Below are 143,989 nucleotides of genomic sequence, written 5' to 3'. Positions count from 1 at the left end.
TTTGTCCATACGCAAGCAACCATTGTTGCATGTACACTATCAGAGCTGTTCAAAAATAATTTTGTTATAGCTAGGGACTTCGACGTCTATACGGCGACTTTTGCTGTGCCGTCGCGATGATTCCGTGTTTTCTTTTTCTTTTCTTCTAAAGTCTCCGAAGCTTCAATATCATCATTTCTCAAGTTGCATCGCACTGGATGCTTATCGGTCTTCTAAGCGAGCAATTACCCGCTGCTTCTTTTTCTTAATCCAGTACAGTATTCATTGTCTGGTGCTACACAAGCATCAACATATGCCATGCCTTTTTTTTTTGCGCTTTGTACCGTTCCCTTTCCATTCTAGTAAACTTTCTTTCTTTATTATCATCATCATAGGTTTTACAGTGCATACGCAAAAAAGTGTTGGACCCAATAGGCGCAAGCTAGTGGATGGGTCCGGATGCGAAGTATAATACACATTCGGTACAAGCATAGGGGGATCAATACAGAGGATGAATGCAACACATTAGCACATAAAAACAGAAAAAAAACAGAATTTTTTTACAGCATGCATAAAAATTATCACCAGTTACATAAATTATCAAACCGCAAAGAAAGAGAACGCCAAGCAGGAATACAGGCACCAAATCAGTGGTTTATAGCTAATATGATTGTAGTGCTTTGCCGAAATTTTTTTTTTTTTTTTGGAGGGTATGTTGTTCCATGTCTCCAAAGGCTATCAGGCGACACAAGATTGGTGAAAAAAGAATTGAAGTCGCCCCTGAGATAGTTTCTTCAGCAGTTCTGGACGACAGAGTTGAGATAGGTGAAATCCGGCACTATTTCACCGACGATGGGTGGGCTGCGCTCACTGGAACAATTACTCAGAAGCGTAATCATAGTTTATGGACATGTAGTGCATGTCAGCAAAGGGTTCATGATAACGCCATTGGGTGTGACGCGTGCCTGAAGTGGCTGCACTTTAAAATGTGTGTCTGTCACATCTGCTCCAAAAAGTAAGGTTTGGTTTTGTCGGAATTGTGTGAAATTTTCGAAATTATGCAACGTTTTCTCAATATGCGCGTGTTCAGATTACGCTAATCAAAGTCCCATTACCATTTCTTGTTTTCTATAGAATATTTATATGTGATGGGCGAATATGTTGACAAAAAGGAATAACCCTTAGCTCGAAATGCTCTATTTTTCTTGGGAAAACGTTTTATATGACAATAAATGGAGCATGCTATTTTTGCGATTTCGCAAAGTTCCAAGTCTGGGGCTCTCCTGGACGCACAATTTTTTTTTTTGTCACGCTTGAGTATTTTCTCATGTAAGCCTAACAACTTGTTTGTCTCAAACACAATTTCTTTTGTTGTCTTCTTATTCTGGGAAAAAGTCCTAAACATTTCTCCACGAGCTACGCGCTACGAAAAAGCCACTTTTCAGCCCAACCTTCACGCAAGATGCATCGAGATTTGATCACTGATCGCTGACAAAATATTGATGTGCAACAAAAATGTATCGTGTATGCAGGAGGGCCCCAAACATGGAACTTAGCGAAATCGCAAAAACGCAATTCTCCGCCTTTTGTCATATACGATCATGGTCATGGGACCTCGATTACCGTTCTTGTATATCAACATGTCCATATATATATGTTCGTATTTTTGTCATATGTCAATGTGGTTAAAGAGCCGGACCCCGCCTCTGTAGTGTAGATGTTAAAGTGCCGGGCCCCGTCAGTGTAGTCACTACCTTTGTTTTTACCTCGGCCGCCGGATGCCGGCGCGGTGACACAGGTGAAGCAGCGGGCATTGCACGCCCCATCTGGCGACCGCTGTGACGGACAGACTGCCTCCTCTCGTACATTCAATACGCCCAGTACGCATCTCGTAAGCCGTGCTTATGGGACATGATTTGCTGCTGCTGCTGGCCCATCCTCCTCCACAGCTGTCCTCTTCCTTAAAATAAACTTTTTGTTCTTTCGTATTTGTTAGTGCTATTTACATCCATTCTAATGCGTATCTTGATTGTATTTGTCGCGTATCTGCTGGTGTCGTTCATCGCGACCGCTTGCTTTGTTCATCCGTAGCGCGTGTTCTTTGTATTCTTCCCCATATATACTGCCGATTAGAAAACAGTGCAGTTATGACACTCCATAGCCTTCTTTCGTGTGTGCAAAAGCTCCGATTTATTTTCTCGTAATTTCTTTTTCTCTCTTGGCGTCATTCTAAATTGGGGGGGAGGGGGGTACTGCTCGCAACATGACACTTACTTTAGTTGCGGCGACTCGATGGTGAAATGCGCGGACAAATATTTCTATAAGCAGTATGACCGCATTTATATTTTTCAACCTGTTTATGAGCAGCAATGTTGCACGACCTCTGCACGGACTGCTGGACACTGCGCGTAAAAAGCCAAGACTTTCGGCTTCGATTACGTCATTTGTTCTATACACAATCGCTTTCTTTTTCAGTTCTATGAACTAATAGACGTAACTACTGACAGATATAAATGAAAAAGAAAACGTTTGCTGATGTATTACGAGAGATTATAAAGAAAGAAGCTTGAACTCACAAAGGTGTCGTTTCGTTTTCGATGCGGTTGGTTTCTTTTTGACAAGTACCAAAACAGTTGGGCAGGAATCCAAGAAAACACGTAGCTATTATTGCAGAAATAGTTTAACAATTTAGGAAAACATGAATTGCAGGAACATCGACTTAATAAACAAAATCATACTTTGTCACAGCTACGGCCACACTTGTCGTCCGCCTCCCACTAATGCCGGCGTATAATCGCTATAGCGCTCACCTATCACCGCTTTCAGCATGCTTCCAGTGAACGACTACATCCTCGCTGCGGATCCAAAAATTCTGATAAGAATGGTCCACGGAGTTTTGCGCGTTGGCACTTCATGACTAGATACTCTGACCGATAAGCTTTCCGTTGCACTGAAAAAAATGGGTACGATGAAAATTGGTTGTCAGTCCCTTTAAGCAGCGCATTATGAAAGAAAGCTATACTGCTCAACAGTGCGGAAAGGCATCAGCAGCATATCGCGCAACACCAATCTCGCCTTCTATGTTGACCACGTTTTCTTCTTATGCGCTGTCTTCGCCTACGGCCTCCAAGGCTTGCGCACGCCAGGCGCGGTGCGCGAATATCGGAAGCCGCGTTCCGTCACTTTAGCTGGTGGCAATGGGGCCGAGGTCAAAATGTGCACCGTATACGACGCCATCGGTGCTTTTGCTGCTTCGTCGCTTCCCTTCTTCACGGGAAGTTGGCGGTGTCAAAAACATGGCACGCGATATCTGGAGCAAATACGGCAACAAAGGGCAGCTATGCTCCGGCCTCACGTGGTGTGGTGGCTGATTATGTACCAGATGATGGCTCGGTTCCATGCAGCACATGACGTCACACACGACATGGCAATATGGCGGGCAGTACGCTGGAGGGCGGGGCTTAGAGTCGGCGAGTTCTAGCTCATATTTTAGACAGAAATGTGCTTTTACTGAGCAGTTTTTACACGTGAATAGCAGTGGCGCAGCCAGAAATTTCGTCCGGGGGGGGGGGGGGGGGAGTCTTACGTTGCAACTAGGCATCCTCCTTAAGAGGAAGCTTTAGCATGGGTGCTCCTATCTAAATACATGTAGAAGGGGAATTCGTTTTTCTCGGCAACCACTGCACCAAATTTGACGAAGTTTGTTGCATTTAAAAGAAAAACTTGGGGAGGGGGGAGTTCTTGTGCCTGCTGGTTTCGAATTCTTCATTTAGGTCGTCAATTTTTTATTAAAAATTGGCCAAAATCACAAATTTTCAGAAAACGAAGCTATCAAGTTTAAAACACTGTGCCTCAACAATGAAAAATGATATCGCAATTCTGTGAATTTCATCTAATAGCACATCTACAGCGGACAAAATTGATATGTTACACATGAATCTAAAAAAATTTTTTGTTATGGAAACACGGCTTTTGCAGAACACTTGCACACAACGTAACCAATTCACGGAAGATACAAATTGACATACCAAATTTGTCCGCTTTGACTGTTATAATAGATGCCGTTGACAGAACCGCGATATCTGTTCTTGATGCAGAGCTGTTAGTTTGTAAACGTCGTGCTCCTATTTTTTTCGAACTTTCAAATTGTTCGAAATATTTTAAACAAAATTCAGGCCCTAAAACGAAATTCCGCTTCCAACAGACACTACAATTAACTTTCTCTCTCAAATGCAACAAATTTCATTAGAAGCAATCCAGAGGTTATCTCAGAAAAGCGTTTCTGCGTTTTACATGTATTTGAATAGGCCGCGTCGGAGTGGGGACCGAGCTAAAGATTCCTCTTAAACAATTTGTCAAGGGATCAAATACATGAATAATATAATTGCATTGCCATTGCCAAAGATGCTGCAAACGAATTCTTGAACGCTACGCACCCTAAAAACAAGTAAAATATATCATTCATATTAAAAGAATGTACTCGTATGTGCCAAAAATTTTGTCCAAAATAACTCATATCAATGCTTCCATGTTATTTGTCTATTTAATAAGTAAAGAAAATATCATACAAACTTTAGAACTATATCAGCTCGAAACCAGCAAAGCAGTGTATGCCGCTGATATGAAAAATGTAATGGACATGAAATGAACAAGTTGAGGACAAATATATTAATGAAACTTTGTCATTCAAGCACCCTGTTTACATTCATGCACGTATGCAACGACCAGTGCAAAATATCGATGATGCTGGCATTTGTTGCAATGTATTACGCAGGAGCAGCTGTCATCGGCCGGGTATCGTGAGTAATTGCACCGAAATTACAGTCGCAACAGAGAGCACGTATAAAAAGCAGGAGTTCTGCAAAATATACGAGGGCGAGTCAAATGAAAGTGACTCAATGCTAATATATGACAAACGGGGTACTTTATTTAAGAGTAGTCTCCATGAACATTTAGATATTTGTCCCATTGACTAAGGAGTCGCGTGATTCCGGTCTCATAAAATTTCTTGGGTTGCTGCTTCAAAATGTCTGCAATTCACTCTTTCACGTCATTTTCCGACAGGAATGTGGTTCTCTTGAGCTGTGTTATTTTCTTTTCGGTTGCCCCAAAATGTGGATGTCGCAAGGCGACAGGTCTGGGCTGTGTGGCGGATGTTGCAGCGTTTCCCACTTGAACGTTGCCAGTTTTGTATTAAATACATAAGCGATGTGCGGACGTTACATTGTCGTTGAACAAGATGACCCCATTTGACAATTTTCTACAGCATTTCTCCTTGATTGCAACACGCAGCCGTTCCGGCGTTTCACAGTATCGGAAACAATTGATAGTCTCTCAAGACTTGGCAAATTCTATCTGTAATGGTCCCTGACGATCGAAAAAAAAAAGTCAGCAACACCTTTCCGGCAGAAATGATGGCCTTTCCTTTCTTTGCGCGTGGTGAATTCGAATGTTTCCACTGTAAGCTTCGCCGTCGTGTTTCAGGCTCGTAGTAGTGGCACCATGGTTCGTCCCCGATCACAACTGCAGGCAAGAAGTCGTCACCCTCATTGTCATACCGGAGCAGATCAGTCAAGGCAGAACCGAAATTCTCCGTCTTCTGGCGGTGGTTCAAAATCTTGGGCAGCCATTGCGCACACAAAAGCCGATGACAGATACGTTCATGAATTATGGCGTGAACCGAATCGTCACTTATGTTCAGACGCTCTACCAGTTCATCGATGCTTATCCTCCGTTCTTGTCTCATCACCTCATCAACTTTTGCAATTTTGCTAAGAAGGATTTCACGATGGCTTTAGTCCCGTCTTGGATCGCCTTGGCAACTTTCACGTCCTCCTTTGAACCGTTTGCTCCAATGCTTCACAGTGGCCAATGAAATGCGATGTTCAACGTACATGGCAGCCGTACGGCGACTAATTTCTTTTTACGAAATACCTTCAGTAGTCAAAAACTTCACGGCACCACGCTGTTCACCTTTTGGAGTTTCGAATATGTCACGCAACCATGTTCATCCGAATGTATGAGAACATTACAGAACCTTTACCCTCACACCTGCGTGTCACTTTTGTAAATAAGACATCCCTCTCTTCTACGCACATGCCTCGCAGATATGAACCGAACTGTTATTGTGCGGGGGGGGGGGGGGGGTAGGCTCACTTTCATTTGACTCGCCCTCGTACATTAGCAATGCGAAGATACAATGGGATATACAAATGCGAAGATCACTGCAACAAAGGTCCACTGTACGTATACACAAAATCTCCCAACAAGATATTTAAGTATAAGTCTCCAATAAATGTACGTATCTAAGTCACGGCGTATAATGTGTCAAACGAAGCAAATAAACATGTTGCGCAATCGCAGATTCACAGAACCCTAGATACCGCCCCCATTCCATCCACTCCCCCCGATGTATCGCGCGCGAAGGAAGATGACTAGCTTGCTCTCCGCTTTTCTCCTTTGCGCACAAATGACTGAGTCACCGTCGTCGGCTCACCCATTCCAGCACCCCCCCCCCCCCCCCCCTTCCGCACGCATTCACTCGCACATACAGCATGCGGCCCACGGTAACGATGTTATCGCCCTTCGACTTTATACGAAACATGAGGGCGACGGTGACGGCAGGAATGCGCTTGGAGTGTCCATATAATTGCTATAGTAATAATATAATAAGAGTATCCGGCAACTAAAGCGTCCCGTGGCCCATTACTTTCCGCAAAGGAAGAAGTAACTATATCAAACTTTCATCATTCGCTGTATCATTCGCTGTATCATTCGCATCATTCGCTTTCATCATTCGCTATATCAAACTTTCATCAATTCGCTGCGCCGCAACAATGTATATTTTTCTTTTTGTTGGGCGGGAGCCACCGAAATTAAAAAAAAACCCAAGGAAGATATGTTGGCCACAATTGAATACCTACTTTGCGCACCTAATGTGGCTACCGAAGGAATATCGAAAGAAACGTAAGACGCTTGGTCTACAGAGAATCATACGCATAGTGCTCGGTATCCTACACCGGCGAGCCAAGACTTTCCGGAAAGGTTGCCCTCAAGCGAACGCTGTGCAATCCGTTGAGCACCCCAGTGATGGCGGCGAGTGACCATTGTTTCCTTTTCTCGTCTGCTAGCCAGAAAGCGTCTAAAACTCTGTCAGGCAAAAATTCACTCGGCCAGAGCAAACCGTACACGCATCGAAGTGCGCCGCGCGGTGCATGGTCAGGGCAACACGAGAAAAACGTATGCGCTCTGGCTGGCTCTGCCAGCCCGCGGGTATGGTAGCAAGACGAAAAAAATTGAAGACGCTCAATGTGTCCTCGCGAATAAAAACCCAAAGTAGGAAAAATAAATAAGAACGTAGTTACTTTGGCTGGCTTTAGTGTCTTAACATGGATGCTTTAACTTAGGTGAGAAAAATTTTTGATATTTTTTTATGTGACATGACGGCACAAATGAACCACCACATCGCTTCGTCTCATCGGACCTTGCTGCGCGCTTTGTAAACTTGTCTGATAGTGTGTTGATTTGGCTTGTCCCGTTGTTTGTTTCAATGCAAGACTTTAGAACAATCAATGCACCTTTGGCGTCAAATGTTTATAACAGCATCAGACCCACAAAGTTCCGCAATTAAAAATCTAAAGCACTACTTTGGAAATGTCAGTGCACCTTTCACATCAAAAGTTTATGAGATTTATGCCCATAAAGTTTCGGAATTGATATCCATGCACTCCGTAGATGCCTCGGATTCCGCGAGGTGCCGCGGTGAGCCCGTTTGTCATTAAAACGGCATTGAAACTTTGTGCTCGGACGGGGCTGCTTGCGTTATGTGACTCCCGGTGCATGGGCGTTGCCACGAAATCCAGCCCCAGTTTGCAATTTTCGCGGTGAAATGTTTTTCGAGCATGAAAAAGACCCCATTCTAGACAAAATCCAGAATGATTTCTGGCGCCGGGGGTTGCTTTGGTCGGCACGAAAGAATTTCGCAGGGGGGGGGGCGCTGAAGCGCCATAAGCCCCCCCCCCCCCAGGCTACGCCCCTGGTGTATAGCCATAATAGGCGTTCTACTACAGTTTCTTGCGGAAAACCGCAAATTTTTGGGTGACCGTGTCATGCCCCCCTTAAATTCATATTCGCTATGTTTTAAGCTGTAACTTTGCGCAACGATCTTGCGAACTGTTAATGAGGAATTAGGTCTTTATCGTTTGTGATATTGTACTTCTAATTCACGCCAAAAGGGGTATCGTAAATAAATGCGTCCTCTTCCTTCATTATCAATCAGCTTGCTGGACAGCCAAGAACACGAAAATAGAAGACAAGAATTTATTGCCGCAACATTGTGACAAAAGTGTCGTACATATGAAAACGGGAAGAAACTGCGAAGTGCAAGTAATGAAGAATACTCGGAAATTATTGGCGTGATGGCAATAAACTTTACACAAGCATAACAACACTCACAAGACGTGTTGCAAGTGTTCAGATAACAAAAAAAAAGACTACACAAACAAGCCAGCAATTAATTTACTCAAAATGGGATTGTTTTAGAAGGAATAAATAAGACGTTGTTTCTTGCACTTCTACGAATGAGGGGGAATTAAAGTAGCGAAATTGTGTGAACGGTTGCGTGCGAAAATAAAATGGCTGCATAAACAATTGGGCAAGCCCTAACATCATCGTCTCTAATGTGCGCTCCAGTGAGTCCCTCATTACACAGTTACTAGATATTGGCATATCAGCCAATTAAGCACTTCGATTGTGCTGGGGGTCTTCACCTGTTTTCTTCGAAGCCTTGCAATCGTCTTCCGATCCTTGTAAATTTGCCCTTGAATACGTATGATGTTCTTTGGCTGTACTAGATCATTTTGAAGAAAGAATAGTGGAGAGTCCTGCTACACGTAGAATGACAGAGGCTGAAGGCAAGCAATACTGGAGCCTTCAAACCTTTTGAATGTTGATGCTACGTTCTTTCGTGTAATGTATATTTTCTGATCTAACATAGCGACTCTCTCTGGTAATAATGTAAGTCCCACTGGTAACTGACACTGGATACGTTCAACACTCGAACCCTCTCGAGTGAAGCTAGCTTACTAGGACTCTTGAGGAATTATCAGGCATTGTTTGGGATATCATTGGCCTTAGTGAGGTTACAAGAACTGGTGAGGCTTACGCTGTGCTGATTAACGGCCACGTCCTCTGCTATAGAGGACTCCCAGATAAAAAGCAATCCGGGGTAGCATTCCTAATCCATACGGACATAGCGGGCAACATTGACGGATCCTACAGCATCAACGAGAGGGCAGCAGTAGTCGTAATCAAACTAAATAAGAGGTATAGATTAAAGGTGGTACAAACCTACGCTCCAACGTCCAGTCACGACGATGAGGAAATAGATCAGTTTTAAGATGTTGAATTAGCGATGAGAAAAGTGCAAACGCGGTATACAGTAGTAATGGGTGACTTCAATGCAAAAGTGGGGAAAACGCAGGCGGATGAACAGGCAATTGGCAACTACGGTGTCGATTCTAGAAACGCTAGAGAAGATATGTTGGTAGAATTCGCAGAAAGGAATAAGAGGCGAATAATGAACACGTTCTTCAGGAAGCGTAGCAACAGAAAGTGGACCCGGAAAAGCCATAAAGAGAAACAAGAAATGAAATATATTTCGTACTTTTGCCCCATCCCAGCATCTTGCAGTATGTAGAAGTGCTACGCAGGGTAAACTGCAGTGATCATAGGTTAGTGAGGTCTAGGATTCACCTCAATTTCAAGAGAGAAGGAGTAAAAATGGTCAAGAAGAAACATACCAACCTAGACGCAGTAAGGGTAAAACCAAACCAATTCAGGCTGGTACTTGCAAACAAATATGCAAAAGGATAGAAAGCTGGGCGAGCTGGTACGGTAACATATTCTTGGATTGTAGCGCGAACTGACGCATACACAGACTAGAAGCAGACAGAACGAGCGCTCGTCCCCTCTGCGTCTAGTCTCTGTGTGTGTCACTTCGCGCTACAATCCAAGAACAAGTATGCAGCCTCACAACAGAGAGATCAAGATGACATAGAGGTAATGAATGAAACCGTAGCTATGCTAGCCTCAGAAGCAGCAACTGAAGTGGAAGATACGGCACCAAGGCAACCAGTAGATAAGCCCTCCGAAGTAACGAAGGACCTAATAAAGAAATGACAAAGAATGAAAGTGTCCTACTCAAGAGATCAGGTAGAATTCGCAGAACCGTCAAAACTGATCAACAAGGAGAAAGTAAGAGATATTTGAATTTATAACGTGAGAAAAAGACTGAGAAAGCAATAAACAACAGACGCGGCATAAGATCAGTGAGAAGAAAACTCTGCATACGACAAGCCAAGATGTATGCACTGAAAGATAAGCAGGGTAATATCAGCAATGGCGAAGATATAGTAAAAGGAGCGGAAGAATTCTATACTGACCTGTAGAGTACCAGGAGCAGCCATTCTTCTGCTAGTTCTATACTTTCATTCGAAGCAGTAATGAACAGGTTGCAGAGGGTCCTTCTATACCAAGCGATTAAGTTAGAAGGGCCTTGCATGGCATGAAACGGGGAAAAGCGGCAGGATAATAGATCGAATAACAGTCGATTGAATCTAAGATGGAGGAGATATCATGCTTGAAAAGCTTGCGGCTCTTTACGCAAGATGTCTCACGACTTCAATGGCTTCAGAGAACTGGAAGAGTGCCAACAATAAACTAATGCACAAAAGGGAGACCTTAGAGAACTGAAAAATTATTGGTCCATTAGCTTACTTCCATTATTGTCTAAAATATTCGCGAAGATAATTTTCCATAGAATTAGGGCAATGCTCATTCGATCAAGAGAACAGGCTGGCTTCTTAAAAGGATACTCTACAATTGATCACATCCATGTCATCAATAACGTAATCGAGAAATCCGCAGAAAACAATCAGCCGCTCTACATGGCTTTTATAGATTACGAAAAGGCATTTCATTCAGATGATATACCAGCATATATAGAGGCATTGCGTAATCATGGAGTAAAGGAGGGTTACGCAAATATCTTCGAACATATCTGCAGAGGTACCACAGCTACTTTAGTTCTCCACAAGTAAAAAGATACCTATAAGAAAAGGATCACGCAAGGAGACACAATCTCTCTAATGCTATTCACTGCATCTTTGGAAGAAGTATTCAAGCTATTAAACAGGGAAGGCTTAGGAGTAAGGATCAACGGCGAATACCTCAACAACCTTCGGTTTGCCGATAACATTGTTCTATTCAGCGACCACGCAGACGAATTACAACAAATGATTGAGCACCTTAACTCAGAGAATGTGAGAGTGGGGTTGAATATTAATATGCAGAATACAAAGATAATGATGAATAGCCGGGGAAGAGAACAAGATTTCAATATCGCCAGTCAGCCTCTAGAGTCTGTGAAGGAGTACGTTTACCTAGGTCAATTAATCACAGGGAACCTTGATCATGAGAAGGAAATTCATAGAATAATAAAAATCTGTTGGATCGCATACGGCAGACATTGTCAGCTCCTGACTGGATGCTTACCATTATCATTGAAAAGGAAGGTGTACAATCAGTGCATTTTACCAGTGCTGACATATGGGGCAGATACTTGTAGACTGACAAAGAAGCTTGAGAACAAGTTAAGGACCGTGCAAAGAGCGATGGAACGAAGATCGCTAGGCATAACGTTAAGAGACAGAAAGAGAGCGGTTTGGATCAGAGAGCAAACCAGTGTAGCTGACATTCTAATTGACATTAAGATAAAAATATGGAGCTGGCCTGGTCATGTAATGCGCCGGTTATGTAACCGTTGGACCAATAGGGTTACAGAATGGGTAGCAAGAGAGGGAAACGCCGTCGAGGACGGCAGAAGGCAAGGTGGAGCGATGAAACTAGGAAATTCGCAGGCGCTGGTTGGAATCGGTTGGCGCAGGACAGGGGTAATTGGGAGGTCGCAGGGAGAGGGCTTCGTCCTGCAGTGGACATAAAACAGGCTGATGATGACGATGAACATAGCGTGTGGCGAGTTGTGGATTTTTGCCAGTTTTGGTATATCAGTTGTGAGGGACCTCTATCGGCCAATCTGTGTAACAGTGTGCAACAACTTGTGACGCCACATTAATCCATATAATTCATCGTCTTGGTTTAAACGTTCTGTCCCTTTTCTCAAACTACGTTTGCGGGCATCTGCGTCGCCCCACCAGCAGGTTTATATGTTCGGATCGCTAGAACAAAGCTAGAATATGCCTCTGCCATTTGGGACCCCGGCTAGCATACCCTTGTCAACACACTTGAAAGAAATCACTTTCGAGTCACTCGTTTCAATCTTTCCGATTGCTCACGTCACGCCAGGGTCGTGTCGATGACGACCAGTTTAAAGCTGCAGAATTCTTTAAAGCATCGTAAGCACTCCTAGCTTGTGAAGCATCGTAGGCAGTCCTGCCTCTGTCTCATTCATAAAATTTATCACTATAACCAGAGTCCTTCCATTTTTTTTTCTGGTCTCGAAACTGCGCCTGTTTCATATAGAGCCGGCGCCCGCCGCTAAAGGCGCAACCGTGCACGAGAGGGCATGCGAACGCCGCTACCGCTGTGGTTGTGTGGGGCAGCCTCGGTATTCTAGCTTTCTCAACTTCCTCAACCATCGCTATAGTTTCACGTAACTATTTTTAACACTGAATATAATTAAATTACTGCCTGAGCGCGTCTTCTGCCATATGAGCGCCGGGAACGAAAAAAAAAAAAGCCGCTCATAACGTGGAGCTTGCGGCGGTCTCAGACCAAAAAAAAAAAAGAAAATCTGGAATTTTAAGAGCCAGAATTTACTAGACTGCGTTGCCGTATTCCAACACTTAATTTTTATTTGCAGATGTGGTCAGGCGGTATCCCCTCTATGCTACCTCTGCAATGAACCGGAAACTATAGAACATTTTTTACTATCATGTCGGCGGTTTTCTACGCATCGATTTAGAACTTCCACTTCAAAATTTCGAATTACCTTTAAGCAGTACTGTTATACTCTCCCTTGGAGCAAGTTTTGGGATATAGCCACGGGAACGTTTGCCTAGCCATTTATAATTTTCTATGTGGCACAAAAAGAATGCCCTGTTAATAGTTTTTAGTTTCAGGAATTGATTTATTTTTACTTCAGTTTACAAAATTCAAGAAGTAAGAACACAAATTCACAGTTTAAATCTTACTGTTATCATTCATAATTTACCTTACTTTCTTGCAACAATCCTATCAGTGCAAGGCTCACTACGGTATTGATCAATACTTTATCTCATGTATTCACACTTTATTTTGCATCTTGGGTTACTTGTTCTTTTTTTTCGTGTGTTATTTATTAACCAATTTATTTTATTTTACTTATTGAATCATGTTACCACCCGATTCGTGGCCTATCCCCCACAGTGGGTTTGTGCCATTAACTGAGGCTTCATCATCATCACCGCGATACGATTATGAGGCACGCTGTAGTAGGGCACTCAGGATTAATTTTGACCACCTGGGATCCTTTAAGATGCACCTAAATTTAAATAAACGGGTGTTTTGCATTTCGCCCCCGTCGAAATGCGTCCGCTGTACACGGCCGGGCGGTCTCGGTCCAGATTTCTTCATTATCGCCGTTCGCCTCAACACTTCGGTGGGCTCCGCTTTTTAATGTTTGCCTGAAATTAAACACCGCGCATTGGCAACAAAGCGCCAGTGGTCCCACTTATCACCAGATGCAAACATATGGGCTGTTGCACCCCCACTTACCCGTAAGTAAGCGCCAACTCTCCGTTGCGCATAGCGCCAGATTGTTCGCCGAGCACAGCTGTTCACTTTCTGTTAAACTGTGGCAGAGAAGTACTCTGACTGTGGGCAGTATCTTATAAGATCAAAAGAAAAATTGTTATTGCAAAGGGCTGCTACCGTAGAATACTTAATGAAAAAAAAAAGGGAATTCAGCTGCTCCGTGCGCTTAAGATTTCTCTGCAAAGCGATGCCATTTCTGAATGAGATTTAGGTAGGATTAATGCAAGACAAACTGCGCTTCTAAATGTCTTCGGTGCGGCTTTTAGCAACGGATTAAGGCGAACGTGAAGTGTTAGGACCTGCACAGTTGAAACTAGCTGTATTGTAATTAGGCAATTGCCTTAGCAAGCAGTCGTTTAGAAGTGTCAGTAAGCCCAGCACTTACGCTGCTCGTTGTTTCGACGCAGAAACGACGAGACTAGGAATTTTGGCTCTTAATGCGCAACTATTTACAATATGTTAAAATGTTGCAATCACCGGTCCTGATATTCTTATCATGGTCGAAAAATGAAAAAGAACTTTATAATTCGATTAAGAAAATAAATGAAACGTGTTGGTGCAAAAACAACATACAAGCACGATCATTTATTTATGTAAAATAAGCGGAGCAAAATACAGACAGCACAGAGGCGTCCAGTCATGAATGGTCCATCATTCACAATGCAAGAAGTTTGTTAAAAGCATGACACTGATATAATAAGCCTAAAGAAATAAGATCAAATGTGAGAGGTATGCATTGGGGGGCAGGAAACAAACACCAGCAAACGAATGACAATAAATACAGAATGCATAATTGATTGTTTCTATAAACAAGAAAGTGTAAAGCATAAGCATTTCATAACACACGGCTAAACAACTCTCAAACGAACACAAGTAGCCACATCACAAATACAGCAATGTATTTTAAATGGCTTGTTAGAGATACCACATTTCTACTTCTTCAGCTGTTACCTAAACATGCACACACAACTTGCTCAGCAAATCATAATGCAAATATAGCTAACAGTGTGCCAATAACCACCTTACTTATAGCAGCATACAGACTTAAAAGTACATGCAATTGAAGAATTGTAGCCCATCAATAGCCAAGACTAAAGGACAATGGAAAATAAAACAATGCATATTATTGTTTTAACACTCGCATTTAAAGGAATTCTAGTGCTATACCTTTCATAGATGGTCGCGGTAAGGGCGCTATTGCTGTGAACTACTCTATCCTGGTATAACACAAATTGAGGTTGCAACAAAGCATAAAGCAAATGTGTTTTTATCATCGATGCCCTGATCAGATCTCGCAACACCCTTGTTCTCCTTCATCATCAGCATTGCAATTTTTTGTAAGTGGTCGCCTTTACACGATAATCGTGATACTTACTGCACCCCTTTAACTGGTACCCCTTCAACTGGTTGGTTTCCTACCACTCCTGCTGGACATGAAGCTCACCCTTTTGCTTGCATCTGCTTGTTTTTTTCTCTCGTGAAAAAATGTAAGCGGCTCTTGTGAAAAAATGTAAGCGGGTCTTAAGAAAAAACTGAACTACTTCTGCAGTGGGGCTTGCAAAGTGCGATTTGCAGCCGACAGCAGCTGTAGCAGTACGACTGCCCATCAAAAAATTCTCCACAGTATTAGTGTACACATCAGAACAGGCAGTTTTGTCAACTGGGTACACTTCCAAATGATCTTCCACAATTTGGAGGAGAGCGACTTGGTTGGCTGGAGGGCACTTGTAGACCACCTTTGGATTTGGCAAGAATCAGGCCAGTTGCCGCTCGTTCAAAACTTTTCATTGTTCCTACACAGCTCGAGCAGCTCAACGAAGAACTTTTATGAGACATAGCCGGCAAGGCAATCCCTTATGCATTCTTTTGGGGACTGCTGATTGCAGAGAACTGAAGCCTCCTCCGCAGTTTCTGCAGGTTCCAAGAGGACTTCATCCAGAAGAATAGCCAAAGAATCAGCCTGAAATACATACAAATACTATATTGTTGGTGTGCTCAACAGCCCGCACACAATGCAATAAATTTACTGGATGCCTTGTATTGTTATACAGCTTTACCATGACAACCACAACTAGGCTTTATCAAAAATCGGCATGGCTTTTCTAAATCAACAGCTGCAAAATCATCCATTCATGATGCTGCATGCATTGCACAGTGCCCTGCCATACATGCGATGCCCATACAGCTTAATGTGGCCAGAAATGAAGGGACTTGCGCATAATTCTATGCAGAACAAGAACTATGACATGTACACTTAGTTAAGGAAATAAAAAGGCCTGCTTGATTTCATTATGTTTAGGAAACATTGCTCCAAATATATTGTTGCTCACATGACAGGCCCCAGTGGGCTTTTCTTTGTTGAATAACTCTTGCAGCTTGAGGAGCAGTTGTGGACGATCTCCAGCTACAGAGGATCGCTTGGGCGGCTGGACAAGATTCTTCACAGAAAGCATCCATATAAATAGGAATTGCTGGACTGTTGGCTGTCCTCCATCACCGGCAACATGTCTGACAATGCCAAAAAATCTCTGAAACGAAAAATGCTTTGTTATTTACCTAGTTGCATGTGGGAACATTCACTCGTTTACCTCTAATGGGTCCTGTCCAAACTTTCCCACCAGTACATAGCGAAAACCTGCTTTAAGGTTTTCAACAAGAGATATAGTACTGAGCAGGATTACTCTTAGAGCCTCACATCTCGGCTTGCTCAAAAAGCAAATCTGCCTCTGCATCGGCAGACTTTCTATGTAGTTGCAGCAGCTGTCAAGCCATGCAACACTCTCTTTCAGTGTCTGTAAAGTAATAGAGTATTTAGCAAGAAATCAGAGATATGTGCGAGGCCAAATGCATAATTCTTACAGCAACATGTTCAGCTTCATTGTACTGCACATGCTCAGGCCTCCGAGAGTTCAAGCAGGCAAATAATTTGTTCATCCTCCTGGTGAATTCATATGTTGCTGCAGACGCATGGAGCTTTTTGCATGCTTCCTGCTCACTGTAGAATTTCATCGCTGTAGCTGTGGATTCACTGAACTGGAAATAAGAAATTTTTCTTGTTACAGTTCTTTGTGGGTAACGTGCAAAAGCAATTTTTGTATGTCCTATTAGCACCTGAACATAAGGTACCTTACCTGAACAGCAAGTTTGACGCTCATTTTCTGGAAAGCATTTGGGTATATATGTGCCTTTGTGAGCTTTGGCACAGCACGCAGTCCAGATTGCTGCTCTTCATATTCTAGCAGTTCTGCATAATGATGACGATATACTTCCTGACCTTGTGGCAGCTGTAGGAAAAAGGAAATATTACTTCTGATAAAACCATACGAGCGTGTATCTAACAGGAACAAAAATTCTTTCACTTACCAAAAACTTCCCAACTTTCAGCAGGTTGTTCCAAATATACTTAAATATGTGCAGTGCATTAATGACAGTATAAATCATCCTAGAGGGGTCACATGGGTGCTGAAATGACACCCGTTTGTCTCTGATGTCACCACGAATGCCTGCAAAGAAATGTGCGACTAATAAAATTAAGTCGTCCTGGCTGGCCTGCAGCACAAGTCGTACGTTATTAAATACATTTGGCAACAGAGGCAGCGCGAAGGAAGGACGTCTCAGATTTCCCTGTTTGATTTCCCAGGTGTATCGAGAGCAAACCGACACAGAAGAATACTAGACAAGCGCAGCGTGGCCACTGCTCAAGTGGGTGCGGCCAGACCGTCCGGTATCAGCTGATCCTGCTGGATCACGGGGAGCTTGTCGTCACCGGAGCCTGGGATAAAAGCACGCTCGCATCGAAGAAGCAACATTTCGCAACAGAGGCAGCGCGAAGGAAGGACGTCTCCCATTTCCCTGTTTGATTTCCCAGGTGTATCGAGAGCAAACCGACACAGAAGAATACTAGACAAGCGCAGTGTGGCCACTGCTCAAGTGGGTGCGGCCAGACCGTCCGGTATCAGCTGATCCTGCTGAACCTGCTGGATCACGTGGAGCTTGTCGTCACCGGAGCCTGGGATAAAAGCACGCTCGCATCGAAGAAGCAACATTTGGCAACAGAGGCAGCGCGAAGGAAGGACGTCTCCCATTTCCCTGTTTGATTTCCCAGGTGTATCGAGAGCAAACCGACACAGAAGAATACTAGACAAGCGCAGCGTGGCCACTGCTCAAGTGGGTGCGGCCAGACTGTCCGGTATCAGCTGATCCTGCTGAACCTGCTGGATCACATGGAGCTTGTCGTCACCGGAGCCTGGGATAAAAGCACGCTCGCATCGAAGAAGCAACATTTGGCAACAGAGGCAGCGCGAAGGAAGGACGTCTCACATTTCCCTGTTTGATTTCCCAGGTTTGAGACTTTTACCATATGTTTGTTAGCTTGCTGCCTCTGTTGCCAAACCACTGTTGTCTTTGACTGCTTTTCATGTCAACCGAAGTGTCAAATTTAGCGCGGGAACTGCGCAAGGAAATAAGGGAGCTTGAAAATAGTCTTGAGTTTATCAACAAAGAGTTCGAAACACTCAATCAGGACTGCGCAAAAGTGAAAGCGGAAAATGTAGCTCTCAAAACATCGCAACTAGCACTCACGCAGGAAGTCGAGGGACTAAGAAAACAATTGCATGAAACATCGCTCAAGGTCACTGTTCAAGACCAATACTCTCGGAACAAGAACATCGAAATTAAGGGAATTCCGTATGAGAAAGCTGAAAATCTACTTAATGTGCTAGGCAAAGTAGGCGACGCAGTGGGTGAACCAATTAAGAAGGAAGACATTGACATTTGTCATCGAGTCGCGTCACGAAGGGCGGACATGGAGCAGAACATTGTGGTTGTTTTCAACCGCCGTGCAAAGTGTGAAAAAGTGCTTGAGAAAGCACGGAAGGCTAGAATTAATTCCTGCGACCTAGGATTTGACAAGCGGCTAGCAATATATGTAAACGAGCATCTTTGTCCGCAGCTAAAGAAGCTTCTGGGCATGGCCATCGCTAAGAAACGGGAACTGAACTGGCGATTTGTTTGGGTGAAGGGCGGTAAAATTTTAGCTCGGAAAACGGAAACATCTAATGTTATTCGAATTGGTAGCGAGGCAGATGTGCAAAAGATGTGCGAGTAGACGCGCCTACATAGATTTCATTGATCTGTTTCATATCTTATTTGCACCATGGGAACAGTTTTACCAAGAGACGTCATAAAGCCGAATTCGAGCGATTGCCTTTCATTTCTTCAGTGTAACACACAATCAGCTAGGCACAAGCATGACGAGTTGATCGCACTTCTCGGTGACTTCCCGTTTCAATTTGACAATGTAATGATAACGGAAACATGGTATAGATCAGAGGAAGAAGTGTTTCGAATGCCTGGTTTCCAAACCTTTTATTTGAACCGTTCTGATAGGTGTGGCGGGGGTGTATTACAGCTAGTATCTGATCAAATTTCATGTAGCGTGCTTCCAGCTTACTCTGCATCGACAACAGATTACGAAGTGATAAGTCTAGAATCACACAAGTGTGTTTTCACTGTTGTGTATCGTCCCCCTAGCGGCGACATTGACAATTTTTTTGTGTTTCTTGAAAGATTGTTGTGCTACATCAGCACAAATCACCTGCAACTTGTCATTGGCGGGGATTTTAATATTAATCTTCTAGTAAATACGCCGAAGTCTAGAAGATTGCAGATTATTCTTGATTCTTTCTGCTGTAGAAACGTAGTTACGGCACCCACACGAATTTGTACCAATTCTGAAAGCTTGCTTGATTTGTTCATCATAAATAGCTCAGAAGGCTATGTACAGTCTGGTGTAATTGGAGGAAACATAGGAGATCACTCGCCCGTGTAATCATATATAAGGTTAAATGCGCATTTTGGAAGTATCATCGTTCTGAGCCACTTCATATTCAAGCAATTAATAAGAAAACTCTAGAAGCTTTTAGAACGGAAATAAAAAAAATTAATTTCAGCTCTGTACTTGACTGCACAGACGCAAATGAAGCGTATAATATATTTATCCATACACTTTTAAAAGTTTACGAAGTTTCTTTCCCGTACAAAAAACTTAAAAATCGAGAAAGATGAGGAAACCGTGGCTTACTGATGAATGCCTCAGAATGATCCGAGAAAAAAATTCTTTGTATGCAAAGTTTTTTAAGACTCGGGATCCTGCGTACTTCACTTCCTTTAAAAAATACAGAAACAGTTTAAATAAATTCTTGAGAAATGCCAAGAACAGGCATTTTGAAAACATTTTTAATAGATCGGGAACTAGAAGTGATGTCGTTTGGCGTGAAGTAAATAAACTTCTACTGCCGGAATCGCATAATAAGCAGGAATTTGAGCTGACATTTGATAACAAAGCAATTAGTGCTGAAGAATTGGCTAACAAATTTAACAAACACTTTACGTCCTTAACCCCAAGCACGCATAACATAAATGCAACTTCCTTTCTGGGTAGTCCCAATGCTTACACAGCTTTTTTTGAACCTGCTACACCAGAAGTATACGCGACCTTTATGTCCTTAAAAAACAGCACAAATCGCGCGATATAGATGGATTGCAGATTAAACCCATTAAATTTGTGCTCGATCTTTTGTTACATGTGCTTACTCACATTTTTAACATTTCCTTATTAAACGGCGTCTTCCCTGAGAAAATGCAACATGCCAATTTAAGTCCGGAAACAAAAACGAGCTAACAAATTATAGACCAATATCTATACTTCCTGTAATTTCGAAGGGTCTCGAAAAGATCATTTGCGCAAGAATTAGATCATTTTGTGATAAACATAGCATTCTAACAGATATGCAGTTCGGTTTCCAGCAGGGAATGTCTACAAAGCTTGCCTTGCTGACGCAAAAATAAATAATTTTAAACAACTTTGAGAACAAAATGTTAACTCTAGGTGTATTCGTTGACTTTTCCAAGGCTTTCGATTCGGTCAACTATAATACTCTATCTTCAAAATTAAACCATTATGGCTTTCGCGGGACTCCCCTTAAACTTTTGAAATCATATCTTGAGCACAGAAGGCAGTGCGTCGCAATACGATCAAAACTTTCTTCAGCAAGAGAATTAACACAAGGCGTTCCACAAGGAAGTGTACTTGGACCGATTTTATTTAACATTTATAATAATGACAACGAATATTAGTCAACATGCACAGTTCTTAGTCTATGCGGATGATACTAGCCTTTTTTTTTCAGGTCACTCGATATTGTGCAACTTACAAATATGGCAAATAAAACTTTAAACTTATTACAAAAGTGGAGCAATCTAAACTCATTAGCAATTAATGCAAATAAAACTAAGGCTGTGTTGTTTACGCCACCACAAAAACAAGTAAACTGCAATACTGTTCTTTACCTCAGCACAGAAAGGATAGAAATAGTTGATACTGTCAAAACGTTAGGTGTAATTTTTCACAAACATTTAGTTTGGGATGCACACGTTGAGCGTATTATGTCCACTTTGGCGAGAGCATGTGGAATAATATGTCGATTACGACACATACTGCCCTCTAAGGTAAAACTAGTGTTATATAACAGTCTCTTCCTTTCACATGTTAGCTATTGCAATTTAGTGTGGGATACGACATCGCAAGCAAACATACGAAGCTTAAAAGCATTACAAAAGAAAACTGTCCGACATGTTGTTAACGCACCGTTTGATGCACATACATTCGAGATATTTCGTGCTCTTAATGTGCTCCCTATTGAATATTTCTGTGATTATAACCTAGTCTTAAAAATTAAAAAATATTTTCGCTCTAACAACAACGTTTTCACAAACTTGTGCAACTTAGTCAAATCAAGGGAAGCGTTATATGATTTTTGAAAACAGAGCCAGTGGGCGTTACCTTTCACAAGAACAAATTATGGTTTCAGGCGATTGCAGTACCAGGTGCCGAGAATATTAAATGTGATACAGGCTTCCCATACCGAACTAAATGCTATTACGAGAAAGGCACTGAAATTTAATTTAATTAATAATGGTCAAATTTTATAAATAACATTTGCCATTTTTATTTTTTTTATTATTCATTTTATTTTTTGGCATGTTCCAAACCTCGCTTTTCCATCGTTCCGCATTTTTTTTTGTTCCGCTGAACATTGCCGTTACATTGAGTTGAATTTTTGGTATTTTAAAGCGTTTTTGTTCAGGTGTTCCTTGTCATTTGTGCATGACCTTTTCTTTTTTCCTCCACTTTTTTCTGTATACAGATGTATGCCTACATGTACAGATGCAAATATGTATAGATGCTAGGTTGGTGTAGATGCGCATGTGAATATATGTATACAGATGTTATAAATGTTCTGCTGTGAATATCAATATCTGTATAATATGAAATTGTTTTTGCACATATGTAACTGATTTTCTTTGTGAATATTCTGCAACTGTTTGTCAAAGACAGGGGACAGGAACCTCGTCAAGCTGCGATTGTGCAGCTTTTTGTTCCTGCCCTTGCATTTTCTTTTTCTGTACAAAGGAAAATGCGAAATAAAGTTTGAAAGTTTATCTAGAGACCTCAAGGCTGACCGATTGGTTGTCGAATTATCACATGTCACTGCATCAACAACCGCTCCAGAATTCAACAAGTGTACAATACACTGCAGTAGAAGCTTTGCAAGTACTGATCCACGGGTGGCGCTCAATGCGCAGAAAGTTCCCACAGTTTGTGACCATCCATGCAAAAAGGGTCGAAACAGGAAGACTAACACGTGATCACCATTTTTTTCATGGTCTCCTGGCCTAGTGTGCTCACCAAAGTCAACTTTTCCAAGGACTTTCATGTCAGACTCTCTGACGTGCAGGCTTTTGCTGACACTCATTTCGTCGAGCATGAGCACACTTGAGAAAAAAAAATTGTCATTTGAATAATTTCGGAAAGGCACAAGCACAACATGTAGTTTAAGAGATGCGCTTTCCAACCTCGTCTTTCTCTTTCAGGGGAAGTCAGCAGCTTTTCCTTCCGTAGAGTAAATATGTGTGCATCAAACCCAAAATCAGCTTTCAAGTTCATGTAGCTGTACAGTGTGCATGGGTTCGGCAGGCAAGTACTAAGATGTGTAATAGTCCCCAGTGCATAATAAAAATCATTCAGCATCTGTTAATAAACATGCTCCAGAGAATAACATTAAGGTGCTGAGAAAGATGGGAACAGCAAGATCACAAGCCTCTCCCAGCAGTCAAGAATTCTACATTTACCATAGAAAAAAATTGTTGCTACATGGTTCGATACTGTGGAATCAATGCAGAATGGGTGAAATCAAGCACAAAAATTAGGGTCATTTCTGAGTGGTCTTGTGCATCGATTTGCATTTGAAGGCGACCAACATTTGTTCAAAACACAACAAATACGTAGCTTCCACTGTCCTATGATAGACATGGACATTCCTGTATGTACCTAAAATTAGCACACGAAGACTCCATCGCCTCCACGTATACTATATATGTGATGCAGTGCTTTGAACTTACCGCACAGCTCGAGCAGACTTTGCGCTCGCCTTCATCACACACTGATCAATAATCAATTTCTCGCGACCTGAAAGGCTTTGAAAAGGTTCTGCTGTTGCCGTTTGTACTTGGCAGACTGCAATCGGAATTTGGCAAGTTTTCGTTGGCATTGTTGAAGCTGCTGTTTCGCGGTTCGAAGCTGGCGCCTCAACGTCTGCATTTCAGCACAGCTGGCACAGCCAATCACGCGGTCTGTTTGAGAAGCCGAGTCCGTGTGGTGGTTTTCCACCGGGTCATTGAACGCCAAATCTGTAAAAAAAAAAAAAAAAAAAAAAAAAGAACGAAGTTTTGTAGTTTGACATTTTGCAGGCTCTGCCGATACCCTTCAAAATGACGGCAAGAAGTCAGCAATTTATGGGTGCAAGCCACACCTGCTGGCGCGGACGTAAACAGGACTAACATACCGTCATTCTCTGATGCAGCATCGGTCCAGTCTGAACACGGCGTCGGCGATTTTCGGCGCTCTTCAACCGTACCCGACAACTCACGAGGTCGTTTGCGTGAGGGTCGAACTGTCGATGAGCGGGACCGAGGTTTGGGCTTCGTCAGGTACGCTGGAAGGCCTTCAAAAATCCTTGGAACGGCGTTAGTCTTCAGCGTCGGTTTCTCACGCTCCAGGGACACGTCGTCGCCGTTGATGTTGAAATTGTACGCAGTGACGATGTCCGAGGCGTCAAAGTGTTTAGCGCACACACGCGTGTACTTCGATTCGAAATTAAAACCGCCACTTTCCTGCCGCGGTATGGCCCGCTTCCATTTCTCGCGCTGCTCCTTGTTATTAGGTAAACAGAACAACGACACCTTTTCGGTCGTGCCCTTGTAGCCGGAACGGCACCCCGGCACGCAACACGTGTTCGGCATCGTTGTCCTACCCCGCCACTTCAACCAAACAGGCCAACACTCGAAAAATTGCACAGCACACGCACAAACCGCACACGATCAGCCAGCTCGCCTCGCACTGCGCGCGCGTTTCGGTACGCGAACGATGCCCTCTGTGGCACAGTGGCGCCGCATCGCGGCACCTTTGGGCAACATATGAACCTCTCCCATAGCGTGACGGTAGTTTCGTGACCAGAAAAACATGGAAGGATTCTGCTATAACTCTGCTTTGAAACAAAGCGTTTTCTCTCCCCCTACTTACATTTCATAAAGATCAAACCACAGCTTTAAGATAGGTGTGCCTGCTTGCCGTACTTCGATCGTTCCAAAGCTTTCTACTTGTGTAGCGAACCTTTCATCTCTAGAACAAGTGTCGACTGGAGCCACCTCCCTGTTTGCCTCGCTCTCACCCTGGATTGTAGTTATTTTAAACCAGCTGTTTCACGCTTTGAAAGCGTTAGCATTCCTAGGGTTCTTCACGCACTTTCAGGAGGCTACCTACACATCTATGGTTGTTTGTAGGTATATAGGTAACCGTTTTCCCACCTACCTGGGTCACTGGGTAGTCAGTGGTCAAATAGGTAGCGTGTCGATTGCTCTGCTGAGGGAACGGGGTAAGAACCCAACCGTCGGACCAAACTTGGGTGACTGAACTCGTGGCAATGTGTACTCACGTACCACTCTTCAACGAACCTCTTCCGCGCTAGCATTAGTCACGATGCGGGACTTGGTGTAGGCACCGCTGTTCGAAGAAACTCTATGACGCCGACCTGGAGCACAGGGTGTTTGCCACACGGTCTGTGCTAGTCTTCAGTGAACCTCTTTGATGCCAACTTGGGTGACTGGTACGGGTCAGTAGGTGTGTACCGCGCTTCACTGAACGTCAATGACGCCAACTTTGGTGACTATAGCTATGTGCCGCTCTATCGCTTTCTGCTTTGCTCTGTACCCTGTTCCTTGGCTGTTTCATTTCATACGAAGCAATACGTTGATGTTGTTTCTGTCCACATTACTATTGGTTCTTTCCCGTAGAGCTGTAGTCAGCACAAGTGACGGAAAGAAAGGAGTCGCGCCACGAATGCGAACTGATGCAGTAATTTTTACGGGTGGGCGAATATACCACTAACTAGTTATTCCCATTCGAAAAGGAACTATCCGGCGTTTTTGAAACTAACCACCAGCAACTGACTCTTAATAAATCTGATTGGCTCCGTCTGCTAAGCGAAGCAGTGCTCATTATCACAACTGTAAAACAGGAAAACTTTTCGAAGCAATGTTGTCACAAATTGGGTAATGCAAGCTTTGTTTGCGGTTCCGTGGCAGAGGCCTACATGACAACCTGTAATTTTTGCTCGTAACCTGTCATTCAGTGTTTGTGGCAGTCTAGTTATTCGTGGCAGTTTTGTTTCTTATTCTACAAGCTGTGATGTTTTCCTTGCAATGAGTCTTTTTGCGCGTGTGTAGGGCGCTCAAGTCCTTCAACAGCCTTTTTCTTTTTCCACAATTTTACGATTTTTTTTTAGCGACCTCTGATTCAGCGTCTCGGGAAAGCTAGTCATACAGCAGCCATTCTTATCTTTAAAAAAAGCTTGTTTGCGACCAGGCTCGAAAGTTGTGGGAAGGCTACTTATTTAATTTTCTTTGTTCACAAATAGTCCTCTTTCGTTTAAAACTGATCCTTTGTCCCTGATAGTGGGTTGTGTTCTACAGTGAACCTGTTGATGCGACCATGGAACAGCTTGAGTCTTTTAGATGACAACATAACTCACGAAGTTTACATCTTGAGAAAATGTGGCAAGCAATAAGGTACAAGTGAATTTTGAAGTTAATGTGGCAAATTGTGGGTAAATTAAAATTGCTAAATACTCGTTCTTTACCCATTTGGAGGCCTTATCTGGAACGGTTCAAAAGTTTATCCGCATGCCTCGACAGAACTAAAGAGAGAAAATATTTATTTTCAGAAAATTGGGGCCATTTATGGGTGACTTGCACCGAAAGATTAAAGTGTGTAGGTTAATTAAGTGTTTTGAATATAATTATTCTATACTCGTCCTCAGAGAATTTTTATGTGTTGAGAAAAATACGCGTAGTTGCATCTATGCGGTATGCTTAATGAGCCATATGCGAGGCGCGTTGCTTATATTTCGTTGAACTAGGAAGCACGTTGTGAATGACGAATGATGAATGGTCGAACTGTACAGGTTACTTGTAGCCTTTGCAACAATTAGTCAAGCATTCTGGATGTGTCACGCTCCGGTTAACCACGACGTTTCCCAGAATCACTAAACAACGCAAAAAAGACATCAGCTTCCAATTCAACGAAAGTGGGGGCAATGCTAAGTGTGCTCTGTGGCCAAAATGATGCGTTTATATGGTTTGAATAGAAGCGTTACAAATAATTGTTGGACCCTCGTTTTCCTGGTTTTGCTCCACGCGTGATAACGAGGAATGTACTTTGTTTCTCTGGTGTCCTCGACGTACTATACAAGCCACCTCATTTGTATTCGAATAGACCAAGGGAAAATTGCTCGCTAATGCGTGCAAAGTACAAATAGTGCGGGTTAGTTACGACTTTTGTTATAAATTACGCATGCAAGTGCTCCTTAATTTTATAAGTATGCTTTACTAGAAGCGCAACACTGTGCAGGCTGCCCTGGCTTAACTACTGATGCCAACAAGGCCAAGTTAAGCGAACGTAAAGGTAACGCTATCGTAAATTTGTGCGTGAAGTCAAACGCATGTGTATTAGATATTACCTGTTTAAACATTCCTTTAGCAAGTGGTCGAAAGTGTCATGCTGCATTCTTTAGCTACGTACGTTTCCCTAGGTCCCGAAAGAAGTCTGCATGATAAAAACAGTTGTATATTGCAGAAATGCGGGGCTGGGTAACTGCAATTTGACCAGAAATTTATCGTTCATGACTTAACCAGGAGCGTTACAAATAATTATTTAGCCGTCGTTTTCCCGGTTTTCCCATGCGTCATAGTATGTTCGCCTGGTGTCCTCGGTGAAATAAAGAAGGTAGTTTCTTTATGCTTGGTGACAATAAGGGCCAGGTATAAGGGGTGGTGTTTGCGCAAAGGTGAAACAGAATGGGTCGAGTGCTGCCTTGGTGATAAATTATGCTAGTGCCTTCGAGCGTTACGAAGGGGTCTTACAGGAGAGGTGCAGAATTCAGCCTGCTGCTCTATAAATCTCTTTTGTTTCTGATTTTTGTTTTTTACATTATGGAGCTTTACGCACCAAAACCACGATCTGATTATGAGGTACGCCGTAGTAGGGGACTCCGGAAAATTGGACCACCTGTGGTTCTTTAACGTGCACCTAAATCGAACCACACGAGTGTTATGGCATTTCGCGTCCATCCAAATCCGGTCTCCCTGGTCAGGATACAATTATAAGTGCCACAGAAGCCAAATTTGCCAGAATTTGTGGAAGGATATGACAAATCTGTATGTGAAGTTACATGGTTGTGGATAAAATACAGTCCTTATGAAAAAAAAATTGTATCAATTGTTAGAAAGTGTCGTGCGGTCGCTATCCCCTGTTGCTAATTAGCCGACGCAACTTCGGTTGCACCATGTTTATATTTGGCAGAAAGGGTGGCCATGCTAAGCGCAACTTGTCACAAAATTGTCACGTTCCAGGCCCCCCCCCCCCCCCCCCCGAATGAGAAGCGTAACAAATAATTACTGAACCTGAGTTCCTTTTCTGTTTTTATGCCATCATATCCCTTTCGTAATTGGTTTCTGCGGTCTCATAAGTGTAGTGACCTACGAACAATGTCAATTTTATGCCACGGCCATGGGACAACTGTCAACGCAACAAGGATAAAATTTCGCGAAGACCGGAGTGGGGGGAGAGGGACAAAGGGGACACTATGGTCAATATTTAGGCGAAGCAAATTGTGTGTAGATGAATCACTGCCTTTATAACAAATTCCTTAAGAAGTGCCGAAAGCATTTTAAGTGGGCAAGACTTCAGAAGGAGCAGTCATATACTGGGAACGTTTTCAAATATGCGCTTTAAGTACAGGCAACTGGAAACTGTCATTTCAACTGCTCGAAAAAAAAAGCTTCCCTGGAAGCCGGGTTGGGACTGCGTAAGGTCGCACAAGCCTGCTCAAATTTTTGCTCGGACTAGTCGCTACAGGCGCGGTACATAATTATACAGCAGGAGTTGTGGCATCTCTAAAGCCGTGCGTCCGGCCCAGTGGCCTGGAGAAAAGCTATAGCGGCACTTGTTACCAGGGCTGCGCTGTTTGCATTAGGCTAAGGACCTAAAAGAAACTCGTCTGATAGCGGTCTCTTATGGATCTTTGCAATGGAAGAGACAAGTTGTTGTCGTTCTTGCGCGTACACGAGACACGCGCAAAATATACGCATTTCTTCCTTGTACCATCATCATTCGTCAGCCCTTTCCCTCCCCTTTCCTTCTCCCCAGTGTAGAGTAGTAGGCCAGAGCAAGTTATAGGTCAGGCCCTCCTCTCTGCCTTCCTGTAAATAAATTTCTCTCCCTCTCTACACAGCAAGAAATATTCATGCTGTAAGCAGATGCGCCCGAATTTAATTATTCGATTCGATATTCGACACAGACTATTCGTATTCGATTCGTATTCGAAAAGACTGATGTTCGCCCACCTGTGTGAGCGACCAGCACTCATTTAGAGACCATACGCCTCTGCAAACAATGTCGTTTTATTTCCGAAAGACGCGTACACATACTAAGCAAGACTCTGCCCACGATGGTTATAGTTTGCCTCCTGATATCTTGAACCTGTAGTTTAATAAAGATACCTGGTAATAATATTTTCTGTTACGCGATACGCGTAGTTGTTTGTTTTTGGTGTATGTGCAGCTCTTTATCAAATCTTTCATGCACCAGTGTATCTGAATGTGTCCTTGACGGCTGAATCTTTACATCGAAACAGCATGTCGACATACGTAGCGTCTGCATGCTGCCACTGTGTTACGTTTGTCTGTGCTTGTTTTCTTGGCCCCAGACATCTTTGCAAGCTACTTTCTCGTGGCTTTTACTGCGAAGTTGTCTATGGCTAGGATCGGCACAAAAATGTGTCTGAGATGTTGATAAAAACAGATTACCATGAGGGCCAGTCCTGTTGATATTGCAGAAAGGGTCCAAGTTCAATGGCACATACCCCTGTGGGGGTGGGGACCTGTAACGCACCCTTGAACTACCCTTGTCACACGTGGGACCGAAAGAGGTCCGAGAACAAAGGGTAACAATAGAGTTTTTTTTTTGAAAAAAAAATGTTTTGTGCAACTTTTTTCAAGAAGGACTGCTAAATTCTCGGCGCCAACGGCGAAAACGAGATAGTGCCACTGCTCGCATGTTCGTCGTCGTCTTCCATAGCTTCCTTCGTTGCTGCTCACCATTCCAGCGTGTAGGAAGGAAGGAAATGAATTTTATTGAAGGTCCTGCAGGCCACGAGTTCTTTGGGCTCTCGTGGAGTGGGCGTCTCCCACGACGGAACCGGGAGGTTGAGTTTCCTCGCATCGTCGTGGACCTGCTGGACAGCCCAGAGTTGGGAAGCGAGTTCTTCGCTCCGGATCGCTTCTTCAAACTTGCGCTTGTCCGGTTCGGAGTTTATGTGAGCTTGCGAGCACGGCCAGAGTAAATGACAGACGTTAAGGGATGTATTGCAATTGGTGCAATAAGACTTGTCGTAGAGCTAAGGCGTGTAATTTCAATTCTGTTGTCGTAATGGGGAGGCCGCGTTTGCGGGGGTATGGACCATTCATTGTCTTACGTGACGGACACATTTACTAACTGAGGTGACACGCGAATGTGTGTGCGTACCTATATTGCAAAGATGACCACACATTCGGAAAATAAATATGTTCGTACCTTTGTTCAATATTCTGGGTCACCTCTGTGTCGTGCGCTAAACAGCTTCGCTGGTCATTCATCTTCACATAGTGGAAGCGTGTGTATGACAAAACTTTGTTAATTATCCTGCCATTGATGGCCTGGGTCTAGGCCGTGCCGAGGGTAGCCTCCCGGGCTTGCTTCGGGCTTGCAGGCCCGAAGTTGGTCCTGAAGATCTGAGCTACTCAATGCGGCTCTTCACCGCGCCGCCTCTAGCTCATACGGGGGGGGGGGGGGGGAGGGAGGGGGGGCTGCAATTCTATTCTGAACTATTGCACAATCATAGAGTATATGCTCTAGGGTGGCTCCTCTATCATCAGATATCAAGGTATAATTCCGTAAACATGCGGTTAAGATGCACCGGGTTCCTGTAAGTTCTGATTTGAAGGCGCTTCCGGTCAACCGCCTGAGACCTGTCCAACTTTGGGCTAGGAGTTGGATATATACACCTATACTTTCTATAGAATTGAGTAATGTCACTGAAAGAGAAGAATCAGAATGAGAACGGGAGGATATCCCTATCTTCCCGTTCCATCTCCTCCTCGATCAGAGCCTCCCCCCCCCCCCCCCCCAATCGGGCGAGGTTAATGAGACCTCGCGCAACACGATGGGCAGACTCGTTAAGGTTGGCGGTGGTGGTGAATTCGCTCGCTGTATGAGCTGGGAACCAGATAATTTCCTTGTGAAATTCGTCAGGCGATATGAGTTTGGCTTTACTGTTCAGCATTCTTGCAGCCTCAGCTGATATCCGTCCTCTGGCGTAATTTCGTATAGCCGATCGAGAGTCCCTAATTATGTATCTACATTTGGGAGAAGCGATAGGCCGAGCGATGGCACCCTCCTCCACAACCTCAGATACCCTGGTTATGATTGAGCACGTGTGTATGATTTTTTGCTTTGTATTAATTGCTACTGCTCTAAACGTGTGGTGATTTGATTACTCCGCGGCGTCCTCGAATAGCGCTCCCTCGTCATTGCCATACTGTTTGAGTAGAGCTTTAGCTCTGCTCCTTCTCCGGCCCTGATTTAATTCCGGGCGCATATTTTTGGGGTAAATTTGGTATTTGAATTCTGCTTCTAATATCTCTGCCCAACGCAACCTTGGGTTCTTTCTGGTTGTGGTGATTGATTCGTAATTTATCGAGTATACTTCTGCCAGTCGGGGTGCCGGCAAGGCTCTGAATTTTTTGTGTTGTGCCATTCCCTCAGTCACTTATACAAATAAGAGCATTCATTCATTCTTTCATTCATATACGCGAGACAAAGCAGCACTAGCAAGACCTCCTCCGAACTACAGTGTCATGCGCACGTAGAACGTCAGCTATTCGAAATGGAGGCAGCAGACATCGATGAGGAAACGTTTGCCGCCACCTGTATTGCCAAGAACTCTTATCTTGGAAAACATTTTGTTGGGAGGGTTGGTTCGTAAGTGAGAAGGAAAACAGTAGCGCGAAGGAAAGAAGGACGAGACTAGCAGACGGGACTGTGTCCTCGTCTGGTCGTTGTTCCTTTGGCGCTACTGTTAAGCTTCACCCGGATAAAGGCTTAGCTAAGCCCGCGGCATGAAAACCAATTCCCGGGGCACTGGTCGCATCGCGATGCCTAGCACTTCGTCCTTAAGGGCCGCCGCACCATCGTACGGAGCTTCGACCGAGAAGTGGCGCAGGATGTTGGTGAAGAACATGAACACCACCATGACGGCAACGGACTCTCCGGGACACGAGCGTTTTCCTGCGTCAGTTTAAAATTAAATTTTAGCCTTAGTTTGTAGATGGAGACAGAATGGAGCAGCACTGAGGTAGCTTAAGAGCCATCTCTAAACTGTCATTAACAATGCCACAATTAAGCGCGAAATAATCGGAAAAGTATGAGATATCTTTTAATCATTATCGAATTTTGCCTCATTTGTCTGATATATTTAGGTTGTATTTGCTTTGTTTTAGTAAAGCGTAGCCTTTTACTTTTTGGTTCTTCTGGAATGGGCTGGAAATCTGCTGACTATGATGGAGACTCATTTTATAATAATTATTAATTTGTTTATTTACTTATTGGTATTTTTATAGTGAAATATTTAGTTTCCTGATATTGTTTATTCCGTCACCCCTGCTTCGAGTACACACCAAGGCATGCATTTTCTATCACACGTGACCACCGCAATCAGCCTCACAAAAGTGGGCAATTTCCTGGTACCACCACTGCCCTCGAATATTTCAGCGATGCATATCTAGCGATCATCGGCAACTGCAGTGCTTCGAGTCAAACGTCTTCACACCGCGATACGAGAGGGTGTTCTAAAGCAAATAAATACTTTCACTAACATGATCCTCCAGCACGGGTGTATAGCGACTTCTTCTTGGCAAATTCCTGATTTTAGTCATCGTAAACAACGTCTTGTCAGGGCACTAAAGTTTCTGCATAATTACTTCTTTTTTTTTCATGGAATTGCTCAGTATATAGCAGTCTGCTTGCGGAGTGCTTAACGCCTCATGCTCAGCTAGATGTACCCCAGCCTTACCGTACGAGAAGGGGATCAGCCGCTCGGACTTCTTCGCCGACTTTCCGTCGTCGCTCAGAAAGCGTTCTGGGCGGAACACTTCAGGGTCTCCCCAGAAGGAAGCTTCGTTGAAGACCGACCAGAAGGAAGGAATAACGATGCTGCCACGGGGTACGAAGTAGCCGCCCAAATTAATGTCGGCGCTTGCGCTGCGTGAACCGCAAAAGAAAAGGCGATCCGTTAATTGGTATAAAGAAAACAACAACAAAATAAATAAATAAGCAAGTACAAGCAGCGAGAGGTTACGCCTGCAGTGTAATATCGTATTCGGAGACACTTCGTGCTTTGTATGTTGGCTTCGTGTGCGCGACACAGCATCATCCGAAGGAATGCGATTTAACAATATCCCTAATTAAAAAAAGAAAAGAGAAACGCCGCCTGAAATAAGCACGAGCGTTTTCTGTTGGATCTGAATGTCCTGCGTCGCTAGTGGTCCTTTCCTTTTCAGACCCCTCGTACACTGAATTGTACGTTGGCCTCAATCCTTCTCAATGTTAAATCCTAATTGATTAGGTTAACCGTTCATACCGGCGATAAATTCAGATGCCTTTTGTGATGATTAGGACATTCGTCACGTTTGCTTGTGTGCCGTAAGAAAATAAAGTGCAAGCAAACGTAAACAAACAAACGAAAAAAAATTAAGGGCCATTCCACTCTGTGAAGGTGAATGACCAGCGAAGCTGTACCACGTCACGCAGGGTTAGACAAAGGTATGCGTATTTATTTTCATCATTTGTTGATTGTATAATGACGATAGCTTTGTGAATACTGTGATATACACTGACTGGTTCAGTTACACCCCATCACGGAATTCTGGCCAAATCTAAATCCACACACGATCGTTGTTGAGTAGTTAAGTGGCTTGGATTGGTGTGGCACTTCAAACCAAACCCTTCTAGCATAAATTGAGTGAACCATTTCTTTTATGGTTTTGAAATGTCCACATTGGTCTCCAATGATGATCACAGGGGTAGTGTCATCACGACTAGCCCATGCAAAGTGCGTGGTCATGTACTTCCCGATATCACGCTCGGGCGTGCCTGGATATATATATATATATATATATATATATATATATATATATATATATATATATATATATATATATATATATATATATATAATTTATTGATTCTTTATTTAATTTATTAAGCACAAGTAACGGAAATTAAAGTGGATGAAAAACAACTTGCCGCAGGTGGGAACCGAACCCACAACCTTAACCTGACCTTATTACATAACGAGGGTCTCGAATCCGGCAACATTGATGCCTTCAGGTAGCATATGTGGGTTTATTGACCAGTTGCCGTCACCCAAAAAGATCATGTTCTCGTGACGCCTGCGGCAAAAAAGACCGCTGGCTAACATTCCCAGGGTTCTGCTAAGACACACAAATACTCAAGAAAGTGGATGGGAAAACGGCGCCGCGGTAGCTCAATTGGTAGAGCATCGCACGCGAAATGCGAAGGTTGTGGGTTCGGTTCCCACCTGCGGCAAGTTGTTTTTTCATCCACTTTAATGTCCATTAATTTATCGTTTCGTTATTTCATTTATTAAGTACAAGTAATTTCCCCTATGTCGTCCTTGGTGTCAGTGTTTGTTGGCTTCTTCTGTTATATATATATATATATATATATATATATATATATATATATATATATATATATATATATATATATATATATATATATATAACACCAGAAGCAAGAGACATGGCGTGGCTGAGACGCCACACCTTTATTCTAAAGCACGCGCACTTCTTCATCGTGCGCTTCTGCAGCTATCGCGTTCTTGTCACACATTTTCCCCTTCCCTTGAGAAAGTCTTAGTTCAGAAGAAGCAAAATAACGCCGCAATTTTGTGACATCAACAATGTCGCTGTGTCTGCCTAAAGCAATCGCTGAGCGGTTGATCTCGTAGTTCGCTTGTGATACCTTGCGTGGGTTCTTGTAAGGACCTTTCATGACGGAACTCAACTTGCCGTTGTTGGGATGCCATGATGTCTCGTAATGCACTGAGTCACCGACTTGAAGGTCAAGCGGGAGAAACTTCCTGTCATAGGTTACTTGGTTCTTACTGTGGTAGCATATGCTTCAATAAAACTTGGTGCTGGGCTAGTTGGTAATGCATTCTTTAAAACGTTCTTTAAAGCTAAAAGGGACGAACACACGGTGAAGAGATGACACGACGAAGCGTTCCCTCGTCGTCGTGTCGTCTTTTCACCGTGTGTTCATCCCTTTTAGCGCAACCATCAGTTTTAAAAATGTATTGTGGTAGGTGAGCGAATTCTTGACCGCAGTTTTGCTTGCTTCAACAGGTTCACCTCGTTTCTTCAGTATGGATGGATAAGATGGAATTCCACACATCCTGTATGAAGGTTCGTAACAATTAACTTCGTGAGGTGTTCAATTGTATTCGTCGATAACATCCGATGGCAGCTTAGTCCTAGACTTCTGTGGTTCATCGTTGATCTTGCATTTCGGTCTCCAGACTATGGTTTGAGTTGTCCGCTCGTTCATACCGCTGCATTGTGGATGATGAGATGACGTTAAGAGTTGATGTATTCGGTTATGCTTTAGAAACTGCTTAAGTTTTCCTGGTGTGAACCCTGTTTCACGATCCGAAAGAAACTTCCGTGGTTTTCCGGCAGCAGAAATGCTTTTTCAGCATGAAATGAAGGCGTCGTTGTTTTCATTTTTGTGAGCGAATGCCCATACATAGCGAGTGGCACGATCAATGACCAAGTAGACGAATCTTTTTGATGAACCGTATCCAGAAAATCGTCCAGTGGTGTCCATTGCAAGGACATCAAAAGGTTCTTCAGCTAGAGCCAGTGACTCAAGTGATCCGTACTTCCTTGCTTTGGTCTTATTGCACTTCTGTCATGTGTCACAATGTCGAATGTAGTCAGCGACATCGATTATTATATCTGGCCAATAGTGTTGTGAAAACAGCAGTGAGAATGTCTTCTTAACGCCGACATGCCCAAAATTTTGATGTGCGTTCCTAAGAATGGTTGGGCGCAGCTCATGGGACACGTGTATCTTCCTTAGGCCTTTCCTTTTGACGACGACTATACCGTTTTCTAGCGAGTACGTTCATCTATGGCGCTCGTTGTTACATTTCTGAAGATCGGTGGGCGAGAGAAGCTGCACTACTGGAGCTCTGGAAAGTGCGTCAGCTTCAACATTGCTTACGCCTTTCTGGTGTTTAATGTTGACCTCATAAATTAACAACTTTAACGACCACCGAAAGAGCCGACCTTGAGGATTCATGACATTCTTCAGCCACTGTAGCGCAGAATCATCCGTCACAACTGTGAATTGCATTGCTTCCCATGAAGAAAACAATGTCACTTACCAATCATATTTACGATGGCAAGACATTGCCTTTCTGTGACGGCGTAGTTAACTTCGTGCTTGAGTAGGTTACGGGAATAATAGGCAACGGGATGTTCATTGCCTTTGTCATCTGGCTGCTTCAGTACGGCACCAATCCCTTCACCAGATGCATCGCAGTATACAGTGCATGGTCTTGAAGCGTCGTTATGCGAAGCATTGGTTCTTCGCTCAAGTGCTTTTTGAGTTCCAAAAAGGCTGTTTCGCAAACCTCTGTGCACTTCCATTTAGTGTCTTTGTAGAGCAATTTTGTGAGAGGAAGAGCGATATCGCTTAAATGAAAGATGTATTAGTGTTTACGGTGCCGAGAAAACGCTGCAATTCTTTCTCTCGTTTGGGTGCTGGAAAATTGAGTACAGCAAGAACGTTGCTTTGCCTAGAAGTAACAGTTCCTTGTGAAATTTCTTGGGCCAAATACTCGATGCTGGACTTGGCAAATTGGCAAATTGGCACATACTCGGTCTTGAAAGCTTTGAGTAATCCCTCGAGATGTCGCAGATGGTCATCAAAGGTCTCTGAATACGCGACAGCGTCGTCAAAGTAGTTGATTACACTACTGAGCCGATGTTTCGCTGTTATTGGGCCTTATAACGTAAAAACTATTCCAATGTATTTTTATTCCAATCTCCTGACGTCAAATTTGCGTTACCGCCGACGCAAGCATCAGGCGGTCACCCGCAGGGTTGACTGAACAAGCCAATCAAACACTCTCCTCGTTTATAGGAGGTTACTTTTGTTTGCTTTCAAAACGAATAATATTGCCTACAGTGAGCGGCTTGTCTTATCTCATTGGCTGACAAGAGGCGAGGAGCACGCTCAAGTGGAGAGGGATTTGATGGGGCCGAGCCACTGCACTGAAAACCGATAACCGGATGAAGAGGCTGGCGCCGGCTCTGCGATTGGTCCGCTTTCCCTTGTTTAACTTGCGGTGGCTGGTCGAAAATCGCGGCGGCATCCAACAGAGGCTTGAGAATGCTGCTAAAACGGATCCTCAGCAAAGAAGAGTTGGCAGCACGAAGCCGTAAACATGCCGAAATTGCTCGAAAACGGGCACACAAAATGTTTTATTACACGCAAATAAACCCATGCTTTCCGGCAGGTGCGTGTAGCCAGTGACTGAGCGATCGGCGGCAGCCATATTTTATTCCTTTCGGAACGACGCAGCCTGCGGCTATTCAGAAGAAAACTCACTTTTGTTCGGCATATTAATGCATCTTTAACGCGTACACGTCACGTTGACGCGGTGAGTTCTTGCGGTTTTGTGACGTCGCGTGACAGGCAGGTGAAGTGGGTGTAGCCCGAAACCTTTTTACCAATAACCGAGGCATAATGGCGGAGGCGGAAATGCGTCGAATCAGAAATAAATGTTCTGCTTTTGTTCGGTCAACTCAGATATAATAAGTGTGTACACGTCATATCAGATGTGGAGCTATCGCGGTTTTCGTGACGTCGCGTCACAGCCAGGCGAAGTGGGGGGTGGTCCAAAAAGTTTTTGACCAATCGCGTACCGCTGATTGCAGAAATGGAATAGAAAAGCTTGGAATAGTTTTACGTTATAGCACCCATTGACTTCATGGCTTTTTCAAATGCAGCAGGAGGGTTATTAACCCAAACGGCATCACCAGCCATTCATAATCGCCATAAGTCGCGACAAATAGTTTTCTAAATGTCGTCAGAACGCATTCCAACATGCCACTGTCCAGAAGTCACATACAAAGCAGTAAAGAAGTGCATTTCCCTAGTGGTCAAGGACATCGTCAATCTGGGGAATTGGCTGATAGTGGAGCACCGTTACGGAATTCTGCTTGCGGTAGTCAATACATAAACAAGTGCGACCCTCGCCTTTCTTTTCCGCTAGAATGACGGGTACGGCATAGGGGGACAATGATGGTCTCACAACACCTTCCTAAACAAGGATGTCAGCTTGTTTTCCCATTTTTGCCTTGTCAACTTGCGAACATCTGTATGGTGCTCGATGAATTGAAACAGCATTGGTAAGTGCGATCCTATGTTGCTCAGTAGAGATGCATCCACTATCTGTCTGGTATTGCGAGAAGTTAACTTCATATTTATTTAAAAGACATTCCAGCATAGCGTCTTGCCGTTCTGCCAAATCTGCCTTTGTCAGGTTCTTGATCAGAGAGGTTTTAGTGCTTTCCTCATGTTTCTCTGTCTTTCGTTCTAAGTTTTGAGAAAGATTGAAGTACGAGGCGCTGTCTAGGCCAAGAATCAACCGCGCTCGCATGCCTTGAACTGATGCAAGGAAAATAATTTTTTTACCTTATCAAACTGGAAAAGGTGCTCACTTTGTCCACGCACATGGAGGTCGTGCCGCAGGGCATCTGATCGGGATACATATTTTTTTTTTCTTTGGTGACATAACCGTCAGTGATAAGAACCAATTTTAAAACAATTATGTTCTTGAGATGCCTTCCGGTCTCGGGGGCTCAGGTGAGGTCGGTAAGGCGGTTTCACAGGAGGGGAAAATGTACTTCCTCGCGGCATGGAGAGCGCGCCACGTGACCCCGCGGAGCTCCCCATGGGGACGAGGGGGAGGGGGGGGGACGTTTGCTCGAGAGCTGCAAACACTGTCGTAGCGTCGGTCAGGGAGATGGGCTTAGCCTTCGTGCGTGCATCTGCTCGTCAGAGAGAGAGAGAGCGTGATTGTGAAGAGGAAGAGGCGCTATTCATAATCACAGTCTCTTTCTCTCTCTCGCTCGCAAGGCATGTGCACGAGCACACAACAACCCACTGAAACCTTTATAAGTTACCCTCGGGATGTTATCGTCTTGTGCAAGTGTGTCAGTGCGTCGATGACTGAAGGCAAACAAATTAAGCACATCGTGAAAGCAATCTCTGAAAGCGTGTTCCAGGCGTTGCTCTCAATGTCGTCATCGACTTATGTCATGACGAGCTCTGCCGGTAACAACTTCTAGCCCAGCGTTTTCCTGAAGACAACAAGTCACCCGCATCCCCGGCTCTTTCCTTCGACCACGCCTCTGTACTAATGCAAATCAAACAGTTCTTACACGATGAAGTTGCCCGTCAACCACCCTTATTGTCATGTGGACAGGAGAGCCCACGACGTCCCTGCCATCCACCCTTCGTCAACACATTCAACAGCAAGGTTTCGAGGCTGAACCTGTTGCTTTCAGTGTTTTGTGCAACGTGCGAAGGCGAAGAAACAACTTTAATGAGCTCAAATAAAAGAAATTCCAACATATTTATTGAATGATTATGCAGGTTCCCCGCGCGCATCATAATGTAACTACAGAAATTTGATTCACAGCAGGCCATTGACCGCGCATTTCACCGTGTAACAAAGTAGGCAGCAATGTGGCACGCCTCCTAGCCCAGTAAACAACCACAGTTGCGGTCTCCTAGTTTTGGTAACAAAGAAAAGAAGACCATTTTCACGCTTATACCGGGGGCGCCACCACGTTTTATCACATGGTGACGCGTCCATTGCTTGTCTCAGCTGCCTAACTTTCCTCCGTGTTTACAATGGATGTACGTGACGCCCCCGTGGGGTTCAGCAAACCTCTGTTTCGACAAACTGCCCTCTGATGCGGTGGTCAAAGCTTCGTGTCGTCCACCCAGTCACCGTCTACGATATCCGCCGAAACAGAGGTTTGCTGAGCCGCACTGGGGCGTCATGCACATTCATTGTCAATACGGAAGCAGCTGAGACAAGCAATGGACATACACCGACGTGGTCAAACATGGCGGCGCCCACGGGATCGCAGTGAAGAGGTCCTATAAAACAGCGCGTCAGCTTGTGTCTGTGAAAGCTCTCTTTATTGGCGTGGCAGGTACTGGTTTGTGCACAACTATGTTCGACTTTGCTTCGAGTGCAAACACCGCAAGTGTCCGGCACATCTGGAGTCCTGGCCGTTGTAGTCCCCTTCCGTACCCTGCTCGGCCCTTCGATTGATGCGGTGTCGACCTGTACGCATCACTTCCGTGCACTGCTGTGGGCAAGCGCCAGATCACTGTGACCGTTGACCACCGGACGCAGTATGCGGAAAACGCCACCATGTCAGCCGGCGCATATACTGCCCATGACGTTGCGCCATTTTTTCTTGCAACGTTTCGTTCTTCGCCATGGCGCGCCACGAAAACTGTTGATCGATAGAGACCATGCCTTTCTTTAGAAAGTTGCGCTCCTCATCCGATGACGTACGGTTTGTTCGCCGTACCGCGAGGGCATGGCACGCGCGGACTAATGTTCTCACAGAGCGCTTCAACCGCGCTCTCTGTGACGCGCAGTCTTGATGTATATATCGCCTCTGACCAAAGTGATCCCGTGCTACCGTTTGTGATGTGTCCCGCGGCAGTCCCACAGGCAGGGCAGTACCACAGGCAGTCACTGGCTTCCCTCCTTGCTTCCTTTTGTGCGGTCGCAAAGCATGTGCTGCATTAGACGGCCTTCTTCAACATCGACCAGATGACTCTGAGTCTGCGCCTCTGTCCGCAGCCGGTCGACATGACGAAGGGTGCCGCCATCTTGCCTACTGCTTTTCGACAGACTACCAATACTAGGAGAAACCGCGACGCGATTACGACTGTACTTTAGGTTCCCCCTGATGATTTGATTTGGCTCCGTGCACCTCGGCTCCTCGTTCGGCTGCCTGATCAAACATCACGGGACGTGCTGTCTGTTGTGCGACGAAGTTCTCCCGCTCATTGTCTGGTTGAGCCAATCACAGCTTCCACGGACCTTCGTCGTCGTCGTCGTCGTGGCTGCGATACTGTGGGCGCCGGACACTTGACCTCATCTTACAGCCCGCTTGTTATGTCCTGTGCTTAGGTCGTCAAGGTGGCTATGGTCGAGGACGGTTACAAAGAACGATCAACAGACGTGCTGCAGCAGCATCGCCAGCGCGCCTCGCGACGGGGTTCCCATCTTAGGGAACGTTTTAACCAAACCCGAGACATCATTTGCACGCTGTAATAAGCAGCATCACGATATACATGTTTCGCCGAGTGCCATAGCGAAATCCCGCAGAGACGAAATTATTCGGCGTTATGTCAACTATTAAAATATGGGAGCTTATGTGAGAGTATCAATTGTTGCAATTCATACCGGCGTTTTTTCAAACCGATCGTCTCGAGCATCACGGAGGCCGCACGAAACTTGCACAGACGCATCTTTGCCTTAATTTTTGCGAAGTTGGGCTGCTGTTTGCGGCGATGCTCCTTATGTGGTCCATTTGTGACAATCTGACGCATGTGACAATATTTCCTGTTTATGTTTTCTTTGATACGTGCTTTATTTAGCTCGCAATATTAGGCCGATGCTCTAAACTGAGTTACATCGCGGTACCACGTATTTGTAACATCTGGAAATAGATTCAGGGAATATTTGATGTTTTTATGGCTGCCGCGCTATAGGAAATAAAACAGGTGTCAAGGGAATTGAGCGCGCTGACAAGAGTACAGCTGGCGGTTTCACCGCTTTTGCGCAGTGCACGTTCAGGGACGAAGATATTAAGCGGAAGCAACAAACACCGCGCGCATGAGCGGCCTTGCAAAATGACGAGCCGACTTTCAGCGACACTGCTGTTTTCGAGCGCTCGCGTACCTTTGGCCGTCCATCGCCCAAAACACGGTTTCCATTCTCTTCGAACAGCTGCAATATCACTGCCACATTCAGCTCTGCGAGGGACCGGGCCAAATATAGTCGATGCGCTTCGCAAAACACGCCTTTAATGCTGGCCAGGGCTTGCAAGCCCTGGCCAGCATTACTAATACATGTATTAGTAATGTTTACATATCTTAGAATTAACTAGGAGACGGTTATTGTCTGTCACATAAACAGAACCATGTCGTCCATTGGCTTCAAACTTAAACTCGAAGCGACAGTCAGTTCCGGGAAGAAAACGCTAGCAACAACCACTTAACGCTTTCCAGCGTTCGTATTAGTAATCTTTCTTTCTTTCTTCAGAAGACTGCAATTAAGCAACAGGTACCCTTTAAAGTTTCACCACAGATCACTGATAAGATACCTCGCATAGCGAGCAAATGAAATCTCGCGGCCCCGTTCGCATCTCTCAGGTCAGCGGGAAAACATTTTTGCACACACACGCGTCGCATACGACGCATCTAAAGAGGGTGAAAACAAATATTTAGTAAATTGGTCAAACCTCATAATTAGGCCAAACACTACAAAAAGTTGTGTCTTAGTGGTCCTGCAGATAGCCTGAATATATATCTCTAAATTTAAACGTTGGTGCAGCATTTAGTTTCCGAGGACATAGGAAATTATACAGCTTTCCAGCGCTTCCAGTCGCACCAACAGCTTGGCTCTTAAAAGAATGATTGTGATAACCGCAACCCTTACATACAAGACTTCCCTTACGTCAATACATATATAGGTGATTGGCAACTGCCGCACAGGTTACTATTGGCCCGTCGGCCGTTATATCCCCAGTGGGCTGTTGCGTTTCGCCTGCGACACGCGGTTTTGCCGGCGCGACTGCGGCGGGGCGGCAGACATTTTGGCCCGTTCGTCGTCGCCGCAACGCTCCCCGCCAGGTGTTTCCAGGCGTTTCCAGGCATGTTCCGATGCCACGTGTCTTCATGTGCGTGTGTGAGTGTATGTGCCATTGTGCCCGAACCAGGCGATGCGACAGCAGGGGTCATCCTCCCCTTCCAGTCATTGTGCCTGAACCAGGCGATGCGACAGCAGGGGTCATCCTCCCCTTCCAGTCATTGTGCCTGAACCAGGCGATGCGACAGCAGGGGTCATCCTCCCCTTCCAGTCATTGTGCCTGAACCAGGCGATGCGAAAGCAGGGATCACCCTCTCATTCCAGTCATTGTGCCCGACCGGCAGCGCTACGACAGTGTGCGTCACCATTAGCCCATTGTACACTCACGTGCTCGTCTATTGAGGGGTTCCTTCTTGCCCTCAACTGCGAGAGTATAAAAACAGCTGCCCCCGGACGCCAAAGAGAGGGCTCCGATTTCTTCTGTTGAGTAAAGTGCACTCCCGTCTCTCTACTTCGGTCAACCTGACCGCCAACTCTTTGCGATGTTAAAATAAACAAGTTGTTTTGTTGTTACCAGTCGACTCATGCTTTGCCGGGACCTTCGGATGCTTCCAGTTGTACCCCAGGCCGCCAGGCCAACGCTACCCTTGGGGCTTGCGACCCAGGTACAACCACGGGCGTCAGCGCCGAGTTCCCAACAGATCGTACCAGCGGTGCGATCCAAACATCTGGTTGGCAGCGGTGAGATCGCCTCCGACTCCAAATAACTGTCTGCCAGCGGTGAGATCGCGACAACGGAGGCCAGCAGCGAAGAGATGCAGTTGACTGTATGCTGAGCAGCTCAACGACGATCCGGGAGCAGTGCAACGAGCCCTGTGTGATGACTGGTTGCCTGCAGCGGAACGACTGCGCTGGACTCTTGGCTGCGAGGTTTGGTGAGTGCGGGACTTTCTTCTTCTGAGCTTTGCCAGGCTTTTGTTAGTGTCAGAAACAGAGCTGGTAATTGTGGTTGTCGTTGCTGCCGGGTTAGTTTGCGGCAAGACAATAGTAAGCAGTAGAGAAAGCAGCATTCAGAGCAGCCATGGATTTGAAGTCGTTGCGCAAACCGAAATTGTTGGAGCTTGCAAGAGAGTTGGGTCTGGATGTCTCGGACAAACTCAGAAAACCAGAACTGCTAAAGGCTATTCTTGAGTTAGAGGCTGAGGATGACGAGCTGTCGGAATGCCTTGAGACTATTGAGGAGAGGTCAAAAAGACAGGAGCGCGAACTTAAAGAGCAAAAAGAGAAACAGGAGCGCGAACTTAAAGAGCAAAAAGAGAAACAGGAGCGCGAACTTAAAGAGCAGAAAGAAAAAGAAGAGCGTGACCGTCAACACGCTTTGGAAATGAAGCGTCTTGAGGTAGAGATGGAACGCGCTCGTAATGGAAGTCAGGCACACGGTGCAGGAGAACGAGTATTGTTCAAAATGACTGACCTGATGCGGCCGTTTAAGCTTGGAGAGGACATTGGTTTGTTCCTGGTTAACTTTGAGCGAACGTGCGAGAAGCAGGGGTTCTCTCGGGAAACGTGGCCACAGCGCTTGCTCACTTTGTTACCCGGCGAGGCGGCCGACGTAGTCGCTCGCTTGGATAGAGAGGAGGCAGAGGATTTCGACACAGTGAAATCGAGTCTTCTAAAAAAGTACCGGCTGTCTGCGGAGGCGTTCCGTCGGAAGTTTCGGGAAAATGAGAAAGGCAGAAGTGAGTCATATACAGAGTTTGCGTATAGGCTTATGTCAAACATGCAGGAGTGGCTCAAAGAAGAGAAAGCGTTCGGTGACCACGATAAAGTTCTGCAGTGCTTCGGGCTAGAACAGTTTTATAGTCGGTTACCGGAGAACGTGCGATACTGGGTCTTGGATAGGCCAGACGTTTGTACGGTGGCTAAAGCCGCTGAGCTAGCCGAGGAGTTTGTGACGCGTCGGGCTCGCGGAGCTAAGGACGGTCAAAAGGGTGAATTTGGCTCGAAGTTTGAGAGGCCGAAGTTCACACCCATGAGAGAAAAGGGGGACACGCGTAGTGCGGATGCGAGTGAAAGCAGTCCGACCAAACGTAAAGAGACGGCGGCAGCCAAACGCAGAAAGCGGTTCGAGATGAGGCGAGCGGGCGTTTGTTATACGTGCCAGAAGCCGGGTCACTTTTCGGCGCAGTGTCCGGAAACGACACCAAAAGTTGTGTTTTTTTCAATAGGCAGCACTGACGAGAACATGAAGCTTCTCGAGCCTTACATGCGAGACCTCCTCGTGAACGGGAAAGAGTGCCGAGTGCTTCGCGATTCCGCAGCTACGATGGATGTAGTTCACCCGTCTTACGTAGAACCCCATATGTTCACGGGCGAGTGCGCATGGATCAAGCAAGCCGTGGAAGCTCATAGCGTGTGTCTGCCGGTAGCAAAAGTGCTTATTGAAGGACCTTTCGGAGCGCTTGAGACGGAGGCGGCAGTGTCATCTATGCTGCCACCCCAGTACCCGTACCTATTTTCAAACAGGTCCGATCACCTCCTGCGCGAGAAGGGGCTTTTGTTTGGTGAAGCTAGTGTTCAGGCCTTAACCAGATCGAAGGTTCGGGAGCTCGCTGCAAAGGCGGTAGTTGCGGGGCTGACGTTATCAAACAACGAAAAAGGGTCAGAGGCGCAGCAAGCTGATATTCAGAGCACGCCCGAACTGAATAAACTTGAGTCTGTAACGTTAAAGGCGCCAGATACTGGAGAGGAAACGCCCGACACGGGAAAGTTAGAAGAGCTATCTACTGATTTGCTCATCGCGCCTACGTCAGACGGACTTGATAGGTTGCTAAAAGTCAGCCGGTCGGCTTTGATAGCCGAGCAAAAGAAGGATGGTAGCCTAGAAAACATACGCTGCAATGTCAAAGAAGGTATCGCCAGGAAAACTGCGCGTTTTGTGGAAAGAGGTGGAGTCCTGTACCGGAAGTATCTAGACCGCAGAGGAGTGGAGTTCGATCAGCTGATCGTGCCTCAATGCTATCGTCAGGATCTGTTGCGCTTGTCACACGGGGGTTCGTGGTCCGGACACCTAGGAGTTAAGAAAACTAAGGACCGTCTCTTGCAAGAGTACTATTGGCCAGGGTGTTTTCGGGACGCAGACCATTTCGTGAGGACATGTGACACCTGTCAGCGGGTGGGCAAACCAGGGGACAAATCAAGGGCGCCGTTGAAATTGGTACCTATCATAACGGAGCCTTTTAGACGGCTCGTTATTGATACTGTGGGACCTCTGCCGGTAACAGCCACGGGGTACAGACACATTTTGACTGTGATCTGCCCAGCGACAAAGTTCCCTGAAGCAGTGCCGCTTAAAGAACTCAGCTCAGTTGAGATAGTTAATGCACTACTGTCCATATTTGCGCGAGTTGGTTTTCCTGCAGAAATTCAATCAGATCAGGGCACAGTGTTTACTAGCGCTTTGACGACAACTTTTCTCGAAAGGTGTGGGATAAAGCTGCTACACAGCTCAGTGTACCACCCACAGTCGAATTCCGTTGAGAAGCTCCACTCCGTCATGAAGCGCGTGTTGAGAGCCTTGTGTTTTGAACATCAAACTGACTGGGAGCTGTGTCTGCCTGGGGTGATGTTTGCTTTAAGAACCGCGCCGCATGCGGCTACGGGGTTTTCGCCAGCTGAACTGGTGTACGGTCGCTCGCTTCGATCTCCGCTTCGCATGCTTCGAGAATCGTGGGAAGGTAGGGGCGACGACCCAGTCGTGGTGGAGTACGTACTTAAGCTCCTCGAACGCTTAAGAAGGGCACAGGAGTTGTCAGGTGAAGCAATGACAAAGGCCCAGCAGAGGGCCAAGGTTTATTATGATCGGACAGCCAGGGCCCGTCGTTTTGAGGTGGGCGATGAGGTCATGATATTGCGCACATCGCTAAACAACAAACTAGACGTGCAGTGGGAGGGCCCAGCACGAATTGTTCAGAAACTGTCGGACGTTAACTACGTGGTAAGTCTGCCAGGAAAGCGGAAAGCACAGCAAGTTTACCACTGTAATCTGCTCAAACCTTATAGACAAAGGGAAGCAGTGGTGTGCATGATGGTAAACGTTCCTGAAGAGCTTCCGGTCGAGCTTCCGGGACTAGGCTCAGTGACGAACAGGGAAGACACCGGTCAAGTCATTAGTGACCTTATCAGTAAAGCACCGCTGTCGCCCGAGCAGAAAACCGAACTACACCAGCTATTACAAGAGTTTCAAGGTCTGTTCTCTGAGAGGCCTGGTAGGACTTCTGTACTTACTCATGATATAGAACTTACCTCCCCAGAGCCAGTACGATCCAAGGCGTATCGGGTGTCACCCCGCCAGAGCGATATTATGGAGGCTGAGGTAAAGAAAATGCTACAGCTCGGTGTTATTGAGGCAGGTGAGAGTGATTATACCTCCCCTTTGATTTTAGTTGAGGTACCGGGCAAGGAACCTCGTCCTTGCGTCGACTACCGCAGGCTTAATTCCATCACTAAGGATCAAATTTATCCGATCCCTAACATCGAGGAGCGCCTTGAGAAAGTTAGTAGCGCTCAGTTTATTTCCACCCTAGATCTTGTCAGGGGTTATTGGCAGGTTCCACTTACAGAAGAGGCTAGTAGGTATGCGGCGTTCATTTCACCAATGGGAACATTCCGTCCTAAAGTGTTGAGTTTTGGTTTGAAGAACGCGCCATACTGTTTTTCAAGCCTCATGGATAAAGTGTTGCGGGGACAGCAAGAATTCGCTTTACCGTATCTAGACGACGTAGCGATATTCTCCGCATCCTGGTCTGAGCATATGGCACACTTGCGGGCAGTGCTAACCCGCCTGCGCGAAGCGGGCTTGACAGTAAAGGCTCCTAAGTGCCAGTTAGCACAGGCCGAGGTTGTCTACCTCGGTCACGTGATTGGTCAGGGTCGTCGCCGCCCCTCTGAAATAAAAGTGGCCGCTGTGCGAGACTTTCCGCAACCGCGCACAAAGACCGATATTCGGTCGTTCTTAGGTGTCGCCGGCTACTATCAGAGGTACATCCCCAGGTACTCTGATATCGCGGCTCCCCTGACGGATGCTCTAAGAAAGTCAGAGCCTCAAACAGTCGTCTGGGACGAGACAAAGGAAAGAGCTTTTAGCGCCCTAAAGAGTGCCCTAACAAGCCAGCCTGTGCTACGATCGCCAGACTATACAAAAGGGTTCGTTGTTCAATGCGATGCTAGTGAGCGAGGCATGGGCGTTGTACTGTGCCAACGGGAAAATGGAGAAGTAGAACACCCCGTCCTGTATGCTAGTCGTAAGCTGACCAGTCGTGAGCAGGCGTATAGCGCTACCGAGAAAGAGTGTGCATGTCTCGTGTGGGCCGTTCAGAAATTGTCATGCTATCTAGCCGGCTCGAGGTTCATCATTGAGACGGATCACTGCCCTCTCCAATGGCTGCAGACCATCTCTCCCAAAAATGGCCGCCTCCTGCGCTGGAGCCTCGCTTTACAACAATATTCCTTTGAGGTGCGTTACAAAAAGGGGAGTCTCAACGGTAACGCCGATGGCTTAAGTCGAAGCCCCTAACGTAGGAATCAGCCTCAAAATTGTTTGTTACTGATGTTTTTCTTCCTGAGGCAGGATTTTTTTTAACATATTGCTTTTGTTTAGTGTTTCAAAGTGATGATATGCTTTCTAGTGCAATTTTCCAATTTGTGGACGCGTTCTGAGTGATGCTAGACTACTGTAAGGAACTAGGCAGTGGTATAAAAAGGGGAAAGAGCCTGGCAGGGCTTAGTGAGGGTTGTGCCGTGCTTGCTGACTGAGCGGTTGAGTTTCAGCGTAGTTCTAACGCTTGCCGGGAACGAGAACAAAAATGTGAACTCTCCCGAAGTCACTTTGCAGTGTCCCGTGCGAACCTGAACGAGAGAACGAGGCCTTCTCTGTGCGCTGCGCTCAAGAAACGTCGAGGGACGCCCGACTTCGGTTATGAGCATCATCGAGCGACATCCCTCCGGACAGCGGATGCAGTCCCCTGTCCATCGGGATCTCCTTCCCCCGGCGGGGCGGTCTGTTGCGTTTCGCCTGCGACACGCGGTTTTGCCGGCGCGACTGCGGCGGGGCGGCAGACATTTTGGCCCGTTCGTCGTCGCCGCAACGCTCCCCGCCAGGTGTTTCCAGGCGTTTCCAGGCATGTTCCGATGCCACGTGTCTTCATGTGCGTGTGTGAGTGTATGTGCCATTGTGCCCGAACCAGGCGATGCGACAGCAGGGGTCATCCTCCCCTTCCAGTCATTGTGCCTGAACCAGGCGATGCGACAGCAGGGGTCATCCTCCCCTTCCAGTCATTGTGCCTGAACCAGGCGATGCGACAGCAGGGGTCATCCTCCCCTTCCAGTCATAGTGCCTGAACCAGGCGATGCGAAAGCAGGGATCACCCTCTCATTCCAGTCATTGTGACCGACCGGCAGCGCTACGACAGTGTGCGTCACCATTAGCCCATTGTACACTCACGTGCTCGTCTATTGAGGGGTTCCTTCTTGCCCTCAACTGCGAGAGTATAAAAACAGCTGCCCCCGGACGCCAAAGAGAGGGCTCCGATTTCTTCTGTTGAGTAAAGTGCACTCCCGTCTCTCTACTTCGGTCAACCTGACCGCCAACTCTTTGCGATGTTAAAATAAACAAGTTGTTTTGTTGTTACCAGTCGACTCATGCTTTGCCGGGACCTTCGGATGCTTCCAGTTGTACCCCAGGCCGCCAGGCCAACGCTACCCTTGGGGCTTGCGACCCAGGTACAACCACGGGCGTCAGCGCCGAGTTCCCAACAGATCGTACCAGCGGTGCGATCCAAACAGGGCGCGCTCGAACTTCGGAGAATCGTGAAACCCTGTAACGCGAGATCAGTTTTGTCAATGCTGGACATGATTCCTGACAGTGTCATCGATACAATAGGTGCACATTTGAATATACTGAAACGCTTCTGTCAGCTCATTTAGTTGAAGAAACAAATGGTCAACGTTTTCGAATATCCTCATACATCATCGGAGCGACTGTGTTGCGTTGCTGTTGGCTCTTTCTATCATTCGGTAGGCGACCATCTTATGATCGGAAGTTCCAGGTTATTATCACTGCCGCCCCTAGCCTCAGTATGAAACGCGTCATTCTGTTTAGCAAGGAAGAGGTTCACCGGAAGAAGTGATTAGCAGTGATTGAACAAGGAATGCTGATGGAGCCAGCGTTCGTCTTCGTCAGAGCAACAAACAAAATTTTTTAATAAAAGTATTTATATAGTTTGCTTGTCGTAACGATAGAACACACGGTTTAAATTAAAATAACGGCAGCCTGAAATATGCGTTTTGACATCTGGTTAGCAGTGACCAAGGTAGCCCACGCGAGCAGCTGCTTAAAAATTGAATGCGGTTACTTTGTCACTGTCCCCGATACAGCGAACACAGGCAGTCGCTCGCGACTGCGTTGGAGCGTCTTGACGACCGGTCACTTTCGGAGCAGGCAGTCCTGGATCGCCGACCCATACAGTCGTCACACCACGAGACAGTCAAGGCACTCTTGAAATCTTTACTTTCGAGTGGCCTATTGGAGAGATTGTGATTCTCATGGACGTACAGGACCTTCCCGATCTCTTTTTGTTTTCGTTTGTTTGCTTGTCCTCTCCACCCTGTTTTTTCCGTCTTCTATTTCCCGTTCCAGTTCCCCCAGTCATCATCATCATCATCATAAGCCTGATTACGCCCACTGCAGGGCAAAGGCCTCTCCCATACTTCTCCAACTACCCCGGTCATGTACTAATTGTGGCCATGTTGTCCGTGCAAACTTATTAATCTCATCCGCCCACCTAACTTTCTGCCGCCCTCTGCTACGCTTCCCTTCCCTTGGAATCCAGTCCGTAACCCTTAATGACCATCGGTTATCTTGCCTCCCCCAGTGCAGGATAGCAAACCAGAATCTTATCCGGTTAACCTCCCTGCCATTCACATCCCGTTCATCTCTGCTCAGATGCTCTTGTAGCTGGCGGTTTCTTATGTAGGTACGCAGGGTTAAGCGCAGCTTATAACAGAAAAAAACGCACCAGATTTTTCGGTCGCCAGAATCGCAACCCGAGCATTCGTTGCCTCATTATTCGCACTTTGCAGCGGGTACGTTCCTGTCTCGCCTCTCTTTAATAGAGAGAAAATAATCAGTAATAATCAAACTACTCTGCCATGGGACACAGCAGCCCGCGGTGCTCTGACGACCTACAGGGCCACGATCGCTTTTCTGTCTCTATTGCCGCAAAACACAATGCATGTATACAGGGCGTCCCAACTATCATGCACAAACATTTCAATATATGCAAACGCCACGTAGCTGGACAAAATCAACGCAGTGTTGTTTGGCGTCTCTTGGAGATACTCAGATTATCTTTACCATTCCGCCAAATTACATAATTAGTCTAAAACGATTAATCGCCTTCTCAAATATTATAATTTGATCTAAAGTGTCAATCAGAAAATCGTAGAGCAACATGAAAAACTCCCGATACAGCTTTCCGTGATGGTCAACTAGTCAGGATCAAGAGACTGGCCTGCGCGATAGTCAGCGCGCTTCCACGGAGGGCGGTGGTTGTTGTCGTCTCGAAGTCCGGGCGGGCGCCTGTCTCGCCCGTCAGCTCCGGGCGGACGAACAGCCGAAGACACGGAACATGACTGCTTTTTCGTTAGTCTCAGGTGATGCTGACTTAATCGCGAGCTCACTGACCTTGAGAGAAGGACGAAGCGTGAACAGTACTCCACAACTGCACGTCTGCCGGTGAAGCAACCTTTGCCCCGAGGGACCGCCAGGCACGTACAACAGCACCTAACTTCGTGCATACCAACGCATATTCTGTAGCAATTTGGCACGCTTATTCTAGAGTATCAGCTTCCAGTCTTGTCACGATCCGCCCGGGTTCGTGAACGAGGGACGGCTCGAGTCACCCTCCGTTAGACAGACGCACCGCAGCGCGGTGGTGACGAACGATTACTGACCGCCGAGCAGCTGTGCTCCTCGGTGTTTATTGGGTGCGGTGCCCAATGTTGCCTACCGAGCATGGTAGGCCACCAATCCTGGCGGGCCAACGAACATTATGCCCGAGGGGGCGTCACATGCTTGTTACACCCCCTTACCCCCAGTTTGTCGACAACAGACGTCCTGCTGACCAAAGTACAGGCCAAATTTCAGACCAAAGTACAGGCCAAAGTACGAGGCACTGCCTGCGTTCTAGCCGGGTCGACGGTGCCTGCTACCCAGGCGAGTACCGGTCCAGTGGCCTCCGCCGTCGAGTACTCCGCCTGGGCACCGGTGTTGATGGGCCGGGTATGGCAACGCCAGGTACTGCCTGAGCCTGCCTCGCTCCATCCGGAGGGTCCGCAGTGGTCGACCTTGTGAGTGGTGGCGGCTTCGACACTGGCCCAATGGGCGCCGCACAACTGACAACGCTTGCCGCCTCCGAGGTGGGCGGTGCTGCGCTGGAAGCGACTGGGGTTGCCGCTAGTCCTCCTGCGGGCTGGAACTCTGAAGTGGCAATCGAGGGTGCTGGCCAGCTCCCGAGGCGAGGCCTGGCATGGTCGGCGTGTCTGCCACGTGACCCCATCTGGCACGCAGACGAGCAGCGATGAGGCGCTAGCAGGAGACACCAACTGTCCGGCGGACCAGGGTGGGACAGGACGGAAGTTCCTGGCGAAAACTGGAGCTCCCGGTATCCTTGGTCAGCAGCCAGCTTCTGCTTCAGCTGCTTCAGGAGCACTGTGGATCGGAGGTCCGGATGCAAGACGTCCAAGTGTGTCTTTACCAACCGACCCAGCAGGAGCTCACAGGGGGCACGGCCAGTGACATCGTGGGGCGTCGTCCGGTACTGAAACAGTGTCCGGGCAATCTGCGTCCGGAAATGCCCAGTCTGGCTCTTCTTGAGCTTGCCCTTGACGGTTTGCGCCACCCGCTCGGCTGCACCGTTTGAAGCAGGGTGGTACGGCGGAACCATCATCCGGCAGATTGCAGTCTTCGTCAGCCAGGCAAGGTACTCTGTGCTGGCGAAAGCAGGACCATTGTCGGACACGATGACGTCCGGCAACTCCTGGGCGGCGTAGACCTGTCGTAGCGCTGAAATAGTCGCACCTGCTGATGGAGTAGAACCTCCACCCACTTCGAAAAGGCGTCCACCACTACCAGGAAGTAATGGCCCTTGAAGGGCCCCCAAATACACATGCAGGCGGGATCAGGGTCTCTGTGGGAACGGCCAGGGGGTGATTTCTGCATTACGTGAGGCCCGCTGATGCTCCTGGCAGATTTGGCAGCTCTGCACCATGTGAGCGATGTCCTGGTCCAGGCCAGGCCACCAAACATGGTACCGGGCCACCATCTTGGTCTTTCCCACGCCAGGATGACCCGCATGCAGCAACTGCAGGACCCTGAACCGGAGACATTGTGGGATCACCACCCTGGAACCCCAGTAGGCAGCCCTGCTGCAAGCTCAGCTGGGCGGCCTTGTGGCTATAGGCTTTACCAATTCCTCCCCACGGGACACCGCCTTGACCACATGAGACAGGATTGGGACCCCGATACCACAGATCTGGAGAGCACCTCCGGGTATGCGTGCTCCAGCATGAACACTTCAGCAGGTTCTGGAACATTATCACGCACCTCTGGCAGGGGCAGGCGGCTCAGGGCATCAGCAGGTCCAAGGTCCTTTCCCGGACGGTAAACCAGTTGGTAACCGTACGCTGCCAGCCTCAAGGCCCAGCGTAACACTCGAGGGGATGCCTGCACGGGAACTGCCTTGTCAGGCCCCAGCAGCCCCAACAGCGACTTGTGGTCCGTGACCGCCTCGAACTTCCGGCCCCACAGATACTGGTGTAAGCGTTCGACAAAGAACATGAGGGCCAGGCCTTCCTTGTCCAGCTGGCTGTAGCGTTGCTCGGTAGCATGAAGCCGACGGGAAGCAAACGACATAGGGCGTTCCTGGCCATCCTTGTCCCGGTGTGCCAGGGCGGCTCCCACGCCGTACGGCGACGCATCTACGATCAGGACGACAGGCTTGGCAGGATCGAAGTGTACCAGCACTGGAGCCTTGGTGATTAGCTCCTTGCTGCTCCTTCTTCCAGACTCATTGCTGACCATCTCGAAGCAGAAGATGGAGCGGCTGTAGATGCTCCAACAGGTTCGGCAGGAAACTCCTGTAGAAGTTGATGAGGCCGAGGTAGCTCTGAAGCTCCTTCTTGGTCTGGGGATTAGGCGATTTGAGCACAGCATCAACTTTGCGGGGAGCTGGTGCTAGGCCAGCCAGGGAAATGACATGCCCCAAGTACTCAATGCTGGGGGTCAGGAAAATGCACTTTACCAGCTTGAGCTTGAGACCGGCGTCCTGCACTCGTTTCAGGATGTTGTGCAGGTTCTGCAGATGATCCCCTTCGTCGCTGCCAGTAACCAGGATGTCATCCAAGTACATCGCCACGTGCCTCATGCCTATGAAGAGGTTGTCCATCTCCCTCTGAAATATGGCTGGGACTGAGGCCACGCCAAGCGGTAAGCGCGTGTACTGGAAGAGCCGCAAAGCTGTCGATATTGCAACATATTTCCGGGAGGCATCGTAGAGCACCAGCTGCTGGTAAGCATCTGAGGTCGAGCTTGGTGAACGTCTGTCCACCGGACAACGCTGACGAGAGAGTTTCAATCCGGGGCAGCGGGTACTTCTCGATGGTAGCGACGGGGTTGATGGTAACCTTGAAATCCCCGCAGATCCTGACATTGCCGTCTCACATGAGGACTGGTACGATGTGGGAGCGGCCCATTCAGACGTCTTAACGGGCACCAGGATGCCCTCTCGCTGTAATCGTTGCAGCTCTTGGGTGACCCCGTCTTTCAGGGCGAACGACAGTAGGCGAGGTTTGAAAAACGTGGCCGGGCTTCCTCAGGTACATAGATGCCAGCCGTCGTGCCGGTGAATGTGACCACCTCTGGCTGGAACAGGGACTTGAACTTGGTCAGGAGTCTGGGGACGTCTTTCAGTGCTTGCAGGCTGGCTTCCTGGTACTGTGGCAGACGAACGCCCAATGCATGAATCTAGTTTCGGCCCAGCAGCGTCGGTGACGAGCCCTTGATTGAGTAAAGGGGAACGGTTGCCTCCCTGTCACCAAAGCGAACACTGACCTGTGCCTGACCGTGGACCTTGGAGAGCTGCGCGCAGTAGCTGCGCAGCATCACGCCCGAAGCCTCGGCGGACACGCCGGAGAAAGTACGCGTGAAGAGTTTCCCGGCCATTACTGACACAGAGCGGTGGCGTAGAGGTAAAACATCCGCCTCGCGTGCAAGAAGACAGTGGTTCGAATGCCGGTGCCGCGCAATTTTCCACCGGATTAAAAAAAACATCCGCGTGTTGATAAAAATTGCATAAACAGGCCTGGAGTGTGGCCTGATCCCGGTGACCACAACCGGTAACGCACTCCCTCACCTGAGCAGGATTAACCATCCTGGTGCAGTCCTTGACCACAACCTTCTATATGAAGACACACTGGTACATAAGAAGCCGATCAATGAGTTAGCGGTAAGAGGGAAAATAGAGCAATTCAGGATCAAGCTACAGAACAGGTATTCGGCCTTAACTCAGGAAGAGGACCTTAGTGTTGAAGATATGAACGACAATCTTATGGGCATCATTAAGGAGTGTCCAATAGAAGTCGGTGGTAACTCCGTTAGACAGGATGCCAGTAAGCTATCACAGGAGACGAAAGATCTGATCAAGAAACGCCAATGTATGAAAGCCTCTAACCCTACAGCTAGAATAGAACTGGCAGAAATTTCCAAGTTAATCAACAAGCGTAAGACAGCTGACATAAGGAAGTATAATATGGATAGAATTGAACATGCTCTGAGGAACGGAGGAGGCCTAAAAGCAGTGAAGAAGAAACTAGGAATAGGCAAGAATCAGATGTATGCGTTAAGAGACAAAACCGGCAATATTATTACTTATATGGATGAGATAGTTCAAGTGGCTGAGGAGTTCTATAGAGATTTGTACAGTACCAGTGGCACCCACGACGATAATGGAAGAGAGAATAGTCTAGAGCAGTTTGACAAATCACAAGTAATGCCAGAAGTAAAGAAAGCTTTGGGAGCTACCAAAAGGGGGAAGGCAGTTGGGGAGGATCAGGTAACAGCAAATTTGTTGAAGCATGGTGGGCAGATTGTTCTAGAAAAACTGGGCACCCTCTATACGCAATCCCTCATGGCCTCGAGCATACCGGAATCCTGGAAGAACGCCAACATAATCTTAATCCATAAAAAAAGGGGACGCCAAGGACTTGAAAAATTATAGACCGATCAGCTTACTGTCCGTTGCCTACAAAGTATTTACTAAGGTAATCGCAAATAGAATCAGGAACACCTTAGGCTTCTGTCAACCAAAGGACCAGGCCGGATTCCGTAAAGGCTACTCAACAATAGACCATGTACGCACTATCAATCAGGTGATAGAGAAATGCGCGGAATATAACCAACCCTTATATATAGCTTTCATTGATTACGAGAAAGCGTTTGATTCAGACGAAACCTCAGCAGTCATGAAGGCATTACGGAATCAGGGTGTAGACGAGCCGTATGTAAAAATACTGAAAGATATCTATAGCGGCTCCACAGCCACCGTAGTCCTCCATAAAGAAAGCAACAAAATCCCAATAATGAAAGCCGTCAGGCAGGGTGATACGATCTCTCCAATGCTATTCACAGCGTGTTTACAGGAGGTATTCAGAGACCTGGATTGGGAAGAATTGGGGATAAAAGTTAATGGCGAATACCTTAGTAACTTGGGATTCGTTGATGATATTGCTTTGCTTAGTAACTCAGGGGACCAATTGCAATGCACGCTCACTAAGCTGGAGAGGCAAGGCAGAAGGGTGGGTCTAAAAATTAATCTGCCGAAAACTAAAGCAATGTTTAACAGTCTCGGAAGAGAACAGCAGTTTAAGATAGGTAGCGAGGCACTGGAAGTGGTAAGGGAGTACATCTACTTAGGACCGCAAATCCGGATCATGAGGCTGAAATAATCAGAAGAATGGTTTAACAGTCTCGGAAGAGAACAGCAGTTTAAGATAGGTAGTGAATGGTAGAATGGTTTAACAGTCTCGGAAGACAACAGCAGTTTAAGATAGGTAGCGAAGCACTGGAAGTGGTAAGGGAATACATCTACTTAGTGACAGCAAATCCGGATCATGAGGCTGAAATAATCAGAAGAATGGTCTGGGGTGCGTTTGGCAGGCATTCTCAGATCATGAACAGCAGGTTGCCATTATCCCTCAAGAGAAAAGTGCAAAACAGCTGTGTCTTACCAGTACTCACGTACGGAGAGAAACTTGGAGGCTTACGAAAAGGGTTCTACTTAAATTGAGGACGACGCAACGAGCTATGGAAAGACGAATGATAGGTGTAACGTTAAGGGATAAGAAAAGAGCGGATTGGGTGAGGGAACAAACGCGAGTTAATGACATCTTAGTTGAAATCAAGAAAAAGAAATGGGGGGCATGGGCAGGACATGTAATGAGGGGGAAAGATAACCGATGGTCATTAAGGGTTACGAACTGGATTCCAATGGAAGGGAAGCGTAGCAGGGGACGGCAGAAAGTTAGGTGGGAGTATAAGATTAAGAACTTTGCAGGGACAACATGGCCACAATTAGTACATGACCGGGGTAGTTGGAGAAGTATGGGAGAGGCCTTTGCCCTGCAGTGGGCGTAACCAGGTTGATGATGATGATGATGATGATGGACACGCTGGCCCCTGTGTCCAGCTCCATGGAAATGGTGTGCCCGCAGACTTCGACGGTCAGCATGTACGAACTATGACCAAAGACAGAAGTTGAAGCCGTACGCCATCCTAGTCGTCTTCCACGCAAGCCACAGAGGTTTGGAAAGTGGCCCCACTTTAAGTGCCAAGAACATATTCTTTTTCTTGGGCGACAACAGTCTGTACGTAAGCAATTAATTACCATGAGCAAAAAAAAAAAAGAAATATGTGGTGCTAGCGGTCAGATGCACGCAGACAGTTGGATTTCTCAAGCACAAGGAGGTGCACGATGACTGAGAACCCCTAAAAGCCAATTATGGCCATTGTGAAGTAGCTTCAAGCGGCTGAGTCAAGAGCCAAGCCTTCTGCGCACGGTGGCATTAGGTGCCCTTCCTAAGGATTCGATCTACTTGAAATCTGGGCCTGCATGATCCAATATTCGTAAGATTCACCTTCCACGTGACCCTCAATGTGGTTGTCCTGGTTGGCAATGTAAACCTGCTGCACTGCTATGTGTAGGGAAGTACTCAAACAGCATCTTTGGGTGGTCGCTGTGGTCCTTCTAATCGGAGCGAACTGATTCCGGAGGCACTCCGGGCCTTGCACCCACCGCTGTTTTTCAGAGAAATAAGCAATGAGAATGAAGTGAGATCTGAGGGGAACTTCCGGTAACGCGGTCAGCGCCGCTGTAGGCTGCGTTTAGGCGTGAAACGTGAGGGCGATGGCGGCTTACGTTGATATCTTCGTCGTCACCGTGAGCACACTGACAGTCCTTCATCGACAGCACAATTACGGGAACCGGTAACATGGCCGGAAACCGGCCACATTTCTTGGCAACTCCAACGGCGATACACGAAGCGCCTCTCGGCGCTTTGATGTGGAGTCGTGCGACGATCGGACGGAACCGACCGCCCGAATGTTGTCGCCTCTGTTCGACTATCCGAACAAGATCGACCGTTTGGGAGCGCTAGGAAACGACCGACCAAGAATACCATAACGTTGCTAACGTTTTCTATTGCGAATGTATAAAGCAATATATCGTATTTTCCCGTCGCAGAACCAGGAAGATGACGAAGAGCAAATTTTATCTCTTTTGCTATCGGTGAGGAAGTTCAAACTTGAAAACAGTGTTTCAGATGATTGTGTGTTTACTTACAGATTGAAGCTGGCAAAGATGATCGATTGTGAAAATAATTGTTGAAATGCTGTTGCTCGCCGCAAGGACCATTGTCGTCCTCCTCTTCTTCAAGCTTCTTTTGTCGCCACGTTACAATAGTTCCAAGGTCAAATTATTCTCTAAACCAACGCAGTTTCGCATTGAACGCAGAAAAGCGCAAAAGTTGCTTCGCCTACGTTGCGGCCTACCTCAATTGGCAGGTCACTGACAGGACTAAGATCCACACGCTGATCAGACAGGCTTACAAGACGGCGCTGGGCTTAATGGAGACCACGAGTACCGCTCGGCTCCTGCAGCTCGGAGTCCATAGCACCCTAGAAGAAATAGCCGCGGCGCAGCTCACCGCGCAAATGGAGCGCCTTTCTACCACCAAGACGGGCCGCAGCATACTGACGTCCCTGGGTTACAACCCCCGAGCTCCCAGCCGACAACCGTGCGATATCAACGAGGAGGCGCGGGCCCACATCCACGTGGACGCCATCCCGAAGAACATGCACCCCGAGTGCAACCAAGGACGGCGGCAGGGACAATGCCAAGGCCCTCACCGAACAACACGCCCAAGACCCGCACGCCCGGTACGTGGGCGCAGCAGCATACACGCTGGAAGGCTTCCCGGCAGTGGTCCTTGCGGCGGCTAGCGGCACCAAGATAACGGCAGCGAGTGTGCGGTGCACGGACTCCACAGGAGGTTTCCATTGCTCTGGCGATCTCCGAGGCCGAGTGTCGCACCGTGCTCAACGACTCGAGGAACGACGTGCGCAACTTTGCTAACGGGCGAGTATGCGCGCCGGCGGCCGCCATCATCGGCAAGCTCCAGCTCCAAAACCGCGGCACCACCATCCGTATGAAGTAGTTTCCGGCGCACGCCGGCGAGTGTGCATCCTCACCGAACCACAACGAGACGAGCGCTTACCCTTCGCTCCCCCGAGAGTGACCGTTCCGTGTGGTGGTTTGAAACCAAGGATCAGTTATGGCGAAGTTACCAAGTGTTACCGCCTAGCTCGACGGACAATGCTGTCTGCCCACCCGGCACCCAGTCTGGAGGAGGCCGTCATCCTAGGGCACATACAGACCGGGTGACTCCTCGCCCCGGCAGTGCTACACGTGCTTCACCCAGAACTCTATCCGAGTGGTCTGTGCGGTGTTTGCGCAGTGGGTCCGGCGGACCAATGGCACATCATGTGGGACTGCGTGCCAGGTTCCCGACCTAAGCTACATACAGGGCATACCCGCCCGAACTTCAAAGTGCATTGCAGTCTAGAGACAAGGACACTCAACTATGGGCCGTCCAGCAGGCCCGGGGTGCGCTCGAAAAGCACAAGCCTCATGGCCCACCACAAGCGGACCGAACTGGGGTAGTGCAGAGTAGGGCATAACCCCAGGTGGACGCTTGGTCAACGTCACGACGCGTTAAACCGTTGGTTGCCGGCATTTTAATAAAGATATTTCTATCCTATCCTAATTAGAACCTCATCTGGTGCCGTAGGTTGTAAAGTTTCATTTTAATTTACAATATCTTACACATTACTAAACTGAGCGCCATTCTCAACAGTCGTGCTCATTGGCCAGTCATGTCAGTGAAGGTGGTGCGGTAGTTTTAAAATGGGTGACCAAGTGGGATAACAGTGGAAAACGGATTGGATTGTTAAAAATATGGCAACAGTTATCCCTTCTCTCACAGATGAAAGCCACGTTGAAGTTTTTTCATATATTCCTAGCGTACATGGTTAAGTATCAAGGATGCGATCACGGCTGCTATCCTATTGATGACTCTCTGAAAGGCACTGTTGCCAACCATAGGCCTTTACGCTCTCTTGGCACATTTGACGGCATTACTGTTAAGCCCTGGTCTCATGCCACTGGGTCGTGCCGCTATTCAATGACAAAGCAAAACACCCTTAAAAATTTAGCCGGCGCTCGGCGGAACCAAAACCGCGTCGTGTATATTCAAATATTCAGACACGCCACGCGTGGACTTCGCGCCGCCGCCGCCAGATGACGCTGCGTGCCCAGTGACAAGCGCGAAAGAGGAGCTCCGCTGCCCCACACGTTTCAAACATTACTGGTTTCGGCGTTGGCAATGCTGTGTTAGCAATACACTGCTTCAATGCTATAATCGCATTAAGGTGTCGACAGTCACTTCGAGACGAGTTCTGCCGAAGTTTTTTTTTTTTTCTTCTCTGAAAGCGCGATCCACTGTGGACGCGGAGTGCTCACCTTCTCATCAGGCCGAGTGGGTTGACGGGCTTGGCGCGCATCACCTCCCACACGAACGCCTGGGTGTAGGGCATGCGGGCCCGGTCCGTCCACGAGACCCGATTGCTTCCGCTCGGCTCCTTCCGCTCCATCACGGCGTCGACCTCGGTCCGGACGCGAGCCTGCAGGTCCGGCTTCGCGGCAGACATGAGCAAAAGCCACTCCAGTGCGGATCGCATTGTTCCGCTGCCTCCACCGAAGTACGACGCGACGTTGCCTATTAGCAGTTCACCTGCGGCAGATTGGAATGGCGGAAGTTGCACTGACTCGCTGCGCATACGATTCGGGCGGCGCTTTGCCAACGCGATCCGTGTTCATTTAGACAGTGCTCACAGCGCGCACGCAATTATGAAATATATTAGGGACAAGCAGAAAGTAAAAGAGCGCTGTTTCATTCTCTGTCTGTTTTTTATTTCCGAAGAATGTGCGCGCTGCGAACACTATTGAATTGAACATTTATCGCCTTGCCCGAGCCTAAGCCCTCCAACGCCAGGAGTCCCCAACACGCGGCACGCCGGCCGCATGCAGCCCGCGGAACTCATAGGTGGCGCCCGCGTGGCCCTATACACTAGTTAAGAGGAAAAAACGAAATCAGAAAAGAAACAATTTATGATAACTCAATGGGAAGCTCATTACTTTTCGAAGCGAGATCGGGAAGCCTTAGAACACGCACCTATAAAGCGAGATATAAGATGGAAGAAGAAGCATGTGCTTGCTGTGGTAAAGCTAGGGAAACTATGGAGCATGTTTTATTAGAATGTGAACACGTCTACGCAGCGGTCGATTTAGGCACCAATGGCCTCCTTGAAGCCCTTGGGTTCAGCGGGAGCAGTGGTAAACATGTCCGCAATAGGCATTAGTAAGAGGCGATTGGAGGATTGGTGGAAGAAAAGTGGGGAAACGACAAAAGACGGAGAGACGTACAAAAGCACACTTCGTACTAAGGGATCAGAAAATTTAGGTGTGGTAGTTCATAGTGTTTTTTTTTAATTGTTTAACCTAGGTAGGACAATAGGCAGTATAATAGCAAGAGCTTGGTGGCGCAACCCACCGTCCCGTTCCAAAGGGGACGCTCATAACATCCATCGAACCATCCAATAGTGTACACTGTTGTGATCGGCCGTTCACCCCGCGACAACCTCCGGTCACGGATAGCGCGATTATGGGAAACGGACCGACAGCCTCGTCCAGGTGTTCTCAAATGAAATTATTTATGGCGACCATCGGAGTACCCTTGTCAGGAGACGTTTAGGCAATTTGCGAGGCGACGGTCGTTCACCTGTCAGCCGCCCAAATTGGCACGTCCACGCCGGAGACGGTGTCAGTGTGCTAACCCCGATCCCCTGTCTGTGCCCAATGATGTGCGTGTGTTTCCGCCAAAGCTCCCTTCGGAGGAGAGACTTCAGAAGGATCGCTATGACCGCAACCACCGACACCTCTGCTTTTATGCGGGATCTCTTGTACTTCGTCGGACTCCATCTCGTCGTGTATAAGCCCTTCTGAAAAGCGTTTGTCGCGTTACACCGGTCCTTACAAGGTTTTACGGACCTTGGTGACGTGAACCATGAAATCTTGCCACTGGACAGTTCCCTACCATCTACCCTGTCATATCGTGAGGTCGTGCGCGCCATAGTTTTCCGCCGCCTCCTCGTTGTGCAATACTCCTGTCACACGGGCACCCGCGAACTCCTTTGAAACTCCCTAACAGAGATTGACGGCAATGCAGTTGCGGCCATGCTACACGGCACAGTGCGAGCTTTCGACGGGCGCCGCACGGGATAGAAACGGTGCTGCTGCGCTTACTTCCGCGTGCAACTGTTCACCTATACGGTCGCCGTTAAAGTAATTTGTGTGTATTTTTTTAACGCAGTATGTAATAATATAATATCACAGCGAGAAACCTTGTGGTACGTTACCGCAAAACTTTTATTTTCCAACCATAGCGAAGTTGCAAGCGATGCTGGCCACACTGCGCTCTTTGCTTTCGTGCGTGGGCAGCGCGCGTCACGTTGTTGGGCCGGTGCGCTTCGATTTGTGATTCCGCTGTGTCATCGTGCGTGTCTGTGTGTTCGCGGTGAGCTCAACTGCTTCTAGATGAGTGACGAAACTGATGACGTGAAAGAGAAGGTCGCCCTCGCCATTGCCACAATAACTGGCATAGAAGTGGACATCGAAGCCTCGACAGCGAAAGCGCGTGCTATCAAGCGCCATATAATTGCCAACAACAACATGCTGACCGGGTTTACCCGCACGGCTTGATCGACACGTGCGGCTCCCGTGCGCATAAAAACAAACGAAATGGCGGAACGCCGTTCCCGATGCGGCGTGGCGAAGTATTGGTGTAGAGGGTACAGACGCTGATGCCCTTAAAAAACAAATTAAAACTTCCATTATGGGGCATATATCCCAAGGCAAAAAAATATAATGCTAAAATTTGTAAATGAACCAGTTGCTACCATTGTACTAGCGTGGTTTTCCGCGGAACTGTAGCTACCTGGGAACGAGAGTACTCCATCCAACCGTAATGGTCATTGCCGAACTCCCTTCGCCCGAAATCTCCATTTAACTTCCTTGGCGCAAGGGAGACCGTGTGACACGGAGCGCAACTCCATTGGCGTAAATACGAAGGAGTTCAATGGAGTTCGCGGGTGCCCGTGTGACAGGGGTATTAGTTTGCGTTACAGCTACCTTTGGTAGCATATACAGTAACTCTAGTTTGCGCCGAGACGATGTTGAACATGTTCAGCGATCTTGGCCGTCTCTGTAAATTGTCTCTCTTTATAAATCGTGCTTCGCTTTCCTGTATTTGACGCCCCGTCACAATATCTACGAAGGCGAATCAGAAAGTGTTTGCCCCTGTTCTTTTATTAGCCAAAATATGGTACACACAGATAATTACAGATATGCGTACTATTTTGCGCACCTTGCACTATTTTTCCACATAGTCCCCACACCGGTTCAGAAATTCGACCCATCGCAGCACTAAATTTGAAATTCCCCGCCCCTGCGGTAGAATTCGTCCGGCTGACTGTGGGGCCACCGTCGGACTGCTGTCTTGGCTTCATCGTTGCAAGTGAACTGCTGCCCTACTAGGAACTTCTTCAGCAGACGGAAAACGTGGAAATCACTAGGGTCGAGGTTTCCTTGTGGATTTCTATGGGCGTTCGTCCCTTGCTTTATAGAAAACGAATCACACTTCGTTGCTCGTACGCCGTGGACGTGTCAAGCACAACCGCCATCTTCAACGATTGACAGCAGCGCCGCGCCGCGGAGCTACCGGTGGCTGTTGCGTATGGCGCGGCTAAGCACCGCTGCACAGGCCCTATCTGCGTGTAGAGTCCAGTTGGCCCGGCGGCTTATGGCGTCATGTTCGCTGTTTGCTCGCCGCTTAGTTCGCGTTGAAGCGAAATACAGCGCGAAGTTCAATTGGCTCGCTGCGTGCTGCCGCACTTATTCACACCAGCGTTTCGACAGCCGGTGTTCGCGGTCATCGAGTGAAAAGTTATGTTCGCCTGTGCGCGAGTTAAACCATATCTCTTCAGTTAGTAAGCGACTGTATACAAGCTGTTTATACGGCCGATAAAGCCACTCTCCTTACTTCGCATACCTGCCTAATAATTTGCTGTCGCAATCGAAGCTTCGCCTTTCGGGCGAAACTGTGACCTTTTTGTGGTACCGACCGCAGTGCACGCATTTCCGACCAAATTCTGGAAGGTGCAATTGTACGGAACTGCATTTAGTACAAAGTGCGAACCGAGAAATCCGCACTGCACCATTAGGAGCACCCTACACGATGACCCTTTTGCGGGTCTTCGTATCAAGCAGCAAAAGAAGAAAGGGCATGTACCGAACATCAATTCGCCATGTGCCGGCAGCTACTCGGGACAAACTGGATCACGTGATGATAACCGACGGGCGAGGCAGCTTTTCACGGTCGTCATAACAATTTTGTTACCGTCACGTCGCCACTATCCAGTGCGGCTGTGTTTAAATCTGTGTTTTACTGCCTCCCGCCACGTTGGAGTGCACATCCCGGGTAACTACGACTCTCCATAGCCCTAGCGATTTTAGTTAAATGTGTAACGAAGTCAGTTCCCTCTCCCGTTGACATCGTTATAAAGACGTTTTACTGTATATCGCCTATTCACTCTCTTATCAATAGGCTATGTTCAAATTCGACACTTACGCGTGAACAGCCTGTTTCCGTCTCCCCGACGTTTCATCTCGGCGATGTATGCGTCTGTGAAGCTGCGCACCAGGCCGTCCTCGTACGTTTTCTCCGCTTTGGATACTCCCGATCTGTGGAAGAAGCACGAAGTAAGAGCGTTTGAGCCGCTGTTTCGGCGTAGCCCTAGAGTTGAGTGTAACAGCTGCGATTACGAGGCGTTGCTGGAACGCTCAAGTAAAGGGTTAAATATACGTATAGTTGAGTGTAACAACTGCGATTACGAGCCGTTGCTGGAACGTTCAAATGAAGGTTTAAATATACCTATAGTCCACCTATTGGATGTGCGGCCGCGGCACCCTGCGTGAGGACACATGGTGGCGTCATCTACCGGGGGGAGTGCCGGTGACGTGCCATGAGGGATAACGAGGCGCAGTCCTCACAGTTTGGCTGCTGGCGCTCAGGTGAAGCGCCGTGCGGGCGTCGTACTGGACATACGTTTATACAGCGCACACGAAGCTACCGCCCCAATATACGCGCACTCTGCAAACATCTCAGATCGCTTTGAATATGAGGCCCGCGCGGGCGCGCACTTTGGCCAAGTCGCAGGTCGCTTTCAACATACGGCGCCCGCACGCCCACGCCGTAAGCAGCAGCCGCCGGAGAACTTCCTTCGACTGACCCCCGTGCCTCGCCCGCGACAGGAGAGCGTGCACTTCCGGCCCGCCTTCCTCGCTCATACACGCGAGACTGAGCCGCGTTCGGCGGCTCACCCTCGAACGCTTTCCCTGGCACATACAGAATACGGCGCGTGGCGACGGTTTTATCGTCCTAGGACTTTACACTACTTTATACGGAACCTCACGGCGACGGCGACGGCGTCTGCAGAAATACGCCTGGAGTGTCCATATAGTTGCTATCCCATTGCAAGGAGGTCCCACTGCAGTCTCTGACTTCGGGACCTCCTTCTGTATATTAACATATTATAATCTTTCTAATCATCGCAATGAAACCGAGTCTTATTCTCAGAAAAACATACGGGATTAAACGTTGACAACTTCAAGACTACTGTTTGTTCGGCCGTTTTTTAACACCAATTATTCTGTCATTATGCGCTGTCCTTTTTTTGTACTTCCCACTCCTTTCTGTAATGCCTTCAGGCTAAGAAATTATTCGAAATAAATAAATAAATAAATAAATAAATAAATAAATAAATAAATAAGCATTCGCAGTACACATAATGCTAACACATTACCGTCGACAGTCATCGTAAGATGGGTTCTTCCGAATGTTTTTTTTTTTCATTTCCATTTATCATGCGATATTTCAATTTCGCTGTGTGCAGTCCCGTCTGTGTGTTGCATGTATTTTTTTTTAGTTTGAACGGATTTCGTTGGAACGCCTGATTGCTACGCAGTAATTTCGACAGAAACGCACTCTCTGGTCACAGAATGAAAGAAATGCAGCATGGCACCCGCTGCAGTCTTAAAGCGAGCTTCCTTATAGTGCGCTACGAAACTGGCTCACCGATGCTTTGTCGCGCATTACGAAAATATGTCGAAAGCTCTTTGCCTTACGGCGGCCACGTTATTGTTGGCGATCTACAGCAAAAGGCATAAATTTAGGAGGCCCCATTGGATAAACTGGGATTACTAACTCGCCGAAGCGGCTCCTGTTAACGAAGACTTGCTTCAACTTCCCGTATGCTCCCAGCGTGAAGCAGCAGACGCATCTGCGCAGCCATGGCAACAAGTTGACGGCCGTCACCTGGACGGACAGCACTAAGATAGCGTCCACCAGTTCGTCGATGTGGGCACGGTTGGGGTGCTTGTGCCCGAACCGCGTGGCCATCAACAGCTCGGTCATTATGTTTGAGACGCTGGCGGTGAGCAGGTCGGCAGGAACAGCGGGCTTCCCGTCGCGAACTTGCAGCTCGTGCAGGAGGTACGACAGCTCTTGCTGCGGTGAGAGAAGCAGAAGCATGGAAAGTTGTCCTGGCAGTGCGAATTCGTGGTTGCGTTTTCTTTTTTCCTAATTCAAGCATTGCAATCTACGACCGTCCAGATGTAATTAAAAGATTCCAATCACAATCACAAGATTCGCTGATAGATTGCCTCTGATAAGACGAAGAAGGTTGACTATAAAAAAAAAAGATGGTGCAAAGATAGTCATCCCGATGACATACTTGTGTACTCTTAAAATAACGACAGTGCGTTCTCTTGCAATGAGTACGAGAATGCTCGTTCCGGTGAAACTGGCAAGGGCTGCTTTTCGTACGCTCTCTTTGTATTGTATATATCACTGCACCAACTACATCCAAGTAGCCCCAAAAAATATACGTGTACTGCAGTAGGGTATAAGTCTGTGTTCCATCTTGTTAACCAGGGCAAAACGAGACCACGGACGGCAATAAAGGCGAGACGAAGATCCACAAACGCTTACTTTAAATTACGTTTAGTCTTCAAAAGAACACACACAGGTATATATATATATATATATATATATATATATATATATATATATATATATATATATATATATATATATATATATATATATATATAGCCACATCCAGTACGCGGCACGTAGAGGAGGACGAAGATCTCGCGCATTGCGGAAGAGAAGAAGACCGATCCCTGCGCGATCATATTTTAGGTGTCCTGCAATTAGTGTCCTGCCCTTTTTCATCAGTTCCTGCTGCTTGTGAATCGTGACACTGGTAGGGGTGCTGCGTAAATGCTTGGGACGCCTGTCAACAGCCCCACATGAAGCCCAGGACGTTTTCCGCGTGTCCAAACACCACAGTGTCTCGCCTACTAGGCCTAAGCCCAGAATTTTGTCTCCTACCAGGAAGTCTGCCTGTTACCACGAGTGCCCAAGCCATGGCAGACCCAGGCCCTGTACAGGTGACTCTTTTGACTCCTCGATCTCCCGTGAGCTTCCACGGCAACGCCTACGAGGATGCATAACACTTACTCGAGGAATACACGCGTGTAGCCAACTATAATGAGTGATATGCTGGACAGAAGCTATCCCATGTGTATTTCTCTCTTGAAGACGGAGCCCGCACATGGTTCGTAAATCGCGAGGGAATCTGGCCAAGCTGGGATGAGTTCCGCCGCCAGTTCTTCCATACATTCGGGAGCGCCGAAATGCGAGACCACGCACAGCGTCTTCTCGAATCACGGATTCAAAAGCCGAATGAAACTGTTGCCATGTTCGCTGACGACATGGCTCGTCTTTGTCGTCGTGTAGACCCCGATATGCCCGAGGCAAAGAAACTCAGCCACCTCATGCGCGGCGTAAAGGATCAGCTGTTTGCCGGTCTCTTGCGGAACACGCCGACGAGCGTCGATGCATTTATTAAAGAATCAACGGCCATAGAGCGCGCGTTGCACCTACGCAGCCGCCAGTATGATCACCTGACCAGCACTGGACCGGCAAGCGCTGCAGCAGTGACGGTCACAGACGAGGGTTCCTTGCGCCGGCTAATACGCGAAATCGTTCAGGAAGAAATTAAGAAGCTCAGTGCCACGTCAAATGAATGCACAGCTTCGTCGGTGGCTGAAGTTGTGCGCCAAGAAATAAAGCAAGCGTTTGCAGCTCCCGAGCCAAATTCCCAGACTTGGCAGCCCAGCCATGCAGATGTTGTCCGTCGACTGCCACCTCCGATGCCGACGCCACCGTGTCACCAGCAGTCAGCACCGGCATCACCTTGGTACCATAGGAAACAACCGACGCGACCACCACTTCGCAAGACCGACATTTGGGCACAGCCGACTGCAGGCCCTTGTGCTTCCACTGTGGCGAAGCGGGCCACATCTGCCGTCATTGCCCTTATCGCGTCGAAGGGTACCAAGCGTTCCCATCGCCTGCTTCTCGTAGTGCTTTCGACGGCAGCCGAGCGAACATCGACGCGAATTCGACGAGCTGGCAAGCCGATTCTCCCTGTTACCGGTCACGCTCCCCTTCTCCGGGACATCGTTTTCCAGCTGCAAGACGCAGTTCCACCGACGTTGCCCGAGGGCGATCTCCCAGCCCATGCCGGGGAAACTGAAGGCTGCGACCTCAGAGGGAAGGTTGCCACACGTCGAAGTGCCGAAAATCCCCCATTGCCGTCGGACGAGAAGCCGATACAGCCAGATGATTTGACGACAGACAAGATTGGTAGCGACGATGTTACTGTATCAATTGACGGCCACGACGTGGCGGCACTAGTAGGCACTGGCGCGGACTTTTCAATAGTAACTGAAAAACTGGCCGACAGACGTCACAAAGTGAAAATCGAATGGTCAGGGCCGCACATTATAGGTGCTGGAGGCCGGCTACTGACACCGACTGGCAAGTGTACTGCAAGGGTCAACATAGGGGATTCGTCATTCGTCGCAAATTTTGTTATTATTCCCGACTGCTGAAAAGATGTAATCTTAGGTATGGGCTTCTTACGCGAGTGCGGCGCCGTCAACACACCAGAACGTATACTTTGCACATCATAGACGACGTGATCGTACCACCATTATCTTGCCGTCTTGTTTCCGTCAGGTGCGACACACAGTACGATGCATGGGGAAGGTATTGCCGAGCAGATAATTACGCTTTTGCTCACTTGCGTCTCGTCAAGGTAATGCATGGGCAAACAGAACTACTGCTGACAAACTTCAGCAAGCAACAACGGCACATTGCAAAAGGCGCAGCAGTTGCTTACCTCGACGAGATTGCGGAATTCGGTGAATTCTTTGCATTACAAGGGGAGCAAGACGCTTCGGTACCGTTCGCTGTTCTTGACGTGAGCGCGACCTTATCACCAGCAGAAAGGCAGCGCCTTGCGGACCTGCTTGACCAGTTTCACGATTGCTTCTCGTCGACATCCACACTTGTTGAGACGCCACTGACGAAGCACCGGATTATCACGGAGGAGACAGCGATACCAATCCGACAAAAGCCGTACCGTGTAGCACCAAAAGAACGCCAAGCGATCCGAGAGCAAGTGAAGAAAATTCTCGACGACGACGTTATCCAACCCTCAAAAAGCCCGTGGGCATCGCCGGTAGTGATGGTCAAAAAGAAAGACGGCAGTCTACGTTATTGTGTCGACTACCGTAAGCTGAACCGGGTGTCAAAGAAAGACGTATACCCATTACCGTGTATCGACGATTCTCTCGACAGGCTGAGGCATAACCGCTACTTCTCGTCGATGGACTTTAAAAGTGGCTATTGGCAAATCGAGGCTGTCGAGAGAGACATAGAAAAGACTACTTTCGTAACGCCTGATGGGCTTTACGAATTCAAGGTCCTGCCTTTCGGTTTAGCTCAGCTCCAGCAATCTTTCAGTGACTCATGGATATGGTTCTGTCAGGGCTAAAGTGGCCGACATGCCTAGCATACCTCGACGACGTCATAGTTTTTTTCTGAAACGTTCGAGGAACACCTGAGACGGCTGCTGGTGGTTCTACAAACGATCCGGTCCGCCGGCTTAACACTGAAAGCAGAAAAGTGTCACTTTGGTTTCGAGGAACCCCTGTTCTTAAGTCATGTAAGTCATTAAGGCGTCCGGCGTTCTTCCGACAAAATCACGGCCGTCGCAAAGTTCCCAACGCCAACGGATAAGAAGGCACTGAGGAGTTTCCTGGGTCTCTGCTCGTATTACCGAAAATTTATAGCCAATTTTTCACATATAGCTTCACCGTTAACGCGCCTTACAAGAGAAAACATTGCCTTTGTATGGGGCAAAGAAGAACAAGCAGCGTTTAATGATCGCCGACAGCGCCTGCAAACACCTCCTGTACTGGCCCACTTTCACGAGGACGCTCCTACCATGATTCATACGGACGCTAGCAACGTAGGTCTAGGCGCTGTGCTCGTGCAGTGGCAAGACTCAGCCGAGAGAGTCATTGCATACGCAAGCAGGACGCTCTCACGTGCTGAGCCTAATTACTCCACCACTGAAAAGGAATGCCTTGCGGTTGTATGGGAAGTTATGAAGTTTCGCCCGCATCTCTATGGTCGTTGCTTCAGTGTTGCCAGCGATCATCACTCACTTTGCCGGCTGACGAACTTGAAGGATCCGTCCCGTCGGCTAGCGCGTTGGAGCCTAAGGCTTCAAGAATTCGATATGACAGTGGTGTACAAGTCCGGACGAAAGCACTCCGACGCCGACTGCATTTCAAGGTCACCGATTGAGCAGGAAGTCGCAGAAGATGACGAAGACATGGCTTTTATAGGTGTTCTAGACACGGCCACGATTGCTCGTGTGTGTGTGTGTGTGTGTGTTCTTTTCGAAAGTAAAAATAAATTGTTAGTCTTCGTCCCCACCTTTCTTTGCCGTCCTTTGTCTCGTTTCGCGCTGTATAAGAAGGCCTTGTTCGATAAAGTCTGAAATGGGTACTTTGAGCAAGATCAGTCAGTTTAGCTAGCTGAATGGGGTTATAATTCGGGCGCTTTGGAACACGTAGAAATCAGCGCCGAGTTATTTGCACATAATGCTCAAGTCAACTGTCCCTCGAAAGAAATGTTCAATACATGGCGTGTAATTACTTTCGCCCTACTTCTTGCGGACAATATGATTTTCAGCTCGTCAGTATCAGCCACATAAAAAAGAGACATTTTCATTCAAAAGAACATATCCTGTGACGTTGGCCAAAATATTTTGCGTGCGCAGGGCCAGGCTTCTTCGAGATTACTGGAGTACACGACTGCAGTGACTGCGTGAATGAAGCTTTACTGTTCTGGTTCGGGCACACATGTGCTCCCTTTTTTCTTTGGTTCGCCAGGAAATCGCTAATATGGGTCTCCCCAGCGCCTGCTCCTTGAGTCGCCCTGACACCCGCCCTGCTCCTATGCCTCGGTCATATCGCACTCCACCTCAGAGTGTCCGTTATCCCTACACTACCAGGAATCCATCGGACTGGCGTACACCTGACGACAGACCGATCTGTTTCAGCTGCGGCCGAATCGGTCACGTTTCCCATCACTGCCGGAGCCGTTGGCCATCCCCTCCTCGAAACATCTTCCGGAATGCAAGTTCGCCCCGAAGTTCCTCACACCGTCGCTTCTATGACGCTTCCGACGCCACTACGTCGACTCGCCGTTATGCTCGCTCGCCCTCGCCTCAACGTCGTCAGCCACATCCGCCCCAGCTTCACCGCTCGCCGTCGCCGACCTACCCAGGACCGGCCCCGCAGGAAAACTAGGCAATGCGGCACCTCGAGGGGGTGCTGCAATGTCGCATTCGCCGCAAAATCCTCCTTTGACGCTGTTTACGAGAAATAACCTTCTTGACGTCCATGTTGACGGCACACCCGTCACAGCACTCAGAGATACCGGAGCACACATATCGATTATGACCAGCCGCCTACGCCGCCATCTAAAGAAAATTGTTACGCCTGCCATTACTCGGTTCGTACGAATCGCCGACGGTAGCACGGTGACCTCGGTCTGAATGTGTACTGCACGTGAGAGCATTTCCGGCCGCCATACCGTCGTCCTTTTCACTGTGCTTGACCAATGACCCCATGACCTTATACTAGGCCTAGACTTCCTCTCCGCCCATTCAGCGCTCATCGATTGTTCCTCGAGTACTGTGCGTCTTGACCTGCCTCTGCTGGACGTTCCTCCGACACCACACGAAATTCGCCTAAGACCGAGTGATTTTGTTCACGTTCGACCACATGTCTTCACATACATCGAAATGTCGCCGTCTACGCCAGTTCCCGATGGTGATTACATCTCCGCTCCCATAATTGTCATCGTTCTCACCCACCACGTTACCGTTCCGCATACAATAGTGAGGGTCACAGACAATCGCACGTGTCTCCCTGTGGTGAATTTCGGGCTCGCTAAGCAAATTCTGCCGAAAGATATCACCCTGGCTACAATCACTCCTTTCGAAGTTAGTTGCATTGAGACCTTCGCCGTCGATGCTGCCTGTGAGCCTTTCCGGTCTGCTAAATGTACTGACAACGACATTCGGAAAATGATCGCCCCGGATCTCACTCCTGCAGAGATTGAACAGCTCTGCAGTCTATTGCTTTCCTACAAGGATATATTCGACCTGCACAACTGACCCTTAGGCCAGACGTCACTTGTCAAACATCGTATACATACAGGCGATAATCCACCCATCCATCGGCGACCCTACCGAGTGTCAGCTTCAGAGCGTCACGTCATCACAACCGAAATCTACAAGATGCTAGCGAAAGATATCATTGAGCCATCGTCAAGTCCCTGGGCATCCCCTGTCGTGCTGATCAAAAAGAAGGACGGTTCATGGAGATTCTGCGTGGATTACCGCCACCTCAACCGCATAAGGAAGAAGGACGTCTACCCGCTACCTCGTATCGATGACGCCCTCGATTGCCTATACAGGGTACAGTATTTTTCGTCCATCGACCTGCGGTCCGGATATTGGCAAATCGCTGTCGATGATCTAGATCGTGAAAAGACCGCCTTTATAACGCCTGATGATCTTTACCAAATCAAAGTTATGCCTTTTGGGCTATGTAACGCTCCGACTACCTTTGAGCGTATGATGGACTCATTACTCCAAGGATTGAAGTGGTCGACTTGTCTCTACTACCTAGATGATATTATTGTGTTCTCGCCCTCATTCAGCACACATATTGAGCGCCTTTTTTGCTGTACTTGCCGTTTTTCGCAAAGTCGGTCTACAGCTCAACTCCAAGAAATGTAACTTCGGCCCCACCGTGAGATTAGTGTTTTCGGACATGTCGTCAATGCGACTGGCATCCGACCGGACCCAGAGAAAATTCGCGCCATGAAAGAGTTCCCTGTCCCACGATCCGCAAAAGATGTCTGAAGTTTCGTGGGCCTTTGCCCTTACTTTGCCACGATAGCACGCCCTCTCACAGATCTCCGGAAGAAAAGTGCGCCGTTTTCATGGGGATCCTCTCAGGCCACCGCCTTTTCTCGCCTTACCACCATGCTCACCATCCCACCGATTCTGGGACATTTCGCTATTTCAGCCCCTACAGAGGTGCGCACCGATGCCAGTGGTCACGGAATCGGTGCCGTGTTGGCACAAGTTCAACACGGCCATTAACGTATCATCGCGTATGCTAACCGTCTTTTGTTACCTGCGGAGCGGAACTACTCTATTACCGAACGAGAATGTTTGGCCGTTGTGTGGGCAGTGACGAAATTTCGCCGCTATTTGTACGGCAGGCCCTTTTCTATTGTAACGGACCACAACGCCCTCTGTTAGCTGTCTTCCTTAAAAGATCCCACAGGGAGGCTTGGACGATGGGCTTTGCGGCTAGAAAAGTATTCCTATTCGGTGGTGTGTAGGTCTGGTCGCCTACACAAGGACGCCGACTGTTTGTCTCGTTACCCTGTACACACGCCCGCCAACGCCGACATGGACGCTTCCGCAAGTGTTCTTTTCATTTCCCACCTTGTGGACATGGCCAACGAGCAACACCATGACACTACTTTGAGGACCCTCATTGACCCAATGGAATCTGCTCCTACTGATCCATCGTTACGGTGGTTCGTTCTCAACGATGGGATATTGTACCGACGCAGTTTTCATCCTGACGGTCCTCCCCTTCTCCTTGTCGTTCCTCAACACCTCCGCTCAACCGTGCTTCAGGAGCTTCATGACGCCCCAACTGCGGGACACCTTGGCTTTGCTCGCACTTACGACCGCGTGCGCCGCCGCTTCTACTGGCCCGGCCTCGCACGCTCCGTACGGCGCTATGTAGCTGCTTGCAAACCCTGTCAATATCGCAAAAAGTCAGCAACGCTTCCTGCCGGGTACTTACAGCCGATCGACCTTCCACCTGAGCCGTTCTTTCGCGTGGGTTCGGATCTCCTTGGCCCTTTCCCTGAGTCCAGCTCAGGCAACAGGTGGATCGCTGTCGCTACTGATTACGCGACGCGCTATGCCATCACTCGGGCACTTCCCACGAGCCGCGCAACCGACGTCACAGATTTCCTACTCCGGGATATAATTTTAGTACATGGCGCCCCGCGACAGCTGCTTACTGACCGCGGCCGCACTTTCCTCTCCCAAGTCATCGTCGATATCCTACGATCATGTTCTACCAAACACAAACTGACCACCTCATCATCCCCAGACTAACGGCCTTACTGATCGACCTAATCGGACAAATTACTGACATGCTATCGAAATACGTTTCACCCGACCACAAGGACTGGGATGTGGTGCTGCCCTACGTCAGGTTCGCATATAATTCATCACGCCACGATACTGCTGCGTATTCCCCCTTTCACTTACTCTTCGGTCGTGACCCAGTATTACCATTAGGCGCTTCCCTCCCCTTGATACAGGATTAGAGGACCGAGCATGCCCGCGACGCCATCGCCCACGCTGACCATATGCGCGCCAGCTTGCCCGTACTCGTCTGTTGGCATCGCAGGAATCTCAACGACACACTTACAATCGCCGCCATCGTGACACATATTTTTCACCAGGATCTCTCGTGCTGCTTTGGTCCCCTTGCCGCTGAGTGGGGCTCTCCGAGAAACTCCTCCCGCGCTACAAAGGCCCTTACCGTGTTCTACGTCAAGTGACCAATGTCACTTACGAGATCGTCCCCGAGACCTCCGTCATGCCACCCGGTTCCACATCACCTGACGTCGTACACGTCTCTCGGCTTAGGCCGTACTGTGCCCTTACCGACGGCCCATCTGAAGTACCGGGACGCTGCTTTTTCTGCCGGAGGTCGTGTTACGGTGGAAAAGAGGACAAAGTCGTCGACCGTAAGGACGACGAAGTGGCAACAGCCTTTCGGGGTTCTGTGCTGCTGTACATATACGCATCGTGTAAATACATCGTGTAAATAGTTTATACCCGTGACAATATATATTTCCCCATTTTCTGCCCCTAAGCATACAGTGCAGCCGAGGGGATGATCACGTGGTTAACGTCTTTGCGTTGTCTTTGTGTCTTCATCGTGTCTCGCTCCCCGAAAGTTCAGAGCTGCGCATACGGTGCCTGACGCTCCTCTGAACGATCTTCCCGACCTGTTGGGCAGAGGAGCATTCAGGGTGCTTGAGGTAAGCATTACTTTCACAGACGTTTCCGCGTTATTCGTCACCTAGAATCAAGAATGGAGTTCGCACAGACATGTACAACACAACGGCTAGAGGTTAACTGTTGCAACTCCGAATAAGAAGTCAATATAAGAACATCTTTTGGCGGAGTGGGCTCATTTGTAGCGCTCTGCAACCAACCATGCCGCTTCACTGGAATACCAGTTTTAGAGGAAGATCCTATTTGAACACCGTAACAGCGCGGGAATCATACAGCGTGAACGAGTGCAAAAGCCTAAAACATCGCCTACTGCATGCCAGTTATTACCGCGCTGCAGGCACAGTTTTAATCCACAACTATCCCCACATAATCAATCATTGGAATTGGAATTTCGCCCCCATCCAAATGCGGCCGCCATGGCCGGGATTGGACCCCGCGACCTCGTGCTTAGCAGCCCAACACCATAGCCACTAAGCAACAACAGCGGGTTCATTTTGAGCAGCGACCATTGGCAACAAGAAAAGAAAATCAATCGATAAACACCCCAGTAAAAAAAGCAATTTGGAGTACCCCTTCACAACAAAAGTTGCATCACTGCCTTGACATTTGTAGTGAAGACACTCAAAATTAAAACTTCAGAATTGGGTGCGGTCAGGCAGATAAATACCAGGGTGGTAAATCAGTGTTCATACATAACATTGTTGACGTCAATGCTAAAACATTTGTCGAAGCATTTTTCAGAGTTCATCGGATATGTTAAGTTATTGCGCGTCCATTACACGAGATTATCCTTTGGAGAGTAAAGTGGATCAGGAATAGGGGACAATGCCGCTTACAAGTTATCAGGATGCGCCTGTGTGTTTCGAACAATGATTTAGCAATTCCGCAACGAAGTGAAAGTCTAGGACGCGATTCTAGAGCCCTGGACCGCGTTTGTAAACTCGTATCTGCATCCGTATCTGTAACCTGTATCCGAGCCTCCATTGCCGGCGTGCCAGCTCCAAGCTGCTTCAGCGTCCTCAGAAGGAAACGCCGTTGCTCCTTCCACACGGGTCCGTTGAGCGTAATTAGGCCTGCAGAAAAAACAACAACATCATATTATACGTTTTTAAAGAAGCAAACGGTCCATTGAGTAAGCTGTACCGTGGTGATGTCCAGAATAATTCTGACCTCTTTGGTTTCTTGAACGTGTGCTTTATATAACATACATATACCAGTGTTTTCGCCCTTTGTTCCCATCAAAAGGCATATCCGAACCCCCGACCTTATGATGCGCAGCAGTATGCTATGGAGACCCAGCCACACAAAAGACAAAGGTTGTAGCCAGTAAAATTTAGCTAAGCGTGGAAAAAAGGTGGAGCTGAGAAGGTCAAGTAGATCAACGAACCGATATGCCGTGACATATTAGAATAGCCTAATGGTACCAAGCTTGGGAAAGCAAAAGCAGCTGAAGGTAACCGATGATGATATGATTTGATGACGTTGGGAAGTTAACAGCCGTGTATAAGACGGTGCCTGCAAGCAAAAAACATGGGTTAAATATGGTTTCCTTGATAATGTCACGAAATAAATGAAAAACGTCATTGTAAAAGATGCAAGGGTGAATTGCTAGCCCAGATTCGCTAGTTTATATTTATACCATCTAGAGGCTTTCATAGCGCTGTCTAAAATCGGTAGGTGGCGCTTTTTGCGCGATACAAACCACTGCCTTCTGTCGATATGCCTTACTTTGAGACAAAAACACGCTGAAAGGTAAAGCACGATCGTGGCTTTTGCCGGTGTCGAGAAGGATGTCACACGTCCGATACCGAGTAGAACAATTTCTTATAGAACTTAGCTTTTATTTCGGCAAGAAGCGTGTCACGAGATAACATAGAAAGGTGAGAAAGTTCGTTAATTTTGAGAAAAAGTATTCAGCAGCAAACAAGAATAGCCCATAACCTATAGTTGACATTAGGAGAAAAAAAAATAATGGAGCTGTGCAGGCGATGTAATGTGTAGGGCAGATAACAAGTAGAACAATATATTTCCAGAATAAGCACCAAGCGAAGGGAAGCCTAGTCGAGGACGGCAGATAGTTAAGTGGGGAGATGAAATTCGAAAATTATCTGGCGGAAGTTGGAATCAGCTAGCGCAAGACAGGGGTAACTTGAGATCGCTGGCAGAGGTCTTCGTCCTGGCAGTGGACATAAATACAGGCAGGTGATGATGATGATTGAGCAGCAGGAAACGAACATACCAGTACAAAGGAGAACACGAAATCAGCACTTCATATGTATGCTTCTTCTTCTGAATACTCGTACTTTAATTCTGCGTTTAAAATTTTTCGTTCGAATTCATGGCTTAGCTAGGACTAGGCGTCGTTTGATTACTCAAAATACAACCATTGAAAGTAGCTCGTACGCTCAATGATACTTACTGGAATCGCTGGTGACAGCTGCAGAAGAGGTGTGTTTTACTGTCAGGACAAGTACCGTCGCAGTAATAAATGACCTAACTAAATACATTACTCGTACGTCATCACACTCCACTATCAGATAAAGCTACAATAGGTGAAGAATGAAACAAATAACTAAAGGAAATAACCTAGTGTGATCCCGAAATGTCCGGTTAAGAAAAGCGCACACATATTCCGATTAGCCTTCGGTATAACGGCCAAACCGGTCGGTGTTTGACTAACCGATTAATGGACCACAGAGCTTCGTTGAAAAGGAAGCCGTCGTATAATTTGTGCCTACCCTAGAAAGTACTCACTGGATAATTTGCCTGTCTAAGTTTATTGGAAAAGGCTTCCGCCATTCGATACGCGCATGAGTTGCGCAAAGCAGATTCCGAACAAGATGTGGCAACACCGTTCTTCACTAACTTTGGGTGACCAGAGCGGAAATCCAGAGCGTGCTTCACAGACCTCGGTAAATACAACCAACCAGTGTGATCGCGCCCAGTCAGGATATTTAGATTAAAAAACTGGAGGCACCGCTCTCTAGGTACTTCAAAAGTGAAGTTCGAAACACATCCCTACATACCTACCTACCGCAATATGACTGGAAATACGCAAAGAACGCACGCTTCGAATGAACACCTATTTCTTGATTGCCTAGACATCTGGTTTAGACGCAACGAGGGGTTTTCCATGCCTTTTTCTTGCACCGTCATTGTCCCACGAATCATATTGTCTCGTCACACCTAACGCCAATGGAGGTCAGAAAGAACACCCCATTCTTCGACGCTGTATATTTCTCATTAGTAGTAGGATTACAACTGCAGCTCAGCCAACTGCGCAGAGCATTAAAACAGAGCAGGAAGTTGAACAGAACTGTTCCGGTCATGTTGCTGGATGAAGATGTGTGAGCACGCATTAAGAATCCACAGTTTTCAGCACTTACGTAAGAAGGGGGAGGCTTGGTTGATTAAATATTAACAACGTAATCAGTGCCCGAACTGAGTTGAGGTTATTTGAACTTATTTGAGTCATGCCTGCAGCACGGGAATCGTTTGCCGACTACGGGAGGCTTTGAGCTTTTGCACAACGTTTTTCCTCTGACATCCACGGGGCATTCTGAACCGTTTGACAAACCGGTTCCGAATGGTCCCTCCGATAAGTTCCCATTGGGGTTCATTTCTAAGATGGCGGAGAAGTAACGATTGGGTTTAGTTCCGGTGCAACTGAAGATAAATGTTAATATCGGGTTTTCCGTTAAATTCCAGTTCGACTGACACTCTGGTGTCGACGTCCCAGTTGAGCACCTTGACTTATGTTCGACGAACTTACTTGCGTAGAAGACTAACTAAGCCTAAGAGCAATAATACACTTCACTATAGGGTACGTCTCGGAAACACACACTTCATCACTCAAGATGTCTCTAAGGGAAACTCTGATGCGGTTAACATTGAGAAATATACGGATGAAGAACGAAACATGACACGTGGCGCCTTGCAACGGGATAATGATGATTCCTTGAGGCACACAGACTCGTACGCCTTTTAGACATCCTATTCTTTCTCAACCAATAGATATTGTGTCAGGACTACACTCTCGCACTACGACGCTATATTAGCATTTACTTTTCGTGTCACTGACATTCAGTGGAAACTCTTCTGGCCGGTTCAACAGTGCATTGTGCGTGAGGGCTTCCTTCACTGAGTCGAAGTCGCATAAGAACACCACGTAACGACTCCCGATCTTGAGCCTGCGACCACATGCACATGTGTACCTTTATTGCTTTTTAGTGGGAGTTCATAAAAAAATACATCAATCTCAACACTCCAAACGTCGCACCACGAGACTACTGAAGAATAGGATGTGGTATGAAAAATTTATTTGTAGCCCGGCCTCGGCTTGTCGAAAACAAGAGATTCTCAAGTTGCCTGCATGATTATTCGGACAAACTTAGCAGCAGAGCATGGATCTCTCGCTCAGACGCCCAGTGGCTCAGAACATATGCTTAACGTAGAAGAAAACAATTGCTAAATTGTTTCTCCAATACAATTTCAGTTGCTTGTCAAGTACAACAGGAACGTAGCTAGTATGTGGCATGAGGAGGTAGAAATTCGGTTTCCATATGGCTGCGATAGAACGGTCAGGCATTACAAACGTTGTTAAAGTTTTGTTGCCCTCCATGACAATAATTAGCCTCTATTTTAAATATACCTTCAAAACCTACCTTTCAAGGAATTTGAGAAGTTTCTTCAAAGAAATATTCTGTGCTTTCTAAGGTTATACCTTTTCTGCCGCCAATTATACAAGTCTGTTTAAGAAAGTGACAGCAAAAATGCCACTGAAAGTTACAAGATGGCCCTCCATCGTCGAGTTCTGAGTTGGCATGAGTATAACACTGTCCAAGCGCGAAGCGGAAGGCAGAACACTCGATAAACCTTTCGCATTACGAAATCGCATGTACAGCTCCAACATCACTGAGCGGAATCATTCATAAGGCACGAGCGGCACCGACTTCCACCACGAACATAGCACAAAATGAGTGGTGCCATTCGCGTTGCAAAGTTTAGTTGAGGACGATTTGCCAGGTCAAAGCTATATTTTATACAAAAGATTTGACATTAACTGCTATTGCTACAGCCAGTGGGCCGACTGTGCTGAGACTTGCCGGGTTACACGAACGATGTACATGTGCTGTAAAGCCACTGGACCTTCAAAATGTCGCGAAATGCTTTGATCTCGCCTCCGAACTACGCCATTGGAAGATAACTTATGTGCGCCCCCTGGTTTGTGCCCGGTGGAGCTGATAGACAGCAGGTGCTTCGCGTGCATCATTCTCCTATCTCAACCGGCATGCACGTATCTTCCCGGGCGTGCCCTTTGATATGATGTGGCTTTGATGTGACGATAACTGCTTTCGCAGTTGCCGGGTTCTTCTTCATTTGCTCATGAAAAGGGAAAGGGAAAGACTGGAGCGGCTTTAAAGGAGACGCGGAACTCCCGGATTAGCCGCAGAACTAATGTCACGCAATCGCACTTTATTGCTTTTTTACACAATTCGTGCTTCCACCGCCGTCTAGGGCCCTGACGATCCTCTGGAGTTTGGCCGGGCTTGCTATTCAGCGCAGAAGCAAAGCATAAGTATTAATTTATTTTGCAGCGAAGCTGTTTATGGTCAGGTTTCCGTGAAATTTTCATGTGTGCAGCAAAAACTATCATCATCAGCAATAGTTCGTGCCACAGTTCGTGCGTTCGTCATCGTCTTCCACAGCTGGCTCCGTTGCCGCTCATAATGACAGAGTTCCAATACTGCCCCTTGGGCTAGAGCCACTGCTCGCGCCTTCAACGTCGTCTTCTTCCACAGCTGGCTCCGATGGCGCTTCTCTCAGCGATAGCGCTGACAGCACTGGCCCTCTGCAAGTCGGTGCGGTGATTTCGGTCTCAAATTCTTTGCCTAAATATATCGCGAAATGAAAACGCGAACGTGTATATGAATGTTCATGACGAATGTATAAAACGAATGAATCGCATGTATAAAATAAAATGTGTGTGCGTACCTTTCGTCACGATGACCGCCGATCAAGACAATAAATGTATTCGTACCTTTGTTCAATATTTGGTGCCACCTCTTTGTCGCGTGCTACACAGCTTCGCTGGTCATCCGCCTTCACAGAGTGGAATATGGTTCATGATTTCTTTTTTGCCTAATCCCAATTGGCCGGTGACTGTAGCCATTTAGCACTTAATACGGTGTATTTGCAACAACACATGTCCAAAAGAGACAAATGGATCGCAGAAACATGTAAACTTAAAGTGAGCAACCGTGTGCGAAAGGAAGGCTCAGACTGTACCCTGCGTTTCGACAAGCGCGCTTGCCAGCGTATCAACTCTCTTCCTCAGCTGCAACAACTTTGTTTCCTCAAAGTAGGCAGCTGTGTAGTCTATTACGGTATTACGTGCCTAGTCCTAAGCGTGTTTGTTGTGAATATAATGGGCTGTCAGCGCCACCCACGGAGAGAAGGAGGCATCACGTTTCATTACGTGCTTGATCAATCTTTTTCGACAAGAAGTTCCCGCGGAAGAAGATAAGTACGGCGGTCCCTTCGAGGACGTGCTATTATTCAGGCTTGTGTAGTTTTAGCTAATTGTATAAAAGCGTTATTTAACATCAGAAGACAATTTTTTGCTAGCAGCACTGCCCCCGTGCTCTAACATTAAATATTTTTCAAACACATCGCTGAAAACTCACCCGAACACGTTACCGTACTTCTTCCGGAGCGCTTCGACATCCCAGTGTTGAAGCACGAAGGGAAGGTAGCCGAGAAGGGGGAAGCCAATGGGACCTGGAGGCAGATCTTTCTGCCTCTTCCTTCCTATGAGGTACTGCAGGATCGCAACTCCAAGGCCGGCCACCAAGCCCACGATCACGTAGTTGCAGAAGGTGTATAACATATCAGCTCTTTCTTCTTAGACTTGCTGAGGAGAGTAGAGTAGCTTCTGGAAAGAAGTCTCCTAAGCAAGACAAATATATGGTAACGATATCGTCACAGCAAACCTCTACAATGACGACGGGAGGCAGCTAAGAGCATCGGCGCTGCAGCATTACTGCGTTTTCGTAGTGATGCACAAATGTCAAATACTCGGCACTAGTGGAGGCTCCACATAAATGCTCACCCCTAGCGGCTGCACCGAGAAACAGTTCATCCAGGTTCAAGCTGGAGGCGAAAAAGGGCCTCCTATCACAACATGCGCCGAATATCTATTAGTTCTCAAATCATTATGATGCCGCGGCGCACAAGTTCGAAAATGAAAAAAATAAAATGCGGATGTCGAAACCAGTGTGTACTATTATGCGTGCCATCGCGATGGAAATACAGCAATATATGGTTTCATCTCTTCGCGAAAGAAGCAGAAGAGGCGGATCGGAGAGCGACTTGGAAAAGAAACTTCGCATTGGGAACAGGGGACGACTGGTACCCTGCAATTTTGTTCGAAGCGCTTCACTCGGGACTTCTCTCTTCGCGGCGAGCAGAACATTGCTTTCAATATTTTGATCGTGTTTCAAATCGCGGACGGTGCATTGTTTAAACAAGCGCTTTAATAAATTATGGCGATTTACGTTTCAGCATCATTTGGTTTTGTTCGTTTATAGCTTTCTGCCCCAACATTATTGTTACTAATGCTTTATGCAGTGTAGCAAGCATGTGACGCCCCCTCAGGCATAATGTCGTTCGCCGCCAGGCTCGGTGGCCTGCTAAGCTCGGCAGGCAACATTGGTCATCGCTCCGCAATAAACACCGACGAGCACGGCTGCTCGGTGGTCAGTCATCGTTCAGCACCACCACGCTGCGGAACGTCCGTCTAACGGAGGGGGCCTCAAGCCCTCCCTTGTTCACGAACCCGGGTGGATCGTGACATGCAGCACGAATATACTCGCTATTGTAATTTTGTCAGCCGGCGCTGTAGCTAGAATGATACTGCCTCGGAAGGTCTGAAGTTGATCATGACACAGGCCGCGAGGCGACATATCGTTTTCATAGCAGGCTTTCGTTCAGTGGTGCAGGCAGAAGCTACTGTTTTCTTTTTCAACGCGTTGAGTTGTCAATTTATTTGGTCGCAAGAAATTCGAAAGTCCCAGCGAGCAGCGCTCGCTCCAGCTTCAGCGCGTTCGACCTGCGCACAGCGCTCCTAGCTTGCTTTTCGACACTGTGCACCCACGTTAATCCCATTGCAACTGGTTCAGTTCGTTTCCAAGTCATGCATTTACACTAATGCAAGTGCCATTGCTCAAAAGAAAACCTTCGCTAAGTTTGGGAAACTTGTAAGAAAGTCAACTTGGTCTGATTGGTTGTCATTCCCTTATCGCGTTTCACCAGTGTTTGAGAATTTGTGCGGTCAGCGGGTGTCTGCTGTGTTTGCAAGCCCGAGCCGAACCTCAAACACTATGTACTGCAAGCGCGAACAAGCAGCAGTCATCGGACGCAGACGACCTTATCACACGTATGAGCTAACTATAAAAACAAAGGTGCTGCCCCGACTCACAAACGGAACTCCCATTTGTTTTTATCCCAAGGCACAGTGACTAGGCAACGTTACAGTTGGCAGCCTCAGCACAGAATATCCGTACTGAGCTTCTGAAAGAAAGACGGAAGTTACTGCCTATATATTTTGAGATGCTACATGTGATATACTGTAACACGAGTCGCAAGGTGGAGTCGCCTATGAAGGTCGAAAACAGTCGAGTATCGTGTCTGTACCAGTGGAGCAACGGCGCGAACAAGAGCTTGCACCTTTCTGAGGTCGCTGCGCACGAATTCTTCCTTTGTTCTTAAAACTCCGGCTAGCTTGAAAGGCTCTCTGTCGCCAAATTAAAATGTTATGCAGCTCGCTGGGCAGGTTGGACACACACATCGCAGTTGATTTTCGTGGTTTCGTCACTCAAATAAGGTATCGAAATAACGTAATTGGCAGTGAGGACCCCTTCGGGTGCGACGAAACGGCTCGATTCGAGGCCCCGAATGAGAAACGCGTGAGCACAGCACCAAGCGAAAGAGCCGCCTTGAAGTTGGATGTCGTGGCCATCTTTGTTTATTTGGACAGTGTCGCCAGCGCAAGTAACGGATTCTGTAGTTGCCAATATTGAAGAACAACCCGTCCATGATATGACTAACAATCAAGCTAACAATCATCCATAACGTAACAGCTCAAACTGGCAACAGCGAATAATTAGAGAAATTAAAAGGTGCATTAGTGTTATTGCAAAGTCATTGTGCTCCGCACTTGGCAGATAGATGACCCGACGACCTTGGGCGTACGACAGTCATCACTTGTTCTGCAACGCTTTACACATATCCCAAGAAATCTGTGCAGGAAAGGCGGATGTGAATAGTAGCGTTGTGAAGATTTCTCGCAGCGCCTGAGCTGAATGTAATACCCACAACTTTCAGCGCGATGGACCAAAATATTATATATGCGCATACGGCTTACACTACGCTGCGCGTGGGGTAGTTACAACTTTCAACCGACAGTAATATGACGAAGTTGATACGCCTTATTTACTGCAGAATTAACGCCCTATAGAAAAACTAAAGGGTTATAGACTACCGTGTCAATATCAGATATTCTATTTGTCTTAGGCACACCAACCGAACATTGCAGTACACGCCGGCGATTTTTCGGCGTCTCGAAGAGAATGTGAGAAAGCGAATACACTTGAGGCATTCGTTACGGCAGCAAGCCGCCTTACAACTTGTACGTCACCGTATTGCGACTACGATGCTTTCTTTCATTGTGACGGTAATTGTAGAGACACTCCTGGCACAATTACACCATTGTCGTCACCGTGAGGTTCCGTTTAATGGTGAAATGCGATGAGATCGCAGCCACGCGCTGTATACTTAGTTACGAAGGAAAGCGTCTGAGGGTGACCCGAGGAGAATGGTGGCTTGGTGCGGCGGCTTCTTGCGCGAGCAAGGGGGAGGAGGATGCATGTGCACGCACTAGGGCTGCGAGGGGAGGGGGGTGCAGGTTATCGAGCATCTCTTTCACTCCTTCCGCGGCTACGTATAGCGTGGCTGAGCGCGGCAGCACGCTTGGAGGTAATCTGCGCTGGGTACAAAGGCTAGGAAACCCGACAAAGTCGATGGCTTCGTGTGCGTTGTGTTCTCGCATGCCTAGTTCGCGCTGAAACGAGAGGCAGCACGAAGGGGAATTCGCTCGCCGCTGCTGACACTCTTCATAAAGCCAGCGCTCTCACGGCGACTGCCCGCGGTCATCGAGTGACACCATGCTCGTTAATTTAGTTAGTTAACGAATGTTCACAGCGGTTTGTACGGCCGCGGTATAACCACTAACCTTAGTTCGTAAAGTCGCCTAATAATTTGTTATCGCCATCGATGATGCGCCCCTCAGGCGAAACTGCCACTTTTTTGTATACCAGACGTGCAACATTTGTAAGCAACGGGAGGGTCTGAAAGATGAAGCCAACGAATGATCGATGTAAATGCTCCAGCGCGCCGGAAGATTTGCACAGCGTACAGACATCTACCTCTCCATTTTCCTTCTTACACCAGTGAGGAGTAGCAGGATAGGGACACGCTCTTCAGGCCTACCTATCCTCCTTTCTCTTGACTAAAATCTCCTCCTTTCAACATTCACATTGCATTTAAAAACAAGACATTGTGGAAGGCAGCCAGCAAGAACTCTCTATCATTGTATAAACCGTTGATGCTCTTGGCTTGAAATGCAGAACTAGAAACTTCACATGTAAGATCCGGTGTTCACGCTGCTGCGTCTGTAGATGGCAGCAATAAGCTTTATGCGTTTCCTCGAATGTCTTCTTGTATGTGCCTCACCGTCACTGCTTACAACTAGCTGCCGCGACTGAGACTACACACTGAAAAGCTCAAACAACAACTCTGTCACGAATGCGTTCTTCCGTCTACAGAAGTAAAATTCCGTGTAAACGTCCGTGGAGAGCATACACAACATGTCTAAGGTTGCATTTACATCGAGAGTTATCTGCATCACTGTGAACGAAAACACCACCACGACTGTGTTCTCTTTCGTTTCCACTCGTGCATCTGTACCGCGGAAACTATAATGCATGTCGACGTTGCTTCTAGGAGCAACAAACAATGCGGATGCGAGCACACCACGAGATACGAAAAGTACACCTGGCGTTTTATTTCAACGTTATCTGAATTTTTAAGAATCGCTTGTGCATATTTAGTACAATTCTACTCAGTGAGATGGAACACTCGTAGAGGTATGCATTACCTACACTGAAAATCAATACACGTAACTGACTAACTTTCAACATTTCACAATTTAAATATCAACCTAATTACATTCAAGCGGATATTGCAATTCAATAATGGAAGCCAATAATTTCAAATTCAAATTTAATTTTAAATTAATTTAATTTCATGTTCAAATTTTAATTTCAAAATTCGTTCCACGAATTTAGCTACCAACCCCAAGTTTGGCCGCGCTTATCTCAAAACTGCTAATTTTAAAATTCGTTGAACGAATTTTGAAATTAGCACCAGTTTTCAGATAAGTGCGGCCAAAGATGCTGTAAAAATGAAATCGTGTTCCACTTCATTAACAAAACGTCTTTTTAGGCCCAAACTGGTATAGCGCAACAAGGAAAGGAAAAGTCGAGCCTGCCACAAAAGGAACAGCTTTTTTTTTTTTTTTTTTTGCCGGCTCCGCTGTTTTTCTCAATGTTGCGCTGTACCCATTTGAAGATGGAATAAAAACTCGCGCAGTCCTAAACACTAGTGGCCTTTTTGCGCGTTGAAGTCTGAAGACTGGAACACCAATGCATTTCATCGCCAACTTTGGGAACGCATATGTCGAAATTAATGTCATCGTGAGAACTCGTCCCAAGAGGATATAATTTTAAAAGTCACCGGTTACTATTCGCAAAGTAAGATATGTGCGTAACGTAATTACTTTAAAGTTAATTAGCAAAAATTTCTTCGTTAATAAAACCTTAACTTTCATTTTTCTTGCACAAATCATCAAGCTCAAGAAGTATAATTGTGCTACATGCCACGGGCAACTTAAAAAAAAAAAGTTATGTGAACGATATCATAAAACTCTCCGTACATAAACTGGCTGTAATAGTGTCGTAAGAAAAATAAAGAGCCCCAACTGGTACAAATTTCTGGAGTCCCCCACTACGGCACGTTTCATAACCAAATTACGGTTTTGGCAGACAAAATCCTATAGTTTTAGTGTTATGAGAATATTGCCAAGAATAATAACAGCAAGCTGATACCAATTCTTGTTTTGCGTCGTTTTCAGCCTTCTGATTCTTTTTTTAGCTAAACTGGCACCTAATTCTTTCGTCCTTTTATGGCAGAAAAAAATACGAATTAGCATCTTCCGAAACCGCTTTATTTGTCATTACTCACATGTGCGTTTACAAAATAAACACTCGGATTGATTGACATGCTTCTATGAAAAGCTATGCCTTCCTGCTTATGATTACTTTCATTGAAATACAGCAAATTAATTCGTAATGTCCCTCTCTGACGAGCTTTTCGTTCGCCATAGACTTGCGAGATGTGGCTTCAAAATTCTCGTTGTAACTTATCTTCACATTCTCCGGAGATTCTCAAGTTAGACTTCATGGGGTGGTTGGGAACCGTGTTTCCTATGGGGATAATATTATTCATTCTTCCGGGGCCCTCGATTATAGCCTACCTTAAGTAACCTTTTCTACCTTACTCTCTCGGCTACCATATTTGAAATGGCAAATTGGCACTTGATCTACAGAGTCCTTTCCGTACAGGTATCAGATTAGGGGGCTAAATATGAGAGTAACTTCCTTTGATGCCTAGTCTCAAATATTTGTTTGTGTTTTTGAAATACATGAATAGTCACTCATATTTAGTAATATTATCACGCCAGATGTAGCAAAACTGGTTTGTAAATGTTGCTAATACACCCCTAATATTAAAAAGAATGCGCGAGCGATTTCTTTCAGTCAAATGTCAGGTTGTTCGTACACGCCAAGTGGGTTAAAAAAAAAAAGCAGTGAACGTCTCCTGCTCCTCCTAGGGCAGAAATAGATGCAACTATTGCAGAAGTCATTTCTATAGATAAAGGGGCAGCGTGCCGTCTTGATGATGATGTCATCAATGTGTGGCTTGACAAATAAAGACAGTTCTTTGAGCCAGTTATACCGATCCGCATTCTGTTGACACTGTAAAAGCACCACTCCACCTTGGGCAGGGCCATTATTACAGAGAAAAACGGTCAAGTTGAAGGCTTGAAGAGTTCTGCTTTCCTTTCGGGCTGCCCATATTTGTCTGGCGACAGCGGATAAGTCTGGTTGCGGGCAAAACATTTTCCCATTATTTAAATGTTATGTTTATCGTTGATCGACGGTGGGCATCAATGCACTGGTGAGGTTAGCATGAGCCTTCAGTATTTTCACCAGGATCCTCAGAACTTTACCATATTTCACTGTTGTATGGGCTGAAAATGCTTCATTTCTCCGGGTTATGTTCATTTTGAGAGGCTTGCGTATAGCCGCGGAAGCACAGAAAACAGAAACGCATCATCGGTGACCGGCGCCATGACATCTGTTATGCGGAACAGGAGATCTGCGACCATTGTTGGCCAATCGCGGAGCGCTCGCTTGGTATTGTAGCACGCCCAGACTTACTTAACTGATCTTGTTAAACCTTGATCTTCTCCTCTATATTTTTTTTTTGCCAAAATGCTACTGAAGCTTATTCACAACCAATTTTCTTATTCGCTGACGATTGCGTGATATATGAGTACTTAATTAACGATGCTGTGGTTTCTTCTCTTCAGCACGACTTCAAAGCGTTCTCACTTAGTGTCATTCTTGGAAGATGACATTAAATATTACTAAATTAAATCAATGGGCGTTTCACGTAGCTCATTAACCAGTACAAGCCGCTTCCTCTGACACTAAACTAGAACTCGTTTCGTCATACCGGTGCCTTAGAGTTCAGAGAGAGAGAGAGAAATTTATTCACAGAAAGGCACAGAGGTCGGCCTGAGGTATAACTTGCTCTGGCCTGCTACTCTACACTGGGGAAAAGGGATGGGGAGGGAAAGGGCTGATGAATGATGATGATGGTATAAGGAAGAGATATGTATATACAAATTCAAAGAGTTCTAGCATTTATAAAGCCGTGCTTCCAGCCCCGTGGCTTGGAGAACGCCTCGTGCACCGCCTATAGAGGCGCCACTGAAAGCCACCTAGCGGACGCTTCCAACAGTACACGCGGGAGCAGTAGCAGACGACAACCCTTTGCAGCAAGGATGGCTGAAGTTCGCGGCTGCGATTTCTCCTTTGTTCGGGTGCCAGGCTGCTGCTTCTGCTGTGACAGCTGTAGGGAAGATGCTGACCTCTGTGCGAGCGGGTATGAACACGATATTACCGGTGTTTGGGACAACATGGCCCACATGCGTGCAAGGTGCGTCCCGCAGACAAATGCCATGAACCCCATTTACATGACGTGGAGCTCATGTTCACTAGCCGATAAATTTTGTTCAGTGATGCGATCTCTCGATGGTTTTTTTTTATTCTACCCTTGCCGCAATGCTGCTTCTGTACCTGAATAATAAGCACCCGTCGTTAGTGCAGACTTATATCAAACAAATCCGCACGGTGCAATCTCTGCATATGCCGTTGTGATTTTTCTGCCGATGAATACATGTCACATCGCCGAATAAGTGCAGTCGAAGTCGCCTCAAGAAGAGTAATTGCCAATTTATTGATGGAAACGCGTACACTAGCCAACGAAGTCACCAAACACACGGGTTAATAAAAGCGCGTGTTAGTGCTGTACCTCCGATGCAATTGTGCTGCATACGCCGATGAACTACCATTCCCGCTGCAGTTTGTGCAATTTTAAATTCCCCAATGGAGCTGCTTGGAAACGTACAAAGCTGAAGACTGCCTAACTTTTCAGTACTTTTTTTATATTACTAGAGAGAGGTGCCACATGATATATTTAAAGGCAGAGCAGCGCCAGTCAAAGTAGATGAGCGCTGGCGGCAAGGCCCGGTTTAGTCGTCTGCAGCGTAAGTATAAGAAAGAATTCAGTTGAGTACAAAACTCACATGCAAGAAGGGACTACGTTGTGAAACAAACAAATCACTCGGCGTGTTAAGTTTGCTCAGACAGCATCGAGGTGTGATGACTTCCCAAATGGGACGCGAACTTTCTAGCGAGAAATGGAACAAAAATACCATATGCAGCAGCTATTAGCAATTCTCGCCCTGAACTACCTATTTTCTAAACACATTTCCAAAAACGCAAACAATATCTAAGATGCCCTCGGGCGAAAAGAATAAAGCTGCTAAAGAAGCACTTCCTTGGTATCATTCCGATAAGACAGAGCGTGATTTATACCCTTTACAAGCAAGGCAGGGTGAAAACATCGCAGCTCAAAAGAATCGGCAAGAGTTATGCATGGAGCAACTAGCAACAGTTAAACATGTGCAAAGCCACGCATAAAATAGATGTAAAAACATGAAGTGCGCGACAGCTGGTGCGAGGATTTACCGCGCCACATGAAACCAACAATTTCAGTTCCTGCAAACTTCAGTAGCTTTAACATACAACGCAATGCGCTCGTGCAGTCGTGCTGCCTAGCTAGCACAACGCGGTAAAGAAGCGGAAAACAATATAAGCGGCAAACAGCATTCCGAACTTTAGCGAAATGCCTTTAAACCTCATGCTGCACTGCAGACGAACTTCGTTGCTCACGCGTCTAACTATGACGGAGGGGAAAAAAACACCGACGAGACAAAGGAAAGTATGAGAACAAGAAATTTCCCTTCGAAGCGACGATCCATTTTTGCTACCGTTGCTCCCGCTGATGAGGCTTTGCCGGGAATGATTAGAACCGTATTCCCGACCCGTTTTCACCGGTATTTGAGCCCCCCACCCTGCAGCAATTCTTCTTCGACATTCCCTGAAGCTTTGGCCACCCCACACGTGCGAGTGATGTTGCCTATCTTGCTCTGAAAACGTGAATACGACAGAGAAGCACGATCAACGACACAGCAAGCTACGGCGCGCGCCAGACTCCTCTCCCGCGTGTTCTGCGCAAGGCCGCCACCAGTGGCGCGTCCGTCGGCGTGCACGGCGCCTATAGAGGCACTTGTTATCAGGGCTGCGCTGTTTGCATTAGGCCAAGGACCTAAAAGAAACTCGTCTGATAGCGGCCTCTTATGGATCTTTGCAATGTAAGAGACCAGTTGCCGGGTCGTTCTTGCGCGTACGCGGGATACACGCAAAATATATGATCAATTGTTTCTGGCACCTCACAGTATTCGCAGCTTTGGCTAGTGTCACTGCCACCTAGCAGATGTCTTTAACGGTTGGTGAATGCGACACCAAGGCGAATCCGGTGCACCGTGCTCATTTGGTTTCTTTTGAGCTTGTGACGCATACGAAATTTCATTACTTGGTCCCATTTGTGTACCCGCTTGTGTCGTCGATCAGGTTGGGTCCAGTGTTCCAACGTACGGCTGCGTATTACGCCACGAAGTAGGGCGTTTGTGTCTGTTCGTGAGAACGAAATGCGTACTACAGAAACATTATCTAACGCAGTTTTCGCTTCAGCGTCTGCCTGTTCGTTCTCGATCAGGCCACAGTGTGAGGGTATCGACTGAAAGGTGACATTGTGGCCATTTCTAGTTGCGTGGTCGAGATGCTCTGTAATTTCTACAACCATGGCATAATACGGGCCCCGTCTGAGGACACAGTCAATCGTTTGAATAGCTGGCTTGCAATCACAGAATATCGTCCATGCGTGAGGTGGCTCACATTTCTAACAACCTATATTGGAAACAACATGTTCAAACAATCACGGCAAAAGCTAATAAAATGCTTGGTTACTTTAGAGGGATTTTTCACGGCTCCAAGTTCCTTAAAAAGCTACCTTATATCTCTAATATACGGCCACAACTGAAATATGCATTAACACTATGATACCCTGGCCAACCAACACTAAGAAATGAACTTAAGGTAGTGGAAAACGGTGCCGTCTGTGTTAGCTCATCGAATTATCAACGCACTGCAAGTGTTACGCAATTAAAATCAAATATTGACCTTACCCTACCTTCGACTTGTCGTGAAATAGCTCGCATTGTTTTTTTTTCTCACCACCTTCGTAAGCATTTCATTCGACCGCCACCATTTATTTCAAGTAGGATTGACCACACGCAAAAGGTTGACACCCCTCCCTGGAATACGATAACGTACTCGCGGGCTTTCTACTCGGAGACATGAATAGCATAGAAAAACGTCCCACAGTCAGTCACTTCTATCTCCAGATGCAGATCCCTTTTCAAAATTTTTTGATTGAATACGTACTACAGTGTTTTAGTGTTTGGTGATTTTGTTCTCCTATAAAATGTATTATACTTTATTCACTTTATGTTTTGTACATATTGTCCATATTGTACACGTTTTCAATTCGTACGTTTCTATTGTTTGCCGCACCCCTCTGAAATGTGTACAGCCTGATGGTACAATAAAATTGTTATGTGCATTTCAATGCAATTGAATTTTCAAATTAACGTGTAATAGTTCGACTTGATTATGTATAGGACGAACTTCTTCATTTTTTGCTTCGATGAGGAGTTACCAGTCGAGTTTCTCAGTGCTCAGCATTCAGCTTCACGGAAGTGAGACGAAGTCAACGCGCTGTTATCTTTTTTTCTGCTAATACTCTGTCGTTTATGCTATGTTCACAATATCCACAGTCCACTTTGGTGCCAGTCTTCATCTAACCGAGGATGGAAAACACTCCTAAACTGTGCTATTCAGTGCTCGCAAGTGTCCTTTCTGTTTCTTAAGGAATTTGCCCAGAACTACATCTGCCTTCCGCGTTTACAATTCAACGACGCAACTGTTCCGTAGGTTTGAATCTCACAGATTAAGTAGTCATCGCTTTTTAAAATTAATTTCAAAAATCTTTCAAATAATGGCTGCAACAAACAAGCTTGCTTCCACACCTGCTAGCGCCCACATCGAATTAAACCAGCAGCATCGCTTCGATTAGCTCCACCAATCGTTGATGTACTAGTGAAAGCACAGGTAAAGCTCCCTTCACAGCATGTCTTCCCATTACAGACTAAGATTTTGTAGCATGCCATCATCACTGTCCCACAGATTTTCGCAACAGGCCTACTGCAGAAGCATATCCAAGCGTATGGCCCCTTCTAAATGTCAACGAAGCTGTTCAGCTTCATGCAATCGGCCCTATAGAAACGTAGACATGTGGTATAACGCTAGGAAGATATTCGTGAGATGTCTCTCTTGCTCAAGCTGTCTTTATCTCGCGCTTGTAGTGGTCGCGTTGCACTTAAACTTGGAGCCATACACAGGTCAGCTATGAAACAGAATTGCGGTTCGCGCTTTTCGTATTTGCGCCGCATGAGCACGCATTTCTTGGGAGCTAAGTTTTGAGCACTCTGTCGCGCATGCGCACGAGTAATGCCTCCGCGTCGAAGTTGTACTACTAAACAAACGTGCCACTTTAACTTTCTGATTGTCTGTAGCATAAGTTTGAAAGCCTGAGCAAATTGCACTGCACTACGATTCGGTACAGGCAATAGGTTTGCGTAGCAATATGTACAGAAACAGAGTAAAGAAAGACAGGCAGACAGATACCGCGCGGTGATTTTGTAAGTTTTAGATCGTAATATCGACAGCGAGAACTGCAGATTCAATAATAACTGCTAGAGATAATTGGTATATTACAAACATTCGTATGATTGTTAGAAGTTGTCGATATAGATGCGTCTAAACAAGCATCGATAATACTGGAGAACACTGAAAAGAGTAGGGCAGTCAGCATGATGGGCAAAATATTGCATAACACTGGGAGGGACTTAGTTATTGCTGGTCACTGTAAATAGGTGCGTGCGAGAGAACGATTAACATGAAGGCGTTTTTTTTTTGTGTCGCTTTGCCCTGGGTGCGCTTATATTCGACACTGCCTATAAATTTTGAGCTTCATCTTCGCCGCTTTATTCAGGGTCTTTGCCTCCCTGACCGAATCTATATCAGTCGAACGACAGACATTGTCACATGCATAAATTGTTGGGTGTACTAGTTTATGTATTTTATGCAGATTAGTGATCAAGTGATTCTTATTTGCCGTACCCCTCCCCTATGTAACGCCCTGCAGGGTACCCACGGTGTATAAATAAATAATATGCTTTTATATCTGTAATAGTACAAGGTATCAAGATCAATGTGTCTAAGCTCACTTGTTCATTAGCACCAGCGCTAGTGATAACGAAAGCACACGAAAAACTCTAACCGGACTTTCGCGCATTTCATCTCAGTGTTAACGTCCCACGGTGCCGAAAGCGTGCTCTCATTATGGGATTCAAGTTTACTGAATTATCAAACTAATCACGAAAAACACAGAACTTCTACCGGATACGGTAAATGAATAACTAAACTCGATGTTTGGGGCCGCGAGTTTTCCTTAATTTCGCCACCTTGGTCGGCATCGCTTGAGTTCCTATGATCCCTTCCGACCAGAGAATATTGCGGCAGACTCTCTCGCTCTCTCTCTCTCTCTCTGTCTCTCTCTCTCTCTCTCTCAACTTTATCAAGATTATTTTTGCAGCCTTTCGCCTTATGTGTGACGAATTTTTCTGAACCAATAATTTGATATGACCGTTTTGGGGCGCCAGGGTAAAGTTCGCATCGTCTTGCGAACGAAGCACTGAGTGCCTAGAAACAAAAACTAAAATGAAGATGTTTAGTAGTCTTTCCCGTAGAAGCCTTGTCTTTTTAGCAATGCAATTAACCGTTCTTGCTGCCCGAATAACGGTTAACCAGAGAAAGCGTTAATCCCTTCCAAGCCAGCATTCAACATCTTCTCCACGATACCAGCCGGAGAGAAAACACAGAGCATAGTAGATTTGTCAATATGACTGACCGGGGACGTGTCCGTTGAAAGTTGAGCACCTGGCCACCTCCGTAAGCGGCACCTGTAGATCGACTGTACGAACGAAATCCAGGCCCTCGAGTTATAGCGTTGCAGCTTCAGGCAGGAGCCAGTAGCGCTATACATATGGCTTAGGACCTCGCGGTAAGGCTGTATAGCGGCCTTGCTTCCTGGAACAAAAACATTTCACCTACGCTTTGTTTTTTGGGGGGACCTTTCCTTAAACGTTTAGTTTTTTGTGCGTTCGCTGCAAAAGTGCGACCTTGCAGCGAACATATAATCACTGCGGTGGTGGTATATTTTTGCATTCGATGCATTCTCACACGTGCAGCAGTTTCCAAAGTGAGTCGAATGAAAATGCACAAATAGCCAAGTACGTTTTCAGCAAATGTTTCGATAGCCCGGGTTGAGCAAAACGAGAACAAGGTGAAAAACGGGAGCCAACGTTTCTACAAGTGGACTTGTCTTTTTCAAGAAGACATACGATTTCAAGGCGACAAAGCATATGTCGCCTCGAAAAAGGCAAGTCCACTTGTGGAAACGTAGGCTCCCGCTCTTACGTTGTTCTCATTTTGCTCGCGGTCTTAAATTTTCATCTACAGCCTTCCCTGTGTTTTCCTTGAATACCTAAGTTTGAAAGACCCACCAATATAGAACTCCAGTTTCAGTTGCATTTAATGTCCTTAGCAGAGTTACCCAATAAGCCACCAACAAGTAGAAGCCTGACTTTCTGAATAAAAGGGTAAGCGCATCCCACGAAACACGTGAAAATGTTTTATATAAACGGATCAGCGCATAAAGTCCTCAGAGGGACAAGGAAATGGCAGCGGTACATTGCATTCGATGGAGATTTTGCGAAATGGGTTCATGTGACATAAACGACAGTCGTAAGGAGTCTCTGCAATAGGAAGACCTGTATTTGGTCGCACGCGAATAAATCAATTTGATGTGAGCGCGTGTATCTTTCTCGCCTTCAAAAAAGAACAAACAAAGGCAATATAAAATAAGAATATTAGGAAATTTAGGCCCCTGAAGACTGCATGAACCAGACATAAAAAGGAAAATGGAAGAGAGCCACCACAATTTCACGGGGATTATATATATATATATATATTTAAACGACAATAAGCGAGCTGTAGTGGTGACGGCTAATTCTTTCCACATACTTGTGACAATAATAAAAATGGGAACAGAAATTTTGAGAATTTTCTACTAATGCGTAAGCATTCTTTGGATCGGCTGCTACTTCGTTTTTGCTTACTAATTTAGCTAGCTTATGCACGTCTATCTAGGTGTCTGGCAAGACACCTAGCGTTGACATCATGAGGCCCATCTCGCTTACGTCCTGTGTGGTTAAAGTAGCGGAGCACGCGGTCCTCAATCGACTCACCCTGTTCTTTGAGAAGAACGACAGTTACCCACATAGTATGATAAGATTCAGAGCAGACTTATCCACACAGGATACCACGAAGCTCTTTAAGCATCAAATCATAGACAACGACTCTAGCGACACTCGGGCTGTTTTGGTATTTGATCTTGAGAAGGCCTTCGACAACGTTCTACATTCGCATATCCTAGGCTCGATATCTCGGCTCAATCTGGGTAAGATATTTTACAACTATGTTCGTTCCTCTCGGATAGGAAGTCTACCCCAACGAAAAATCGTTCTGAACAACCACGCAGGCCCTCCGCGTGGCACAGAGGCGTTACTGGAATAATTGAATTCCTCAAAGTAAAATATGCCAGCAAAATCGTAAAGTACGAGGTAAAGAGAACCTTATTCATGAAAACGACGTCCCCCAAGTCCGTACTGAACATGCGCAGGCACAACCAAACAAAAACACGGTCAACACCATATCTATATGTATAGATATGGTGTTGACCATGTTTTTGTTTGGTTGTGCCTGCGCATGTTCAGTACGGACTTGGGGGACGTCGTTTTCATGAATAAAGTTCAGTTGTTAGTCCAGCCACCTTCCTGTCACTTTGTCTATGTCTGCCTCTCAATTTTTTCCTACTCTCAAGTTTGCTGGCATTCTCCTAGCATAACCATGTACCAACTAGCCCAACAGGCCACTCTCTTGAAAGAGAACCTACAGAGACGACAGCATGGGAGTTTAATTTGAATACACTGTTCCGTGGAAACCCCAAAACACAAACCCCCTTTTCCGATCGGCGTGACCCGCTCGGCTTCTTGCAACACCACCATCACGCTCGCCTCCGCACATCCGCAAGAAAGCTGCGGTTGCCGAGAAGCGTGACAAGCAGTCGGGGATCTTCGAAATCTATCGCGTTCCCCCCCCCCCCCCCAAAAAAAAGCCAAGCTAACACGTCCTCCAAAATTTTGTTATTATTGTTATTGAAGCATCTGCAGCTATCTCGGGAATGTTTCGGCAGAAAAGCAAACAAGCGAGGCATTCACTGATAAACGATCTGTGCATCTCGTCAAAGAATAAAAAGCCCACAAGTGCCTCGGGAACATCGACAGCTGCAGATAAGAGTTTGCGTCTCTTAGCAGCCTTGCCGTTCACTCCCCAGTGGCGCAATTGGTTAGCGCACGGTACTTATACGACAGTGCTTGTGAGCTATGCCGGGGTTGTGAGTTCGAGCCTCACCTGGGGAACGTTATTTTTTTTCCCCCAGGATCGTGTCCATGTGTAGGCACAAAACAATCACGATCAGGATGGCTCCAGCATCGTCTTCATGCACAGCTGGCTCGTTGGCGCTAACGCGCTCGTCCCCCCGCACCCGTGTTCATCGTCGTCATGAATTAATTAAAAAGCACAAAGACGTAACCAATTTTACAGCGAAGCTGTTAAGCTGTTGCCCCAGGATTGTGTACGTGTCGAGACAGGGCCGATACCGAAGATATTGCGACGCCGGGCCGAACCGCGGCGGAGGTGAAGCAGGCGTTATGCACTCCCGATACGAGGGCCGATCCCGAAGATAGTGCAATACCGGGCCGACCTGCGGTGGAGATGCACTTCGGCATTAAGGGTCACATACGCGACTTCTCTAAGTCACATACGCGACTTCTCTGGTCGCCCTTCCTCACAGAGTGGAAGGGAACTGAGTGTTTTTTTTTTCATTCGAATATTAGATTACACTCAACACCATGGACCCTTTTCGCGGAGCAGTTTGCTCTAGAGAAACGAAAATGGTCATAGGTGTTGAGTGTCATCTAATATTCGCATGAAAAAAAACTCCGTTCCCTTCCACTCTGTGACGAAGGGCGACCAGAGAAGTCGCGTATGTGGGCCCCTTAATGGCGAAGTGCATCTCCACCGCAGGTCGGCCCGGTATTGCACTAAAAGCGCTTTGGAAGCTGATTAAGCCATGTCCAAAAGGCGCGATCGATCAGCGTATATGGCGCTTGTGTTAAAAGCGAGGCTAAATATGTATTCCAAGCTATCCAAACTTTCCGCTCATTAATTGAATCAGGGTTATTGTGTTTTGCTCTTCGTTCCTTATTTGGCAAATATTTTAAAGCAGTGGCTTGTCACATTTCTGACTGAGTAAATTTCCTTGGTGCGGTCACTATCTGATTATTTTCTGCCTAATCACTCGCGGGTGTGCTCAGTTCAGATAGATTTGTTCTTGCTGCGCACAATTCTTGAAACATAGCTGTTTTGTACATTGTAATACCTTGTAGCAAAGATGTATTATCGCTAGTCACTCGCTGACTCTTGTGGACCGTCACGAAACATTCAGCTTCGATCATTCGTACGCTGTCGGTGTAGTTCCGTCATTTATTCTACGTGTATATATGGTGTCCCTATATTAAAGTGTGTGCCAATCCCCTTGTTGACACATTGGCGATAGAGTGGGTGTAACATTCTGTGCCAGTTCGGGTAGATGTGTGTAGTGTGCGTGAAACGTGCTATGACAGGAAGCGGCGCTACTCCCTTTGCGTTTGTTTAACGAGCGGTACTCACCCTTGCTCTTGCTCGTTCGGGGCTGAAGCACTCCCTTTGAAGGTTAGCGATACGACGCTGGCGGGCGAGTAAATCTCCGTATTCTCGAACAAGGCCGTACATATCGAAGTGCAGGTAGCACGTACGGACAGTTGCAGCAGCAGTCCGCGAACTTGCCCACACAGATTCATTCCATTCCTTAATATACCAGCCAGTATTGTTGCAGCCAACTGCACAAGTCTGCAATGCACATGATTCAATCCAGCATTATTGTAGCGCAATGCGTTAGCGAAAACTCAGTTAGATTTCCGACAGCTGATCGCACAGAAGCAAGGTCGAAGCGGTAACGGTTTCGTATTCGTGCGGCGCGTCGCGAAACAGGTCAATAGCACTGACGCAGTGGTTACGGCGCCAAATTAAAAACGGAAAACTTAGCCTCCCATTTTCTTCTATAATAACCCACCCTTAACCGTAAAGTAAACGCAAATAAAAAGTAACATCTGCCAATGTAAACTAACCGTATCGTTTCATTTGTATTTTATTTATTTATCATGGCGGAAGCCCTCACAGGCTGTTGCAGACCGGGGAAGATACAAAGCACAACTTACGCAAAATGCAATTCAAGTTTGCGTTCGAAGGATGTTCACTGAGCATCAGCGAAAAATTCCAAAACGAGGCCATTCCAATTAGCTATTGTTCTTACAAGAAAAGAGCGTACTGACATGCCATTCCGTGAATTGTGAGGAATAGTAGGAGGACAATTTAGTATGAGGATAGTTGGTGCTAGGAGAGTTTTTTCCGCGTTGACGCAAATATGACGCATAATACAGTATAAATTTGCTGTTGGAGCAGTGAAAAAGGAGCTTTAAATGGTCTATTTTTCTCCGCGCAGAAAGCGACTGTATGACAGCTTTTGCCAGCAGCTTTGCCACCGACTGAGTTTGTCGGGAGGCAGAGTAGATCAAACCCACATGGTAATCTTCGGACGCTTCCATGCTTTTTTTCACTTTGTTCATACTTCCCACATCAAGCCTGTATGTTTGATCTAAGGCTGGACGTACGCTATTTTGTTAGGTGCCAAGTTTAACACAAGGCGTGTCAACTGACTGTCATATGTAAGAGGCATGGGGCACAGGAAAGAAAAGAGGACGATGCGCGCCGACCAGTCCGAACGGCACGAGCCACCAAGGCGCGTGACCCGAGGTGTGATCGGAGGAGAAGCGGCGCCAAGCTGGGATTATCGACTTGGCTCTGGGCCAAGAAGGTTGGAGCGCCGCTTCGCACTCGCGACGGGAGTCCTGGAAGTTCGGACGGGCCCGTGACGCTGGCGACCCAGGGTGCGGCCGTCGACCTCGGCGACGAACGAAGCTCCCTGGACCTGCTGCAGCCTCCCACGGCGCTGCCGGGCACTCCAGGAATTGGATCCCCCTTCTTCGGCAGACCAGCAAGGACTATAGTCCCCGGGGCTTCTCGTCGGCACTCGGAGAGGCAGCGGTGGGGCTCTGTGTTAGGCCTAGCCAGGCAGGCCAGAGTTTGGCGTCACCAAAATAGTTCAGGACGCCGGCATCCGAGCCGGAGGAGCTGGCCGACATATACCAAGGAAGCGAAACTTGCGGTGTCGGTGGGAGCACCGACTGGGAGCAAAAAAAAAAAACATGATGATGTCGGAGTCGGACGTCGCTTGGCGAAAAATCATTCTGAACAACCACGCAGGCCCTCCGCGTGGCACAGAGGCGTTACTGGAATAACTTAATTACTCAAAGTAAAATATGCCAGCAAAATGGTAAAGTACGACCTAAAGAGAACGTACAAACATGATAGCGTTGGAGTTTAATTTGAATACATTAAAATATATAGTTCTGTTTCGTGGAAACTACAAAACAAACCCCTTTACCGAGCGGCGCGATCCGCTCGGCTTCTTGCAACACCACCATCACGCTCGCCTCCGCGCATCCGCAAGAAAGCTGCGCTGGCTGAGAAGCGTGACAAGCAGTCGGGGATCTTTGAAGTATGTCGCGTTCCACACACACACACACAAAAAAAAAAAAAGCCAAGCTGAAGCGTCCTCCATTTTTTTGTTGTTGTGGTTGAAGCATCCGCAGTTATATCGGGAGTGTTTCGGAAGAACAGCTAACAAGCGAGGTATTCACTGATAAAAGAACTCTGCCTCTCGTCAAAGAAGAAAAAGCGCAAAAGTGCCGCTGGAACTTTGACAGCTGCAGATAAGTGTTTGCGTCTCTTGGCAGCGATGCCGTTCCTCCCCAGTGGCGCAATTGGTTAGCGCACGGTACTTATACGACAGTGCTCGTGAGCTATGCCGGGGTTGTGAGTTCGAGCCTCACCTGGGGAACGTTATTTTTTTATTTTACAGCTAGTTCCCCCAGGATCGTGTTCATGTGTAGACACTAAACTATCATCATCATCGGGTTGGCTCCAGCGTAGCCTTCCTGCACAGCTAGCTCGTTGGCGCTACCGTACTCGTCCCACTGCACCCGTGTTCATCGTCGTCATTAATTAATTAAAAAGCACAAAGACGTAACCAGCTTTACAGCGAAGCTGTTAAGCTGTTCCCCCAGGATTGTGTCCGTGTAGAGACAGGGCCGATACCGAAGATATTGCATCGCCGGGCCGAACCGCGGCGGAGGTGAAGCATGCGTTACGCACTCCCGATACGAGGGCCGATCCCGAAGATAGTGCAATGCCGGGCCGACCCGCGGCGGAGATGCACTTCGCCATTAAGGGGCCCACATACGCGACTTCGCTGGTCGCCCTTCCTCACAGAGTTGAAGTGAAGTGAGTTTTTTTTCATTCGAATATTAGATTACACTCAACACCATTGACCCTTTTCGCGGAGCAGTTTGCTCTAGAGAAACGAAAATGGTCATAGGTGTTGAGTGTAATTTAATATTCGCATGAAAAAGACTCAGTTCCCTTCCACTCTGTCACCAATAAGGGCGACCAGCGAAGGCGCGTATGTGGGCCCCTTAATGGCGAAGTGCAACTCCGCCGCGGGTCGGCCCGGTATTGCACTATCTTCGGAATCGGCCCTCGTATCGGGAGTGCGTAACGCCTGCTTCACCTCCGCCGCGGTTCGGCCCGGCGATGCAATATCTTCGGTATCGGCCCTGTCTCTACACGGACACAATCCTGGGGGAACAGCTTAACAGCTTCGCTGTAAAGCTGGTTACGTCTTTGTGCTTTTTAATTAATTAATGACGACGATGAACACGGGTGCAGTGGGACGAGCAGCTAGCTGTGCAGGAAGGCGACGCTGGAGCCAACCCGATGATGATGATAGTTTTGTGTCTACAAATGAACACGATCCTGGGGGAACTAGCTGTAAAATAAAAAAATAACATTCCCCAGGTGAGGCTCGAACTCACAACCCCGGCATAGCTCACGAGCACTGTCGTATAAGTACCGTGCGCTAACCAATTGCGCCACTGGGGAGGAACGGTATCGCTGCCAAGAGACGCAAACACTTATCTGCAGCTGTCAAAGTTCCAGCGGCACTTTTGCGCTTTTTCTTCTTTGACGAGAGGCAGAGTTCTTTTATCAGTGAATGCCTCGCTTGTTCGCTGCTCTTCCCAAACACTCCCGATATAACTGCGGATGCTTCAACAACAACAACAAAAAAATGGAGGACGCTTCAGCTGGGCTTTTTTTTTTTTGGGAGGGGGGGGGGGGGGGACCGCGATAAACGTCAGATATGCCCGACTGCTTGTCACGCTTCCCGGCAACCGCAGCTTTCTTGCGGATGTGCGGAGGCGAGCGTGATGCTGGTAAGTAAGTGAGTGGTCCTGATCCCTTTTGACTCAGGGCGGGCGTTTGTCAACGCCACAGGAGATGTTCAGAGTACAAGAAGGAAAGAAAGAAAGGAGAGAAAGAACATAAAACACAGTTTTGTCACAGTCACAGCCTGTGAGTCCGTCTGGTTGGTCCGGTTTGTTGTATTCTAGGCTCCAGTCGCCTCGGATTTCACCAAAGCCACGACAATCCAATCCGCCAGCGCGTCCCAGATGCGTCACTGCCTGGTCGGCCGTCTGTATTTTAGGAGCTCGTGTAGCTGAGGAAGTCGGCATCAGCGGCCACTCGCTGTGACTGGGCGGCTCTAGCCGGGCGATATTTGTCTGGGGGTTTCCTTCACCTATTCGGCTCGCCTGCCCAGTCGTTCCCACTGTTCTGGCCGGATCTTCGTAGTCTCGGCGAGTGCAGTTCGGTCCTCCTCGGTGAGACCTGTCAGCGCCAGGCTCTCAGCCAGGGGGCACGATCGGGGAACTGCGGGAAGTCTCGGACATTGTTGTAGCACGTGGAGAAGGGTTTCTTCTGGTGCACCGCACAAGCGGCATGTCGGATCCACGCCGAATAGTTCGTGGCGGCGTTGGTTTGTGAGGAGAGCGCCAGTGCGGGCTTGAAACAGCAGGGCGCTGCCTCTATCTCCTCGGTAGTCTGGTGATGGGCGCGGTTCCGGCTTGTGGTGGTAATATAGTGCCAGGCTTTGCTTTTTTGCCACTGTCGTGCGCCAGATCGTTTTTTCAGCCTCATTGATGTCCTTGATGGCTGCCTTGCGCCAATCTGCCTCCGTCTTAGTGTCGTGTTGTTTTGAATTTTCGCTGTATTTCGTGTCTAGGGACGTGTATTTCCGAATCCAAGCCGTCTTGATGTTCTTGTGTTGCAAGAAGCCGAGCGGGTCGCGCCGCTCGGAAAAGGGGTTTGTGTTGTAGTTTCCACGAAACAGAACTATATTTTTTAGTGTACTCAAATTAAACTCCGACGCTATCATGTTTGTAGGTTCTCTTTAGGTCGTACTTTACGATTTTGCTGGCATATTTTACTTTGAAGAATTCAATTATTTCAATAACGCCTCTGCGCCATGCGGAGCGCCTGCGTGGTTGCTCAGAATGATTTTTCGTCAAGCGACGTCCGACTCCGACATAGGATGTTTTGCGACCTGGGTCCCTTAACGACAAGCAAAAGCTCTGAGCAGTTATCTTCCCGAGTTCCAACGGTCTACGGTTTTATTTAAAGGGAGAACACGATTACGCAGAAAACATCAGCGGGGCGTCCCAACGCTAGCTTGCTTTTTCCATAAGTGTCTGTTGACACGCCTTGTATTAAACTTTGCGCTTAACAAGATAGCGTACGTCCACCCTTAGATAATATGCACAGGCTTGGTGTGGGGAACAAAGAGGAAAACAGCATGCAAGCGTCCGAAGATTAGCATGAACGTTTGATCTACTCTGCCTCCCGACAAACTCAGTCGGTGGCAAAGCTGTTGGCACAAGCTCTCATACAGTCGCTTTCTGCGCGGAGAAAAATAGACCATTTAAAGCTCCCTTTTCGCTGCTCCAACAGTAAATTTATGCTGAATTATGCGTCATATTTGCGTCAACGCGAAAAAAGCTCTCCTAGCACCAACTATCATAATACTAGATGTGCTACTATTCCTCACAATTCACGGATTGACGTGTCGGTATGCTCTTTTCTTGGACCAACAATAGCTGATTGGAATGGCCTCGTTATGGAATTTTTGGCTGATGCAAAGTCAACATCTTTTGAGCGCAACCATGAATTGCATTTTGCGTAAGTTGTGCTTTGTTTGTATCTTTCCCGGTCTGCAACCGCCCGTAAGGACTTCCAGCATGGTAAATAAATGAAATACAAATTAAGCGGCACGGTTAATTTACACTGGCAGATGTTTCTCTTTATATGCGTTTACATTACGGTTAAGGGTGGGTTATTATCGAAGAAAATCGAAGGCTAAATTTTCCCTTCTTTAATTTTGCGCCGTAACCACTCCGTCAGTGCTATTGACCATTTTCGCGGAGCAGTTTGTCCTAGAGAAACGTGATGGCGCTTTCGGTGGCGCGCAGCACGTCGCCTTAGCGACAGCGCACGCATACGAAACCATTACCGCTTCCACCTTGCTTCTGTGTGTGTGTGTGTGTGTGTGTGTGTGTGTGTGTGTGTGTGTGTGTGTGTGTGTGTGTGTGTGTGTGTGTGTGTGTGTGTGTGTGTGTGTGTGTGTGTGTGTGTGTGTGTGTGTGTGTGTGTGTGTGTGTGTGTGTGTGTGTGTGTGTGTGTGTGTGTGTGTGTGTGTGTGTGTGTGTGTGTGTGTGTGTGTGTGTGTGTGTGTGTGTGTGTGTGTGTGTGTGTGTGTGAAAACTTTTATTGTAATGAGGTCCGGAGGCTCGACTTCTTAGTCGGGCCGCTCCCACGTTGGCACTGTCAGGCCAAGCCTTTCAGCGACATGATGGGCCCTCTGGACGACCCTTAGTTTGTCCTGAAACAATAGGCTTTGAATCCTTTTCTCCCACTGTGTCCATTCTCCAACGAGGTTGGGGAGAGTCGCGGGACACCCCGCCAGCATATGTCCGATTCCAATGATGCCATTACAATCGTTGCAGTCCACCTTAATCTCCCTCTCTGGATATATTTCATTAGTGGTGTACGGTGTGGGATATGTACCTGTTTGCAATAAGCGCAGTGAGACTGCCTGAGCCCTGTTCAGTTTTGAATGTGGCAATAGGAATTGCCTGTGTCCTAAATAGTGATGTTCGGTAATGTCGTTGTACGTCGCTAATTGATCTCTAGATTTTCTGTCTTGACGGTGAACGGCTCGGTTGTGACTGTCACGGTTGGCAAGTCCTCGTGCCAAGTCATGAGCAACCTCATTGAGGTTTACCCGAGTCTCGTCCACTTTCCCCATATGCGCAGGAAACGATCGCATTTCAGTTCTCATAATCTCAATGTTTTCAAACAGTTTAGTTGCAACTCCAGCTACGTAGCCTTTATCAAAACCCTTAATAGCGGATTTCGAAACACTGTAAATGCAGGCCCACTTATTACTCCTGATGGCTAGAGCAATTGCCGCTTGTTCCGCCACCATAGGGTCCTTGGTACAAATAGTTATAGCGTCTTGCACCTTCCCTTGATAATTTGAGTCAATGGCCGTATATGCTTCTTTACCTTTCAGCCAGACAGCATTAACTATAGCTGCCAGTTGGTTCTGCTGCTCTATTTGCTGCAAGAGTGATTTAGCGCTTGCTTTTCTCCTTTCGACATTATATTCTGGATGTATATTTCTGGGGAGAGGGTTGGTTATGATTTTGTTCCTAACGTCAGTCCTTAATTCTACTTCAGCCGCTATTGGGCTCCTTGATGTATCCAGTTCTGTGCGATCTGCTGTCGAAATTGAAACTGAGTTTTCGCTAACGCACTGCGCTCCGATCATACTGGATTGAATCATGTGGATTGAAGACGTGTGCAGAAGTTGGCTGCAAAAATTCTGACTGACATATTAAGGAATGAAATGAATCTCTGTGGCCTAGTCCGCGGACTGTCGCTGCAACTGTCCGTACGTGTTACCTGCACTTCGAGATGTACGGCCTTCTTCGAGGATACGGAGATTTGCTCGTCCGCCAGCGTCGTATCGCTAACCTTCAAGGGAAGTGCTTCAGCCCCGAACGGCAGCAAGAGTGAGTACCGCTCGTTAAACAATCGCAAAGGGAGTAGCGCCGCTTCCTGTCATAGCACGTTTCACGCACACTATCTGCACACATCTACCCAAACTGGCATGGTATGTTACGCCCACTCTATCGCCAACGTGTCAACAAGTGAATGGGCGCACACTTGAATATATGCACACCATATATACACGTACAATTAATGGCGGACTACACCGATAGCGTACGAATGGTCGAAGCTGAATGTTTCGTGACGATCCACAAGAGTAAGCAGGCTACTAGCGATACTGCATCTTTGCTACACGGTGTTGCAATTTACAAAACAGCTATGTTTCAAGACTTGTGCGCAGCAAGAACAAATCTATCGGAACTGAGTACACCCGCGAGCGATTAGGCAGAAAATAATCAGATAGTGACCGCGCCGAGAAAAAGTGTGATAAGCCGCTGCTTCAAAACACAGTAATCCTGATTCAATTCATGAGCGGAAAGTTTGGACAGCATGGAATACATATTTGGCCCCTCTTTTCGAACACGCACTATATACGCTGCCCGCACTGTTTGGACATGGCTTCATAAGCTCCCAAAGCGTTTTTGCATGTTTTCTGAAGCTTTGGCCGAATCTTCGTTTCGTCTACCCAGTCACTGTCTACGATATATCCCGAAACAGAGCTTTGCTAAGCCACACCGGCGTCATACAATATCATTGTAATCACGGAGGCAAAGGAGGCAGTTGAGGCAAGCAATGGGTGCGTCACCACGTGATCAAACATGGCAGCGCACACGGGATCGCCGCGAAGAGGGTCGATAACGCGTAGTCACGGATTGCAGCGTACTTGCGCAGGTTTTGGCAACATTTATGAAGAAAGAATTATCAAAGCTAACTAGGTCGAGTGCTTATATATAGTTCCTTCGGGATGCATTCTTCCTTATCGAGAAATGGCCGAATTTCGATGGGGTCGAAATATCAGAACACCCGTGTAATTAGATTTAGGTCCCCATTAAGGAACCCCAGGTGGTCCAAATTATTCCGCAGTCCCCCACCACGTCGTGCCTTCTAATCAGATCGTGGTTTGGGCACCTAAAACACCACAATTTTATTTAGGCACCTCGCTGTGATGTCCGTGGTGTTTACTTCTTTGGCACGATACACATGGTTGTAGTTGTAAATTTGATGTCCTTTCTCAAGCGTAGGTGGTGAAAGACTGGCCTCGATGTTTTCGATTGCCTTAAAACCGCAATTTGGAACGTCCGACAAGTTTTAAACCAGCGCCGCAAAATCATGCCTCCGCAGCAATGGCCGCCTCGGTGTTTCGCGCAACTGACACGGTGGCGTTGACGGCTGAGCCGATCGCTGCGCCACCTGACCACTGCAGGGAGCCCATATGATGTTATTTTTCTATTTTCATTACATTTGGAGAAACAAGTTGGATTTCAGAAACATCATCATCATCAGCCTGGTTACGCCCACTGCAGGGCAAAGGCCTCTCCCATACTTTTCCAACTACCCCGGTCATGTACTAATTGTGGCCATGTCTCTGCAAACTTCTTAATGTCATCTGCCCACCTAACTTTCTGCCGCCCCCTGCTTCGCTTCCCTTCCCTTGGAATCCAGTCCTTAACCCTTAATGACCATCGGTTATCTTCCCTCCTCATTACATGTCCTGCCCATGTCCCCATTTCTTTTTCTTGATTTCAACTAAGATGTTATTAACTCGTGTTTGTTCCCTCATCCAAACTGCTCTTTTTTTTATCCCTTAACGTTGCACCCATCATTCTTCTTTCCATAGCTCGTTGGGTCGTCCTCAATTTAAGTAGAACTCTTTTCGTAAGCCTCATACGTTTCTGCCTCGTACATGAGTACTCGTAAGACACAGCTGGGGGGGTTATGCACTTTTCTCTTGAAGGATAATGGCAACCTGCTGTTCATGATCAGAAAATGCCTGCCAAACGCATCCCAGCCCATTCTTATTCTGATTATTTCAGTCACATGATCCGGATCCACGGTCACTACCTGCTTTAAGTAGATATATTCCCTTGCCACTTCCAGTGCCTCGCTACCCATTGTTAACTGCTGTTCTCTTCCAAGACTGTTAAACATTACTTTACTTTTCTGCAGATTAATTTTAGACCTACCCTTTTGCTTTGCCTCTCCAGGTCAGTGAGCATGCATTGCAATTGGTCCCCTGAGTTACTAAGCAAGGCAATATCATCAGCGAATCGCAAGTTACTAAGGTATTCTATATTAACTCTTATCCCCAATTCTTCCCAATCCGGGCCTCTGAATACCTCCTGTAAACACGCTGTGAATAGCATTGGAGAGATCGTATCTACCTGCCTGACGCCTTTCTTTATTGGGATTTTGTTGCTTTCTTTATGGAGGACTACGGTGGCTGCGGAGCCCCTATAGATATCTTTCAGTATTTTTACATATGGCTCGTCTACACCCTGACTCCGTAATGCCTCCATGACTGCTGAGGTTTTGAATTAATCAAACGCTTTCTCGTAATCAATGAAAGCTATATATAAAGGTTGATTATATTCCGCACATTTCCCTTGACCTGATTGATAGTGTGAATATGGTCTATTGTTGAGTAGCCTTTACGGAATCCTACCTGGTTGACAGAAGTCTAAGGTGTTCCTGATTCTATGTGCGGTTACCGTAGCAAATATTTTCTAGGCAATGGACAGTAAGATGATCGGTCTATAAGTTTTCAGAACAATAATTGTATCGAAAGATAAAATCATACGGCCCCTATACGCACAATAAAATAAAACCGGCTGTCTTGTGAGGTTCTTTTGAACCTTGGCCATCCCCTTTTGGGAACTGCACTCCTCCCTCCAAGCGCCACACCTGTCACCGAGAGGCGATGAATGTCTAGGTGTCAGTCAACCCTCGCAAGGGGGTGGGGGGTGATACATGGTTCGGCGTAAAAAGGGGCTTTAGTTCGCCTGTGGTCAAGGTGAAGAGGGTGGATGGAAAGAATGTCACATGCCTCTCTCGCGCATGCCCACAAATCTGACAGTGGTCCGAGCCGAGGCAAAGAGGGAGACCATCGCAATCGCCATCAGTTCATTTGCGACGCCTGCGTCGTACGGTTGGAGTGATGTAGGTGCTTCGTTGAAGCAGCGATTTAGCTATTTTTGCTGCTGTTTACGGTTATGCTGTGTTGTGGCTGATTCATCGATGCAAGCCGACCAGCATTGCGAAGCCCACGGTGCTTTCTTCGTTAATTGATGTGAACGTTTCTGCAACTTCGCAGCCAGGTGCGATGCAGTGTCGTGTGAACTGATGGTGATTTAATATCGGCACTGTCCGTGTTTTAAACTGCAGGCTGCACAAGTAGCGAACTGCTGTTGTTCAAGACAGCACTGCCGCGAGGTTTTGTCTGTCTCCAAATTATAATGAAAGGTATGTTCTTTTCCATCATTCTTCATAAACGTTATTTTGATATTAGTTTGATTTCAATTTCTTATGGTGCATTTTGGCAGCTTATTATGGCGCGAACTGTAAGACTTTGAATGTTTTAAGAACGATTTTCTTACCTACTGCAACTACGCCGCGTCATGCGGTTTGCTTGAATTTGCTATAAACACGAAGCGTACAAACACTACGTTTTCACAGCGGTCGCGATGACTTAATGTGTGGTAGATATTGTCTAATCATGTACACATGCTTTGCTCTTTCCTACTCTGGCTGTACTGGATGAGATGTAGTGAAATATTGAGCGTATAGTTTCACGGTTCACAATGACATAGGCTGCTCTGGTTAGACAAAAGTGAATGTGAAAGAAAATCATTCTCATTTGTCTAACCACTGCGACCTATCTCACTGTGAACCGGTATTTTTTGACACTGATATGATGTTTTCGAGTAAAAATAAACGAACACACGAAATTACAGAAGCGTTCCATATAATAAGGCCTGTTTAAAAATACATCAGTCTATAAGGACATAAGAATAAGGACATATTTAGGCTACACAAGTGTGAAGTTCTGTCTTTGTCAGTTGAGCTTTGAGTTACATTTTGAGTGTGTTTTATCTTGGGTTTGCTCTCAATAAAATATGTTTGCTGTTCTCGCCTGCGTCTCCCGACTCCATCTCTCCCAACACCTGCACGGCCCTGAGATCAGTGTGGCACCAAATTGGCGAGCCTGCCAGGATAGAATCCTTACTGGGATACGTCCCAGGATAGAATCCTTACTGGGATACGTCTCAGGATAGGATCCGTCCCAGGATATTTCCAGGATTCTATTTCGGCCCTGTGACTGATCTTGCTGGTTTAGAGATGGAGTGGGAACGTTTGGCGGCGATAGCCAAAGATTTAAACATGTCGAAGGAAGAGACGATGAAGTTCTTCGACTGTGCTCAGCAAGAAAAAGAAAAGGAATACGAACGAGCGCGCGAGCAACACGAACGAACGAGTGAAGAGCCGAAACGAGAAAAAGAAATTTTAGAATTGAACATAGAGTTAGCAGAGATGGGCACGGGCTCTCGTGAAGGCACGAGTACTCCCGGATCGACATCATCCGACTCACACCTGCTTCCACGCCAAAACAGATTTGCTCTAGAAAATTGATGGCACCTTTAGATGAGCGGAGGGATGACCTTGATGCGTATATGCAGCGGTTCGAAAGAATAGCAATTGGGCAAGGCTGGGAGAGGAGCGAGGGGTCTAACGCCTTGAGTCTACGTTTAGTGGGCGAGGCTCTGAGTGTCTTCGGGCGTATGCCAGCACAGGAGTCATTAAACTACGACAAGGCAAAGAAAACTTTACTGCAATGATTCAGGTTGACCGCAGAAGGGTTTCGAGAGAAGTTTAGGTCAGGTAAGCCTGAAGATTCAGAAACAGGCAAGCAGTTCGCGTGTCGGCTCACAAATTATTTTGAGAGGTGGATAGAGCTGTCCGAGACGGACAAAACGTATGAAGGGGTTCGCGACAAGATCGTGGGTGAACAGTTTCTTGCCAGCTGTAGCAGCAGTTTGGCGATATTCTGAACAACCACGCAGGCCCTCCGCGTGGCACAGAGGCGTTACAGGAATAACTGAATTTCTCAAAGGAAAATATGCCAGCAAAATCTAAAGTTCGAGGTAAAGAGAACCTACGGACACGACAGCGTGGGAGTTTAATTGGAATACACTGTTCCGTGGAAACTACAACACAAACCCCCTTTTCCGAGCGGCGCGACCCACTCGGCTTCTTGCAACACCACCATCACGCTCGCCTCCGCACATCCGCAAGAAAGCTGCGGTTGCCGAGAAGCGTGACAAGCAGTCGGGGATCTTCGAAATATATCGCGTTCCAAAAAAAAAAAAAGGGGGGGGGGGGGCTGAGCTGAAACGTCCTCCAAAATTTTGTTATTGTTGTTATTGAAGCATCTGCAGCTATATCGGGAGTGTTTCGGCAGAAAAGCGAACAAGCGAGGCATTCACTGATAAAATATCTATGCCTGTCGTCAAAGAAGAAAAAGCGCACAAGTGCCTCGGGAACATCGACAGCTGCAGATAAGTGTTTGCGTCTCTTGGCAGCCGTGCCGTTCCTCCCCAGTGGCGCAATTGGTTAGCGCACGGTACTTATACGACAGTGCTCGTGAGCTATGCCGGGGTTGTGAGTTCGAGCCTCACCTGGGGAATGTTGTTTTTTTCATTTTACAGCTAGTTCCCCCAGGATCGTGTTCGTGTGTAAACACAAAACTATCATCATCATCATCATCGGGTTGGCTCCAGCGTCGCCTTCCTGCACAGCTAGCTCGTTGGCGCTAACGCACTCGTACCCCTGCACCCCTGCTCGTCGTCGTCATTAATTAATTAAAAAGCACAAAGACGTAAGCAACCTTACAGCGAAGCTGTTAAGCTGTTCCCCCAGAATTTTGTCCGTGTCGAGACGGGGCCGATACCGAAGATATTTCAACGCCGGGCCGAACCGCGGCGGAGGTGAAGCAGGCGTTACGCACTCCCGATACGAGGGCCGATACCGAAGATAGTGCAATACCGGGCCGACCCGCGGCGGAGATGCAATTCGCCATTAAGGGGCCCACATACGCGACTTCTCTGGTCGCCCTTCCTCACAGAGTGGAAGGGAACTGAGTTTTTTTTTTTTTTCATTCGAATATTAGATTACACTCAACACCATGGACCCTTTTCGCGGAGCAGTTTGCCAGTTTTGATAGTTTTGTGTCTACACATGGACACGATCCTGGGGAAACTAGCTGTTAAATAAAAAAGTAACTTTCCCCAGGTGAGGCTCGAACTCACAACCCCGGCATAGCTCACGAGCACTGTCGTATAAGTACCGTGCGCTAACCAATTGCGCCACTGGGGAGGAACGGCATGGCTGCCAATAGACGCAAACAGTTATCTGCAGCTGTCGATATTCCGGAGGCACTTGTGCGCTTTTTATTCTTTGACGAGATGCACAGATCGTTTATCAGTAAATGCCTCGCTTGTTCACTTTCCTGCCGAAACACTCCCGATATAGCTGCAGATGCTTCAATAGCAATAATAACAAAATTTTTGGAGGACGTTTCAGCTTCGCCTTTTTTTTTCTTTTTTTTTTTGGAACGTGATAGATTTCGAAGATCCCCGACTGCTTGTCACGCTTCTCGGCTACCGCAGCTTTCTTGCGGATGTGCGGAGGCGAGCGTGATGGTGGTGTTGCAAGAAGCCGAGCGGGTCGCGCCGCTCTGAAAAGGGGTTTGTGTTGGAGTTTCCACGAAACAGAATTATATTTTTTTAGTGCACTCAAATTAAACTGCGACGCTATCATGTTTGTAGGTTCCCTGTAGGTCATACTTTACGATTTTGCTGGCATATTTTACTTTGAAGAATTCAATTGTTTCAATAACGCCTCTGCGCCATGCGGAGGGCCTGCGTGGTTGCTCAGAATGCTTTTTCGCCAAGCGACGTACGATTCCGACATAGGATGTTTTGCGACACGGGTCCCTTAACGACAAGCAAAAGCTCTGAGCAGTTATCTTCCCGAGTTCCAACTGTCTACGGCTTTATTTAAAGGGAGAACATGATTATGTAGAAAACATCTGCGGGGCGGCCCAACGCTAGCTTGCTTTTTCCGTAACTGTCAGTTGACACGCCTCGTGTTGAACTTGGCACCTGACAAAATAGCGTACGTCCAGCCTTAGATCAAACATACAGGCTTGATGTGGAAAGTAGGAACAAAGTGACAAAAAGCATGGAAGCGTCCGAAGATTAGCATGAAGGTTTGATCTACTCTGACTCCTGATAAACTCAGTCGGTGGCAAAGCTGTTGGCAAAAGCTGTCATACAGTCGCTTTCTGCGCGGAGAAAAATAGACCATTTAAAGCTCCTTTTTCACTGCTCCAACAGCAAATTTATACTGAATTATGCGTCATATTTGCGTCAACGTGGAAAAAACTCTCCTAGCACCAACTATCCTCATACTAAATTGTCCTCCTACTATCCCTCACAATTCACGGATTAGCATGTCAGTATGCTCTTTTCTTGTAGGAACAATAGCTGAGAGGAATGGCCTCGTTTTGGAATTTTTCGCTGATGCTCAGTCAACATCCTTCGAACGCAACCTTGAATTGCATTTTGCGTAAGTTGTGCTTTGTTTGTACCTTTCCCGGTCTGCAACAGCCGTAAGGGCTTGCACCATGGTAAATAAATAAAATACGAATGAAACGATACGGTTAGTTTACACTGGCAGATGTTTCTCTTTATTTGCGTTTACTTTACGGTTAAGGGTGGGTTATTATAGGAGGAAATGGAAGGCTAAGTTTTCCGTTTTTAATTTGGCGCCGTAACCACTGCGTCAGTGCTATTGATCCTTTTCGCGAAGCGCCGCACGAATACGAAACCGTAACCGCTTCCACCTTGCTTCTGTGCGATCAGCTGTCGGAAATGCAACTGAGTTTTCGCTAAAGCATTGCGCTCCAATCATGCTGGATTCAATCATGTGCATTGCAGACGTGTGCAGTTGGCTGCAACAATACTGGCTGGCATATTAAGGAATGGAATGAATCTGTGTGGCCTAGTTCGCGGACCGCTGCTGCAACTGTCCGTACGTGCTACCTGCACTTCGAGATGTACGGCCTTCTTCGAGAATACGGAGATTTGCTCGCCCGCCAGCGTCGTATCGCTAACCTTCAAAGGGAGTGCTTCAGCCCCGAACGAGCAAGAGCAAGAGTGAGTACCGCTCGTTAAACAACCGCAAAGGGAGTAGCGCCGCTTCCTGTCATAGCACGTTTCACACACACTACACATATCTACCCGAACTGGCGCGGGGATGTTACGCCCACTCTATCGCCACCGTGTCAACAAGTCAATGGGCGCACACTTGAATATATGCACACCATATATACACGTACAATTAATGGCGTACTACACCGATAGCGTATGAATGGTCGAAGCTAAATGTTTCGTGACGATCCACAAGAGTAAGCAGGCTACTAGCGATACTACATCTTTGCTACACGGTGTTGCAATTTACAAAACAGCTATGTTTCAAGACTTGTGCGCAGCAAGAACAAATCTATCGGAACTGAGCACACCCGCGAGCGATTAGGCAGAAAATAATCAGATAGTGAGCGCACCGAGAAAATGTGGAACAAGCCGCTGCTTCAATATGTTTGCCAATAACGAAGAGCAAAACACAATAATCCTGATTCAATTCATGAGCGGAAATTTTGGACAGCATGGAATACATATTTGACCCCTCTTTTCGAACAAGCACTACATACGCTGCTCGCGCCGTTTGAACATGGCTTAATCAGCTCCCAAAGCGTTGTTGCATGTTTTCTGAAGCTGCGGCCGAACCTTTGTTTCGTCTACCCAGTCACCACCTACGATATTTCCAGAAACAGAGCTTTGCGAAGCCGCACCGGCGTCATACAATCCCATTGTAAGCAATGAGCATTCGCTGGGAACGTGAGCGCTACCGGTGACTCGTTGAAATAATGTGTATCCTTATGTCTCTCGAGCCGGACACAATATGGAATCGGCAAGGTTTTCTATACACAGGCAACAGGAAGCTCATGGCTGGGCAAAGCGTGCGCCATCTTGTCTTCCCGCCGGTTGCAGTCGGTCAAGTCACACGCGACGTCGACCGCCACTTTGTCCCTCCTGGTCCACGGCGGTGGTCGATTTCGTTCACCTGCGTGTTCATAATTTCCGTCTCATTTCGTGGTCCGTCCCCTCCCTTACGGCCCGACGCAACGTCAGTGTAGGTTACAGTTCAGGCAATCTTGAACCAACATGCGGCGATGCGACGCCCCGCGGAGCAAGTGGTCCATTAGTGTTGCGCTGGCTGTTGTTTTGAACTCGGAGCGGCTACCCATCTTGTAGATTTGTGATGTCATAACACTTCCTTGGCTGGCGTCCCGAAGTTCGTTTCAAGCACCTGCAGGGCCTCTTTTTACGCGTCCGTGGACTCTGCGGTCGTTGCACAGTCAGCCATCTTTGGAGCCGCATACAACGGCTGGTTAATATGTGGCGCTTACGCGGCACTCTGAAGTTGCCGCTCTGGGGCGTCCCATGCAGTCGGCGCGCGCATTAGAAGACATCGCAACGACAGCTGCGTACTTCTGCAGTTTCACTCTAGTTTTCTTGGCGAAATTCGCCATAATTTATCATTTGCCCAAAATGGTAGCGTCAGCATTTTCGACGTCTGGAACTGATCCAAAACACCTCGGCTGACGTGCTTCGAATGTTGCCGTAGAATCAATCTCTTGACTAGTGCCGTTATAGGTTAGTCAGCTAAAGATCGCTCCGCTGCTACAGTTGGTTGCCTCACAGGCGGACAAACCGCACGTCATAAGCTTACAAGAAACTTTGGGTAGCGAGGCGACCCTGCCCGGCTACCGGGTCGGGTCGCCGGCTACCGGGTCGCCTCGTCGAAATTCGAACAGGGTTAGCGCGGAGTGGCGACCCTCGTCGCGAACAAATGCTCTTTCCAGGAACGAGATTTGAAGTTGGGCAACGCGAAAGCGGAGGTAACCGCGATCGAAATCATACCAAACAGTTGGCTGAAAAACAGGGTATTCTTAGTGAATGTGTACAGCCCGCCCTCTGACCACAGACAGTCGTTCAAATCGATAATAACGAAGGCGGCCTCAATGGCCAGGGGGCCCCCGCTAATAGTGTCAGGAGATTTTAACGCGCCCCATGGAGCCTGGGGTTACGCAAGGCCAATTCTCAAGGGAGAGCGGCTATTGGAGGTAGTCACTATGTGCTCGCTAGAGCTGGTGACGGACCCCCGCTATCGGACTCGACTAGGCACGTCGGTGGCGCGGGACACGATGCCCGACCTGACCTTCGTCCAGAACGTGTGAGGGGCCGAGTGGCGCAAACTGCACGAGAACTTCGGCACGACCACTACATGCTGGCGGTGACGATCCCCATCAGGGCGGCACCACCGAGAGAATTTAAGGTCACCAACTGGGACGCCTTCCACAAAATAAGGAAGGAAGACACAAGCGAATACGCGGGCCTAGACAGCCTTTTTAGAAGGCTCAAAGAGGACGTTAGCACCGCGACGAGGGTTGTCCAAACAGAACTGAACGTGGCAAGGATGGACGCGAGATTGGCACACCTATTAGAGGTAAATAATTCCATCATGGCCAGATGGAAAACGCAAAGACTAAATCGCAGACTGCGAAAGAAAGTAGCGGCACTAAACCGCGAAATCGAAGCGCACTCGATCGAGCTTTCCAAGCAACAGTGGAACGAAGTGCGCGCGTCGGTGGACGGACAAATGAGAACCGGGCGCGAATGGAACCTCCTGAAGAAACTGTTAGACTACAGGCAATCCAAAGGCAATCAGAGATTGGCAATCGACAGGATTTTACACAAGTAAAAGGAGCAGGGCAAAACGGAGAGCGAGTTTCTAAAGGAGCTGGCGGAGACGTGTCTGCTACGGGGCCCGTCAGGCGACGGCAACTATCCTCGATACGCCGGCACAGAGGTCGAGGAACTCGACGCACCCATCACGAAATCGGAAATTTGGGGTGTCTTACAAGGCCTCAACGAACGCTCCGCGACAGGCTCAGACGGGGTCTCGAACAAACTGTTGAGAAACCTAGACGGAAAGTCGGTAGAGAAGCTCACCGAAGAAATCAAAAGAGCGTGGGAAACGGAACGAGTACCAGAGGTCTGGAAAGAAACTTCGGTCATACTAATACCGAAACCCGGTAAACCACTTACGGCGGAGAACATGCGGCCAATATCGCTAACCTCGTGCGCGTAGGCAAGACGGCGGAACATGTCATGCATAACCGAGTATCGCGGTGCATAGAGAGAGAGGGCCTCTTCCCACATAACACGGTGGGCTTCAGACCGGGCCTCTCCACACAGGTCGTAATGTGGAGTGGAATTGTCAAGAAGCATATAATCGGTGCCATGACCTGAGACACCAGGGGCTTACTGGCCCTGGACCTAACGAAAGCCTTCGACACGGTCAAACACAGATTTCTAATGGAAACGATATCGGTGATGGGGCTCGGCCGGCAATTCCACTCTTACATAGGCTCCTTCCTCAGAGGCAGGAAAGCCACGATCAAAATAGGACAGGCCACGTCCGATTGGTACACGCTGGGCTCGAGGGGCACCCCACCAGGGGCGGTGCTCTCCCCACTATTATTCAATCTAGCAACGAAAAGCCTCTCGGACCGACTGACGAGAGTGAACAACGTCAATCACGCCCTGTACGCAGACGACATTACAGTGTGGTGCCGGGGAGGGTCCGACGCAGAAGTCGAGCGGGCTCTTTAAGAGGCGCTGGACACAACGGAAGAGTACCTGAAGGAAACGGGACTCCGCCTGTCACCCAGCAAATCGGAACTGTTGCAGTGCAGGCCCTCGAAACAAGACATGAGAAATTTGACGCCGATCGATCAAATACCGATCAAATCACACACGAGTGCCGGCCAGCCGATCCCCAGAGTAGACACTATAAGAATCCTGGGGCTGCTAATTGAGGCTAAAGGCGGTAACACGCAAACGGTCATGAAACTCATGTGCAAAACGGAGAACATGCTCCGGCTGATCCTCAGGGTGACGAACCGCAGGGGAGGGCTCAGCGAGCGCAATCTCATCGGCCAAGATACAGACACTTATGCGCAAGAGCATCAAAAGCGTGCTAGGTCTTCCGATCACTACAAGCACGGAGCGGTTCGATCGGTTAGGGGTCCACAATTCACTAGCAGAAATCATCGAAGCAGAGACCAAGGCACAGGTCGTGCGGCTGTCGACCACCAGGGCCGGCAGACGCATCCTAGAAGAAGCAGGGATAAATGCAGACGCAGAGTGCAACGCACGCAAGGTCGCGCTCATCGCGGTTGTCAGGGGCACTTTCAAGGTAGAACCGCTTCCGAGAAGCGTCCACCCGCAATTCAACGAGGGGCGCCGAAAGGCGAGGGCCCGAGCACTGCTGAAATCGACCGCCAACTGCCCGGGACTGGCGGCATTTGTAGACGTGGCCCAGTACGGGCGCAGCTAACCGTACGCGGCCGTCTCAGTACGCTGGGATGGTACGATCGTTAACGCGGCATCGGTCAAGGGGGTAACGTACGAGGTGGCCGAACAGGCGGCAATAGCCATGGCGATGAGGGACCCCGAACGTCCTTACGTGTACACCAGGGGCGTAGCCAGGGGGGGGGCTTATGGGGCTTCAGCCCCCCCCCCCGAAATTTTTTCGTGCTGTCCATGCACCGCCGACCAAAGCAAGCCCCGGCGCCGGAAATCATTCTGGATTTTGTCTAGAACGTCTTTTTCACGCTCGAAAAGCCATTTCACCACAAAAATTGGGAACTCGGGCTGGATTTCGCGGCAACGCCCATGCACCGGGAGTCACATAACGCAAGCAGCCCCATCCGAGTACAAAGTTTCAAGGACGTTTTGATGGCGAACGGGCTTGCCGGGTCATCTCGCGGAAGCCGCGGAATCTACACTCTTATCATAGAATCTACGGAGCGCGTGGATGTCAATTCCGAAACGTTATGGGTATAAAGTTCTCATAAACTTTTGACGTGGAAGGTGCATTGACATTTCCAAACGTGTGCTTTAGATTTTCAATTGCGGAACTTTGTAAGTTTAATGTTCCCATAAATATTTGACGCCAAAGGTTCATTAACTTTTCCAAAGTCGTACATCGGGCCATACAGCGAGTCAAGCCAAATCAACGCACTATCAGACAAGTTGACAAAGCCCGCAGCGAAGCCCGATGAGACGAAGCGTTGTGGTGGTTCTTTCGTGCCGTCATGTCACATAAAAAATATTAACATTTTTTTTCACCTGCGCCAAAGCATCCAGTGAAGACACTAAAGCCAGCCAAGGTAACTACGTTGCTATTTATTTTTTCTACTTTGACTTTTGATCGCGAGGACACATTGAGCCTCTTCAATTTTTTTGTTCTCGCTCCCCTACCCGCGGGCCGCGAGAGCCAGCCAGAGCGCATGCGTTTTTCTCGTGTTGCCCCGACCACCGCGCGGCGCACTTCAGTGCGCGTTCGGTTTTCTCTGGCCGAGTGCATTTTCTCCTGGCAGAGTTTTGGACGCTTTCTAGCTAGAAGACGAGAAAAAGAAACTATGGTTGCTCGCCGCCATCACTGTGGGGACTCGATCACCGCGTTCGCCTGAGCGCAACCTCTCCAGAAAGTCTTGTCTAGCCGGTGTAGGATACCGAGCAGTATGCGTATGGTTCTCGGTGGACCAAACGTCTCAAGATTTCTTCAATATATTTTCGGTAGCCAAATTAGGTGCCCAAAGTAGTTATCCGATTTTGGAGATACTTTCGTTTACGTTTTTGCATTTCGGTGCCCCCGCCCCACAAAAGGAAAAAAAAAAGACATTGTTGTGGCACAGCAAATTGTCGCATGGTGAAAGTTCGATTTTGTTGCTTCTTCTTTTGCGTAAAGTAATGGGCCATGGGACGCTTCAGCTGCCGGATACTCGTATTATTGCGATAGCAATTATATGGACACTCTAGGCGCATTCCTGCCGTTGCCGTCGCCCTCATGTTCCGCATAAAGTCCAAGGGCGATAACATCATGACCGCGCGCCGCATGCTGTATGTGCGAGTGAAAGCGTAGGGAGGGGGAGGGGGGGCTCGAATGGGTGAGACGACGATGGTGGCTGAGTCTTATGTGCGCAAGGGAGAAAAGTGAGGAGCAAGCGCGCTGCTTTCCGTCGCGCGCGATACATTGGAGGGAGTGGATGGAATGGGGGAGGGATCTGGGATTCTGTGAATCTGTGATTGCGCTACATGTTTATTTGCCTTGTTTGACGACCCATTATATACCGTGACTTTTTCTTAGATACGTAGATTTATTGGAGACTTACACGTACGTTTAGATATCTTGTTGCGAGGTTTTGTGCATACGTGCAGTGAACTTTGTTTCGAGTGGCACTTTCTTGCCCTTTATCAAGCTGTATCTTGCCATTTGTATATTCCATTGTATCTTCGCGTTTTTAATGTACGAAGGCGAGTGAAATGACAGTGAGCCAACCCATCTTTGCGCAATTATGGTTTTGTTCATTATCTGCAAAGCCTGCGCGTAGCACACAGGCATCTCTCATTTACAAAAGTGACACGCAGGTGTGAGGATAAATGTTCTTTAATGCGCTCATACACTGGGTTGAACATGGTTGCGAGACGTAATGGACGCTCCAGAAGTTGAGCAGCGTGGTGCCGTGAGGTTTTTGACAGCTGAAGGTGTTTCCCAAAAATAAATTAGTGACCGTATGGCTGCCGTGTACATTACAAGTAAGTAAGCAAGCAAGCAAGTAAGGTAAGTAAGTAAGTAAGTAAGTAAGTAAGTAAGTAAGTAAGTAAGTAAGTAAGTAAGTAAGTAAGTAAGTAAAGTAAGTAAGTAAAGTAAGTAAGTAAGTAAGTAAGTAAGCAAGTAAGTAAGTGCTTTATTTCCCATATACAATATACATTTGAATATGGCCAGGCCTTGAGGAAAAAAGCTGCATCAGCAGCTTGACTCAGCCCTATTGAACATTGAACAATGCATTGCATTGGCCACTGTCAAGCGACAGAACAAACGGTTCAAAGAAGGACGCGCAAGTTGCGAAGACGATCCCAGGCCGCGCAAAAGCCATCGTGCAAATCACCCCTAACAAAACTGCAAAGGTTGATGAGCTAAGGACACAAGAATGGAGGATAAGCATCGATGAACTGGCAGAGCGTGTGAACATCAGTCACGGTTCGATTCACCGTCACCGTTCACGCCATAATTCATGAACATTTCGGTTATCGCTCTTGTGTGCGCTATGGATGCGCAAGATTTTGAACCACCGCCAGAGTACGAAGAAGTTCGGCGCTGCCTTTACTCATCTGATCCGGTATCACAATAAGGGTGACGACTTATTGTCTCCAATTGTGATCGGGGACGAACCATGGTGCCACTACTACAAGCCTGAAACACGACGGCAAAGCTTACAATGGAAACACTCGAATTCACCACCCCCAAAGAAAGCAAAGGCCGTCATTTCCGCCGGAAATGTGTTGTTGACGTTTATTTTTCGATCGTCAGGGGCCATTACTGATAGAATTTGCTAAATCTTGAGAGGCTATCAATTGTTTCCGATATTGTGAAACGCCGGATCGGCTGCATGTTGCAATCAAGAACAAACTACGTGAAAAATTGACGAATGGGGTTATCTTGTTCCACGACAATGCCCGTGCACGCGTCGCTGATGTGGTCAACATAAAACTGGCAAAGTTCAAGCGGGAAACGCTGCAACATCCGCCATACAGCTCAGACCTGTCACCTTGCGACTTCCACATTTCGGGGCAACCAAGAAAACAGCTCAAGGGAACCAGATTCATCTCGGACGATCACGTGAAAGTCAGTTGCAGACGCTTTGGAGCAACAACCCAAGGAGCTTTATGAGACAGGAATTACGCGACTCATTAGTCAATGGGACAAATGTCTAAATGCTCATGGAGGCTACTTTTAAATAAAGTACCCCGTTTGTCATATATTCGCATTGGCTCACTTTCATTTGACTGGCCCTCGTAAATTCTGCAGAACTCCTGCTTTTTATACGTGCTCTCTGTTGCGACTATAATTTCGGTGCAATTACTCACGATACACGACCCGTGACAGCTGCTCCTGCGTAATACATTGGCACAAATGACAACGTCATCGAGATTTTTCACTGGCCGTTGCATATGTACAAGAATGTAAACAAGGATCTTGAATGACAAAGTTTCATTAACATATTTGTCCTCAACTTGTTCATTTCATGGCCTTTACATTCTTCATATCAGCGGTATGCATTGCTTTGCAGGTTTCGAACTGATGTAGTTCTAAAGCTCGTGTAATATTTTCTTTACTTAGTAAATAGACAAAAACATGGAAGCATTGACATCAGTTATGTTGGGCACAATTTTTGGCACATACGAGTATAATATTCTATGGAAAAATCGATATTTTGCTTGTATTGATAGTGCGTAGCGTTCAAGAATTCGTTTGCAGCATCTTTGGCAATGACAATAGAGTTATTATTCATGTGTTTGATCCCTAGGCAAATTGTTTAAGAGGAAGCTTAAGCTCGGGCCCAACTCCGACGCGGCCTCTTCAGATACATGTACAACGCAAAAGCGCTTTTTTGAGATAACTCCTGAATCGTTTTAATGAAATTTGTTGCATTTGAGAGAGTAAGTTAAATTATAGTGTCTGTTGGAAGCGGAATTTCGATTTAGGGCCCGAACTTTGTTTAAAATGTTTTGAAAAATTCGAAACTCCGAAAAAGAATAGAAGCAAGAAGTGTACAAATTAATAACTATTCATCAAGAACAGATATCATGGTTCTGTAAACGGCATCCATTACACCATTCAAAGCGGAGCAATTCGATATGTCTATTTGAGTTGATTATGTTATTACAAGGGTTCTGCAAAAGCCTTATTTCCATAATACTTAATTTTTTGAGACTCACCTGTAGCATCAATATTGTCCGCTGTAGATGTACTATTATGTGGAATTTACAGAATTGTGATATCAATTTTCATCGCTGATTTGCAGTTGTAAACTTCATTGTTTCGTTTTCTGAAAATTTTCAATGTTTGCCACTTTTTAATAAAATATTGGCGATCTAAATCGAAAATTCGAATCAAACAATCACTAGAATTTAAGTTTTGCTTTTAAATGCAACAAACCTCCCCAAATTTGGTGAAGTGGTTGCAGAGAAAAACGAATTTCCCTTCTACATGTATTTAGATGGGAGCATCCGACCTAATGTTTTCTCTTAGGATATGGCCGAGCTGCATTGTGAGCCCCCCCTCCCGAACGAAATTTCTGGCTACGCCACTGGTGTACACAGATTAGCTATCGGCGGCCAGAGCATTCACCTCGATATCGCGAGAAGCGGCGGCCGTACTCGGCAGCGAGGGACCCGCAGGTCCCTCGCTGCCGTGAAATGGTTTCCATCGTGAAATGGTTTCCAGCCCACATGGGGGCCGACGTGCACCCCGACTTTCCCAACGCCAACGAGCTGGCACACGGACGCGCGCGGGAGGACTCACGCACCGCGGCAATCGTGGCGAGCGAAGTGACGAAGAGGGAGGGGAGCACCGAGACCCGCTGCTCACCTTCAACGAAATAACAACGCACCATCAGCTGTCGAGGAGAACCTTCCCGCTCCCCCACGCTAAACTCACTACAGTCATCGATATTCAGCATGCTTCAGACAGGGTCGTTGCCCTCGATAGGCAGACTGAGCCTTTGTTCACCAGAAGTAGAGCTGCAACGTCCGGATTGTGGCGAATCGTACTGCTCGCTAGCGCACATGCTCTGGCACTTCTCCGCGTTAAGCGGCACTGTGTTTAGTAAAAAAGAATGGACGCCCTACGAAGCGATGACCACCAGACCCAGCTCCGGGCCGTCCAGAGGGCTCACGAAAGGGCGGAGGCTCACGGGCTTCCCGTCCCAACGTGGGTGCGGCCCGCGACCCCTGCCGACCACTAAACCAAGAGTGGGTGGGGAGGGGTTCCTCAGGACTCAATAAGGTCATTTCCTCCTCCTCCTCCTCCTTGCCCAATGACTATTCGAGTCATATTAATTTTAGGCATCCGTGATGAAAGCAATTTCGATCAAATTAGTCAATCCACATTCCCTACTTTAAATCAAATTCTAGGGCATTTTAAGAAACGCTTATGCGAATGGGGATAACAATTGCACAATACATTATTCTTAGCTTTTCCAACCCAGCTTTCACCGCAAAAAAAATTATTATTCCTGGTGTCACCCACCGTGCCCTTGTTCGCGGGCGAGCGCGACCGGCATTGAATTTGCCGGTCACGAGTGGCTACGTTGCGCAAGCTGCGGGTGAAAGCCAATGACGTTCGACATTTTCGATCCGGATCCGGCTTGATCGCGATCGAAAGCGACCGTGCAACACCGTTATAAAACACGGACGAAAAACCCCGCAGACGCCAGTGCGTTCCAACATTTTGTTTAAATTGACACACCTAAGCGAAATCACTATACAGTGCACGCCACGCAAAACCATTCCTCCGTTCCCGCGCGTGGAAGCTCTTTAAACAAATATTCTTTTATTATCAGCAGCTCCCGTCTCGTTTTTATGTGCCGTACGGGCCACGTTATTCCATGATGCGTCCCACTGCATTAGGCTTAGCCGAAACGTTTAATTAAGGCAACACTCTTCAAACGTTACCACGGCGGCGTCACATACGTCATTACTTCTGTGACTGCATCAAAGGCTGCTCGTCCGTCCACATTCGTCGCAGGCTTGGTTGCTCATCTTCTTGAGCCTTTGACCGCTCGCTAGATGTAGATATACAGCCGTGCATTTGATGATGATGATGACGATGAGGGCGACCCCGATGACGGTTCTGGTGGTGGTGGTGGTGATGCTGATGTAGATGATGACGGTGATGCGCGACCCTGTGTCGCCCGATTCCTGGCCCATCCTGCTTATTGTGTATGTGACATAGGAATGGAATATCATAATGACATTTGAATTTAATGCCAAATACCCCCTGGGAAAATGACTTAGAACCATGTAGCACAAGATGAAATAACTTATGCAAGAAATGAACAAGACGAAAGGGAATTAACCGAGGGGCCTGATCTTTATTAGTCATATCATAAGAAGCCAACAAAGAAATACACCAAGGACAACACAGGGGAAATTACTGGTACTTACTAACTGAAATAAAGAAATTACAAATCAAAGGAATTGAAAGGGGATGAAGCAGCAACTTGCCGCAGGTGGGGAACGATTCCATAACCTTCGCAAGTAATATAAGAAATCTAAAGACAGAATTTTACTATAGCTCGGCTAGAATCAATAAACACCAATCCGAGAAAAGTATATTATGAAAAGGGAGAAAATAAATGAATTGTGAAAAATAAAAACGAAACAAAATAATATTTGCCTTCCCACGGGGATAAGACAGCAAAAATGTAAATTTAGAGTTTACTTTTCTAATTTCCCGAGCCAAAACCAGGATATGATTATGATGCACGCCGCAATGGGGGACTCCGTATTAAGTCTGGCCACCTTGGATACTTTACCGAGCACCTAAATCTATAAGCACGACAGCGTTCTTGCATTTCTTCTCCATTGGAATGCAGCAACGCCGCAGCAATGACATTTACATGCCGTAGTTAGAGTTGAAATGCCAACTGACCTTACAAAAACAACCTGGATGGCAGCACAAACTTTCCTGTCGCTATGCCCGAGGGTCGAGGCACTCAAGAGCTACTAAATAAACAACGAGGGTAGTAACGTTGGAACAGCTAAATCCAAAAAAGGGCGATCGGTGTTTGTAGGGCTCGTTTGCTTAAAAGGACGGACAACCGCTCAGAACATGAAGCGTGATAACCCCGCTGATGGAAAGATTGCCCATCGTACTGGCTAAAATGAGCCACGTGTTTTTTTTATTATTAAAGAACATTTATATTTTTTAACTCTTCACTAAAAGTCGCGAAAAAATGACCCTTGGCGCCCCATGCGGCAAAAAAAAAAAACATGAAGATGCATAGGAGGTCTATTGTGGGACCTTCTGTTAGCGTACGCAGTTCGTGGTCTTTCTATTTATATTGAAATGCAGTACAAGGTTTTCTGTTATAGGTTTTTTTTTTTTTCTAGCTTACTAAGTGCAGATAGGCCTTCGTTTGTAGTGAGTAGAAAAGTGGCGCGGCCTTCGCCTTTGTTTTCGGTTACTTGGCTTGGCTTGTCTATCGACTGAATAATGAGGGCGGGGACCAGCCAGCCATGACGCAGACGTTTACTTGTGGGAAAACGCGATACAGATATAAGAAAGGTCTGCACAACAACGCAACCTTATTGTACCAGCTTTTTATTTTCAAGCGTGGTTGAAAGGGCCCAAATGTAGGTCGGCATGTCATAGTAGTACTGACTCCTGTGACAGCAGAACGATGGGCGGCTTTCATAATTTGCGAGGCGGGCTATATAGGCATCGCTCTCACATCAGCGTTGCTGGAGGAGGCATCATTTCTTTTTTAGAGGCTGCTTAGAGGTTGGATCTAACCGCTGCAAGTGTAAGCACGACCGAGGGTGAGCTTTGCGTCGCGCCATGAAAATCTAGGTCCTTCAGTTTTGATTGTCAGATATTTTAGGGTATATAAACCAATCGTCGACAAGAAATTTTTCAGAAATTGTATGGTGCCATCTTCTTCATAAAAAAAAATACAAATTGGTGAGAGTGTCAGTCCTGCCTAAATAAATCAGGTGATATCAGACTACGTAACCCACTGGTGGCTACTTCGCCTTCATGTTTGGCATAGATTATATTTCCAGGGGCTGAACACGTGGTTACAACACGGAAATTCGTTCTAGACTGTACAGAGCAATTTCGCCACTTAATTTGCTTCCAAAATCTTGCAGCTATAGTTAAAACTGATGAAGGGAGAACTTGAATGGCCGCAGCCCTTCACCAAAGCATCTATAGTTTTGAATTAGAAATAGGCTTGTAGGTCCAGGTACTTGAACCAATCGAATATCACTTAAGCAATAGGGTACTAATAATTTAAACACTCAGTACTCGCGATTCACTAGATGCCGTGAGCAAAGTACACAAATACACAGAATGAGTTACTTCCACTGCGCATTCTAATGATGGGTTTAAATTACGAAGGGCCAGATTTGCCGGCAACATTCTGCAAGAAAAACGGGTACAAGGTCTGGAAGACGAAGGAAAAATGTGTAGTCGAAAATAGAGCTCGCTGTACCTACACTACACTGTTCTTTCTTTTACGAGGCGTAGGTCGCTACGACAACAGTTTTTATTTTCATAAAGTCATACTGTCAAGTCTCGCGCAACATTCAGTGAGACAGGTGTCTTTTATTACTAGAAAAATAATTAGAGGACGCTTAAGCTTCGTCTTTAAAAGTGGAACGCAGTAGCGTTCAAAAATGCCCGACTACTTCTCACGCTTCCCGGCAACTGCAGCTTAGGTAACCGTAACGTTCACCGGGAAAGGCTGGCGGCGAATGCTATGCACGAAGGCGAGCTTTGTGGTTCTTTTTTTGATAGTGTGCAAGGAACCGAGGGGGCCGCTCCGCTCCTACTAAGACAGACCTCGAACGGCAGGCAGCTGGAAGACGCTGTCGCATTAAAAGGGGCTTGTGTTTCAGTTTCCGCGCAGCAGAATTGTGTTTTCCCGTATATTCATATTACATTCCGACGCTGTCAAGTCTGTAGGTTGTGCGTAAGTCATATTTACGATTTTTCTACGTGTTTTTCCTTGACAGATTCCGTTAGTTCAGTAATTTCCTTGCGCTATATGGAAGACCTGTGTGGTTGGGTATGCGTGGTTAGAAATTCTTTTTGCCGAAGCGATTTCCGACGCTGGATTCCGGTCTGCGCACAGAGAAGGAAATTCAGCAAGAGGGGACACTCGGCGAAAGCGGGGAACAGGAAACACGTCACGCCTAGTGTTAATCCAATCCGTTAGTCGACGCGAGCATCGGAAAAAAAAAAGGGAATGTGAAATGAACTTACAGCCAACGTTTCATTTATTTTTATTCTTTCCCGCTAAAACTAAAAAAGGTTTTGCGTATAAATGAACTTATATAGTATGGTATGAAGAACTTTATTTAGGTCCTGAGGGATCAGTCTGGTACTGATGCGGGCCGCTCCCACGTCGGTACAGAGAGCCTGAGCCCCTCTGCCGTGCCACGGGCCCTGTGGACAGCCCTGAGTTGGTCCGCCAGCACTTCACTGTGCAGCATCCGCTGCCACCACTGTTCACCTCGAGAACGATCACCGGCCAACGCTAAGCAGCACCAAAGCATGTGTTCTAAATCGAACAAACCCCCACACTTACTACAATAGACTGAAACCCCTCAGTCCGGATTAATTTTATTCATGATGACCGGGTTAGCGTACGTTCGTGTCTGCAGAAGCCCTAATGTAACCGCCTGTGGCCTATTTAATTTAGGATGTGGCAGCGGGAATGCCCTGCGCCATAAGTAATAGTGCTTGGTGATTTTGTTGTAGGTTAACAGTTGGTCCCTGTACTCAGGAGTGGGAGATCCAGCCCCTTCAGGGAGTACACGGCATACTAATTCTCGTGCCTCCTTGTGCGCCACCTCGTTGAGGTTATGCGGGGCTCCCTCCACTGTCCCCATATGCGCCGGGAACCAAGTAACTGTGTGCGAAGTGATATCCCTACCCTGCGGTAGACTGTTAGCCGGTTCCGCAACAAGTCCTCTCGAGAAGGCTTTAATCGCAGATCGCGAGTCACTAAACACCAAAACTCTTCTTGAATCAATTAACGCTAGAGCAATAGCCACCTGTTCGGCAACCTCCGGATCTTTGGTATAAATGGAAGCGGCATTTCTAACGCTCCCTTTGCCACCTACCACCACCAGCGAATAAGCATTTTTACCATTAATCCACGCGCCGTCAATAAACCCATGCTCCTCCTCCTGATAATTTGCCTCTCGCAACAAAGCCCTAGCTCTCGCGACCCGCCTCCCTCCATTGTGCACGGGGTGCACATTCCGCGGAAACGGACGAACCATGACATTGGCTCTAAGGTTTACGTTCAACTCGCGTAGGGGAGCCCTATCGTGCGACACAGCCACCGATTCTTCAATTGACTCGAAAATATACCTACCCGCTGGTGTACCTAGCAACCGCTCCCTCTGTGCTGTACGCTGAACCTCGGCAATTTCATCTAAAGTATTATGCAAACCTAGTCGTAACAACATATCGTTTGACGTAGTCATAGGCAGACCAAGCGCAGCCTTAACGGCTTTTCTAATTAATGCTTCCGATTTATTTTTCTCCCCCCTATTCCGATTAGCATAGATGCCACATACGAGAAATGACACATAATAAATGCGTGAACTAAGCGCATCGCACCTTCTCCTCCTAAACCCTTATGCCTATTAGAGATCCTTCTTATAAGTCTTATGGCCTCCTCCGTCTTCTTGGCAATACGCTGAATGGTTCTAATGTTCGATCCGTTCTCTTCAAGTACAAAACCCAGGACCCTGATTGCTTCAACTTTGGGTGTCACCGACCCTTCCCTAGTATGAATTCTAATGCAAGGCTCAACTTCCGGTACCAAACCCTTCGGCCTACGACCTAGCTTCTGAGATTTGAAGATCAACAACTCCGAGTTTTTAGTGGAGCACTTGAGCCCCATGAGACCCAGATACTCCTCCGCAAGCGTTACCACCTTCTGCAGCCTAGCCTCAAGCTCTCCATCACTACCACCGACACTCCATATAGTAATGTCATCCGCGTGGATAGAACAGAATAGATAGAATGAACTTGTACTTCGCGAACCGTTTTTCTTGCGTCACCTAGCAACAAGCTAGCGGCAGGCCAGATATGCCATATCATGCGCCATGCGCCAGACGTGCCACCGAAGCGAGCGAGGCCGGCTGCGCCTGTGCAGTTCGTGAAGCATGTGAAGCCCGACAAACGTAGCCCGTTTGTTGGGTTCCCGCCGTTTTCATGCGTTCCTTCTGCATTTCCACATGGCGCCAGTGCTCTATTGGACAACGGCAAGGTGGGAAATTTTGTTTGACAGTCGGCGACGTATTTCAAGCAGATTTAGGCTTACAGCACAAGACCGAGACTAGTGACGCAGTTAGCGAAGAACAGCTCGGTCTTTTTGGCGCATTTAAATTGAGTTAATGACTCCTACTGGGAAATGTTTGCGAGGCTTTCTGTGAGCCCCAACATTATCGTTACTTACTTCGGTAGTTCTTGGGCACGCTTGCCACACCCGGCTATATACGTGACGCAGTTAGTGAAATGCAGGTCGACCGTTATGACGGATTCGCGTGTACCGAATCTTACTGGGACAAGTTCATGACGCTTTCCCCGACACCCAGCATTACTGTATTACGCTACTTTTTGGGATACTTCTCAGGTACGCGCGCTGCGCCTGGCGTTGTGCCGCACTTAGCGAAAACAAGCTCGGCTGTGTGCCGCACTTTCGCGTGTGCTGAATCTTACCGGGACAAGTTCGTAACGCATTCTCTGACCCACAAAATCGCTGTATTTAATTTCGTAACCTCTTGAACTACTTTCGAGGCATGCTCGCCGCGCCTGGGGTTGTGAAGTAGTTAGCAAAAAAGCAAGCCCGCCGTGGTGACAGTTAGTTCGGCGCGTACTGAATTTTAGTGGGACAAGCTTGTGACGCTTTTCATGGCCCTGCAACAACATATGTGTACCTTATTTCGATGCTCGCGCTTGTCGAAAACGCGACGAGCGATTGCCAAGTGTGATAACACGGGAGTGTGTTGCTTGTGCCGGCAGGACGCGCAAAAGATAACGCCGAGGAGCTCAAAAACCAAGAACTATGTGATCTGTCTCCTGAGCGACCGAAAAAAGGCTTTGCACCCACTAATTTGTCTTGAGTGGGACTAGAAGGCATTCTGCGAGCGTGTAACATGGTCTGGCTGAGCACCAGTGTCATGGCCACCTCTGTGTATTTGGCGTACCATTGCGTCGACCGAGGCCAAGTTGTTCTGGAAACGCGCAGTCATATTTGTATGTGTGCTCTTGAAGTGCAGGAAGTAATGCCCCGGAAAGGAGGGATGCTTGAAAATCAGATGTTTTCTTCATATTTTATGGCATTCATTTGCTGCGAAATGTATGTAAAAGTAAATTTATCTGTAATGCCGCCCATTCGCCAGTTAAACACGTTTCGCCTCTACACGCAGTCCTAGGAGTTAGGTCAACATACCAAAATGATACATGCTTGCTTTTCTCACTTTACATAAATGATTTCCCTGCAACGCTTAGGCATTCACAGGCTTTGATGTATGCTGACGACACCGCTCTTCTATTTACTGGAGACAGTCTGCCCGATATACAGGACAAAATAAATGCAGAATTAGATAATGTTTTTAAGTGGTTCACGTCCAATGAACTGACCCTTAATCTTACTAAGACTAAGTATACAGTTTTTCATTCCAGGATGAAAAAGCTCAATACTGAAATACTGGACATATCATTACGTGGCATTAAACTACAACAAGTTGTCTCCTACAAATATTCAGGCATTTTCTTTGATTCAGACATGCACTGGAAAACTCACATTAAACACCTTTGTTCTAAGCTTGCTTACGGATGTTATATTCTTCTTAAGGCTCGTGAATGTTTCGGATATCCTGTCCTACGCATTCTGTACTTCTCCTTCATTCAGAGCCACATATCGTATTGTATTGACTCATGGGGAAACACCTTTCTAACTTACCTTGAGCCTGTATTCCGTCTGCAAAAACGCGCATTAAGAATTATTACCTCATCTAGGTGTACACAATCCAGTACGTACTTGTATAGCTCATTGCATGTGTTGCCAGTGCAGGCATTGTATGAATTGAAAATTGCTGAGGTAATTCATAGCATTATCGAAAACAATAATCCACTTCCAATTACCTTGTTTAAAATCCCGTTACGAAATACAAGAGCTGCAAGTAATCAGTGTTTTAATTTGCCCCCATATCAACATCTGTACGGGAAAAGGTTCGTGGAATTTAACGGCGTACTTATTTGGAATTCTTTGCCAATACATATGAAAGAAGCGCGTAACTTTAGGTCTGCTGTGAGAAAATACTTTTTTGAAAAATACTGTCGATAAAAGGAAACTTCTTTAAATTTAGATTCCTGTCTAAGTTGTACATGTCAATTGCTCAAGTTAATAATATTTGGGGTTTTACGTGCCAAAACCACTTTCTGATTATGAGGCACGCCGTAGTGGAGGACTCCGGAAATTTTGACCACCCGGGGTTCTTTAACGTGCACCTAAATCTAAGTACACGGGTGTTTTCGCATTTCGCCCCCATCGAAATGCGGCCGCCGTGGCCGGGATTCGATCCCGCGACCGCATCGTGCTCAGCAGCCCAACACCATAGCCACTGAGCAACCACGGCGGGTAATTGCTCAAGTTGTGAATGTCAATGTCATTGTTAAGTATTATGTCTGTTTTGTTGCTCGCGCGCGTTGAGGATAAAAGAACGCTGAGTTATATTTGCATTCGTGTCTGAGTTATCTATGTTTATATTACTATTATGTAATATGTCTGCAGCTTTTGTGTGCTCGCGTGTTGCGTTTTACAGCCTAAGTTCACTATGGACACGGGACTAGCCAATGGCTATGGGTCCAGTAAGGCTTTCGTATTTTGTAAAATATGATGTAAATAAAGAATGAATGAATGAATGAATGAATGAATGAATGAATGAATGAATGAATGAATTTACTTTTTTTCAGCTGATGGCATCTGGTGGAGCTTCGTACGGTAACTATTGCTGCTTACCTGGTGCCACAACTTTGGATGAATGCACAAAAAGCCCGGAACGAGCATTTATATAGAGCAAAATAAACATTTCATCATTTCAGATGATGTCTTGCGTTTACTTTATGAAATTGCTAGTGCCACATATTCGGTGGAGGCTTGTAAATGTCGTTCGCAATCATTTTTACTAAACAAAATGATTCTGCGCCACGGCCGTTCGTAATTCAGCAGTAGAAGCAAAAAAAAAAAAAAAAAATGTCGCACCGATCAGTGGAGCCGGCGTGGCGTGTACCAGCTGGCGTCAAAACGCGCGCACCCAAAACCGAAACCACAAGGTGTTAATCCCATCCGCTTGGTGCGCTACAGTCTACTCGGCCACTAGGCTCTGTTGGAGTGTCCGCTCTTGTTGAATATCTTTCTCTGTGGTCTGGGCTTTAGTTTTGCAGAATGGGTGCCGAGGGAAGGAAAGCGCAGTCGGATACGGCGGAAAGTTAGGTGAGATGAAGAAATGAGAAATTTTGCAGGCGCAAATTGGAATCGGTTAGCGCAAGACAGGGGTACGTGGAGATCGCTGGGAGAGGCCTTCCTGCAGTGGACAGAAAAATAGGCTGATGGTGATGATAATTATCGTAATGTTGATTCAGTGTGCAGACGCCACGGGAGAGAGCTGACATATATGGGACGAAAATACTTGACAGTGTATACTTGTGAAATGAAAAAAAAAATATTAATTATGGGGTTTTACGTGCCAAAACCACTTTCTGATTATGAGGCACGCCGTAGTGGAGGACTTCGGAAATGTCGGGGGTTCTTCAACGGGCACCTAAATCTAAGTACACGGGTGTTTTCGCATTTCGCGCCCATAGAAATGCGGCCGCCGTGGCCGGGATTAGATTCCGTGACCTCGTGCTCAGCAGCCCAACACCATAGCCACTGAGCAACCACGGCGGGTACTTGTGAAATACTGTACTGACGGTAGTATGTGCGCGTGTGTGTGTGTGTTATACATTTACTCTTGCAGAACAAACTAGCTCAATTTTTGAAGGTACCTTCAGAGGAAATGTGAGAAATGCGCACTCGTTCTCGTTGAGGAACAGATGAACAGTATTGAGCGACATAGTTTCCAGCAGAAAAAGATCGTTTGCGTTAAGACAGATGGGAATCAGATCGCAGCAAAAGCAACAACGCCAACCAGTCCAGTTCTCTGATTCACGTATTACGCCACTCTTCTAGTGTACAGATGTATGTGTGTAGGCTTTTATTCAGTTTGTTAACATTTTGGTAGCAGTTCGTTAAACGTTTGGTAACTGTAAAGAATGTTTGTTTTCCCCTCTGCTGATGGTTCATACCCACTATGGGAGACCGAACATCATTCGAACGGAGTTTAAAATTTTCTTGGGGCTATAGCAAACATGGGAAAGTTTGGAAACACACGCGCACAGACAGACGCACAGGAACATCAGCAGAGCTGTCGTGGCCACGCGTCGCGAAGGTGGTACATTGCCACGGACCGAGAACATGCCGCAGTTTCAAGCTCGATTCCCGCTACAAGTGTAGTAATTCCTTCAAAGACTCGCTTCGCGACAACTGGCGGCAGTACAGTATCACAGTACACGTTGTAGGTCTCTTCAGAGGCGTTATGCACACAAAGCACATTGAAGGAAGAGCGAAAGCAAGCAGTGTTGCTAACCGGGAGAGCTTCTAGTTGGCTACCCTGCGCGGGAAAAGGAAATCGGGGGAATAGCAATAAGAGGTGAACATGTGCCTGTGCGCGCCATCTTCGAAAGAGGCACGAACGCTGAAGGATATTTGCACTAGTAAGATCTTGATGAGGGCTAGTTGGTTCACACTTAGAACTGAGGTGAAACAGCGCGAAAAAGACGAGGACACAAGGAAACAAATACCACAAATACCAGGTGAAACAGCGCTTGTCTGTGGTATTTGTTTCCTTGTGTCCTCGTCTTTTTCGCGCTGTTTCACCTCAGTCCTGAAGGATAGGTCGAGAATCGGGTGGTGTTGCGGGAACAAAACAATGTGCTAATGAAAACTTTTCTCAAAAAAAAAGATGCATAATGCAGAAGTCAGCCTGCCATAAAAAATAAGAGAATTAATAAAATTAATTAAGGAAAATAATAGGAAAACGCAGCGGCAGAGTGTGGTACAGTGGATCGCACCCTTTCGACGTATTGGTGAGGAAGCAGGCGCAAGACTTCCAAGGGATAACTTAGGAATAGCTAAGCTACAATTCAAAACGCAAATTAATAGAGCTAATGAGGCGGTTTTACCTCGAGACCAAATTTAATTTCCCATTCGAATGCATGAGAAACGCAGAAATGCTTAGACAACCGTTGCGGGGATTTGATCGAAATTTGTTGCAAGTAAGGTGACTGTAGGAAGCACAATTTAGGTTTTGAGCCACAAATTACCCAAAGAGCGAACTTTACAAATTCGCATCTATGCCCTGAAGAACTAATATCGCACTTTTGTATTTCAAAAGAAAGTTACCACAGTATCTGAGGAGGACACATGCGACATTTTTGTTCCCGATTTACATGAAATCGCTACAACCCTTACGCATACAACGTGTACTGTTGTATGCGTTCTAGTTCTGTAAAAAAAAAAGTTGACGACTTAGTAAGTAAATCTACGGCGACAATCGATAGCTTTTAATTGTTCCTAGTGCATTACGCGCTACGAGAGCGATCACAATCTTCATCCCCTGGCCTGAACCAGACACGCTAGTGAGTTTTTACAGCATTTCCTTGTGTTTGTTGCTGGTGTATGTTTTGTGCATGTGCAATATAAATGCGTCAGTTATTTCATGCGTCACCCACGCCAACTGGAGTAGCTTGGCATAGGAGTGTATGGCCATGCAAACATCTCTAACGCCCATTAAAGGATGAACCTCTGTCTCTGTCCTTCAGGCCCGGCAGAGCCGCTACGCATGAAATTAGACTTGCTTCCTAAAGTCGTATATGGTGCGCAGTATGCACTGCACGTTATCTGGACAGTCGTGCTAGGCACGTGTTGATTGTCAGCAAATTATTCCTCGAGCTTTCGAGGGTAAACTACACGGTTAAGCATTCTTGACTAGGCTGTCATTCGCCCACGTATCCCTTTGTCGGATTGAACTCATTACCGTAACACTCTCAGACTTTCCCGCCTGCGAGTTCGGGTCAATAATTAGAGAAGGAGCTTACTCGTGACATGCACAATGTTTCAGATTTCCAGAACTACAGCGAGTAGTGAGTACCGAGCACTGCGCCGAATCCGCCATGTAGTAACTGGATCCAGTGGTAGATGAAGCTTTTGATTTAGAAGCATCGCGAACTGTGAATTAGAAATTACCTTGCATAGGGTAGCAGCAACTGGCACTAAGCTTTCGATGGAGAAGTAGAATTTCACATGCGTCTCTTCTCTGCCTCATTAGGGTGCGTAATAATTAAGACGTAGGTTCCTCGTCCTAATGAACGGCTCGGAAGTAAGACATTTCGAGACGAAAGAAAACGACATTTCTCCCTTCTTTTTCTTCCGTCGTCGTTGGAGTGATTTAATCTTGCTCATGCTCCCGAGCGGCTGCCATCAACATGTCTCATGTCATTGGGTGCCAGAAAAGAGCCGCTCTTTGTGACGATGATGCCCGTGGCTGCAGACTTGATGGTCTTCTGTGTAACGCTGTCACCCAGCTTGCAAAGAAGGGATACCTGCGACAGGGCGTTTCATGCTCAAGTGGCATGGGTACATAGTAATGTTAGATTGATGTATGTGGCGCTGGTGTACACGCGGGTCCAAAGCCCGTAGCTAAAAGGCGTCTAGGTAGCACCATTCTTTCATCTAGCGGCCATCATCCTCAACCTTGAGCTCACCCGCCATTGAACGCGCGTGATTGACTCAGTGCAGTCACATGGCCCAGAAAAGATTTCAAAGCTTTATCACATAGCATAATTTACCCCCACATATGCTCGAACAAGCTTTGCCGCTTGAGAAAGTGGTTCAAAACGAGTGTTGATAATAAATTAGTGTGACACAACCTAGGAGCTACTTGTTTTTTGCACGCGCGTAAAGAGGTCTGAAACCTTTTGAGGGGGCGCTAGCAACGCTCCATGTATGGGGACAATTACTGGAGGAAGGGAGCGCGAGAGGGAGAATGGCGATACCTTGAGTCCTACCTAGGGACCTTACACAAGCAGCGGTGCATCAACCAGAATGATAAGGATAGTATGTACCCCAGTGTTTCCAAAGCACACCTGCTAGGGGAAATGCGGTGCTAAAATGTTTGTAGGTAGATGCGGAGCTGAACTGGCCCGCTAGCTTTGATGAGTCGTGCCCGAGGAGGAGGAGGAGAAACATTTATTTACAAAAAAAAGAAGGGCAAGCCGGTGTCTTTCTGCTTGTGCGGGAGGCGCCCTTAGTCCAGGGCTCCTGCGGCTCTTGCTGTCTCCCGGGCCCGCCGCACCAGTTGCTGCTGGCTACGAGGGTCCGAACTAGTCAGCACGGCCTCCCATTGCTCGGGTGTGGGGTTGGGTATTTGCGGGGCCGCCTTCACGTTGGGGCACGCCCATGTGGTGTGATATAGGGAGGCGTAATTATTACAAAGAGGACATTTGTATGAATATAGCGTAGGGTGGATGGCGTGTAGTCTGCTTAAATGTGGGTATGTATTGGTTTGTAGCTGTCTCCATGTTACGGCGTCTTCACGTGAGAGAGTCTTGTGTGGAGGTGGGTATTGTCGTCTGTTCAATCTGTGGTGTTGTAGTATGGCGTTGTATTGTAAAGGTACGGGCTCCATGGATGCGTCTGTATCCCTCTCTTGTGGCGCCCGGGAGGCATGAGCTCGGGCTACAGCGTGCGCACGCTGATTTCCAAGGAGGGACTCGTGTCCTGGAGTCCACACTATTTCAACGTCCGCGGATTGGGAGGCCTGTATGAGGAGTCGGTGGGTGCCTCTTGCGTAACTACGGCAAGCTGCCTGGGAGTCAGTAATAATTGTGAAGTACTCGTTGGTCAGACTGGAGGTGATGGCTAAGGCGATGGCTGTCTCCTCCGCTACGAGGGCGCTGGCAGTGCGGACCGTCATCGAGACCACCTCCTGTAGGTTTTAGTCGACAACGCTGGCCGTCATGGCTGCTTTTTGGGGGTACTGCGCGGCATCTGTGTATAGTGTGGTGGGGAGACTGCCATATTTTGTCTGCAGAGTTTTTGCCCGAGTTTGGCGACGATCGGCATGATGTTCCGGGTGCGTGCTTCTGGGGATAGGGGCTACCTTTATGAGCTCCCGGAAGTTGGGGGCCGGATGGATTGCTTGTTCGTGGCATTTGCCGTGTGTGGGGTAGCCTAGGCGCGCTAGGACTGTTCTTCCTGTTGGTGTGAGGGCTAGTCGTTCTCTTTGGCTTGTGAGGTGGGCGTCTATAATTTCTCTTATAGTATTATGGATTCCTAGGGCTTCAAGCTTGAATGCCGCTGTTCCCGGTGATAGGCCGAACGCTTGCTTGTAGGCTTTCCGAAGAAGTACGTCTAATTGATCTATCTCCTTGGGAGTGAGGGGCAAGTATGGGGCAGCGTAGGCGATGCGGCTGATTATCAGGGCCTGGACGAGCTGTATTATGTCGTCTTCTTTCAGTCGGTATTGTTTGGTGGTGATACGGCTGACCATTCGCATGATTTGGAAGGTGGTCTGCTTGAGACGTTGAATGGTGTATGCGCCTCCGCCGTCCTGTTGTATGTGGAGTCCGAGAAGGCGGACGCGGTTTACTGTGGGTATTTCTTTGTAGTCGAGGGTGAGTGTAATGCGGGGTAGTTCATTGAGTTTTCTTCGTGATTTCTGTCGAACGACTAATAGTTCTGACTTCTCGGGGGAGCACCGGATACCACTTGTTTTTGCATATTGCTGGACGACGTCGGTCGCTTGTTGAAGGGCGTCTTGTTTCTCTCCTTCGGGACCAGTGGTGGTCCAGATAGTTGTCATCGGCGTCTATTGCATGCCTGATTCCTGGTATTGCGTTGAGTTTGTCAGGTAATTTCATCATAACAATATTGCAAAGGGTGGGTACGTGTTAGAACAGCACCTTGTGGGGTTCCCTTATTGCGGGTAGGTAACGTCGGGGTTTTGAGGGAGCCAATGCCTATGTGGCCGTGCGGTTGCTTAGAAAGGCGCATATATAATTGTAAGTATTACGACCACAGTTCGGGAGGCTTAGGTTTGTAAGGATGGTATGGTGAGCCACATTGTCGAAAGCGCCTTTGAGATCGAGTGCTAGAATCGCTCCGGTGTTGTGCGGTGAGATGTGTTCAAGGACTTGTTCCTTCAGCTGAAGAAGGATGTCGTGGGCAGAAAGGTGGGGCCGGAATCCGAACATTGTTTCGGGAAAGGGGTCGCTGGATTCTAGGTAAGGTTGAAGCCGGTTCAGAATGACATGTTCCAGAAGCTTGCCTAGGAATGAAGTCACTGAGGTTTCATATTTTCTAAGCTGGAAAGTTTGCCTGGCTTAAGAATGAGTATAATGTCCGCGTGCTTCCAGTCTGCTGGTAGCGTACCCGTTTCCCAAAGATGATTAAAGAGGTCAGTAAGAGATTGAATGGTGCCATCATCGAGATTGCGCAGGAGCTTGTTATTTATTTTGTCCTTGCCTGGGGTGGTATTTCGTGTGAGTGAATGGAGTGCTTGTTGCATCTTAGTGATAGTGATCGGCTTGTCGAGGTCGTAATTGTCGCTCCCGCTGTAGGTTGGAGGTTCTCCTTGTGCGGGCTCGAAATCGCCTATGTACCGCACCCGCAATTCCTCCAGAATTTCGTCATCAGAACCCGGATGGTTGTGGAGGATACGTTGGATTGTTTGCTGGCTAATGACCTTGCTTTGTCTGGGGTCAAGAAGATGGCGTAGCAGCGACCATGTTTTGGCCGTGCTAAGATTACCCTGCAACTTGTTGCATAGTTGTCGCCAGTTGTGACGGGTGAGCTCCCCAGCATAAAATTCCGCGGTTGCCGTGAGTTTCGCTATATGTAGTTTCAATTTACGATTATGTTTTTGGCGCTTCCATCTCCTAACAAGGCCTCGACGTGCTTCCCAGAGGTGAAGAAGGTGCGGGTCTACGGCCGGTATGTCTGTGTTGAGTGTGATCTCTTTTGAATGTCTGGCTGCGTCTTGTTGGAGCTCTCGTACCCACTGCTCGAGATCTGTAATACCCGTTGAGGAGTCATCCGCTCGCTCTTTGCGGAAAGCTGTCCAATCTGTGAGTGTTGTCTTTTTTATCGGCTGGCGTGCATGCGTAACGTTCAATGTGGAGGCAAGTATGCAGTGGTCACTGCCCAGAGTTTCCTCCGTGTTGTGCCAGGCAGCTTGTTGTATCCCTTTAGTGAGGGTGAGGTCAGTGCATGTATTTCGGGAGACGCTGTTTCCTAGACGTGTGGGGTATGCGGGGTCTGTGAGGATGGTGAGACGGTGCTGCTGTATCGTGCACTGGAATGCAGTGCCTTTTGATGTGGCTGTCGTGTAGCCCCATGCCTGGTGAACCGCGCTGAAGTCGCCTACAATCAGCAGACTATTATTTTTGGCTATGCCAATCACTTTAGTGATCAAGTAGTCGAACTTGGCCTGCTTCTGCTTTGGTGGGCTGTATATATTCAGTATGAAAAGGCTCTTTCGGCCTCGTTGGAGCGGCAGGATCTCAATTAGGTTATGATCGACGTCACTGCCGTCTATTGTGTGTTGTGTGGTTGTGAGCGTTTTAACTGTAAGTGTGGCCACGCGGCTTTCAGGCGTGGTAGTATGTGTGTTGTAGCCAGTTTGAGTTGGGTGTGTGCCTGTTTCTTGCAGTGCGATTACGCTTGGTGTCGTTTTGGCTTTACTTATGTACTGTCTCAGTGATCATTGCTGGCGTTTGTAGCTGAGGGAATTCCATTGCCCGATTATGAGTGAGTTTTCGTTCCTGTAGTCGGTTTTGCTATTCGTCATGGCTGACGGATGGATCGGCAGGGTGTCCCTGCTCTACTTCCTGTTGTACTAGTGTTCTAACTTTCTTGCGTCGCTGATCTTTTGCGAACCGTGTTTCTTCAATAACACTTGCCAGTTGCTGGATGCTTTGTTGCATTGCTAGCAGCTGCCGTTGCAGTACATCAATTTTCTCCTCGACTTGTGCGATTTCTATCGGTTTTGATGATTCCGCGAGAATCATGGGTTCAGAATGCTCCGAAGATGATGGCACTGAGGGTGCGGTTATTGGTGTGGAATGCTGAGTGGCAGTACGAGTGGCGTATAGTTCTGCAATCTGCGAGCGAAGTTTGTTGTTTTCTTCATGAAGGCGGTTGTTTTCTTCTCTGATGGCCTTTAGTTCAGCTAGAATTTGCAGTTGAACATCGGTATTGTGTATGGGTGAAGAATTGTGTGGGGTGGGTGCTGTGTGTAGACGTGATGAGAGGGTGTTGTCTTGGTGGACTGTGTCAGAGGGGAAAAGCCGTGCTGACCAGCTCACCGCTTGTGATCCCGGTACAGCAGGTCCGCTGAGGTTCCGGGTCGCTCCTTGTTGGTTCCGAGAGCAGGAGCGAGACCTGGAGTGGGAACGCTTCCGTTGCTGGTCTGTACGTGACCGAGACTTCGACCGTGAGTAGTGCCGGCGGCTGGCCCTTTGGGATGCTGAGGATGGCTTCTTCAGTCGATCAGGGCACTCCTTGGAAGCCGTAGGATGAGGCCCCTGGCATAAGGCGCACCGGGGGTGATAGGGGTGGTCCTGAGTGGGGTTCCGTGTACCACACTGGGGGCATGGGCATGGGGGCACACTGGCAGATGCGGCAGAAATGCATGGTTGGTCGGTATCGTTTGCATCGTACACCGCTGTAGTATCGCACGTAGAAGGGTACAGCCTTGCCACTGAATGTGATCACTGCCGCAGCGGTTTGTCCGAGCATACGGGCATGTAAGATTTCTCAGCCAGGTGCATAGAGCCCGTTAAGGAGGACTTCTGTGGGAGTTCCTGCGGGAATGCCGTGAATGACCCCTTTGACGGCGCTGTCGAGTGCCGCCACGTATGCCGTGACTGCAAATTCTCGACCGCCCAGGTGAATTGTAGTGATGTGACGGATGCTCATAGCTAGCTCTTCGTTTGGTGTGCTAGCAATAGCGATGTTTTGTTCTGGGTCAATTCTTACAGTAAGGGTCCGTAAGTGCTCAGTAGTGGGGTGCTGACATGCCAGCTTGATGCCTTCAGCAACCTGTCGCGTGGTCCAGGTGGCAAGGTTGACTCCATCTCGGGGACGAATGATTACCTTGAGGTCGTTTCGGGGGAGCGGTGGGAGTCGGGGTTGTCGGGGAACCGATGGGTGTCGGGGTTGGAGGGGTGGATTGGTGGGAGTCGATGTTTTCTTCCGACCCTACTTAACAGTGAGCCATTCTCCGCCGGCAGGTTCATCAGGAAGTGGGATTTGTGCGTGCTCGAGATTCATCTCTGTGCCATCATTGGTGGCCACTGGTGCGCCGAACTGGGTCAAAGTCTTCAGCTAGACCCTACCCGTCGTTAGGCTGAGCTGGGCGAGCGCCTCTTGCGAAGTTCAGAGTCCGGTAATTCGTGGAGCAAACGACTCACAGTATAGCTTTGGGTGTCCACGTGTTCCGCTCGACGTAAGGAGTCGATTGAGGCTGGTTGTGGCGGCGCTGACGTCAATTATCCAGGGTTTAGCTATGTAAAGACGGATCCCATGTGCGGTGCAACCGTGCGCAGCCTCTTCTTCTTCTTCAGCTCAGTCGTGCCCGAACAAATAGGCAGTAACTGAATATGTTTAATTAATGAACGCAATAATCGTATGTTCCACGTTCACCCTTGTCGATATGATAATGTCGGAGCGCAATACACAAGGTACCTTAGTGCATAGCGATTTGCTCTTGCGTCTATTCGTATACTTCGCCGCGACGCTCTGCTCTCGGTAAAACTTCCTTCCTGGGCAAGGTGGTGCGATTTGGACAACATGGCTTTAGGGTGCTCAAAAGATACACACACAAGAGAGAAACACAGACACACTGGCGGCCCTGCGTGTCTAGTATTTCTTTCTCGTATGTGTTTCA

At 47.3% G+C, this 143,989-nt stretch overlaps 2 protein-coding genes and 5 non-coding genes across 9 annotated transcripts in view; 3 read left to right on the top strand and 4 right to left on the bottom strand.

The window, feature by feature from the left end:
* Nucleotides 1-31,417: 31,417 nt before the first annotated feature.
* LOC142563973 (cytochrome P450 2J6-like) lies at nt 31,418-95,903 on the bottom strand. Of its 3 annotated transcripts, none has more exons than XM_075674731.1 (9): nt 95,818-95,903; nt 82,602-82,849; nt 79,981-80,105; nt 76,882-76,988; nt 66,559-66,860; nt 64,923-65,035; nt 60,698-60,968; nt 32,577-32,764; nt 31,418-31,792 (listed from the first exon to the last, which is right to left on the bottom strand). In XM_075674731.1, the coding sequence occupies exons 2-9, from the start codon at nt 82,802-82,804 to the stop codon at nt 31,611-31,613; spliced, it is 1,491 nt and encodes a 496-aa protein (XP_075530846.1). In that variant the 5' UTR covers nt 82,805-82,849; nt 95,818-95,903; the 3' UTR covers nt 31,418-31,610. The 3 variants fall into 3 exon arrangements, with proteins under 3 accessions (XP_075530846.1, XP_075530845.1, XP_075530847.1); XM_075674730.1 differs by having other exon boundaries at nt 82,602-82,864; nt 95,818-95,902; XM_075674732.1 differs by having other exon boundaries at nt 82,602-82,846; nt 95,818-95,900.
* Nucleotides 95,904-98,357: 2,454 nt separating this feature from the next.
* TRNAI-UAU (transfer RNA isoleucine (anticodon UAU)) lies at nt 98,358-98,449 on the top strand. Its single transcript is given in 2 exon segments — nt 98,358-98,395; nt 98,414-98,449. It is a non-coding gene; the product is annotated as a tRNA-Ile (tRNA).
* A 3,549-nt stretch (nt 98,450-101,998) lies between these two features.
* Nucleotides 101,999-102,090, top strand: TRNAI-UAU (transfer RNA isoleucine (anticodon UAU)). The gene is given in 2 exon segments: nt 101,999-102,036; nt 102,055-102,090. It is a non-coding gene; the product is annotated as a tRNA-Ile (tRNA).
* Nucleotides 102,091-103,098: 1,008 nt separating this feature from the next.
* TRNAI-UAU (transfer RNA isoleucine (anticodon UAU)) lies at nt 103,099-103,190 on the bottom strand. Its single transcript is given in 2 exon segments — nt 103,099-103,134; nt 103,153-103,190. It is a non-coding gene; the product is annotated as a tRNA-Ile (tRNA).
* A 9,554-nt stretch (nt 103,191-112,744) lies between these two features.
* TRNAI-UAU (transfer RNA isoleucine (anticodon UAU)) lies at nt 112,745-112,836 on the top strand. The gene is given in 2 exon segments: nt 112,745-112,782; nt 112,801-112,836. It is a non-coding gene; the product is annotated as a tRNA-Ile (tRNA).
* Nucleotides 112,837-113,433: 597 nt separating this feature from the next.
* Nucleotides 113,434-113,525, bottom strand: TRNAI-UAU (transfer RNA isoleucine (anticodon UAU)). Its single transcript is given in 2 exon segments — nt 113,434-113,469; nt 113,488-113,525. It is a non-coding gene; the product is annotated as a tRNA-Ile (tRNA).
* A 23,949-nt stretch (nt 113,526-137,474) lies between these two features.
* Nucleotides 137,475-143,989, bottom strand: part of LOC142564935 (uncharacterized) — a 22,211-nt gene continuing 15,696 nt past the window's right edge. The window contains exon 3 of the mRNA XM_075676143.1: nt 137,475-137,642. Coding sequence (XP_075532258.1) covers nt 137,499-137,642 — 144 coding nt within the window. The 3' untranslated portion in view covers nt 137,475-137,498. The remainder of the gene's footprint in view (nt 137,643-143,989) is intronic.

This window comes from Dermacentor variabilis, chromosome 11 (assembly GCF_050947875.1).
Source record: "Dermacentor variabilis isolate Ectoservices chromosome 11, ASM5094787v1, whole genome shotgun sequence".
Taxonomy (NCBI): Eukaryota; Metazoa; Arthropoda; class Arachnida; order Ixodida; family Ixodidae; genus Dermacentor; species Dermacentor variabilis.
The sequence above is the reverse complement of the archived record's forward strand: the minus strand, read 5'-3'. Positions and strand labels throughout refer to the sequence as shown.

Bases quoted from the DNA above. Each gene is read 5' to 3' on its own strand.
- LOC142563973 (XM_075674731.1), bottom strand. From the start codon at position 82,804: ATGTTATACACCTTCTGCAACTACGTGATCGTGGGCTTGGTGGCCGGC. The intron at 65,036-66,558 runs GTTAGTAATCCC...CTTCTTCCACAG, and splicing joins AACAGGAGCCGCTTCGGCGA to ATCGGGAGTATCCAAAGCGG. The intron at 31,793-32,576 runs GTAAGGCTGGGG...AAACTGACGCAG, and splicing joins GCTGATCCCCTTCTCGTACG to GAAAACGCTCGTGTCCCGGA.